Genomic DNA, 103,246 nt, shown 5'->3' with positions numbered 1-103,246 from the left:
TTTTCTGAACAAAACTCTGCCCTGCTGATGCCTGAAAGACATGGGCAGTATCAAAGAAGGAGATTTTATATCAAAGTAAGTAACATTTCAGGAATGTGGTATGCTTAGTCATTTCCATCTCAATACAAAGCAACTCTAGTTATTAACTCGTTCGAAGCTTCTGCATATCATGCTAAGGAGTGGAGTTCCACCTCATCAGATACATGGCCATGTAGAGCACAGCCCCTGGACACAGTAAATGTGATGCTAATCTTAATTACATGGCAACAGGAGGTTAAGTCTGACCTCTGCCATGGGTCCTAAGACTTTTGTACTGACAAGAAAGATATATCTGGATCTTTCAACTTTCAGTCTTTTTCTGAAGTGATGAAATTCAACTCCTTGAAAGTAAGTTTTTACCCATGCTAAAAAAACCCCAACACTTTAAACATGTAAGCCCTGAAGGCTTTTATATCGGAGGACACACAGACAGAAGCCACAATGTACTATTTTTAAAGTCGTAGTTTTTTAACCTGACTCACACTATCTGACTGCTCAGGTTAGCAATGCTGAAAACAGCAGTTGACTCAGACACTACGCCACAGGCTGGCTGCATGCCCCAGGAATGCTGCAGCTTCAGACAAGAACTAACACCCAAGGTGGGAACAGAGAAAAAGTTAAACATGAGTTATCCTGGAGCCATTTCTTGGTGCAACTGTCAGAGGAGAGATTCCAGGCTTCCCCCAGGGCTGACATCACCATAAAGGCACGACCACCTTTACGTTACAAGGGCCACCGCAGACAGGCTGTGTGGGGCCACAACAACCGGCCACTCGTTCCTTTGGAAAAGTCTCAGCAGCACGGAGGCAGCTGCCCCAAGAGGTTCAGAGGGTGCAGACCAAGGTAGCGCCAGAAAACCTCTCAGACGCACATCCAGATAACATGTTCCCAGAGCTACAGGGAATGAGCCACATCCATACTGGAAGACTGAGATAAGAATTTTGCCAAGCAGCAACGCACAGTACTGGGACTCAGCGCTCCGGGACAGATCTTCCAGCCAGATGTTTCAAGCAGGAATGTTTTACAAGGCCGCTACCGCCACCATTTATTCCCCCCATACCCGACACCCTCAGAATTCTCTGCACATGCCTTCCCTTCAAGGCAAACTGGAGCACCGAGCCCAAGAGACATGCTTTTTGGGACAGGGCGCCCAGAATCTTTCAGGGTCCATTTCTTCACTCACCACATCCTATCCCTGCAGGAGTTTAACTTCTAAACGCTCAGATAGTTAGCAATTTGCCCCCAATCCTGCCTGCAAGCCCCTGAAGGGACAACCAGTCTGAGTAGTGATTGAAAGACACACCACGCTCCTGGGGAGCCACTGGGCTCCTGACCCTGGTCAGGACACTTCCATTGCTCTAGCAAATACCCTGCTTAGGGCCTTTCCTTCACCTGCCCTCGGGCGACCGAGTGGATGGCTGGACAAAACTCCTGCACCTCCCCTTCGGCTGACAGAGCCCTGGAAGGGCAGCACGGGGGCTTGTTCAGCAGCTTCTCATTTCTCTGCTCCACTCTCCCTTCCCATGCAGCAAGGTGACCACTCGCTCCTCATCCCTCCCTTCTGTAACTCCGACAGACAGGAACAGCAGAAATCACAACCACCATTGTCCAAATACACATTTCCAGGGGCTGCTTTTCCTGCAACTTCTCTTCTACTTTTCTTCTGTCATTAGGGCTGATGCAAGTCCCAGCTGTCGAAAGGAAGAGCTCCCACCACTACTAGGGCTCTATCAGAGTCATGGTAGCCGGGTGCCTGCTCAGACAGGCTGCGTTCAACCATGCTAACTGGAACAGAGGGGTCTACACAGTGAATTGGGAACGGCAAGGGGAGGCTGGTCCAGCATGCCAGCCTACACCTCGTGCCCTAGGACAGCGCTATCAGAAAGGACCTCTATAACTACTCAGGCCTGCGTACCTCAGTGCAACGAAGCACAAATATCTAGTGCTACCTAAAACATCACAGCCTACTAGTAAATAATTTGCCCTAAAGAAACTCTGTATAGAATCACTAAGTGATTGAGGTGGGAGAGGACCTCCAGAGGTCACCTTGTCCAGCCCCCTGCTCAAGCAGGGCCCCTACAGCAGGTTGCCCAGGACTGTGTTTGGACGACTCCTGAATATCTCCAAGGAGGGAGAGTCCACAACCTCCCTGAGCAACCTGTGCCAGTGATCGGTCACCCTCAGAGTGAAAAAGTGTTTCCTGATGTTCAGAGGGAACCGCCCGTGTGTCCGTTTGTGCCCATCACCTCTGGTCCCGTCACCAGGCACCGCTGGAAAGAGCCTGGCTGGGTCCTCTGTGCATCCTCCTTTCAGGCATTCGTATACGTTCGTAAGATCCGCACCCCCCCCCGCCCCGAGCCTTCTCTTCTCCAGCCTGGACAGCCCGAGGAACTGTGGTAAAACACGAGGCTGGTGACTCATCTAAGGCAGCGGGTGGGCTCCAGCAGGCGCCTACCTCCTCCCGGGGTTCAGCTCCCGTGCGTTCGTGCGCTCCCTGCCCAGCCCTGCCCTGCCCACGGGGGAAACGGTCCAGTCGCTGCTTCCCTGCCTGCCCGGGACCGGGTCACGCAGACCCCTCAGGACCGGAGAGCTGCCGGCCCCGTCACAGGCCCTCGAGAGCTCTGCGGCCGGCGGCGCTCCAGCCGGGGACTGGCGAGTACCGGCCACCCCCGCAGACGTGCCGTGCACCGGCAGGGCCGCCGTCTGGCCGCAGCATCGCTCGCCTCCCCGCTCAGGGGCGAGGAAACGGACGCCGCAGCGCTTCCTTACCCGATCCCGGCAGTCCCAGGCTCTCGCCGGGGCCGGGCAGGCAGCGCTCCGCGCTGCGGGCCGGGACCGGCAGCGACCGGACCGCGCAGCCTCGCGCCGCTGCCAGCAGCACCCCGGCCCGGCCCGGCCGGCTCCGCCGCCAGCGCGTCCCGTCCAGCAGCGCCGAGCCCGGATGCCCCCCGGCCCGAACTGCCCGTCCGGAGCCGCGGCTGACGGGGCGCGGGAGAGGAGAGCCGCCCCGCCCCGCTCCCCCGCGGCGGGAACCCGGCGCGCGCGCCCGCACCCCGCCTCACCCGCTGTCACGGCCCGGCCCCGGCCCCGCTCCCGCAGGACGCTCCCGGCGCGCCTCGAGCTACCGCCCATTGGCTCGCGCGGCCGTCACTCAGGCGGCAGCCCCGCCCCCCCCCCGCCGCCGCCGGGCACACGGAGCTGCTGACAGACCGGGTTTTACTGCGCGGCCGCTGCGGCCCCACCGCCCGCCGCCCCAAGGTCCGGGCACGGCCCTGGGCAGGCCCGGCCCGGCTCCCGCTCGGCCCGGGCGCTGCCTGCAGCCGCAGGCCCCGAGGTGCGGCAGTCCATCCCCACTCCTAGTCGGTTTTCAGGCCCTCGGCAATGAGGTTGAGCTCGTAGCACCAGGTCTCGTAGCGGTAGGCCACGCGGATCTGGGCCACGTTTGTCTTCCGGATATCGTTGCCTTGGGGCCCCTCTTCCTGGTAGTTTTCACCCAGAAACTTGGCTTTCTCCTGCCAGAGACAAGGGCGGCGGTACAGACCTCAGAAGCCCGTGCTGGCAGCGCCCGAGGGGAACGCCGGCTGCTGCCGGGCTCCCTCAAGGCCTTTCGCAGAAGCCCTGCCCTGAGCGCGCAGACAGAGCCTGCTGTCCTGCAGGCAGGGTCCGCCGCGGGCAGGGCCAGGCCCGCCCTCCCCAGAAGGGCACCCACCTCATGGGACAGGCCGCACTGCAGGACGCTGTTTCTGGCAATTTCACACATGTCACAGGTGCTGAGGTTGAAGACCTGGGCAGCAATGGCATACTCCTCCATCAGGGGCTCCTGCAGCCACAGCGTGTGTTAGAGGCCAGCAGCTTCTGCCGGCATCAGCCCGTGCTGCTGCAGGGGCTGTCCCAGAGATGGCCCAGCATGCTGGACCCTCTGCAAATGCTGCTGGCTTCCCTGAAAAACGAGGCCCATGCAGTCCCAGCCCCAGTGCTCAGACAGTAGGAGGTGATCAGCTCACGCTCTACCTTGGTGTAATGAAACTGCATGGGGTCATCTGTAGAAAGGGACACCATGAGGCCCTTCTGGTGGAAGTCAGGCAATGGATTCTTCGCATACTCCAGGAAGAGGCTGTTGTTGCTGAGTGGGGACATAGCAATGGGAATTTGGGCAAGGAAGTACAGATACTGCAACACCGGGCTCTGCAAAGATAAGCAGAGTTGCCAGGTTAGGGATAAAGTTGCTGCGCCCTCCACCTCTCCAGGGTCACTCCTCAGATCAGCCCAGCACCCCAGCCAGGAAATCTGGTGCACAGAGCTCAGGTGTGCAAGAAAAGAGAGGCAAGCTAGCAATCCTCCCGGGCTCACATGGAGCACAAGAGGCCAAGTGAGTTCAAACCTGTCTGATTTCAGAACTCAGCTGGCTCCAATGATAACAGACATATCCAGTCATAGGTCTGTGAGGCTGAACCCCTGAAATCTGAACACATTCCTCAGCTACATCCCCAAACATGCCTGGAGAAACCCAGAGACTCATGCAACATCTGCCTGAAGCCAGGCTGTCTGTGTCAGTCTAAAGCAGAGGCACAATTAACTGTCAGCTACAGTGGAGGCCAGCTGTGAACATGTTCTCCTCCTCTGCCATGCCTGGGCTGCTCTGTGGCAGACTCCTCCACTTACCTTCTTGAGGTTGAGACCATGGGAGATATTATCTGCTGTCATGAAGGCTGCAAGCAGATGCGTGATGGCCCCAGCTTCCCCACAGTGTGGACGGAAGAGGAATGTGTTCATACCACGCTGCCTAGGCACATGGAAGAAGGACTCAGAGCAGGCAAGCAGCAGGGTTAGGTGGCACGCGAAGCAAGATTCCCTGACTTCAGGTCCAGCTCTGCCCCTACCAGTGGGTCCCCAAGAATCCAGCTTGACCTAGGAGCGCATTACTTGTTCTCTTTTCTCCTCTGTGCACACAACAGATGCATCTCTGCAATCCCAAGGTTTTCACCCCAGTCCATCACACTCCCTACTGAGGAGTGTTTGGATTGCTCTGGGACACGAAGCTCCAAACTACACTGGTGGCAGAGCAAGGAGGGCCCCACTTCTTCCACACCAACCAGCAAAGAGCTGAGACAACTCATGAGGCAGCCCCCCTTCTGCCAGCCCGTCGCAGGTCCCTTAGCAGATCCTAGGCCTTACCTGCGTAGGTTGTTAAGCACCAAGATGTTGGCATACATATAGTATACATAGTAGGTGTAAGATGGGTTCTTCTCAGAAGTCCATTGCTCTGGCTTCGGACTTTTAGTGCAGAACATGTGTCCACTATGCTTGGATTCATCATCAACGCTGTCGAAGCCAGTGATCTGCTTGGCAAGGTAGCAAAAAAGCTGCATCTCAAAGCTCCCCACCTCATCGTGCCCAGGTAGGCTGGCTCACCCTGCCCCACTGCAGCTTGCCATAGCCCAGCTGTAGCTTGTACCCCTGCCCCACCCAAGAGCAGTCAGGGGCAAGGCTGCAGGCCTTGCAAACCCCCAAGCTCTATCAAGGGCTAGAACTAAAGCTCACACCAAACCACTTCTCCAGGAGGTGAGTGGGCAGCATTTCTCAGAGCCCCCCAGCAGCCAGCTCAGGGAGTCTGACCCACCCAGCGCTTCTGGACACAAAACCCCCTTTCCCAGAATGTGGCAGCAGGGCCAGAAGCCCACTGATGACATTTTCCACGTCAGGGCCAATACCCCATTTCTTCTGCACAAACAGGAATGTGAGTGCTCACCACACCCTGACAACATCATCAGGTGACACTCACGTGGCGTAGAAAGACACTCAGCTCTTTGTGGGCTTGAGGATTGACAGTTGCCTCAAACACAGGAACAAAGATATTTTCCAGCATCTTCCCAAAGTGTGGGATGAAATTCTTAGACCTGAACACATCACTGTGGACAGAGACAGGGATTAGCGGCTAGCAGAGGAACAACATGGGCCACTGTCCCCATAATCCCTTCAGGACAAAAAATGAGGTATAGTGCACTGTAAGGCACAGTGCTCTCTCAGACCCACAGCACGTACTAAATCCTGGGTACTTGGATCATCCACTTCATGTTGGGGGAATAGACCCGATGTTTGTTGAACCAGCTGGCTAGCTTGGGCCACTCCTCAGCTGATCGCCCATAGATTGAGAGGCGAGGCTCTGCGTGCTGGTACTTGGCATCCTCCAGATCAGAGCCAACCTCCTGCAAACCAGAACAGACAGTTACGTGGGGACCCTCCAGCCCCTGGGCACTGCAGCACCACAGCTTAACTGCTTTCTCCTCCCCTGTATTCTCACCTTGATGATGGTAGCAAAGTACTCGCCATCGATAGCGTTCTCCGTCTTCAGATAGAGGTCACGCAGCTCGCTGGCACCCACGGGGTTGTACTTGTCATTGAACTTGTCAAAGCGCTGAAATGTCTGCCGCCCCTGGAGTAGGGAGGATCAGGGGCAAACACTACACACGCACACACTGGGTCCAAGCATGCCAGCTGAGCAGGGACCAATCCAAACAACCCAAAATGGGAAAGGCAGGAGCTGCTACATCCTGCCACAAACACTAACATGCACAACGCGTCATGGGTACACAGGGAGGGGAAACGCCACGCCTACAGGGGTGGATGAGAGTGACACAAGAGTGGTCTTACAGTAAATGCCCTACCACTTACAGCATGGACATCCAGGGAATCCACTGTCAGGTCATAGGGGTGCAGACTGAGCTGCTGGAAAAGCTGTTTCAGGGTGAGCTGTTTGCCCTTGGCATCATAAACTACACGGTCAGCATCCATACAGTATGATTTCTTGATGAAACGCAGAAGATGCTTCTGGTTCATGCAGGCTGCAGCATGGATGTGTGTGTCCACCTGAGAAACCAGAGGGACAGCTATCTAGCTTCAAGTTGGGATGTTCGGGTACCATCACAGGAAGGCTAACAAACCCCTTAGAGGTGAGCCCAAGTTGCGTGAGGAGCACGGCTCAGCCCAGCAGATGAACACAATAGGCCTAGGCCAAGAGCAGCCCAGTCAGCACCGTCCCATTAGCAGGAACAATGTAGGTGCCACAGACCTTGACTCTAATATCCAGCTCTCAGGGAGGGGAAGGCACCAAGACGGCTCGTCTTCAGAGTCACTAGGGCTGTAAGCCTTGCCATTTACCTTCCGGCAGTTGTAGAAGTCCCGGTGGGGGTTGTTCTTCAGCTCTTTCATCTCATCCATCTCATTTAGCATTTCATGCACTTGGAACTTGGAGGAGAGGAACTTGAGGCGCCGATGAGCGTAGGTCTTACTAGTGAAAGTGAAGGGCAGAACAGTGACTGGGCTCCTTACGCCTCAACACAGGGGCATGGCCCGTCAAACACAGGGATGCAGCTTTCACCTGAGGTGGAGGAGCTCATGCTGGCCTGGCCTGCTTCCCTAAGGTATTCCTCCTGGCTCTCTTACAGAGCTTCGAAGGAAGGTCTGGCCAGGTGTGAGCATACCTGCAGGGCATGTCTCCAGTCCCTGAATGCTGACTTTGCTCAAGACCCCAGTCAAGACAGCTGACAAGGGCCAAGGACACTTTGGTAGCCAGCAGGCTGCAGGTATGTCATCAGCGGATTCCTCCCTCCTCCCAGGGAGAGGAGGGGGCAACCCTGGCTCTGCCCTGACCTCCCTCTGCCTGCTGAGGCAGGACCTGTTCAGCTGCACCCAGCAGTACTGGGTTGTGCACTTACACAGGCCCCTGTGCAATGAGGGCCAAGAGGAAGTTCATGTCATCAACGAAGTGCTCGAGGCTGGGGTAGGGCAGGTCCTTTGGCTCATTTCTGCCAACCGCTGCCTTGTCTCCATAGACGTAAACTACCCCATCCTTCATCTGGACGTGGTATCCCAGGTTCTCGGCGAGACTCTCAGTTTCAAAGGGATCCTGTCCGTCCTTCACTGGCGGGGTGAACACTGGACCAAAAGGAGAATACCATGAGGCACAGGCTGCCAGCCAAAACCCCACAAGCCTGCCATGCTCCTCCACCCCAGGCAGAGGGCAGGGACAGCCCCACCACTATGACACTGAAGAGGAGGTCTGGGCAAGCAACTCCCCTGTGGAGAACTTCTGCAACCCTTTTCTGACCCCTGCCCACCCGATGCTGAAGCCAGCAAGGAAAACCCGTCAGGTGCCTAGATGTACCTGGGCCAGTGTCACTTGCCCTCCAGACCTCGCCTTCGATAGCACGCAGGTACTGAGATGGGGTCCGGGGGAACCTCTGCACAGACTGCTGCATGTATTTCTCCCGGATGCACAGGGCACGGTACAGGCCTTTGCAGACAACTTCAAAATCTTCAACTGTCACCTGCAAGACGGCTGTTGCTGAACGCAACCACACAACTGGAACCTAGCTGCCTGAGAGATACCCTGGTGCACCAAGACGTGCAGAGGACAATTTTGTTCACAGCAAGATACATACCTTGTCATCCCCTCCCTCCCACTGCTCTGCCTGAGCAGGGCAAAGAACGGATGATAGGCAAAGTCCTGGACGTGGCAAAGGGAAGTTCCTCATGCCACAACCAATGAATTCCAGCTGTCATCCCCTCTTACATTCCACGTTGCAAACTGTAGTTGGCACCGAAATGGAAGCCAGGCCAGGGCAAAACACTAAAAGCTATTTTTGGAGCCCAGGCTGAAACTGAAGCAGGACCAACAACATACACTGACCCAATGTGTCAAGAATTTTTGATTTACTGCACAGACAAGTGTTTTGGGCAGTCAAGAGAGTTCAGACTAGAGCAGCATGGGAGAATACCGTGCAGCACTTGCAGCTAGCTACAGTCATGGCAGAAGGAATGTGCCTGTGCATGGAGGGACTTTCAGCTTCCCCTAATTGCTCCTCTGCTATGCAACTCCAAGCTGAGCAACCTGCCAGCAGTAAGTATCTCAGAAGCAGCACAAATGTAATAGGAGGCTGTGGCGGAGGAGGAGGAGGAATTAGCACAGGATGTGATAGCAGTCCTGGTCAACTGGCTCTAGGTGACCCTGCTCGAGCAGCGGGGTTGGACCAGATGACCGCCAGAGGCCCCTGCCAACCTCAGCCATTCCGGGATTCTGTGACGTGCATAAATCTCAGGCAGATATAGCTGTGTGCAAGCTGGAGCAGGCTGCAACAGAATGAGCATAGCCCACTGCCATGCCCTCTCCTCTGTCCTGTCCAGAGAACCCCATGGGAAGCATGCAGCACCCCACAGACTTCTGCTAAGGAATTCAGCTCCGGATCCTCCAGGGATGCAGCAGGGCACCATCAGATGCTCATGAGACACAGACTGAGCCGGAAGACACAGACTATCCCCGCTGCACCTGGTACAGACTCCTGTCATGCTGGGCACTACTGAGGGACAGGCAGGGACTAGATGAGGTGGCAGTCAGCATGGGGAAGGGTATAGCTATGCAAGTACGTACCCCAGAGGCATAATCCCCTGTGATCTGTACCCGCTGGAAGTCAGGCACAGTCTGGTACAGGGGGGAGGTAGAGATGACCTCGTCTATAGTGGACAGTCTGGTTATAGACTTGTGAGCCACAGGGACTGCCAATGCAATTGTCTTCAGGCGGAGCAGGCGCTTCTTCCTGCCAGGGAGGAAAGCCTCAGGGAAACAGCCCCGACTCCATGGCCACATGCAGTTGCAGGGTCAGGGGCACTTATCGCAGCCATGTTCCAACTGTGCACAACACGAATCATCTCACTGGTGCTTTCTGAGCACCTTAAACAGACACTGCCAAGAGTAGAGGCCACAGCACACAAAGTAGCCACAGACTTTCAAGTACGGTCTTTGGAAGTCACACCTTTCCAGAGAAAGGTCTCCAAGTCTCCCTCTCCAACAGCTCTGTGGCCATTGCCGTGCTGACACCCAGCAAACAGGGCAAGGGTGTCTTTCTGTCCAACAGTGGGAACAGTTGGAGAGGAAACCCTGAAGTACCTGACAGATGCCCTGGGATTACCAAGGATTTATCCCATGGGTGTGGTGAGCTGTTTTCACAGGCCTTGATTTGTGTTCCCCCTGCTTTCTTCCAGCTCTGGCTGGGGATGTGCAGACAACGCTCCTCTCCTTTCCCCAGCTGCCCTGGTTGTTGCTCACCGCTTTTCTGCTGTGGCAGAGCTCTCCTGAAGCATCATGTGCACTCTCATTTCCTGGCGTGAGATGGGGCAGATATCTTCCACGTCAAAAGGAGAGATCTCTTGCCTGATCTGCTCATCTTTCACCTCAGAGGCAAAGACCTTCTCTGCGAAGGAGCGCATTGCCTCATCCATCTCTGCAAGGAGAAGGAGCAGAGTGCAGGGTCACACAGGCATCTGGTTCCCAGCCGCCCTAACAGGCAGGCGCCCCTTGCAGTCAGCTTAATGCTCAGCTGTCATTTCCTTACGACACCTACACCTCCATGCTGCCTGGAAGACCCTGAGCAACCTCCGAAATTTGCAACAAGCTTACAGAGCCTAGGCCACACACAGTGGGCTGGAGACATACCCAGACACCCCCAGTACACAAGAAAAGGCAAATACAACCCACAGTCCAAGAGTAGCGCAAAAGGGCGCAGAAAGAAGCAAGTCCTTGGGAAGGGCACTTATGAGAGCATGCACTGGGGGGAAGAGGGGAAGACTGGCAGAGCCCTTACAGCTCTAGGAAGCCCAAGACCCACTTGCTCCACAAGGCTTCCAGTCAGGATGAAGACAGAGGTATAGATGGAGATTGCCAGAGCTGGCAGCCCAAGCACTCAGTTCCCACCATCACAGTGCAGCTGAAGAGCTCCTAGCTAGGGAACCATCGTGTGGACTAGACCCCTCTCAGCCCATCATGTGCAGCACGCTGCAAAGGTGCCAGCTAATATGGCCCTACAAAAGTCACCATTGACACAAGGTTGGCTGAAGCTTTATGAAGTAGGAGAAAGAAGGTTAGAAGCCCTTCCACTGCCCACAAAATACCATAAAACAAGAACCCAAGGGCTCTTTTGGCAACATCTCCCAGAAGCACACATTTGCATAGCAGCATGTGGACACTAATCGAGTAGGTTTTGCTGTCAGTTGGCAGCTCAGCATGAAGCATAGTGAGGATCGATGCTGAAAGATGGGCCACACCACTGACATGTCAGACAGGACACGGTCAGCAGATGAGGACCAAAGCAGAAAGGACTGACATGCATGGCAGAAGTGTGCCAGACCTACAAGAGATTTTCAGTAATGAACCTAGCCATTTTTTTCCCCCACAGGGTGCTGGGGGGGGGTCAAAAGAGCTTATCCCTGTAGCCCTGAATTTGCAGTTCCAAGGTCCTAGCTGTGGGTTAGTGGGGGGGCATAACAGGGACTTCCTTTCCCTGCTGTTATATGGTAAGGCAAAAGGGCTTGTGCTGAGCTACAAACACATGGGAAAATTCTAGCACTAGGCCCATTTCTCAGCAGTGCAATATCACAAAAACAGGATTTCGGTAACAAAAGTTGCTTGCTGTTGTAAAGCTGCTGTATCATCAATGGGCCCCAACGTGCTTCTTAGAAGAAAAAATGCAGCTTTTTGCACTGTCCCATTATTGCTCACTGTTAGGGACTCTGGGATGACAGGTGTCTCAGCAAGAAATGTTTTCTGCTGACACTTAAGGCCTCAGCAAATATGAAGTAGGAAGAAGAGGGCACGGGCACCATACTGTGGACTTCAACTTGAATAAAGGAGATGAAGCATTGGATCTCTCCCCTCATGGATCAAATCCACTAGGAGCAGGATGCATTCAAAAGAAGTTACTTTAGGCTGGATCCCTGTTAAAAAAAAAAAAAAAAGAAAAAAACAGACCCAAAAAAACCAACAAAGGTGTGAATAGATGCAATGGAAATTGCAAAATGTTTCACTTCCTGCCACAGAGGATAGAACTCCACTAAAAAAAGTTTATCTCCTAAGCAGGAGCTCAGGCGTGCTAGAACAATATTTAACAAATAGCAGCTTCATATATCAAAGGACCAAAAAGCTGGAACCATTCCATGAAACAGTGAGGGGCACAGCTGGCACTGCTGAAAAATAGCATCTTCTCAAACTGCTGAATGATCACCATGATCATGTAACTGCTGTTTGTTTCCAATGATCATATCTAGGCAGTAACACAGCAGAGCATATAAAAAGCCTAGTAATACTCACCTTTGTCTTCTGCTGTTTGAGATAAAACAGAAACAAAATAAAAACAGATGTGATCAGCCCTTCAAAATCTAAGCCTTTTTGCCTAATCATCACGTCAGTGATTAAAAAGGTATTAGTAAAGTACAAGTTTAGCCAAAGCCTTCCACTTACAAAAGAAAGAACAGTACTTGTCGCTTTGTGCAATATAAAGATATAAGTTCAGTGTTGACTGTTCCACAATACAGCCTCGGTGGTGCGCACATAAATGAACCACATTGCAGATGCCATCCAACCTGAGGCTCTTTGGCAGAGCTTCTGCCTTACAGCAGTCTACGGGTTTCCCTGCAGCTGTCCAAGGTGAACAGTGTTTTCTAGAACCTAGATCACCTCAGTCAACACTACAAGCAACTAACAGACACCTAGTCATCTAATAAGACTGAGCTGTCTTGGAAGGTCTCTCCCTACACCTGTGTCCAGGCACAGGGATGCAGAAGAGCATAGGAACAAATTAAGAGGGCAGAACAGCATTCTCCTGCCTGCACAAGAAAGTGAATATTTAGTGACTCAGAGCACCGGGGCTGCTTTGCTATTTTTTGTCCGTGACTCGCCATCCTTTGTGAAGATCAGGATGGATGGTCATTTCAGAGACGGTAAGTTTCATCCTCCTGCCGCCTGTGGTCACACCTCCACTTATTCACTAACAGGATCAGACAGCTGAGACACTGCAGTTCCACTGATCTTCACTCCTGGTCACACAGTGTGGCATCAACATTTTGGGGGTGCAACTCATGCCCTTTCCATCTGACCCAGAAAATTCAGACTGGAGCTCTGGCATCACAAGTCACTAGCTGCTGACCTCCCGAAGTCCAGCCTGCCAAACATACTCTCCCGGCATTTGAACTCCATGTATTCATTTGCAAACTAAGCATCCCAGAAATGCCTAGGTTTGACCTTTCATCTCTTTAGCGGATGAAAATTACACTCATGAAGGTCAACAAACTCCTACTGATGTTGCAGGGCCAGGCTTTAATACTAGCTTCACGTACTAGGACAGTGTCTATCACACCACACAGCACTGCAATTCTAAACGTGCTCGTACCAGCTCGTTTGGTGCCCATGTTCTTCAGGGCTCTGTAATGGCAGTCACATGTCCCTCTGTACTGTTCTGCAAAGCCCAGCTGGCCCTACTCCTGCTGCCCAGCTTGTGTTCCCCATCCCCTCAGGACTGCAGCACCCCACATCTTCTGAGCTTAGCCAGGTTGACCAGAGACTCCTGAAATCCCTCTGACCCCTTCCACAGTGATTTAATGGTATCATTACAGGATACATTTACAGGATACTTTACGCTGCAGGAGGGACAGTATTTTTCTTCAGTACGAGCAGAGCAAGATTTAAACAATAACGCTATTTCTTTGCCTCACTATCCAAAAATGTCTCCAAGCAGGAAGAAAAATGCTCAAAGCCCCCAGCAAGGTCCCCTGGACTGCAAAGATACCACACCATCAAAATCTCAGAGGCTGCAGGCTAACAAGCCTGCCCTGTGGCTCCTTGTCTCACTACTTGCTTTCAGACCTACCTGAAATTCTCACCCGTGACATCTTTGCAGCAAGTTTGCAGAGCCTCAAGTAACACCCTACTGTAACAGGGCACAAGTAGCTGACTGACTGCACAACAGCCTAATACTAATTTTAATGCTTTCCCTTCTCTGTAATCAGACTCTCCCACTCTAAAAGGAGAACGGAGGTCAAGTATAAAACTATTTAAAGTGCAACCACAAACACTTGCACTGAAACAGGTGAAACCAGGGCTCAAATTTAACTTTTTTTTTTTTTTTTTTAGTTAGGCTTTCATTCTACATTTAGTAGAGTTTCACCTGTTGTCTGGCCAGATTGCTACTTCCCAAGACAGTTGCACCTTTCTAAAGTGGACTGTGGAAGTCAGTCTTTCAAGAGAGAATAAAACTGATGTCTCCTGTGCTGAACCAATGGTTTAAAAGAAATCCCTAAGGCACAGGGCTGATGTTTTCATCTGAACAGGAGCTATGGATAGGTACAAATGATGTGCTCTCACCAACCAGTGCGCTATTCAGAGAAGATTTTTCCTGAGAGAGGAGTCTACCTGAAAGACTGAATTTTAGCAACAGGACTTGCACAGGTGTTCTCGCATCTTCCCAGCTGAATCAAACAAACAAACAGAAAGTACAAGGAGCTATATTTTGTTCCTGAGCTTGTATCATAACAGTAAGGTGATATTCAGTTCTGTATCTGGTGAGCCATAACCAAGGCATATCTTACAGAGACCAGCACTTAGTACAATCCAAGGTGTGGCAAGAAACTCCTCCCTTAAGCTACACACGGTGGCTTGGATCTGGCAGAGCAGGGTATCAGTTTGGGAAGTACCTCTCGGCTTGTTTTAAGTAGATTCTTTCTAGCATACAGGCATTGAGGGCTGTACTCGGTCCTTTAGGATCTCCTCAAACTTACTTCAGATCTCTCACATGAAGTTCGAAAACAGCTCCTGTCTGAAGAAAATGGCCAGAATTTGTAGTGCCCTGCATGTTGCCAGGGTAACTCTGAGCTTCTGACTCAGCTTCCTGGTGGGAAGCGGTAAGCCTAAACAGGTCAGAAGGATACAATAGTTTTGATTTGAAACAGAGCCTTTTCCTGTTAGTTTATACCTCACTTCTTGATGGAGTTGAAAAACTGCACTGAAATCAGGACAAGTCAAGCAAAGCATTCAGCCTATAGTCAGCACAGTCTTGCTGCTGATTTAAAAGGTGACTTTGGTCACAAACATTGAAAGGAACAGAAAAACTAGCACCCCTGGAAAAGACAACATTGTTTGGAATTATGCATGCATGTAAGGGCTTCCTGTGCTACTTTTTGTAGGAACAGCTATGGAAAGGCCTTGTCCCAGAAGAAGGCTGGAATAAGTGAAAGAGTTATTTGCGTAAGATACAGAGCTAGAAATAACAAGTTGTAGATTTTGTCCACAGGTGTACAGGAAGCTTGTGGCACAACTAGTCAGTGAAGTTAGATGAGCTGAGACCTGGCGCAGCATCTCCAGCTGAGATAATTTCCAGAGCATCCAGCAACTCTCTCTGAAAGATCACTATTTGATGTGCACAACTTCAAAACATGCTGGGTTACAATTAAGAAATTTTCCAGAATTCAGGAAGGTTTAGCCCCACGTCCCAGGTATTCCTCAAGAATATAAATTGATTTCTCCCCTGCAACATGCAGAGGTGCAGCCAACAGGGCAAAGCTGGGATGCTGTTACAGTCTTGATCTCTAATACCTGGTCTCCTCTCATGCTGACAGCAGTCTTCAGTTTCTGAATCATTCTTGTTCTTACTCATTCCCCAGTTTGTGAGTCTCCACACCAGATTATTGTTTAACTATTTCATTTAAGGTCAATAAAAACTGGCTCCTGCTTGTTTGCTCTCCCACAGGGACTATATCTGCCCCTAACCTTTCTGGATATATCAAGATCTTGGGATTCACATCTGAAACCAAAAATAACCTTTAGGGTGCAGAGGTCATCTTCCTCAAGAGGTCTCTTGATCCCCTAGCTTTTTAAATCACAGGGACAACTTAGTTGGGTTCATGGTAGAAATACGAGTAAAGCTTGGGTATGCTGTGCTAAAGTTAGATCTACAGCCTCTTTAAACTGAAGTACTGAATACAAGCCATCTTCCCCCTCTTTTTCAGCTGGAAAGTGAGTGATTCACACCCAGAAGCTTCAGAGTGGCTCTAAAACCCCACACTTTTGTCTCTGAGCTGCCTTCATTCCACCTAGGTCTAGTCAAAGGAAAAGGGCCAAACATGCCAGAAATTTGGCATCTTCGGGTATTTAGCAGGATCTTCCTCTAGTTGGCCTAGCAGAGCAGCCATATCACAGGGGTAGCTGTCCAAATAGAAGCCTCGGGGCAAGTTTTGCTAGGAAATGGTTTCAATTCCTGAAAAAGGAAGTATTAACAGAGAAGGGGTAATGTGGAAACTCACAAGGGCACTCCTTGATGTGCTGTGCCTTTGACCAACAGCACCTTGCACTAAGAAGAGCCTCAGCAAGTTCTTCTCTCCCCACATTGCTCTTAGTCATTCCCTACAGATTCCTCTACAGCTGTTTAAATCAGCCTCTGTTCCAGTATGCAACAAAAGTCAGTAAGTCCTTACGGTGGAACAGATTGTTACAGATAACAATCATATTGGAGGAAAGCCTTCCTAATAAGCCAAGAAAACCCTTGCTTTTAAGCACCCATCTGTACTTATATTCTGAATCTCTCCTTTTGGAACAGGCAGCGACTACTGCAGCTACACAGCGTAAGGAGTTTTATACCCCTGTTACTAGGAGTCCATTCTTAAGTTCCATGCACAGAAAAAAGACTGGACTCTGGGTTCCAGAGGCCTGACACAATGTCTTAGGAGAAACACACTTAAAGCACACTCACTGTGTGGTCCAACACAATTTGCCTTATTGCAGGAGGAAAGCCAACAGAGAAGTATTTTAGAAGACTGAATTAAGCAACTTAAAAGCCTAACAGAGAGCACGATTCGGACACAGCAATAACTTTATAGCTGATTTCACTCTTAAAACACCAAGTAAGGAAATTTCCCCTCCCCCTTTTTTTGCCTTAGCAAGCATCCTTTCCAAGGGCAAAGTCAGCACAGATATTATGAGGGACCCCACTGCAAATATAGAGACTCAACACTAACGCAAGATGCATGACATGGCACAGATTGGTGAAGTCATTAAAATTGGACTCTGGAACAAGCCTATGGTACATCTCAAAGCCATTCTCACTGCTTTTTCATGCTATAGTGAACATATATGATACAGCTGTTCATGCCACATTACAGAATTGACAATTTGAGTAAATCTAGATCCCATAGAGAAAGCAGATAGCATTGTGATAAGCTTTCTGTAAGCCAGTTGTGGATCCCATGCCCAGATCACTACCACAAAAGAAACAACCAAAGAATTCAAAGTTTATTCTTTAAAAAAGTTATTTAAGAAGCAAAATAATTTACTTCAAACCAAAAGAGATGCATTATTGAAAGCAAATAATTATACAAAGTAACAACAAATTAGCCCTTGGATAAAAAGTCCAGATCCCAACAGTTCCCTACCATCCTGGAGGTTATACACAAACCATCGCTCAAGGCTTGGGGAGTAAAGGAGGACCACATATAGGATCAGAATGTAATTCAAACTGCCACTATTCTCCTTCCCCCCATAGGCCTGAAGTTGCTTGAAATCCAATTCTACGTCACTGAACTGTACTAAAAATTATGATGGCTTAAGCGTCATGGTTACTATCCAAAGTCCTACTGATGACAACAAGAACTAAATTTGAGCACTGTTGTTTGAACAAGACCATGGAGTGGGGACACTAACAGTAACAAGCCACAGAGCCATACTATCTCATTAGACAGCTGTTCTCAGTCCATAACAGAAATATTTCTTTCAGTTATTGGCACTTGTAATTTTTGAAGAAGAGCTTTACCCTTTTTTTATATTTTACCTCAAAGTTGTTTATGCCAGTTCTTCCCAGTCAGGATAGTAAAGTTAGCTTGGTACCAACACGGTGTTGTGCTGTTAGTTCTAAATAACAACATTTGGACTAAATCTACAAAACCACCTTTTCCAGGGACCTGTCTTGTGCAAAACTTCTGTGCTTATCTTCTAAATAATTTTCCCAAAAGTTCTTGGGGTTTTGTCCTTCCACAGTTCTCTCTCAGTTGCCACCAAAATTAGGGTTCTTTTGTATAGACAGCTGGAAATAAAGTACAACCATTTACTTCATACTCATGACTAGTACAACACCCTGATTTAGTTTCAAGTCTAGCGAGGGGTACTATAATAATGCAGATGGGAGTACCACCTGCGTAGGTCAGCCCCGCAGCATCCTAAGAGCTGATGCATCCCCCTCTAAGGTTCCAAAGGTGAAATACATACTGACCTATCCTTACCAGGTCTTCTTCTCCTTTAAGATTTTATATAACCCAAGAGAAAGGGAACACCAAAGAGAAAGTAGATGCATTTGCCAGTTCCCATACAATTCTGAGAATTCACAACTTTTGGAGTTACAGCTAGTACATTTTTAATGACAACTAGAACATGCCATGCAATATAGAGTTATTACGATGAACCTCCATCCAAAAGAAATAGTTTTCCATACTTGACCACACAACCTTCAAACATCAAATGCCAGCTGCAAAAGGTTTCCCATGGCCACAGGCTGCAGACAGTCATGCTCTGAACTCTGCAATCCTGCTTGCCGGGAAAGAAAACCCTAGTTTCCCAAATAATCAGAAAACACACATGGACCTGGATGACAAGATCTCACCATTCAAACATACTGCAAACTGCACACTGCTGTCTTTCCAAAATGCTGAGTCTATGTGACCAGATGTGTATCCCAAAGGCTATAATTTTCCACGTGTAATTTTATTAAGAGGACGAGTGTGTCACACATCTCTTTAGAACCGGACAGTCATCTCCTGCCACAGTGCTCAAAGAATGCTTTCACAAATAACTTCTCTTCTTGCACCAAATAAAAGAAAAACACTGCTTGCTGACTACAGACGTGACAGCTTGCAGTGATGGCAATTCTGCCACATTTAACTTGCAGGCATGAGATCATCTTCAAACGAACTCAACTTGAGTCATAGCCAATGCTATCCATAATGCTGCCCACCACTGTGTATGTTGCTGGAAAATAATGTTTTATGTAAAAACATTGTGGTTTTAATTCTTATCACTGTCACACCAGTCAAGGGTAAAATAAATTGCAGAAAGTACTTACAAGGATTATCACAGATAAAGAAAACGTGATGCAGATTGATCCTCTTCATTCCAAGAGGAGAATCAAGAATGCAAGTAGTGAAGAAAGCAATATTAAAACGAACAATTTCTTCTCTCAGTATTTACTGATTTCTAATTTACATTTGAAATTGAGAACTCCAAATTAAGATGTATGAATCTGACACCAACAAACTGAAATTAAGCCTCTTGCAATTTCTCTGCTCACACTGGTTCGGCAGACTGACTGAACGCTCCCTCTGTTGGCTGAAGACTCATTACTCTTCCATTAGATAGTAACTGGGAATTCAGCTTTGCTGTGGGATACACTGTCTGACCACACAGAACAGAATCCAGTATCAGCAGCACAAGAACTAGGGAAGGACACAGTATTCCGAGGAACACTGGTAGGTTTTGCAACAGTGACCACACTTGGACATCCCAGTTATATGAGGTGACAAGGTTTTGTTCTAGGAAGAACTCACACAGCTTATACAGTAATTCTCTTGTACTTTGAGGCTGTTAGAACAAGCCCAGAATTCCCATCAGTACATCATACACCTTCTGCGTAGTCATCACTGAACTCACTTCCTTCCTCATTTTGCAAGGATGCTGCAATCAGAAGCCAGCTCTGTTTTCTGTTATAGCTCATTGCCTTCTCCCCTCAGTCTGGACATACTAAGTCCGTGACAACCACCGCACCAAATACAGCCAACCTGAAGTCCCACGCTCCTTCCCTGACAAGGAGACTCTCCAACTACATTTTACAGAGCGACGTTTTGAAGAGACTATGTTTACAGTCTGGTGGTAAGAAAATAATTCGGAATAAAATAATTTGCAAGTTATAGACAGAGCTGAATAACAGCTGTCCAAACTAACTAACCTCCAGTTACTACATTAACTATTGAGAAGCTGCCTATAAATGTTGGCAGTTAATGTTAAAAATGAACAGCTGACTTATTTGGTCCAACTTGGAAGAGATCTGAATGCTGCAGAAAAACAATATAAACAGTTCCACCTACAAAGAAAGTAAAAAACAGATGCAGTATGTCCCCCTCCCTAGTTCAAGAGTCTTACAAGTGCCTGCTGGATCTTCCAGCCTACAAATTCCTGTTTTAGTATTCTGTCAGGCAAAGAGATCACCCATACCAGACTTGCCTGCTTAAGACAACGAGCTCCCAAGAAATTCCAGTCCTTGGGGTTTTCCTCAACCCAAGGGAACAGGGGACAACTTCAAATCTTCTTAGCAAACAGGCACTTAAGTTAGGAAAGGTATCTCCTTTTTATTACAGAAAATGAAGAATCAGGTAAGTGGTACTCCTGGCACAAAGGAGACGTTGCAAATATGCTGTATGGGTGCACAGAGAGCAGATACCAATCTGATACGTGACAGGAGCATTCATGGTGGCAAAACCATTTCTGACATTACCTGCCAAGCAATGATTAGTGCCACTTCTCTGACAGCACTGCAAATCAGAATCCAACAGAAAGGGGACAAAAATCACTTCTAGCTTTTACTCTAGAGGTAAAGTGTCATCTTTTTCACAGCATTTAGTCTCTATAGTTCACTTTTCTTGTGACTGGTTTTCTTCTTGAACAAACCCAGATAACACAGTGAGAAAAGAATCCCAGTACATCAAGAGATGTGACTGCTCCATTAGCTGAGCAAGGAGGTAGACGCCATAGATGTTCTCTTCAGATGGAGCACAGAAAAGGACCTTGTGCTAATTAACTGGTACCAAGATTCTCATCACTGGCACCAAAATACTGCAGGGCATCAGCATGAGACACAATACAGTAGCATCGAGACTCGTCCAGCAGCTACATCTGAACCACGTATTCTTGGCATCTGGAACAGAAAGGCATCTCTAATTAGCTGCTGTCCAACTTTGTGATGGATGTGTAGAGCAACAGCGTAGTACAAGCCCTGAACTGGTCTACCTGTTTTTACAGTGATGAGCAACATGTTTTAGGTAACTGCTGAAAAGAATTTCACTCAGTTGGGGAACTCACAAATTTCATTACTCGCATTATTTTATTTGGTTAATCTTCGAACGTTGCATATGCCAGAGGAACACAGCTCAAGATAAGCTGTGCAGAAGTCAATCAATCATCAGCAAATGGCAACTGCAGAATTGTGCACACTTCTCTTTCTAGTTCAGCTGTTTCTTGTGTACAAGACAGAAATTATGCATTCTCCAAATAGCCAAAATGGTTTCCCAAAGGAAGGAGACACTGACAAGAACGATACAGAAAATCACACAATTATCAGTTCAGTGGAAGTACACAGGCTACAGCGAAAAGGTTGCTGTGAGTAGAATTTCCTTTTCTTAAGTTTTGCTATCTACTTAAAGGGGGAAAAAAAAATTGGAGAAGTAATTAATTGTAGGATCTAAATCTCTGAGTATCAATGGGTTGTATAATAGGGAAAAAACCCAACTATAACTAGTATTTCTAAGCCATGCTTATCGACAACTGAAAGCCATACAGACAAGAAGCCAATGAAAAACTTAAATTACAGCTCACCTTATCACATCACAATGCAAGACAATCCCATACAGCCTTGATTCCCATCTTCATTGCTGTTGAGCTTTTTCATCCGGTACTGCCGGATCTCTCTCACCAGTGTGTAAAAAGCATCTTCCACACCCTGAATGCAAATGATCCAGGTAAAGTATTTTCTTTCCTGAAGCTTTTGAGATCACTGTTCTTTCCATCACAGAATCCCGTAACATATTCAAAAGACATACTTCTACAGGAAGAGTAGTAGCCAACTTATCCCATAGGTCATAAGAGGAAGAAACTAGCACTTATGTCCAGAACTCTCCACTTACACTCTTAACTCTTCCTCCGAGGCAAACATCCAGGGTAACAGCCATTAAAAGAAACAAGGCAAATTGTAACTGTAGAGAGGTCCCATGCAGGAAACGAGCTACTTCTTGACTAGTCACCTCCATTTTAGAATTCTTAGAATTTTCTGGCTACTGCTTAATAATTGCACCACACTGATGTAGGTACAACACAGGCTGACTGGGCAGAGCCACATATTCAATGCAACTCTGAAGAAGTCTATTAGTCCAGTCTGGGGAATTCTTTCTGTAAACATAATCTTATAATTGGCCTTCATTAAGAAGGCAAGGAAACAGAACAGGTCTGGGATGACTAACTGCACAGTCTGACCACTTCTCGGCAAGAGCAGATGAAGCTCTCTTCTTCTTACGAACATGACCCACTTGAAAGAAAGTCAATACAAGTCTGAAGCGATTCGTGTACTGGCCTAGCCCAGTGATAAAAACAGAACTCTTTCAAGCTAAGAGTGAGTGGGGAAATCAACAGCTAAAAATTGCAAAATGGATTAAAAAATGCTTACTCCTGTAGATAAGAAAAAAAGTACATGGGAAAATGTTAGACCATTCTGCATTTAGCATACAGGAAGAAGTCAGACCAAAAACGGAAGCATCTTACCTGTCTTGTTTTAGCAGATGTCTCTATGAAGGGGATTCCATAGCTTTTTGCTAATTCTTGAGCCTGTTTTGTGTCTACTGTTCTGGTGGGCAAATCACACTTATTTCCAACTAGCACCATTGGCACATCATCTGAATCTTTCACTCTCTTGATCTGTTCTCTTTAAAAAAGACAAATTAAAAAAAGTTAGGAACTATTTTCTAAATATAAAAGCTGTTTTAGTTCAGTATTCAAACAACCTTGTGCTACAAAAATATATATTAAAGCTGGACAGGCCCTCAGGGGTTCTAACCTACAGCAGCATGTCTAATAACTTCGTACACTCCCATCTCCTAGTCCATGTATAACTCCACTCTTCTTATCCATTTTCTTAGAGATTGTGTTCTGTATGCTCTAAATGTCATTTGATTAACACAACCACCCAGCTAACTGCCCCACTCTCAACCGACTAATAACGCATTGACACAGAACGCAGATAAGCTTGAAAAACTTTCTGAAAGAAGTGGGGGATTTAATATTTGTCTATTATTTAGTTTTCACTGGGTCCAATAGCAAATGGGTCTGATGCCTTTTCCAGTCTTCCCTCCCTGTGGTAAAGACCCAGATCATACCTGTAGAGGTTAATATCGGCAAACGATTTACTGTTGTTAATGGCAAAAACACAGAGGAATCCTTCCCCGGTTCTCATGTACTGATCGCGCATGGCACTGTACTCTTCCTGTCCCGCAGTGTCCAGAATGTCTAACAAGCACGTCTCTCCATCGATAACAACCTGCTTTCTATACGAATCCTGCAAAATACACAAGCGAATTTTAGATTAGAGAAAAACATCGTACTACTTCTTTCCACCTTAAGCATTATTAAGGAAAAATAAAAATAATAATAAAGAAGAAGAGTATGATTCAGAGGACCTTTTCTAGCCCCCCCAATGAAAAAACACCAGTATCTAAAACTATCAGCATTTAAAACGTTACTTTAAGCCCCCCCAACCCTTCTTACAAAAAAGAAAAATCCCGTTCTTTGTAAGAAATTCCTCAACCGGTAGGCAGAAAAACAATATTGTAAGTACCATCACTACAACGTCACGACTAGAATCTACAATCCACGTAGGTCGGTAGCGACTTTTCTGCTGCCGTTGTTGGCTGCCTACACGCTGCTTCAGACAGCACCGAGCAGAACAGGCAAGGAACGGCTGGAAGGCTTCTCCCAGAATTTCTTATCCCGCGCGCTCCGACCTCACAGCTGGCCTCTTAAGCAAAAAGGTCAGCAGCCGCCTCCCGCCTCGGTCCACGCAAAGCTCCGCGCCCGCGATCGTCCCCACCGGCGGCACCGCACCTCCCGCCGCCGGCTCGGCCGTGACGGCGCCGGCTCACCTCGATGGTGGGGTCGTACTCGTCCACGAAGTGGTTCTGGATGAGCTGGATGGTCAGCGCGCTCTTGCCGACGCCGCCGGCTCCCACCACCACCAGCTTGTACTCGGTCATCGCCCTCCCGGCGGCCTCGGGCGGAGCGCGGCGCAGCCCGCCGCCGCCAGCCCCTCCCGCCGCTCCCGCGAACGCGGAACACCCTTCCCACAGCCTTCCGGCTTCCGGCCCCGGCACGGCGTCATCACCCGCCGCCGGAAGAGGCTCGCTGCGCCTCCGCCGCTTCCGGACACGTGACGCCGCCGAGAGCGGCGCCCCCAGGGGAAGGAAGACGCGGGCCAGGAGGGGGGCTTTTTTCAAAATCAGTAAAACTTTATTCTATTTCCATTCTTTGCCATTAACAGAAAAAATTGGAGAAAGCAATGTTTGTTTTACAAAGATAATGCATCTCCCAGAGAAGAAAACCCTAAATTGAGAATAGAGGTAACATGAAAAAAAACAAACAAACAAAAAAAAAAAAACACAGTACTGCCCTCTATTCAAAGAAAGTAACTCCTGATCTTTTTGGTTAAAGTAATACTTAGACCAATCATTCAGTTTTCTTGCTTGATAAAGTGTGACTGGGGAAATGGAGGGAGGGGGGCAGGGGGAGGGGGGGGAAAAAGCACACAGACATCAACTATTTCACCTTGATGAAAGTCTCAATACAGCTATGGAAAGCCTAAGTATTTATTCTTTTACAGTACACTGGGTGCCGGCTGCAAAAAAAGAAAAAAAAAAGTATTCACTTCAGGCACAACTTCTTTCTTTTTAAATTTAAATCAGTAAAAGAAACTGGGTTTAGAAGCTGCAGTGTTCTAAGCAGCAGCAGATTTGTGCATTGTTTTAAATATATTTAAATTACCACACTGATGGCACACCTCAGCCTTATGAAATTCTGCACTGCATGTGTTTCAAAACGCTACAAAAATAAGTCTACCCCGGAAAGAGACTTTCATTGAGCTCTAACAACTTTGCTGGCTAAAGGATTCAAGTTAAACGAAATATGAAAACATTGTAACATTTGGCCATCAACTTAAGTTCTCTGAATGTTCATACAGGTTTTATATAAAGTTGAACTTATTCCACCCTCATATGGTCCTCAGAATTTGAGCGGAGTGAGCTAAAGTGAGCCTTCCGCTTCCACTTGGAAGGAAAGACACAATGCAACTGAGCACTAAGGCGTAGTAATACCTTGGCCAAAATAACAAAGATAAAGCATAGATAACTGTAGTGCAGAATTCCATAAGGTCTACCAGAGTAGAGCTGTCTATAATGTTTACTCACATAGGCAATGTAGATTTGCAGTTACCAGTTGCGTTAAATGCACCATTCAAAACAAGCTTCTAAAATGTGATACTATAAGGCGCCACCTTAAGTTCTCCAGAATGCAACTGTGCATAATTTTAAAATGGTTTCATAAATTTATTTTAAACATAACATGAGAAGGTGTTAAAACCGGTGTAATAGCTTCTTAGAATTTGGAGGAAGGGATGAATAGGGAGATATTCAGTACCCTTCACCAGCCCCCACCACTCAGTCGTACATCAGGTATGGGTTTTGTGGATCAGTCTATAACACCAGCTTGACGGATCTTTCTCTCTGCACCAAATCCCTGCAAGGAAAACAAAACAAACTTTTAGCTCCAGCATCACGCTTTAAAGCAAACCTGTTCTGTTCCAACCAAGTACAGCATTAGCATGTTTCTAATTAGCCGCATTTGTCTTCAGAAACAGGAGACAGTAACAAAACAGGTTCTGTGGGTTGCTCTTTATAGTCCTAGATACTTCACAGATTCCAGACGCTTTACTCCTCCTGCTTATCAAGTGGTGGCAGAACCTTATGTGAAAGCCAAGTCTAGGTAAAGGGATTTCACACTTATTATCTCTGAAAAGGGGAGCAGGAGGTTTATAAAAGAAAAAACAAACCAAGACAGCCATTATGGGCTAGAACACAAGCAGCAATTGGTTGCTTCTATACCGTGTGCTCTTCTGAAACCACAGCATACATTACTGACACAGGGTATAGCGCCCCTGACTTCGCACAAGAATAATCTAATCTCACACAGCAGGTGACTAGCTCACTATGGAATGAAAGCGGACACCACCTTTCAAACAGTTTAGGCTTCCAACAGAGGAAGCAGTGTTATGTTATCTAAGTTAAAACACAAACTGCAGTTACTCTGCAAGCTTGCCTTTTATCTTACGTACCTTTGAGTTATCCGGTCCCCTAGGCTGACGAAGAACTGTTAGACGAGGAGCATTGGCATCATCCAGATTAATGCTCTTTAAACGATTAACAAGTCTATCGGGACGTGGAGCAGCAACAGCCTTAGCGCCTTCACTGTAACAGTCAACCACACAGAGCACTGATGACGTCCCAGAGATGGTGTAAGCTACCTAATTTATACTCACTTTCCCCATTAAGCTATTAGCATAATCTGTCTTGTGTGAAAGCGGACCTTCTGGATGACACCATGTATGTCTGCCTCAAAACCACCACTTTAAACACAGGCCTCTGAAATAGCAGTAGCTCAGAAGAGTATTCTCAAAAGGTTATTCTTCAGTCAGTAGAGGTGTTGCATTTACTCTCATGCACACCTAAATAGTACTTCCTACATTTCTGTTCCCTAACTGCAACAATAAAAGGCTTACGAGTCGCCAGTACGTAACGGCATAGCATTAACATCTCTGAAGATGATGAGAAGAGAATTTTGGAGAAAGAATGAAATGTTAGCTTCCTGTTGCTGTAGAAGTGCTATCTCAAGCTTAAACAAAATCCAAATTGTGCAGTTTTCTTCAAAATGTGTAAGTACTTCAAAAGCAAAAAAAAAAAAAAGAAAACCCAACAAAAACCAAAAAACCACACAACAAAAAACCCACAAACATCACCCTTAAGAAATGACATGCCAAAAAGAAGAGTGCCTAACAACGTTGTTTTTCTATTTAAAAATGAAAGTTGCTCTTCAGGAAACAGGTGGAAGCACTATGTACTATGCTGGCCAGAGAGGCCAGCAACTACATAGGAATACCATTAGTTTTCTTATCATTCATTCATTTCTACTTAGAAGGCTGTATCCAAGTTCCTGCTACAGGGGGAGCTTCTTAAGAATAGATTAAAAAAAGAACAAGCTATCTGTAGCTAAGAAAAGCTGAGAGTTCTGCTGCTGCACCGTACTGGACACCCTACAAGTGCTGGCAGTTCTCAGGTGAGAGGCTCTCACTGAAGCTGCTGAAATTCAGAGCTCCTGTTCTAGAAACAGCTAGCTCAGTTTAGAAGCAGCATGCACTCCACTACTGTGATGCAGACAGTGTGCCAGATTAAATCACTAATTCTAAATCCTCACCAGACACGCCACACGTTGCAGGCACTGCATTTTCCTGTGCGCTGGTTCAGGATTACTGAGAACTCCACTTCATCCCCAGCCTGTAGCTCCACACCATCCTGAACTTCTTTGACATGGAAGAAGAGCTTTTTGCTGTCACCCACTTCGTAGTTAATGAAACCGAACTGAAAACCAACACATCACAAGGTTATTTCTTCCCTCTTGATCCAAACAGATGCAATGACTTACTCATTATTGCAGTTTAACTTACTTCTAGAAAAAAATATCTGAAGTGCTAATAGAAGTGGAAATGCAATTTCTACACTGAACAGAACATTCTGTCTGGAAACAATACTTCTGGAAGTCTAGGCACTCTTCTTGGGTTTGTAAAGTGACATTTAAACCCCGAAGTCTATAGAACAAGTTCTGAAAACTGCCAAAGTCCTGGCAGTTGTATTAAACTGAGAAGAGCGCTGTTGCATTTTCTTTTCTAAGACTCCACCTTAAAAGCTACACAGTAGAAACCGCTCCACTTTTTGGTCTGTCACTGGTCTAAGTAGTCAGTTATTTCCATTTACCGTTCTACTCATGTATAAACCAGCAAAACTCATCTAGCTTCTCCGTAAGTGACTAGAGCTTACTGCTGCAGAATAACTATAAAAATAGAAAGCATTCACAGCACTTAATTTTCTAATCATGCTGAGATGCAACTAACTAGGGTTAAATGCGTTTTAACACGCTCTAGTCAGATCTGTCATTACCTCAACCCTTCGGGCCCCATGCTAGACGCCAAAAAGGACTGCTGTGGTTTGACCCCAGCCACACAGCCGCTCCCCTCTCCCTCCTCCCAGTGGGGTGGGGAGGACGATCGGGGGGGGGTGGGGGGTGGGGGGGGTGGTGTAAAACTCATGGGTTGAGATAAGAACATAAGTTTAATGACTAAAGTACAATAAAATATAATATGAACTACTACTACTACTAATAGTAATGAAAAGGAATATAACAACAAAAAAAAAAAAAAAAAAAAAAAAGAGAAATAAACCCCAAGGAAAGACAAGTGATGCACAATGCAACTGCTCGCCGCCCACTGACCGATGCCCAAGCAGCAATCTACCCCTCCCGGCCAACTCCCCCCAGTTTATATACTGGGCACGACGTTCCATGGTATGGAATACCCCTTTGGCTAGCTGGGGTCAGCTGTCCTGGCCGTGCTCCCTCCCAGCTTCCTGCACACCTGCTTGCTGGCAGAGCATGGGAAACTGAAAAGTCCTTGGCTTAAGATAAGCGCTACTTGGCAACAGCTAAAACATCAGCGTGTTATCAACATTATTCTCACACTAAATCCAAAACACAGCACTGTACCAGCTACTAAGAAGAGAGTTAACTCTGTCCCAGCCAAAACCAGGACAATCAGCCTTCGTATTTCAGGTGGACTGTAATCACTGACTGCTTAATGCTGTGAAGAAGCTGCTTCTAGAAGCAGAGTATGCACAGTTTTGTTTTTTTAAACACTTTTTTTAATGCTGTGTTCAGCAGAAACCAGTTAGATCAATTTCTAGGACATCTCAACAACAGGTCTTCAGAATCAACCACAGCAGGAACTGCTGCCCAGTAGTACCGACGTATCAGCACCAAACCAAGTACTGAGTTCACCTTTACTAAAGTCATATTACACAGGCTTGCATAAACCAGTACTCGGGTTACACAAACCTACTCCCCTAGAACCAGAGTACAAAGCAATCCATTTGTGCACAACAAGCTTCCTGGATTCAAGTGCTGAAGTGCATTCTCATCTGCTCTATGACAAGTCAAGCAGTTATTTCCTATTAACATACATCTTGTCTTCATAGCAGCGGTCACTCACCTGATCTTTCACGCATTCCACTGTGGCTCTGCGGAACGGTGTGATGTTAACAGCCATTGTTTGCCCATTTTGACCAAGAACACAGAGCTGAAACTTTACTGTCTCTCCCTTTTGCAGACAGTCACCTTTGTTTGCCATTCCAACAATTCCAAACGGATAGACCTCTCCTTTCATCTCACCTACAGGAGGAAAAAGTACAAGACAGAATTGAGAGGCGTCCTTTCCTACCTGAGGGCATTCAGAATTTATTTCCAATATTAGAAATGCTGCTTTTACTGTGAGCTTAGTAGTATGAATATAGCCTGTAGTGTGAATATAATCCTCAACACCTCTATTTACAGTTTATTAAATTTCTGTGCTTCTTGTGCATTTGTGAAAGGAACACTTATAATTTAAAAGCAACAAATCTTACCATCCTCCATGACTTCAATCATGCCCTGGTATTCAGTTTGTGTGGGATCTACACTCCTCAAAGGACGAATTACTTTACCAGAGTAAACAGTTGGATCAGCTTCTTCAGTGATACCATTCACTGAAAAAAAACAGACAGTGGAAGAACAGAATGTTCTAGTCATACTTTATTTTAAAAAGAATTAATAAGCGATTCAGATTGACCAGGAGCCAATAGTTTGCACTGCAAGACACCTAAGGCAGTGCACTATCACCCAGTAAAACTGGAACAGCTTTAACACAGCAATAACTAATGACAGCTTTTCTAATAGAGACCACGCTGACACTTCAAACACTGAAGCAGAATAATACTAGTTTCTCATGAAACTAGAGGCCATGGAACTTGAAAAGCAAATCGAAGTATTTTATTTCTCTTCCATTGCATTCCCATTCCCTGCACACTTTAATCATTCAATAATCTTTAAGTATGCGTTTTTTGCCCCCAAGTTCTTAATTCCCCCATCTGCATTCCTCCTGCAATTTTCCTTCTGTGAGGTCCAGCACAACTAGCGCAATTACTAATTTGGCTAGTTCTGCCACTAGGTCTCTCCTTACAACCCTCCAATTGAAGGGGATAGAGTACGGTAAAGGTCCAAAGAGTTGCTACTGTCTACAGGACTGTTGGTCTGCACTTGTCTGTTCTCTGGAAACACAGGCAACAGCTTTCAGGAAACCAATGACCACCACATTAAACATCATCCTCTTGGTCTAAGCTCCAACTGTAAATAGATTATTAACAAACTTTATCCATCAGCACCTGCCGAGAGCCTTGTAAGGAGAAAATACCAGGTACAGTCTTACCTGCATGAGTTTTGTTCACCTTTTCTGCACTAACTTTGTTTCCTTTGCCTTTTGACAAGCTGTATTCAACAGTGTCTCCAAGTTCCAGGCTATCAATATCACCACAGTATTCGCTACAGGAACAGAATTATGTACAATTTTCCTTTAGTTACATGACAACAGTGATGCTCATCCAACATTTACATAAGTTGATCAGAAACTATTTAACTAGCTCAGCACTTCACATTTTCAAGCAATCCTCATTCAAGGAAGCGAAGCATTTCATATATACAATACAACTGTATTTCTTCGCCTGGGATTCAGAGGCACAGAACATCAAGACGGCTGACTAAGAGAAAAGCCTGAACCAGTCCAACAGAGATAATAAATGGAACTTGAGACACCTAAGCATATATGTATGTGTGTGAAGTCCAAAGGGGTTTAGCAGTCAACCCTACAAAACTCTGCCCCCCCAACAAAACAAACAACCCCCCCCACACACACACAAACAAACAATAATAAAATCGTCATTCACCTGTAGTGGAAAAAGATCTCCTTATCATGATTTGCTGTTTCAATAAATCCAAAGTTATCTTTCAGGGCTGCCACGTATCCCAAAAGCCTCTTGGAGCTGTAATTGCGTCCTAGCATTCTGACAGAAACAGCTGTTTGCAGACCAGTTCTCTTCACTTCACAAACACAGAACTCAACCTGTTGAAGAGGTGCGTATCAATACTAGATAGAAAAAAACCAAACAAACCACAACCACCAAAACCATGACCACCAACAAACACCCCTCCGCCCCGAAACAATTCATTTCAAAGCTGTGTAGTTCTAATCAATAACTAGGCCCTCCAGGGAAGTAATTCTCTAGCCACTACTCTCCCAGAAACATCCATCAGTCACTGACATTTACTGCATTCCAAAGAGTAGCAAGCAGTCACACCAGCGATATCTGCAAGGCAAGCCAGCTTCTAGCACTCAGCTTCTTTTACCTGTTAAGGATGAGAGCCTTTCTGTTTATGTGATTCACATCCTTTCACTACACTTATCACCAGTGGCCTACAGTGAGCATGTACCTAGCCTTGCTCACTTGTTTCAGATTTTTAAAAACAGTAATCACTGCCTTCCTAGCATGGCTCCTGAACACTGACAGTTTTTAGGCTGCTCTTCCAGATCTCTGAGCTCTTTCTCCCTTTCCATTGTCTCTCAGGCTAATTGGCTTGTAAGGGTACGATCTCCCTCTTCAACATCCATCTCAAAGTCTCTATGCTAATTTCCTCTTGATTATTCACAAGCGGAGTCCACTGTCTTAATGATAAGAATTCCTGGTTTAAAAAGCATCATTTACATAGTAAGACACTATTTTCATATACGTATCACCAAGTTTTAGGATATTTTTCTTAGTTATACAGAAGATTAAGCCACTCAAACCTAGGACAAAAGAAAAGAAATGGGTAACATTACGCAGATGCCTTTTCCTTCATTTGTTCTGAGAGAGAACAAGTCCAGTAACAAGGCAAAGAGAAGCTCACATCTCACAATGCACAGAAAAATATTTCCCAATGGTATACTTAGTTATATTGCCTTATCTCCTATCTGGGGATTAGCAGATCCTTCCACATCCTTGGCCTGGTAAGGAATGGTCAGTTTTACTCCACAGTCATCATAGACAATTATTCCATCCTCAGCTTCCTAAAAACAAGGCATCAGAATTCAGCAATCGGTGTCTTATTTGTAAGCAAACAAGTTTACTACATACAATTCAAGCACTGCTCATTTGAGCCACAGTGCTTTTACAGTAACTGCTCAGTAACTGGTGAAAACACAACAAAGCAATGTACTCTGACTAAGAAGCTTTAAATGATACTAGACAATATTTTTAAAGGAAAGAAAGTATTACCACCATTTCCACTAAGTATTTATTGGAAGTTTAAGTATTAAACAATGCCAGAAAACAGCATGACAAAACCATAGAGGTTCTCCTCTAGCCCTAGAAACTTAATTTTAACCAATTCTATCTAGCATCTCACATAGTAGGAGACAGAAAGAAACTTCCCATCAAGTTCCTGGAAATTATCCTCAACAACATGATCATTAACGATGCTTTTACCTTGTTTCACACAAGTTAGTTTTCACTGACTGCTGTCATTAGCTATTCAATGTAGTTCACACTTATACAGGATAAAGAGTGCTTCAAAAAGTTGAATTACAGATTTTAAGGAAGCACACTCAGTCTCCAAAGCCAGGAACACAGAACAGGTACTTCACAAGTAGAAAAGCAGCATTACCTTCTCTTTGCCTTTATTTGGGCTAGTGGCTTTGGCTGGAGTGGCTTCTTTGTCTATAGTGCCCACAAAACGGTGATCTGATTGGGTGTGGAAAGAAACCGTGCCCTTTGGAAGTTTTTTAATCCTTATAGCATGATTTCTTTGGGCAGACAACATATCCTGAAAACCAAGATCGATCAGATTTTAGACAGACTGCACAATTTCTTTAAAAACCTAAGATTTTGTAAGAGTATTAATCTCACTTACAGGAACGACAGTAAACTCTACTTCATCAGAAATATGGAGTTGATTTCCATCCATAATTTCACTGAAGTGAAAGAACATGCGAGCATCCCGGTCCACACATTTAATGAAGCCAAAGCCATCTCTCATTGCTGCAATCACACCCTGAGAATAGTCAAATGGACAATTACAGTTTTGCTACTAGTATGCGACATCTGTCTGCAGGTACTCCACATCTGTCTGTGGAGTATGTAATAATCCGAACACAAGGCCTGAATCCTATGAAAACACTTCTTGGTTTATGCAATATGCTTCCTTGCAAACTGTAGTCCTAATGGCTGTGGGTCAACCTGAAATGCAAACAAGTCGTACTTACCTAGTTTCTCAACTTAATTTCTTATGAAAAGTTAAGGAGAAAAGATTAATTTAAGCCATTAACAGGAAGGACCACAGTTAAAGAACCTGACAGTACTACTACACAGAGAGCACAATCTTGAACGGGGTAACTCTACAAATACATGCATCATCTATACAAGTATACAACACACACAAAGAAAACATACAAGAACCTACATAAATGGGAAATAAAACCAGTGGTTGGAGGGAAGTTTAAGAGAAAAAACATCAGATTTCCAGACACAAATGAAGACATTAAAAAAGCTTTCCTACAAAGAATTTTGTTAAAACAAGACTATCATACCCATGGGTGTATATTACGGTAAGCATGTTACATAATATTTTAGTGGCCTTCCTGTTAACCACTAGAAACGGAACGCTGAATGATAAACAGAATATACTGTGCCCCATCCACTGTCAAAAAACCCATTTCTCACTGACCTCTGTTTAAAAAAGGCTCCATGAAGTTGCTGAAAGAGTTCATTACTCAAGTCAGGAATAGCTAGTACCAGATCATGCCAGAGGCATTGAGCAAGATGGAATTCTCGAACCATTTTAACCCAGTTACTACAGAGCCTTTAGCAAGTCTCAGAGAAGGCTTATAGGATGTGAATGACAATGCAAAAACACTTCCCACCTTTAGGAACATTCTTCTTTTATATAGCTTTCACAAGCTCAGGAAAAATCAGCTAACCTTTCTAGAAGCAGCCAATACTTGTCACCTCAATGACAGCTCAATTCAGGAAGGCAAATATATCTAGCCAGAGTAGGAATACAAGAAGTCTATAGGATAGAATACCAAAAGCTGAGAGGCTGAAGTCAAAATTCAGTGGTTTTCTTAAAGCAAAGGGTCCCTAATTCACAGCATAGTGATGTGATAGCACTGTAACTGGACTCCAATTGAAAAGGCAGGCAAACGTACAGTCCAGTTGGAACAGAACCAACACTCCAAAATTACAGGAATGAAAGATATTCTTTAATACTGATTAGCATTTCCATCTTAGTCCCTGTAATCCACAAAGAGTTTTTTCGTATGTGATAGAACACAGCTCTCTACCATCCTTCTGCTGGACCCTCAGAGAGAGAGGGATTGGCCAACAAACATGAAATCCAAAAGCTGCACCTCCTGATTTTTAAGACTTTTCACTACCTGAACCAGAGTAGTCCTAGGTTCTTCCAGTTTTCGAAGGAACATGAGTAGTTACCTATTTAGACTCAAGCATGTGGATTTTTAAACTAGTAGTTCAAGATTGCATTACTTCTCTGTCTGCTATAACCAGCTAGCAATCCACTCCAAGAGGGCCAACTAAGGTCTAATTTTCTAATATAATTCATTTACTCAGTAGTTAACTTTTTATTTTTTTAAAGGAAAGATACACAGCATTAATTCTGAATTTTATACCATTTAAGCACTTTGTTTGAAGTGTACATCTGAGGATTGGATTTCAGAAAAGGCAAATGGAAGACACTAGTGATTTTTACATTAAGTTATCGTTTAAGATAAACCCCCCATGTTTTGCTTTTGTTTTCCCCTCAAGAATTAAAAACTTTTAAAGATAGATACTTGCCATTTCCCTAGTTTCATTAGTAAACTGGAAAGTATTGGGGAGAACCTCAATATTGGTGGCTCGTTCCAGTTTGTCACGTCTGTCTGTTGAAATATTGAATCGAACGTGGTCACTTTCCAGCAAGGTCACCTTGGATTTTGTATCTTTGTCTCCAAATGGAAGTTCTTTAGGAATCACAAAGTCAACTTTGATGCGGCCCGGTAATGGATCACTCTAGCAGACAGAAAACCCAACAGAAAAAGTTAGTTCACCTACAAGACTCAGCATAACTGCAGACAGAATAGTTGGCAGAAATACTAATGCTAACAGAAGTATGGATGACACCGAATGCCTGCTGGACTCAGATCCCTAGCCTTCATTTCTACCACTCCCAATTTGTAATTTATGGTGGTTTTTGCTGTTGTTGGTAGGTTTGGGGTTTTTTTTAAGCACCAAGCACGTACTGCCAAAGAAATTAAGACTATTTCAAGAATTAAGTTTATAACCATACTTAAAACATTTCTAAAAGGCAGTGTCTTTCTTATTAAGTGTTCAAAACACACAAAAAAACCCCCACCCCAAACCATCCCAAAACAGTAACGCAGACTCACCTAAAACCTTAACGGAAGTGCTCATGTACACTCTTTCCTCAAAGCCAAACATTAAAGGTCAAGTTATCTCTCTGTCAAAAACCTCATTAACTGTTAATGCTCACAGGAATCCACAGATCAGGCTTATTCCAGCAAATATTTTCTCCCCTTTTCCCTATGCTTTTGCCTTAAAGATACTTCCTAAACCCACAAAATTCAATGGGAAGTATTTGAAACATTAAAGAAAACATATACCCCCAATGTACCACTACCCTAATTCTTGCTCTTTATAAACTTTAGAAAAATTGCATACTGTGACTGCTATCAATGGGTGTTACAGGTTAAGTCCAAGCTTACTCCTTTACTCTGACGCAGTGCTTATGCAGCAGATTGTTACAGGGAAAGCGGAACATTTTTACTGTTTGACTGGCATTCAATACAATCAATACAACTTTTCACATAAACTTAAGTAAATACTGAAATTCACCTGGTTTTTGCTGGGTACTTTTGGAATTACTTTGGTTACAGTTCCTTCAAAATGTTCAATGCTGATATCTTCAAAAATGACAGTTCCTTGAGGCAGCAGTCTAACATCTGTTGCAACTTCTTTACCCTAAAAGCACAAAATCAGTCAAATACCCATAGTGAAGAGGTAAAGTAACAGACATTTTCCAACGAACCTCCTCCCCCCTTCTTTTTACAAGTTAATTTGAGAAAACAGACAGCTGTCCAGTTACACCCTACGATCTTGTCTTCAGTTTTTACTGGATTTCGTCTTACATTTCTGTCTTTGATTGTAAACTCCACATCATCACCAGGCTGTAAGGCTTCTAGGTCACCTTTAAATTCACTATAGTGAAAGAATATCTCCTTCACGACATCACCCCTCTCAATAAATCCAAAGGCTTCCTAAGAACAGAACAAAGCGTTTAATAAATTGCCTATTCTCTTAACATACAAAGACAAAATTTTACAGGTTCTATCAAACACAATAAAAGACTATGACATACCAGTACAGCAGACTTATGAGTGCACACAGCTAACAGACTACCACAAGAAATATATAAACAGAAATAAAGGGCACTTCCTTTGTTAAGAAGAGTATTAGTATCAAAGATTAGCTGTTTAAACCGTTGCACCCAGTTTACACCCATAGCTCCAGACTGTTAATAGCTCTTACTGCCCTAAATACATTACTTATAACACTACTTTTCAGAACAGCATTTCATTTTCAAATGAAACTTTAAAGCTAAAGCATCACTTACTTTCATGGCACAGACTACTCCTTGACAGCGGGCTTGTTTCTTTTTTAATAGCATAATGTTACGAGCACTTACAGCACCAGTACTAGAGGGGAAAAAAGTAAACAGAGCAAACCTGAAACAACTCAAAACTGGAGCAAAAATTAAGATTATATTTCATAATGTCATTTCAGTTCTTGGAACAGGCATGAATTCTGCCTGACTACTAAAAGTATGAAGTCAGAAAAGCAACACCAACTTACTGTTTATTTGTATCAATTACAAAGTTTATTTTATCTCCTGTTTCCAGCTGTACATTTCCTTCAACATCCTCCGGGGTGTAAGTCAGGTAAAATACTTCCTGTAAATTAACATTGACTAATATTACTCTATTTGCAGAATAGTTGTTTCAAAGAAAAATTAACACAGCTTTGTTTAGTAACAATATCTGCTATTGAAGAAATTAATTTAGTGAGAAAATAGAAAATGATCAAGCATGGCATGCAAAAACATTCTTTTTTCCATTGTGCTGTTTTGATGAGTCTGTAACAAGCAACTTAAGTTGAAAGGTTTGTATGTGGCCATCTTTAAATGTCAATTTCTAAACTTTAAAAGTTCAAGATAAGGATACACGAACATTACGTAACCCAGCTTCCTTAAGTTTTAAAAGAGAAAAACAACTATTTGGCTCTATATAAAGTTCTCCATAGACATAAGGAAGCAAGCTATCAAATTAACATTTCTGTTTGTAGTAATTACCAAAGCATGCTTTTTTTTTGGCCAAGAACTACAGTTCTTAGCAGTGTCAATTGTCTACATTACATTGCGTCAATTTTTTGCTCATAGACCACAGCGATGCATCAGTGAAGAGTTCAAGTAAAACATGTAAGTTTTACCCCATTACGTTCGTAGCATACACTCCCTGTTGGACTCTGACCCGGGGCAGCTGGAGATTTACTCTCTAAATTGTGAGGAACAGCACACACAACCTACCAGTCAAAAAAAAAAAAAAAAAAAAAAAAAAAAAAAAAATCCATTGGTAGTCATTTCAGGAGCAGCACTGTTGAATACAAAACGAATCTCAGTATCCTCTACTATACATTCAGGGATGTACTTCTAGTGTAACTCAACATGGAATGCCATGCTGCAAAGTTTCAACCTTACAGAACACCTGTTGACCCTAAAAACTGTTTGGAGCTAAGAGCTTAAACTGAACCTCTGAATTTTTACCAGAGCAAAAGAAATATATTTCAGTGTAACTGTATACTGTACGTAGTTAATATGCATGCTAAGTGAATCTAGCCTTCTGTACTGGAGTAAAGGATGGAAATTATGCATGTATAGAAAACAGGTACTAACTTGTCCATTTATTCGTTCTTCAGGTAATATTTCTGGTTTTATCTTCACCAGTTTAATAGCAATGGGTTTTCCAGTTCGGCGATCAGAAGACACTTCAAACTCAACATCGTCTACAAGACAATCAAACATCATAATGGCATCACAGAGTTTTGTTTGGGGTTTTTTGGGGGGGGGGGGGGGGTTGTGGTTTTTTTTGTTTTTGGGTTTTTTTTAATCACTAAATGGTTACATTTGCTAATTCACTGCTTGTAGCCAAACACAACAAAGTAAAACTCAGGTGCTTTTGTTAACAAGGAAGGACACTCTATTAGCAAATATTCCTCTCGTTATTCTGCTTATTCACTCCTGTTGCTAATGACCTATTCTATTTGTAATGGCTTGCCCCTCAATAATTCCCACCCCTTGCCCCGTTCACCATACAGCAGACTTCACACTGAAGTTCAGACAACATAACATATGCCATTAAACAGTTTAGAAATTTCACTGTCACATTAATTAGTAGCATGAAGTAGCAGCCTCCCCATTCTGAAAAACAACTGGCCATCTTCAAACTAATTCTAAAAAAAGAAATACTGAGTACGTGAGGTATATTCTTCCACAGTCTAAGCACTTGCTTCCACCTCAGTTATACAAGTTTGACCTAACACCGCACCTTTTCCAGAATGGCCACAACTGTATTAATACAAGCTGCACAAAGCTTAAGTGCTGTAAAGGTCTCTCATCAGGAGTGGTAGATTATTAATTCAATTGTCTCTTTAGCTCACCAGAAGCAGCAGCATGCATCTGTTCATGCCACAAGATAAAAGGATTTTCTATGGCAAGTGAAAGAGAGTGGTCTTCACTCAGTCAAGAAGCTCTGAAAGTTGCCTAATTACCTCCTACTTTGAGCTCCTGTAAGTTGCCATTATACTGTGAACAGTGGAAGAACAGTCTAGCTTGCCGTTCTGAACACTGAATGAATCCATAAGAGGTCAGCAGTTTTTCTATAACCCCGGTCTCACGCAGTGCTGCCGAAGTACCATTGGGGTACCCGTTGTGTCCATTGTTGTGGAGCAGGTTTGGATCAAAGCTCATCTGTTTAAAAGAAAACAGCGGGGATCACAAAAACCACTTACTTAAAATAAGTTTCCTTTCTTCATGCCCATATAACAGAATAACAAACACAAAGAGCTTGTGGAAGTTATCGTAACAAGCAAATTCTAACAATTTTTTAAATAGAGTAAGAACACCAAAATAGTCAAGCTTTTGTACAACAATAATCCTTAAAATTTAGACAGGCAACATATTTACAAAATAGGCCAGAAACACAACACCGAAATAAAGCTTGCTTAGACCAAAACAAACTTCTGACTTTCATAAGTATTATACTTCAAAGTACTCCCACATTCACTATTTCACACCAGAGACTGAAAATATCTAAAGTATCTCCTCTTCCAAATTAAACAGGTAATTAGGAAAATGCAACAGTTATGAACCAATAGAATTAGGTTCACATCCCTGCAAAGTTTGTCCCTAGTTTGTCTGTTCAGTCTTTCATACTAAAAAAATGGTTTTAAGTATTTAAACATTTTTGCACAGTTATGGAATTAATACCCAGAATTAAAACTTAAACTAACATTTCTGTGGCATAGGAGCACAAGTGCTAGAGAGACTGAGAAAACTTGAAAACAGCATTAAACTAAAAAAGTTAAAGCTGTAATGAAATGTTAAAATTAACTTACATACATGAAAACCTTTTTTTTGGGGGGGGGGATGTCTTTTCAAGGCACAGGCTCAACCTTGAAATATTCACAAGTCCCTTTACTAACTCATTGGCTTTTTGATGTGCAAGTCTCATTTTTAAAGCAAGCCACTTCCATTTACAGGTTAGCAATTACATCAGTTGAAATGTATTACACCTCACTAAACTCTGTAACTCAAGAAAGACTACTGAAGCAACCCTCCCCAAACAGTCAACGTGCATCTTAAAATACAGTACTGGAGGGGTTTATTTGCTGTAGTTTCCAGAGTATTTATTTTGGAAACAGAATGAGACTGTATCTGTTCTCTGCTTTCTTGTTCCATCAAGCAGAAGAGATTCAAACTTAGTCAGCAATATGTTTAGTGGAGCTAAAAGACACCTGAGCAACTTGTAAAATGGTCCTGCTTCTTACTCTAATACAGACATCAAGTTACTCAACGTATTAAAAGGTACAGTTACAGCATGTCTTATTATGCTGTTTGGAAATCAGTTTAAAAGTGATCAAAGAGCACTGAAGAACACCTGCTGTGAAGTTCTTGGGCAGAAATCTTTATTTTTTAAGTGAGACTGACTTTAAGAAAAATAAATTGGGAACGACTGCAAGAAATAAGGATTGACAGAGCTCTGACCTCCAAGAGAAAAAGGAAAACATCAGTCCTCACACCACTGTACACAGCAACTTCTCAAGAGTAGTTAGCCTTCAACCATTAATCCCAAATGGTTCTAAAAAAGATGCTGGTACTGGTTAATGGTGAAACTGTTAAGCATAACCCATGCTGGTTTATTTTTCCTGGAACATTTCCACCTTCATGCTATGGCTTACACGTTATTTAATTAGACTTTCATGCAAAAAGGATGTCGTACCAGAACCTAAGGGGTATTTTCACTCATTTCATTTTGCAGAAGGAAGTGATGTTTTGATGTGAGAATTTCTAAAAAAGTTTCAAGAAAAAAACAAAACTGGTACTTCATAATTTATTGGGAAAAGACCAAATGCTTCATATTTGCTGAAAAATTGTTGATACTAAGAATGTTAAGAAGTGTAAGTATACTCACAAGGTAACCAACCCTATGACTTCCTGTACTACTGAAACATGTTGACATTGCTGCTCTGACCTACAGGTCTCTGATGCAGGGGAGCCCCCTTCTCTTTAAGACCCACATGTGGTAGATGTAGATGAAGAAAAATACAAAGAAGGGAAGCTGGGGGAGGTACAGGAGGGGGAAAAGGATCTCATGACACTGTATAATGGTTCTCCATCTCATACAGCTGTGACAGCATAGAACAGTGTTGGGGGACTACAGAACTCGTCAGTAGTTACAGTGTTAACCACCCCCAAGCTCTTTAAAAATTCAGTGAACTAGTAAATCTGTTATGATATAATTTCTGCAATATGCACTGCATATTTTCTTGTTTTACATCTCATTTTTCATTCCATTTTTAAAATGAGTAACATTAGTATGACCAACTGTTGCACAAAAGCTGCAAGTCTCAATGGGAAAATGCACCAGAGGCAAAGGTGTGCATATATACACCCCTGATGCAGAAACAGCTGCAAAGGCTATATGTTCCGTTAAGCTGTATTAAGAGGACTACTAAAAGCCTAATTCAGAGTCTCTTTCAGTACTGTGCTTCTTCCCACACACTACAAACTCTTGCAAGGAAGGGACTACCTTACTACCCAGCTTCCCCTCTCCGACCATCTCCCTGCACTGCACCCTTGAGGCAACTTCCAGAGGACCTGCCACCTAGAAACAACTTAATTCGTAATTTCTTTAATCCTTTAATCCTCTTCTATTTTGCCTAATGTAATGTACAATAATTTTGCTACCAGCTTGACAAACATGTCTGTTCAGGCACATTTGACACTGTCAAAAACTTTGGGAGAATGAAAATAATCTCTTTCAACACAGAACCAGAGCACCAGTGCAAGAAAGCATTACAACATGGTAGTTTACAAATGTCAAGCAAAGTATGTAACTACTATGTGAACAGCTGGTTCGCAGCCAGGTTAGATATAAATTTTATTGCCACCATATTCAGACTGATAGCCTCCATACTGTCCCAAAATTAAGTAACAAACTGCATTACATAAGGTCTTCTAGAACAAGACAAATAAACAGAAAGATGCAGTATTGTCTGTTAGAGTGGCACGATAAGCCATAGTATAACAGACAAGCAGTTACTCAATCTCTTCATTTTAATCAATACTGCCCTCTTATTCTACAATTATGAAAACTCCAGTATCAGGATACCCTACAAACCTGCGATAACTGGCATAAATCAATACTCTTACATGTTCAAGTAAGTCATAAAATACTAACATGTCAGAAACAGTGACTCAAAGAACATGACCCCCAGCAGAGACCCCTGGAGAACTCTAGTCCATCCTCCTCCTCCTCCAAGGCCTCTTGCCAACAACAGACAAAGGCAGCCATGCCTTTATCTAGCTGAGTCTTGAAAACCTCCAGTGGCAGAGGTTCCACCACCTTTCTGGGTTAACTGTTGCAGTGCTGTGCTACTCTCCTAGCAAAGATGTCTTTCTCTCATGTCTAGCCTAAATTGCTCAAGGAACAAAAGCCCACAGGAGTTGCATCTTTTTTATGCAGTGGATCGTGTTTAAAGGAAACATTTTCTCAGAGTATCTAACAAAAATGCGCTATACAAAGCCGCTAAGAGTTACAGACTAGTTCCTGTCAGCATCACTCCAATATATGAACCCTCATCTTTTGAGGAAGGCAACCCCTAGGACATTCCATACACAAGAAGATGCCCTTGTGGGAAGGCAACAGCTGAAGTGTTTGATTTTAAGCCATCCTAAGAGTTTGAAATACTTTTCAAAAATAAATTGGTCCTGCAAGTAAGGTGGCTGGGGGAAGGGAAAATGATATGCCATTGTATCTTTTCCCAGGAGAATAATAGGCAAAACCATTAACCCATTCTGAAAGCTCAAATGAGTGTGACAAATGCTTTTTGTGAGTCATTTACAAAATGGTCACTTCGCATCTCTGATACAAGTTAAGTACACAAACACACATACACCCCTGCCACCCATTAAGGTAATACTACTAAAGGTACATCAGATACAGAAAATAACAAAAATCTACCTAAAAATCAAGTTCAGAATAGCCTATCTCAGGGTTAGAAAACCACACTGCTGTAATCTCTTGCTCAAAGACTACCATTGCATGATACCATTTGAACAGTTTGAGTTTAAAGGAGTACTAGTAGTATAGCACAAAGAACTCATCATCAATTATCTAAAGCCTGACAACTTAAGTTCAAAGATACACTCCTCAGGGTGGAATTAAATTTGCTGTAGAGAGAAAGATACGTTATAATATCAGCAGTCTTTCCAGATCCTTGTCATATTCCTATACCTGTTCAAACATAATGTTATAACAGAGTGTAACAAAAATCAAACACAATGTCCGTTTATACATATCACCAGGAGTACTGTCATAAAACTGTTCTTTAAAAAACTTCTAGTAATAGGCTACAACCTATTAATGTACAAACAAGAGTTGCTTGGCCCTACAATATAATGGTTATATACTGGACCACAACTACCTGGCTGTGCTGTCCACTGCCAACAGTTTGCTCCCAACAGTTGACTTTTAACACAGCTGACCTGTCAGTTTATAAGAAGTACGAACCCCACCAATACAAGTACTCAGAGGAAGGAAAAAAAAAAGACCTATGCAGTAAGATTTAAAGTTGACTAAACAGAGGTTATTTGGGGGGAAAAAATAAAAAAAAAAAAAAAGGATTGGAACCACAACACTACCGTTACTACAAGAAAGAACCATTAATAACCAGCCGTCTAGGGTTATAAGTATTGTTAAATAGAACTTTACTGCAGGTACTATTAATTTGTCATACTACTACTAAACCAACACAACAGCAAAGAACTGCAAAAAAAGCCTAACAAAAACCACACCCTTCTGTTGACAACGTGTTTCCTATTAAGTTTAGAAATATACATGTAACTCTTTATATAACACATGCACCAACCTCGCAGTGATATTCAAATATTGCACTTTCAGTAGTATTAGCCGATTCTTCTGTTTCAGCACAAGTTTCTAAGGATGAAGACTGCTATTATTAAAAAAAAAAACAAAGAAAGAAAGAGAGAGAAAGAGAAAGAGAGAGAAAGAGAGAGAAAGAAAACAGCAAGAGAACGTGATCTATCAAGCTAATAGAGAATACAAGTGCTGCTGCCCTGGGCAGTTTCAATACAGCACTGGAGAAAACAAAGACTACTAGCAGCGTTGGGACGTGCTCTTTTGAAGCTGTTGAGTAGGCACAAACTTCTTGTTTCAGATCAAGCCTTGTATCTTCAGTGTAAGTTTCCTCTTCTTTGGTCTTGAGTTGTTGCGATGTGGTATATTCTTTTCCTGATCTGAACTTGAAGCAGCAGTTTCAGGTGGTAAATTCTGTTCTGTTCCACTTCATACTGGGGAAAGGAAAAAGAGACACACACTAAGTATCACTTTAAAAGAAATTATGTATCAGTCCTACCTGTTCCTACAAAAAGGTGCATTTCCGCTACCTTAACCATGTAGGTTTAATCCATGCTAGGAAAGACTGTTTTACAGATGTATTTGGCATTCCCATTTTTAGTTTTGTTTTCCAAGAAAGTCTACCTCCAAGCCAGTGATATGGTATTTCCAATTTTAAACTCTTCAGACGCAGTTGGCATTTCAGGAGAGGTCCCAGTTTGTACAATTAAAACAGCAACTTCATTTTGATGAATAGCAGCATCATTTAACGCAAGTCTTAGTCCTCCTATCAGTAACTTTATATGGGTGCTGTCTCATAATTTAATTAATAAGTGCTTACACAGACCTTCAGAGTAGCAATAGGGTATATGTGCATGGGGGAATTAGAGTTTCCTGGTAATTTTTGCTCCAAAAGGTAAGTCAAGGACTAGCAATACCTGAAGCACCTTTAGTTTTGTATAAAAATAAACAAGCTTTGCAATTATATGTATAGATGTTGTATGCCTGTTCTACACAGACCACGTGCACCCTGGCATAGCATGTAAAGTAACTGCAGAGCCATTCTCTGGACTTCTTAAAACAGTATTTGCAAAATGTTGACTACATATAGATAATATTTGTGTAGATAACATAACAGAGAAGCCTCTCTGCAACAGTAACTAGATAATAATTCTCTCCTAAAGAGAGAATTTCCAGTACCACTTTGTGTTTTCATGAGAAAGCAGTTTAGACAAACTGCCATCTACCACATAAAACTGAAACCTTATAGAAACAGAAGCTTTTTTTGAAAAGAAATAAAATCACGTTTTGATTTGAGGTTGTTGCTTACTCAGTAGATATAGGAAAAAAAGGGGAACAGAGTTCTGTGGACAAAAGCTGCTAAGAAGCAACACAGCTATGAATCTATGGATAAACTAGCATGTTACGCAGTAATCTAAAGGTATGAAGCATCAGAGCACACCTCTTCCTCAAGTCGTTCTACAAGTCCCACACCAAATGAGCAAAAATATGGACAAAGCCTATTTGCCCCACTGCAGCGGGAAAGTGAATTTCACAATTTACGTTGAGCTTTGAATTCCCTTTAGTGAACTTGAAAGAGTCAACTTAAGTGACTGAAACATGAATGCAAAGACATTTAACTCTCATCACAGTGAAAATGCTGACTGCAGTCAGCTATTACAAATAAGAACTCTAAACCCCAAAAGCACACAATGGCTGTATGCAAACTCATCACCCAGCTTTCACGGAAGTCTGTATTTCAATGACTTCTCCTCCAGATGAAGCATCTTCCTTTAGTCACCACTCTGAAAAACTTTCGGCTGAAATAAGTTTTCTCGTCAGATCATTACACATACATGAATGAGACTAAATAAGAAACTGGATGAGGGCAGTACAAACCAGTATCTGGTATGAAAGGTTTGCAGTGAAAGATTCAATTATACAATACATAAATCAGAAGACACGAAGCTATTGCAAAAATGATGAATCACTAGACTTTTCACATACCTCTGTACTAGATTCAGGCAACGGTTACCACAATCTCTTTCAGGACAGTATTATTTTTTGGACAGCATTTCAGAGCTCAAATGAGCATCCCCCCAACCAAGTTCAGGAGAAATGAAGCAGGCATACACTGTATCACAGAAACTGTAGAGACACTTAGAATCTTCTTATTCATGTACTTCTCTCTCATCTAATTAGACTAATATTATTAGAGCTCTACTAGAGCTGTAACGTATCATATTACACTTCTCATTTTTCTGGGCATAGAATATATTACATTTTCATAGAATAGTCAAAATACCTCTTCTGCCCAAAGATGACTAAAGCTAATTTCGTCAGGTAATGGAAGCTTTTCCATTCCAAAGCATAAGCTTTTCCCTTAAAAGCCAGTTCGATTTGATAAAAAGCTTGGTTTACTACACCTAAGTTATTAAAAAAACGGGGTTGTCAAGCAAGCATAACTCAAGCAAAAAAAAAAAAAAAAAAAAACCCACCACAAACAAACTCACTGTGTGTGTCTGCTTCAAATTCTTTACTTTTTAATTCAGCTACTATAAATACTCCTCCAAATGGTAAACACCCTAAGCAGCTGCCCAGCCCCCAAGTCACACTGGGTTCTGTATTTGTATATTTACAGCTGAAAGGATTAATGCAAAGACAGGGAAGACCTGTCCAAGTCTTGATCTTGAAGTCTTTCAGGTGCTGATTTTGCTAAATGACAGTAAGTCACATAAAGCTGTTTACAGCTAGAAACCACCGATACAGCCTAACAGTAGAACCTGCCGGACTACAAACGCTGTTTTGTTTCCCATTTTCTTCACAAAAAGAGGTAACTGCAAGAACATGCATTTTACTGGATTAGAACATGTGCTTCTAGAAATAGCCATCTTTTACATGACTAAGACCAAATTTAATAAAGATAAAACTTTATATTTTCAGTATGCATGCATAACACAGCTATTAGATACTTTGAGATAAAGCTACTCCGTATCTTCCCAGATGAATATTGGAAAGCAGTACTGACCACTAGCTCTTGAGCACCCCAACCAATACATGACAGCTATGAGATCAGCTACCACCATTCACTAGGTTAGTGAAGTCACTTTTAAGTCAAAAAAATACATCTACGGGAAAAAAAAAGTTAAAGAACTTCCAAGGACATCTGTAAAGGCATATATACATACAGAACCATTTAAAAAAATAATGATAGAAACAGAAACCCGTTTCCTTTTAACGGGTCGGGAGTTTGGGGAAGAGCCCCGTGCTCGTTATCAACCCAGAGAACAGAAAATTGGACCCAGACCGAGAGAGGCTCGTCGCAGGCCTTCAGGAGGGCCCTGCGGCACGGCAAGCTTCGAGCGCCCGGCGCGGCCCTCCCGGCGGCCCTGTTCACTGCGCTGCAGCAAGATGGTGGCCGCGGAGCGGAGTCGCGGGCCCCGCCGAGGGGCGGTGCCAGAAGCCCCAGCCAGCAGCGCGCCGAGCGGGGGCCGCCGTCTGCGGGAGGCGGCCACACGCCGGCCGCGGCCTACGCTATGACAGCGCAAAGGCCGGAAAGGGGCCGCGCCGGGCGCCGCCGCTTCCCGGCCCAGGGGAAGGGCAGGCGCGGCGGAGGGAGTGGCCGCCCCGCCGCCCTCCCCGCACACAAAAGGGGGCGATGGCGGGCGCTCCCCCACACACAAAGGGACGGGGGCCTCGTCTCTGCGCCGGGTGGGGCTGCGCGCGCGGCACGCCGGGAGCCGCGGTCCGCCACCGCCCCTCCACGGCGGCCGCGCAAGCCCGTCCCCAGGAGCCCCAGCGCCGGGGCCCCGCCCGGGGCCTGCCGGGACCCGTAGTCCCCTCGGCGCCGCCCCCGGCCGGCCCGGCGCCTGCCGGCCTGCAGGCCCCGACAAGCCCCGCAGCCCGCCGGGCCGCGCGGCACGCCGGGAGAGCGAGTTCCAGCGTCGCTGCGGCCCCGCCCACGCCGCCGGGCGGAACTGCAGCCCCCAGGAGCCCCGGCGGCAGGGCGTCTGCCCGCGGGACGCCGGGAACCGTAGTGCGCACGCCGCCACGGCCCAGCGACCCGCGGCCACCGGCACTCCATCCCCAGGAGGGGCGGCCTACTAGGCAGGCGTCCGCCCTTGCCCTCCCCCCCACCCCCCGGCCACCGCACTCCGCGCAGCCGAGGGGAAGTTCCAGGCGCCTTCACCCCGCCAGGACGGCTGCGACGAGAGATAAACGGGAGGCGGATCCCCAGGTGCCCTCCACCTCTTTCGCCGACTCCCGGGGGCCCCGGTATCCCCTCACTTCCGCGGGCGCCGTCTGGGCGGCGACGGGAGCCGCCAGAGCCTGCCGCGAATCGTACTCACCCCAACAGCTCAGCGCCCCCGCTCCAGCGCCGCCATGAGCAGCACGGCACAGCACGTAGGAATAAATCCCGGCCTCTCGCGAGAGCACCGGGGTGGAGCCGCGCCTGCGCCGAGAGGAGCCCAGCGGTCCGCGAGGTGCGCATGCGCGCCCGGCAACGGGCTCTGCGCGGCCGGCGGCGCGCGCCCCTCCCCGCCTGAGCGGAGCCGCGGCTGCCGCGCGGCCCGGCCCCGCCCCCCGCCCGCGGCTCGGCCCCGCGAGGGCGTGGGGAGCCCGGGGCGGCACGGCGGCGGCCGCCTGCGCAGGGCCGCCCTTCCCGCCGGGCACGGCCCTCGGGGCACGCTGCGGAGCGCGGGCCGCCGCCCTGCGCGCGGGTGAGGGCGCGGAGCCGCCGCCGCCGCCGCCGCCGCCAGCGCCTCGCTGGCTCGGCTGCCGAGGCGCGGGGCCAGGCGCGGGCACGCTCCCTGCCCTCGGGCACGCCGCTCCCGCCCGCTGAAAGCTCGAGGGAGGGAGACGAGCGTGGCGCTGACCGAAGGCCACGCTCAGCTGCAGCAGCGGAGCGGGAGGCTTCGCGCCTGGCTGTGGGGGGCCAGCAGAGGAGAGTTTTCAACAGGAGCGGAGCGAGCTCTTCAGAAAATGCCCGGCAGCCCGTAAGAATCGTACACGAGACGCTTACAGTCACAGAGGCCATGCTGACAGCTCCAGAATAGGACAGGAGCAAACAGCACATGTTTAAACTTCCCCTGCTAATTACGGCCCAGTACTAATTAATAATAAACTCGTTAGTCAAAGCAACTGCTATTTAGTCTCCATTTTTTCAGGCTGCACGGCAACTAGCCCATCAGAGGAATGTTAACCGACACTAGGATAACGAAGGTAAAAACGCATCGTCGCAGGCACTTCAGATGATATTAATTTAAAAGAGAGAAAATGCAACATTTTTGGTCATTGCAGTATTTCATTCAGGCAAGGTGAAAGTTAGAGGGGGTGCGAAAGGCTTGGGTACACGCAGAGCAGACGGAATTATCCCCAGGATTCCCAAAACAGAATACACTTGAGAAAATACTGCCCATTGGGTTTTTTTATTCCCTCTTAAACAATTTCTAATAGAAAAGGATTGTATACAAGAATACTCCGGTACAGAGATCCCTTCTATCTACCAAACAATCTTCCTGGATATTCCAAACGGTTGCAAAAAAATGTCTCCTCATAAGCACAGGAACATAAATCACCTTCTGCATCTATCAAAATCCTCACTTGGGAAAAAATGGCATAAAAATTTAAACTAATATTGGAAATGAGATGTTTACTGTTCTTGGAGGATTATTCTTTGATCACAGGTAAGAAGGACAGAAATCTTTATATAAAAATGTCAAAAATATCACAATATTGATAAATTCCTACAACACTGCAACTCTTAATTTCACTCAATATAGGATTCTGCAATAACTACGTAACATCTGTCACTAGACTTACCTGTGATGTAACATTAAAAACCTGTCTACATGGTTGGTTTTGGTTTAGTTTTGAGGCAGACCTCAGCTCACTCTTCCTGAAGTCCAAAGCGGTGGGAGGCCAAAGAGCTTTGATCTGAAAGTGCTGTGTTCTGTGCAGGGTTTGAGTGCACCACCTTCAGATCAGAGCTAGCCAGTATCCACATACCTTGGAGCATTGGTAAAGCCGGAACAGGTCTACCCATAAAAAAAACAAAAATTAGTCAGATACGCAACGTCCTTCAAAAATGCACAGGTGTCAGAAAGGGTCATCCACTCTGACTTTCACCCCTAAATCAAGATAAAGTACGCTCCGTATATCAGTGACTACTTAAAGGGCTCTACTGGCTATCTGCTGTTCCCTTGGTCTGCTTCTAAGGAGTTGTCCAGGTAACAATGTTAACCCAGCCAAATACTGAGTGTTAGCTCTTCAAAGCAAAACAAAAGCTCTGTGTGCCCGCTTTGTGCGGGCAGAGCAAAATGTGTACCGACCATTTACAATGTAGTTTTTGAATAATCTCTTATTCCTTCTATCAAATAAGATAATCACAACCTGTATTATGTTCTCTAGCTACTGACAAGGTGGATTTAAGTGCCATCTGCACAGCTGGAATTATTAACTAAAGCTCATAAAAAATAACAAATGGGAGAGGAAATAAACTATCACAAGGGAGTACACGTCAAATACTTCATTGTTAAGCATCTGTATGCTGCAATTACTAAGACGGAGCAGCAATGCAAGCCTTTGCCATCACCAGTATGTAATTTCAGAAAAATGCAGAGAAAATAGCCCACACATTTTGAAAGATAAAACAAACATACAAGGAAACACCTGAAAGAACAAATCAAAACCCATCCGTGTAGGGTAGTTTCATAATAGTCTCTGAAGTCAAGATTTGGAGATAAGGTTATTTTGTGACCTAAGCTTCACAGTCAGGCAGATCTTCTCTCCCCACCTCAAAAGATTCTTTGCTGATTGACAATAGTTCACGCAGCTCTTTGTTTTCAAGCTGCAAAATCAATATTTTTGCTGAAATAGAAATGAGCTAATTCACAATTAAAGGACGATAATCTTTAAATAGCCCCACTGCTCCACAGCTAAGTAAAACACTGGTTTTGTAACATAAGCATTAATACAGTGCTAGCAACAGGGGAACCACATCATTTAAAGCTTATCTTTTGCTTCTGGCTTCATATATATAGAAAATGCAAACATCAAGAACTTGAAAATAAACAGATCATGTTCTGCATTTCCTGACCCCACCCCCAAGTTTTTGATTGTTATAAATCCTGGACACATATAAACATAGAAAGTCCAGAGTAAGTCTAGAGACTCCCAAAGCTTGATCTATCCTTAGCAATTGTATCTGTTCTTACCTCCAACTGAGCTAGTTTCTCCTGAACTTTAAAGAACTGATCATCATCAACTTGAATAGCTTTTCTCATCACCTCTCCCATCTCACATATTCTGTCTATTTGACTTTCAATTTCCTGAAAGACATAAAAGTAATATATTCAATATGTTCAGGCAGAAGCAGCAGTAATAATTTATCTCTTCTAAATCAATTACTTTCATTGTCTTGATTTTGGATTATTTTCCTGTTTTGAATTTTAATCCTTTCCTCCCAAGCACTTCCAATCCTTTCTAACTTGTATAATATTTAAAGATTAAAACATGTACCTTATTGTCCATTATCATGAGTCATCAATGAAAACAGTGAATAGAATTGCATTGGTCAGCAAGATAAGGCACCCTTACTTACTGAGATGGAAATAATTTCAAGTGTGGCAAGGACTGAGACAACAGATTCAGGTTCACGTGAATATGACTAGTATGCAACAAATTTTATATTGCTTTATTAGAAAAGCCTGACTCTGAATTTATAAGAATGCCGAATATAAAAGCAAATGAGATTTCAAGACTAAGTAACAGTGTGAAGTAAACAGCCTCATCTCAGAAGGAAGCCAAGCAAAGAAACTAAAATAATTAAGACTAGGGCCTCCTGAGGCAGTTTTTACAGAATCTGTCTAGATACAGCTCTAATCCTTTGGAAGATGCATTTTGTTGAAGCTCAGAAATGCACATATAACGAACACTGAAAAATTCCAACATGTTATCTAACAACAATTCCTGTTTGAAGAGTATTCCGTTTCAAAATACAGTATTTAGAGAGGAACTCGAATGCGCAAACACAAAAATGTCAGTAATTGGCAAGAAGTAGCAAGTAAGAATTTGGAAGCTTTTGAAGCATTTTAACATAACATAAAAATATAAGGTTATCACAAAGCACTTTGGGGAATATGAGATAAATTTATAGGGTGGTGTTTCTTTTCTCTAAATGTCAGTAGTTATTCCACTGCCTCTGGAAGATAAATGTATCACCAGAGCACAGAATTCAGTTTTGAATTCCATTATTCACAAAATATGTAAACAAATTAGAGCATCTAGACGAGAGCTGGAGGAACAAGAAAGACTTAGATAACTTAATCTGGGAAGAAAGAATGAAGTTGTTTTCTCAACAGAAAGATGGTTATAATAAGAATATAGCTCTTTAAAAGATATTAAAAGGTTGTTACTATTCTCCAAGTGGCGGGTAGGAAAAAACTCATGGACTTAATCTGAAGTACAGAAGATTTTGCCTAGATATTGAGACAGTCTAGGTACATTCCATCAAAGGTTCCTCCAGAGCCTTTTCTGCTTTGCATTTCCATGCCATTAAAATGGAGCAAAAGCAGTGCCAGAGAACAATGTTAGAGGTTTTGTTCAAATGTTAAGTCTTGATAAACAGAGCAATTAATGCACCTAAGCAAGTACTGGAAGCAAGACATTGCTACACTACTTAACTTCAGAGGACCTAAGCAACACCAAACAGAGAACTAACGAGTTGCCACATATCAGTGCAAAGATATATGTGCAAAGAGTTAGGCTGGCTCCAATTCCAATCAAAAAGCCACAAGATATGAGACGTCACTAGGTTGAACCAGCTTGCTGTTCTCTGATCACATCAAAATGCATTTTAACAAATGCCTAACAATTCATAAGCCTTAAACAGAGATTTAATGTTACTACATTGTTATTAGACACCTAAACGTAAAACAGGCAGCAGTTATCAGTAGCCACACGTTAGAGTTCTGAAGTCACTGCCCCCAACATGGACGAAGGGGACACTTTTAGGCCACTGCACAGAGTATCCGGATTTAAAAACATTTGGGAGTGATGATTTCTTAAGAATTAAACATGCTGCAGCTCACAGAGATTTAGGAGGTTCTTCTCCCTTTGTTACAATTATGGAAGAGGAACAGTAACCACTCTGATGTCTTTGATTTTACTGTACAGAATCATGTGCATTAAGCTTAACCCAGGGAATCCAGCACCTAATGCATAAAGAACAAGCCTCCACCTGGGCTGTGAAAGGGTTATGCTGTTCAATGTCCTCTGTGAGAACTGCTACAATCTGTGTGCTGTAAAAGGAATAGAGAAAAAAATACCAGCAAAGAGAGACAAGAGTTTCAGAAAATGTATTTTGGAGCAGAGACGTTCCATGAATGGAAACAAAGGTTGTATGAAAGCAAGCAAGAGACAGGGAATAAGGATCTCGAGCCCTCTTCTGTCCCCATCCCACCTTACCAAAGAATTAGCCTGATGAACTTCCAACATTGGTTCTGCATCTTCACTTTTTCTCCCTTGCAAAAGCTGTAACATCTGCTTTCTGTATTTGCTCATGATAAGCTCTAACGCATCTTGGTGCTCCTCCAGCGAGATCCACAGCTCTGCAAAACACAGTGTGTCATTGCCACAAACTACAAGCAATGTTTCACAGCAACGACAGCAGATGCCCAGAGGTACTCAGTACCAGCCGCTCGCTCGATTCGTGCTACCCCACCACTCCCCTCCACAGCGCGGCCCTGGCACTCCGGCCCGGGGGAGCTGGCTGCCCGGACCCCCCGGGCAGCCGCGGAGCCATCCTGACGCCGGTAGCCACTTCCACACCGAGGCATCCAGCGACTCTGACAGAAGGCAGAACAGATGCCCTCCCCGGCCCCCTCGGCAAGCCCCCTCCCGCCTGGGCCACTAAGCGCGCAGCCTCGCGCAGCACACCGCCCCCACACGCCCCCCGGGGGCCCCCCCGCACATCACCCGCCAGCACCCACCCCACCCCCCCGACTCCCCCCAGCGTACCACCCAAGGCGGCCCCCGGGGTCCCCCAACACCCTCCGCCGACATCCCCCCCCGGCTCCTCACAACACACCCCCCCCCCCCCCAGCAGCGCCCCGGCAGCACGCCGCCCGCCAGCCCCCCCGGCCCCCCGCGGCGGGCAGGCTCACCCCTGTTCTCCTGCTGCAGGTCGCGGATCTGCGTGTTCTCCTGGGACAGCAGCACGTGCGGCCGCAGCCGCGCCGGGTCGGCCCGCTCCTCCGCGGCGCCCTGGCCCTGCTGAGACACGGCTGTCGGTCCGGCCGCTCCACCGCCCGCCCGCCGCCGCTCGCCCGCCGCCCGCCCTCACCTTCTCGGCCCAGGCCGCGCCCGCCTCTCTCATGGCGGCCACGCGCTGGTGCAGGACGGCGGACTGGTCGATGAGCGACTCGGCTGCGGTGTCGTGCTCCTTCAGCCGCTCCAGCAGCGTCTTCGCGTCCGTAAGGATCTTCTCGATGGTGCAGGTCATGGCGGGCGCCGGGGCGAGCAGCGCGCCTCACCTCCGCGGCGGCCCCATGCCTGGCGGCACAGCTCCGCACCGGCGGCGCGCGCCCGCCGCCGCCGCCGCCGCCGCCGGGCGCGGGCAGACGCGAGCCCGCGGGCCGGGGACGCCGCTCGCGCACGGCCCCGCCGCTTCCGGCCGCGGCGCTCGCGCCGCACGGGCGCAGGCGCGGGCCGCCGCTCGAGCGGCGCGCAGCGGCCCGGGGCCGCCTGGCGGAGCGGGGGCGCCACCGGCGGCGGCGTCAGCGGCCGGGGCCGGGACAGCGGCCCGCCGGGGCCCGGGGCCCGGGGCCCGGGGCCCAGAGCCGTCCCGCGTCCGCAGGGCCCTCGGCGACCCCGCCGTTTTAGAAGGAAAATGCAGAGCCCTTGCGCTTGTCGTTGTTGTTGGGCGGCGTTTGGGGGAGGCACCAAGCCGCCTAGGGAAGCAGCGTTACAAAGCAATCTGCATCGGGCTGGTGTCGTCTCCCTTCTAACGTGCCCCTATTTACAGAAGCCTAATGCTGCACGTTTTCTCCGTGCACGCACAAAGGCTGGCGCTCTCAAACGTGATGACTCAAAAGTGTTTCACGACGGGGCTGTCAGAGGAAACCCAGGTGGAAAGCCTCGGGTGCAAACGAGCGCTGCTCTGTGCAGTGCAGTCTGTTTGCAGAAGGACATATATCCTTGACCCGGGGGGCTTCTGGTTATCTTTTTAAATAGTCCCTTAAACAGTGTGTGATAAATTCTGGGCTGAGATCTGTTGAGCTGTCATCTTATCTAATATTCTTGTTTGTCCCTTTTAACAGTAAACATCCTCTACTCAAGTTAAAATAACAAGCTTTGTAATGCTGACTTGCTTCTTTGATATTTATTTGCTAACTAAAGCTACTGTTAGTGATCTGTGATGTCCTTGATGCTTTGCTTAACTTTGTGCCACAAAGCTTTTTTATTTAGTATGACCAACTTTATTAATAACGTTTTCAACAATAATGTTTGAACAGGACCCCCTTTGACTTGAGTCATCTTTCAAGTTTAAATCCCCATTCAGACAGACACGTAAGGAAAATCTAGGATGCTTTATCAGATGAAAGTTTCTCTATGATCCCAGAGATAATCAAGCCTAGTGCAGAAGTGCTGAATAAGATAATTTTATATAAGCAACAATTCCAAAACATTCATACAATGCAGAAGAGAATAGAGTAAGCAGCTGCATTTAGAGTATTTCATCAGAATCAGATTAATTAGTAAAGTATGAGATATATTTTGCAGATTTGGGAAACGTAATGCTGCTTTTTAGTAACTTCTGTGGAACTAAAGATCTAGGCTATGCTTTATAGCATTTTTTACCTTCTGGGCCTTCCTTATTTTTCTGCTTATTAGAGAATACTAAAAAGTTAAGACAACTCGTTATCAGAATTCCTTTTTCATAATGGGTGATTCATGAACATTTGGAAAACTGACAACTATTACTGTGTTTGCCATTCTGGTTATGGAACAAGTTGGCAAAAGATTGCCCTGTCCTAAGATAGACATGACATCCCTAAGCTGTAGCCAATGCTCGTTTCCCCTGTTCCACTGTCTGTCCCCACTCTTATATCCTCAAATGACCCTACCTGTGCAGTTCAGCACCTGCTGTTGCTTCTCTCTGCTTATACTCCCAGCTCTGTGGCTGCCTTTAAAGCCTCTGCCAGTATATCAATTTTTGCAGAGCCTTTGAGCAGCCACACAGGAGTAGGCCTGATACAGCTATATGGAATGATATACGTGTACCAGTTCAGTACCTTCCCGTTTTTCACCTTATTCAACATAAGGAAGTTCTGTGAAATCAAACGTGCGATCTCTAAGGTTCCACCTAGTTCAGCTTTACAGTGGGGAGGCACTCAATGAGCCATTTAGAAATGCAGCACTGGAAATTCCAACTCACATCTACTACGAAGTCAGCTAAAGGAACAACCTGTTTGTGCAGCGTGAAGCATCATTACACCTCAGCAGAAGCTGCACCTGGATTGTATGTCTGAATCTCTGGCCTGTTCTGTTCCTTGCGTTTATACTTATGATTTAATACTCACTTTTCCTTGGCTTCAGAGATGACATCCTGGCCGTTCATGCCAAGTAGAGGCAAGCAAGGGAGATGAGGGCCAGCACTGCTATATCAGACTTTCATTTCAGGATCGGTGCAGTCCCTCTGTGGGATTCTGGCTGCTTGAAATAAAATTGCAGAATGAAAAGATGGGAGTCTACAATACTACCGCCACACAGTGCTTAGTCTTGTGTTCTCACTCAAGGATGTGGCTCACCCCCTCTCCAGCAGATCTTTTGACACAGAATCATTTGTTCAACTTCCAAAGGACAGTAGAATAAGCTAGTGTGGCGCCAGGACACAGATCGGATCCCAGTAGGACAAAGCTCCTTGATTTAAATGCTGGGAATGCTTGTCACCAAAACTTGTAGTATGTAGCAAGAGAGCTTAAACAAATCAACGGATGAGCATTTTCTGAGTAGTGGTGTCTTATAATTCCTTTGGCTTATCACATCAATTCTGTATAAACTAAAGAGAATGTATAAATTTGGCCTCTCAAACTTTTTAGTGTTTAACTTCAATTCGATTAAACACTTATGTATGTGTACAAAGTGAAAAATGAGGTTACAAGAGGTTAATGCTTTAATGCTTTTAATAACTCTTAACCACATGGCTGCATTTTGTCAAACAGAACATGGATTTGTTCTAGCAGGAAAAGTATACGCTAGACAGAAGCATACTGAGGCTCTCCAAAACAGCAAAGCTGCTACAGAACCAAAACCATTTCTAGGCCATCTTTGAAAAATCATAAATAGTATTTCTGTGATGGAATAAATACATAGCATTTCTGAGTATAGCTGAGGAGGTTCTTGCTCACAGTAGGAAAATCCAAAAGAAATCTAGACAGACCAAAAGCACAGAAAAAGTAATTAAAGAGATTGGTAACAGACACAGCACAGAATCCCGAGCACGACATAGTATCTGTAAACCTGGGATGAGTTCAGGCTCATACTGTCATCGGTACTGAGGATGTTAAAACAATGTGCATGAGGTAATGCCCGTAACTTATCCAGAATCTGGCAGTGGAGTAAATGATGGATAATAATGCACAGAGGAATTGACCGGTAGAAAATGGCAACATCTGCGACAGACTGCGTGGCATCTAAATGCTGGAAGTAGATAAAAGAATAAAGGGCAAATTTCTAGGGTAATTCTTGGGTTTCAGGTAAAATCATGTTAATAATAAGTGTGGTCAGCACAGTTTGAAAAATTTTGGCTAAGTCTCTGAAAGCGCAAGTCTCACATAGTAATGCAGCAGACACTAGCTCTTCAAAAGCTGAATGTGACATTTCTCATTTCCACTACAAGTTCTTCCTTGAAAAACTTGGTGTCTAACAGCCAAATATTTCAGCAGCTACAGCTTGTTTAAAAAGCAAACCGGACCTCTCTCGCACCACACACCCCAACACGTTTTGACTGCTTGCTTTTAAAATTAAGTGATGGTGTTAACACAATCATCAGCTACTGTCACGATTTCCCTGGCATTGCCCTCAACAAAATCCGTAGCACAGAGACTCGCAGACCAGGAGGCCAAGTGAATCCTCCTCTTGCACTTCCTAGCCTATACTTCAAGGTGGATTACTGTTGCACGAAACAGAGTCATTCTGTGACAAAAGTTATTACAAGAAACTCAGTCTTATTGTTCATCTTAATTATCCTGCTTTGATAAATCTTCAAGAGTCACCCATTGCACCACAGCACTCACATTTATGAGTCTAATATTCTTTTTACTATTAAAACAAATGTCCTTAAGATGGAATCCAGGCTGGAAAAAAGGGAAAACATTATAATTGATAAATGGATATATCCAGCTATTTCAGTCTCTCAGCAGCAAGACTGCACTGCTGATAAAATGCTGACCAAGGGATTCCACAATAATTATTTTGTAATGCTTAATACAGAGTGTCAAGATATTCTGCTTTATGGAAATCAGGTCCAAGACTTGGCTTCTCTTTGCTGTACCTACAAAGAAGTACAGTCGTTTAAGAATCTCAATGCTTAAAGTTACGTTTACAAGTATTCTCTATGAACTGTCAATTCTGAGACCATTGCAGGAGATTGTAGTCAAGCTTTAGTTGGTATCTTTACTTTCTTCGACATTGTGCCTTGCTGAATACTGAGGCACTGGAGCATGTTATTGACAAATCTTGGTCTCCCTGCCAAGAGGAAACACATAGATTTGGCACAGGGTATTGAAAGGCAGAGATGTAAGGATACCCATACATTTTGTTAGTGTTGAATGGATGGGCTTATTAGTACCTATTCTGCCTTAAGGTAGTGGGCCTGCCCTGCATACCAAGCTTAAGAGAACGCACAGAAGAAACAGAAACATTTTGTAGGCCGTCTTGAGATTTTCGAGTAAGTTTAAAGCAGTTTGCCTCTTGCATTAAAATTCAACGTAAGTCAAGCACTTAGCTCTTCAAGATTTGTGAAAAGCCTGGCATAGTGAAACTAACCAACAACTTCATGAATAAGAAAAAAAATCAGTCTTAAAAAGATCAAAATTGTTTTTCCTCTCTGGTCTGATATGGTCTCCCATTATTTAATTCCTGGAAGGCATTTAAGAACTTAATGAGAACCTTCATCTTCTCCTGAGTTATTTCTCTTCTCATTTGACTACGATGATTTGTCAGATACATTTGATGCAAAACAGAAGAGTAGATATACCATCTAACACTAAACCAACCAAATGAACACATGCTCTACAATGCTAAATGGGAGCTGTTCACTGTATAGATCCCCGTCACCCCTGTTGGGGGAATAGCTGAATAATTTCCTATTTGAACACTATATAAATTCAGGTTGAAAGGTGCTGCCTGATGAAATTTCCCTGGCTAGTCTCACTCTCATTCCTCTGCTGAAGCATACAGTTTTGCTCTGTAAAGACTATTTCTGTTTAATTTTTGCAAATAACTGTACTGCTTTAAAAAGCTACATGTAGGGAAGATAAAAGTTTTGCAATCCAGTGCTCAAAGGAAATGACACACAAATCTTGTTGCTTGAAGCTACAAAAATGACTACGTTTAAAACCTACAGAAGGGGGGAAGTACTGGGTGAACTTGTAGTACAAATAGCATCTTTTTTTATGTTTTGTTTCATCAGTAGAAGTATTAGATTGGATCTTAAGCACTTCAGTCTGGCTGGGGCCCCATCCAATAGAGGCCACACGTGTATGCAGAAAAAGATAGTCCCTGACCTACTACACTCACATTCTTCAGTTTCAAGTGAACCAACCACGGTTCTCTCTCTGCTCCAGGCAAAACAGGCAAATGACGACAACAAAACAAGCACGTTTCTCAAAATTCTAGGTTAATTACATTTTAGGCAAACAACAACACAAAACAAGCCAAGTCATCTTTGACAGACAATCCCATGCCTCTTCTGTTCTTTGCAACCCTCCTCACAACTGATGCCTATGGTACCGTTCCCACACGAGCTTCTTTTGCCTGTCCTCAAGTTTTGCATCCAAATTGTTGGTGAACGTGCTGAATACAACAAGGGACAATTTCCTACTACTGTAGCTTCTGGACCTGATACTATCTTGGAACATGCGATCCAACAATCAAAACCACCACATACAACAGATACACATCCTATTCAAATTAAATCTTTCTCTCTGTTGAGGGTCAGGAGTGCAAGGTAACACCAACATGCAGAAATGTTAGTCGTGAGGCTTTGTGCCATTTCTCACCCAGGGCTTAGGTTCATCCATGCCATGCAGAAAATCCTAACAGTGCCAGAACCACTGCACCTTTTGAAGATCAATAAATAATCCAGAAGAGAGGGTGAACAGAAAGCTTGCAGTTTTTTCATGAGTTCCTTAACAAATTGTAAATGCAAGTAGCTCTCGGAACACAAAATTTTTGGCATGTATTTGTCTGCCGGTGTATTTTATGCCTCTAAAACATTTATCTAAAACAAAAATAGGTAAAGATTAAGTTAAATCATTTTAATACATAAGCTGTATTGTTAATACTCAACTTTCTTTAATATTGTTCAGAACAGTTTACTAACAGGAGATTTAATCCTATAATGAAATAATCTATATTTCAATATAACCTTTAACTCACATATAACAATGATTACTGTAATTAGCAATTAGTTTTCCAAAGGCTCCCAGTTGTTTAGTATTTGACTCTTGCTATCATCATTTAATGATTTACAGTAATGAGCTGGAACATCAGTATTTTGTACTGAAATGGCCAAAATAGTTGTCCAGGCATCATTGCCCTCGTGACAGATCTCAGATGTTTTTGTGAAAAGTTAGCCAAAAGCAATAGACAATGCCATCACTTCTGTTTCATTTTTACTGAAAAACAACAACAAAGTGACCGTAATGACTTGTAGTCAGAGTCTCAGTAGCTTTTGAAGGACTGTTACTTTGCTGAGATTCTGCCCTTTGTTTAAGTTTTGTTTGACAAATGCTTTATAAATGAGCAGAAGAGGTGGTTTATGTTTCATTAATGAGGCTGATAGTGGTTAATTACTGAAGTTACGTAAACAATCCAATACCAGATCAAGCCAAACGGGTCAGTTATGTAGAGAAGATCCAGCTGGAGTAGATATGATTTCCTTTAACTATTTGGATACCAAACAAGTTACAGAGATACAGAATCTCTAGTTCAGATGAACAAAGAATTCTGCGTAGCTTGAAAATGAATTCTCTCAACAGGTATCGATCTAGGGGAGCTCTTTCTTCATCTGCAGTTTCAGCACTCATCAAATTCTTAGATCTAACTGCATAAAGGCAGACATTCTGTGTAGATTAGATTGCACAAAAGCTGACAGTTTACACTAATGATGGAAATGAGGCTGCAAAAGCAGTGCAACACAAGGTGTTCAGGTCAGACTGATGTCATCAGATCTGATTATTTTCTATGGAAAACATGTGTGTCCCTTATCCTCCACTTCAGTGGCACTTCTAGATTTTGGCTCATGACATGAACTTGTTCAGCTAGTATTTTCAGGCTGTATCTATGAGTAATATTTTGTTTACTCACCTCTAGTAAAGCATGCTTGAAGTATATGATTACTTCCTTTGCCCATTAAAATGGTACTAAGTATGTTACTGATCAGAGACTTTATCAGTGTTTTACAAAATTGACATATGTAAGGAAAAATAACAGAAAATAGAGCCGGAAGAGATCTCAAAAGTCCTTTCTCCTCCTTTACAGATCAAAATAACTCAGAACAATTCATAAGTTCTATCAGGTTGCCCAAACTGATCTTCAAAACATCCAGTGATGAAGATTGTACAGGCAACTTATTTCAGTGCTATTTTTACCACTGTAATTGCTTTCTGTAGTATCTAATTTAAATCTTCCTTACTCCTAAATAAGTTTTTTATTTCTTGATTCTTTACAAGCATGGGAAACAGTTTATTTTCCTCTTCTTTGCAGCAGTTCTTTATGTGACTCAAGCGGGCTTTCAGGTCTCCCATTTTTATTGTCACACTAAGCTTTGAATAGGAGAAGTGATCTGTTAAAATAATGTAAATATATGTATTTAACATGGACCAGTCACCTGGTCTGAATCACTGCATGACTATGCAAAATAGTTTTATTGCCACAGCTATGAAGATAGCATGTGCGTTGGAGTTAATGACCATGGGCTAATACTTAATGTGGGACTGCAGTTAATTTCTACTACAACTAAGTTTTAGGTTCTTATATACTTATTTTAGAAATTGAATTTACTCTGAATCCACTAGGTTTTATAACACGGAACAGAATGGGGATTAGATACCTTCTAAAAACCTAGGTTTAATACTTAAGTTTCCCAAAGTCAATAGGCTTTAAATACCCATGTCCCATCCGTACATTTGAACAGCTTACCAGTAAGGTATCTTCTATCACAAAAAGTACTAAAAAAAAGTCAGTAGTATTTAAAAGCTAAAGGCAATATTTCACAACCTCTGCTTGTTTTTCCAACTTTCATGAGAAAGGCTGAAAAGCTGGATGAAGAAGCCAGTGGTATATGTGAAAGAGATACTGCAATGAAAAAAATCTTAGTTCTAACAATTGTAAATTCTTCATTTTTACCACTGAAGGTTTTTTGACATCTTAGTAAGTTGCTATATAAGGCTGCCTTTACCAGAAAGACAAACGCTGAGCATAATTAAATTTACAAGATCATTATCTTTGTCTCTACTGCATAATCTATGCATTCCAGCCCTTTGTCACCACACATTATCAATGCAGAGCATTTGAAAGCTCAAAAAAACCTGCAAGATGCTCAAATAACATCTGTGAGTCAATCTTTTTTGTTCTTGAAAGCCAGACTCAACCATTCCACCTCCAAAGACTAACAGATTCCTAAATGGTGCCAGACTACATGGAAATAAGTAGCATGCTCTTCTCTGGAGCCTATGGAATACAAATATGACTCTCCTTTGAAGGGTAATGTCAGTTTGCTGTGTACTGTGCCACAGATCCGTGAAAACCTGTTGTCCCTAAAGACTATTTTAAGTGACTTTGCAGTAAGATAACCAACAGGAAATCCCTTTGCCATCTAATTCCATGAAGTATACAACAGAACCATTTTTTCCTGAGGTAAATCGAGAATTGCTCTTACACAGAAGAAAAGTGACCTCCTTCTGGAGTTAGTATGTTTGCAACCTGCTGTGCATCATGTTAGGGAGCAAGTGTAATGACACGGTACTGAACAAGAAAATGCCCTATCCAAAAGATCACATCTTGTATCTAGGAAATTACGAAAACCTCAGATTGTAACGATTAATTTATCAGAAATTATTAATAATAGAAGTACTTGGTTTTTTAAGAATGAATTTTTGCAAAATTAGCGGCAACAAAAGTTGCTAACAGTCATTGTCTGTTATGGGGGCACGCATGAGCCCTGTGCGTGCTGCATCAACACAGGTATCTCAGAATTAGAATAGGGAGAACAAGGTAAGTGTTTTGTGTTTGGAGATACTGGCCTGATCAAGTGTTTCCAAATTAAATTCTTATGTCATGTAGGTATCTCCAAATAATACTATTGCAATATTTTCTCTGCCCAGGAAATGAACATTATCCATTAACACTCAGACGTGTCAATGTTAAGCAATCAAAATGGAAGAATTTTAAATTCTACCAAGAAAGCAGAATATTTAGTAATCGGACAGGGAGAACTCTGGGAAGCAGTGACGTGAGGGTCCCCATGGCCTCTGTCCCTGATGACCCAGTTATTATTTGATTTATGTGGACTTGCAGCTGCCCTTGCTTCGACCCCAGAAAAGGCTGTGTGGGAAGTTTGTGTCTCAGAGCCGTAGCATTGCTCTGCGGAGTGTCTGGAGCCTAGCGTATGCACAGAAACTGATAAATAGGGAAAAGGCCCAGTTTGCTCCAGCTGGACTCAGAGCTACGATCAGTGCTACAGCCCAGCGGACTCAACTCTGGAAGCAAGAAACTCTCTGGAACTACCGTAGGTATTTCATTTACTTCTCTGAATGCTCTGGGATTATAAATTGTTGCTCTAGCCATAAATCAGTTTGCCATGTGAAAATATTTCAGGCATTGGGCTTTTTTCTTCTTTTTCCTTTTTTTTTTTCCCCCTTTCTTTTTAAGCAGCTGACTAAATGAAAACAGAAAACATGCATTTTTAAATTTGGTATCCTGCTGCCAAGAATTTGTTCCAACAGTACTTCATTTGACATATAGAGTGAAGTAAAATGACTTTTAAATTCAATTATTTGTTTCCCTTCCCCGAAGTACCTGGAGAACTGTAAGTTTCAGACAACCTCTAACCTATTATTTTATAATGTATAAAAATTATATCTTTGAAATAATTATTCATGGGGTAACAACTCCAAAGGAATATTTCAAGATAATTGTAACACAGTCCACTAGTGAAATAAGCCGATTCCTATTATGGTTATTATATGACAAGGAAGGAACACATTTAGTGAGAAGAAAAGTGGGATTTCTTCAAACAGCAGCTTTGGGGAGCTTCTTGGCACATTAAAACTGGGAGGAACAGGTAAAACCTTAATAATGCATATAAGCTGCATATAGGTTCAACCAAGCGACCCTACAACTTCCCCTGCAAAATCATTCTTTAATTACAGTTATCAGTGATTACTGAATTGCTTGAGTGAAACTGAGTATATCACCTGGCACCGCACATAGTTGGCACCAATTGTGCTCAGTTAAAATTTTTTTCATTTTTGGTTTAAATTTCACAAATTAAAAAACTAAGCTATGCTTTCCAGAAGCAAAAAAAGTACAGCGATTAACACTGAGATTGAAATGTGCTATCTAGTTCCACTACATGATCATTAACATGCCGCAAGGTGTGTTAAATAAATGTTGAAGACCTTCAGCTTGAGTTCCTAAAATTCCCTGTAAACAAGAAATTTCCCTATGACTCAACTGTCAAAATATTTATGATAGCAGTTAAAGTACTGTCAATACATACCTCTTAAAGAGCACCCTGGAGGCTCTTCTACAAGTATGTTTTGCATCTTAATAAATTTGATAATATAAGGTGATGATATGTTACTTTATGATATGGTATTTTATAGCAATAAAAATGATAAAACCAACATCCTTCACCACAAATAACAATAAATAGATGTACAGTATGTATTCTAGTCTGAACATGTACATTCTGTTAAGTGACTGGTTTGTGATTGTACTTTGCTTTTAGCAATTAACGGCTTTTTTTTTTTCTTTAATGGCTTCCATCTTTGATAAATTGAAAAGTCTTTCTGTTAGGACTAATAACTCAATGTTGCTGAATTTCTGTATTAGATGGATAACCAACCCCTTGAATCAACATACATTCCAGTTTATATTGAACGTCATTAGTTCAGAAGATTGATTACTGTCAAAACAAAGCCTGTAAAAGCACAACATTTTCAAACGTGCTTAAGCAACCTAGAGTCTAGGTCACATCTTCTTCTGAAAAAAAAAAAATCTCCTGCCTGCAGAGGCTTTTAAAATTAAAAACAAACAAACAAACACCACCCCCAGCCCCAATGATCAGGATTTCACACATGAAAATACCCAGCAGAAATAGCACCTCAGAAGTAACTGAGAAGAAGGTAAAGCAGGGAACAGCATGTGCCTTTATGCAGATGACATTTTCTTTCAGGTCACTATGTCTGACTAAGGACTAAAGACTTTCATCCTAACTGTGTTACTGCTTGTGATTCTACGAGACAAGTTATTAAAAATTTCACCTTCTTTTGTTTCCAGTTATTTCGACTTTTTAGTCTAAAGACCTTTATGCATCATCTCTGGGAATATTTTTTTTTTTTTGCTTCCTTTTTAAAGCACACATACACAAAACGTATGGCTATATTTTGAGTACACAGAAAAGAGAAAAATGGGCACAAAATATTTTGGTTTGGGAATGGCATGACTATAACTGCCCCAAACACCCAAAGCTCTTACTCCAATCTTATTTCAACTTTGTCCAAGTTATTATGTTTTGAAAATTACAATTGGGCATGTATGCTGCATTCTGCCAAGGATTCCACAGCTGCACAGCATGTAGCTAAGCTTTGTGTGCATGCAGAATTTACTTGCTTGCACAGCAAAGGGTTAATAAATGTATGTGTGGGCTGAAGAAGTGTCCTTTAGGTCATGGTTCACTCCCATGAGGTGTGAGAGATTAGGGATGGCTACTGAACTTTTGAGAGACCAGCATATAATGCATCACAAAATTTCAGCAACTCCTAAAGTTTGGAGGGGGCTTCCCTACTGCTGACTGTGAGGCAAAGGTTGTAACACATTACTATGACAGTCAACCTTATAAATAATCAAAACTTTCCTGTCCTAGAAAATTAAGTTCTTTCCTTACATATCTTATTCTGTTCTTTATATTTTTTGTTTTAAAAAGCCCGGTGCTATTTTATATCAGAAGAACAAGCTTGTTAACGCTAAATTCTCAAGTGTCAGAAAATGAAACAGTTAACATTCATGCACAAGCATGACCATTAAGTCTCATTTCAAGACAGTATAGCATTCCTCAAATAACCACTGGATTTACTATTAATACTGTTACGACATTCTCTTAATTTAAGAGTTTCAATTTACAAAGTCTCATTCTAAGCTGGGAATTCTGTGGTTGCAATTGATAACTTTTATTAGCCATAAAAATCAGTAAGAAAGGCTAAATCCTCAAATCCATTCTCATACAATACCTAAACTGAGGAAACTTTGCCTAATGAAAGTCTGCTTCCAAGATTTAAAATGTTTCATCAACCAACCGCCTTGCATTTGGTAATATGTACTTCATACTCCCAATATAATATTTTTATCAGACTGGATCACTGTAATTTTATTTTAGCTTCTATTCTTTTATTATTTTTATTTATTTAAAGAAACCACTGGAATCCAGAGACATTTCTTCAGCAAATACACATTTTTGGGGAAAAATGTAGACTTTGCCCAGGCCAAATTGATCTAACTGATAAGGACCTCATGACTCAGTGAGTCATTTCTCTCTCAAACAAATATTTACTAGCAGAGATAACAAAAAAAATCAGCATTCCAGCCTCACTGCATCTTTTCACCTTCTGCTGACAACACGAAGAGAAAGTGTTCAGTTCCAAAGATATGTCCAGTTTTGGGGAAGGGATGTGTGTCTTTCAAGACATGACTTCAGTTCAGATTCCCTGAAATGATATATTCATTTTCTCAGCTGTAGCTAGGTATAGGTATTGCACAAAACCCAACATGTGAGTCTTTCAAGGAAGATCTTTAAATCCAATTTGCTGTAAATGCTGCAAGAGGCATATACAGAGAATCCTGTTGCACATGTAGGAGTTTGATTTGCTACACTTTCCAAATACTTACTTGCCTTTTTCATCTTTTCTGTCCTTCCCATCTGCTCAGGGAAAGCCTATGAATAGTTCACTGGCAAATTGTCTTGTAAAGTCCTTACTCAATGGGCATCAGATACAACATACTTTTAACCCGTGACACTCTCATACATTCCACGCATGCAGAGGGACAAGAGGGCAAGGAAAGTATTTCCTACTTACTTCTCTAACGGCTACTCCATTACCACTCAATTGCTAAGCAATACCAGAGATTGTCTATACACATATGTAAACTCAAACCCAGCTCATGCTAGTGTCCATATAGACATTCCTTTTTTTTCTAAAACTTTTAAGAATTTTTAGAACACACTTTTTCAGAACCTCTCTATAAAGTCATATTACTGAAAGATAAGGGAAGTTTTGAACTCAAAGCACAATAGCTATTCTGCAGCAGCTGTGTCACCGTGAGCTTTCAGTACACTTTGTTATGGTGAACGTCATAGCATCCAACCAGGAGCCCAGGCTCCTTCAATAATCAAGGGGCAGAGAAAAGCTCTGTAGAGGGCAATACATCCTATATAAGATTGATTTTTGTGGCCTTCACAGGATGCTTTGTACTCTTAAAGGAATACAGGCTCTTATACTTGGAACCTAATGTAAATTAGGCAGCGCTTAAGTGAGGCAAAGCTGACTTCTACTGCATAAAAGAGTATTTACATGGGGAAGAAGAGATATTCTATGCTGGCCTTTCCAGGCTATTTTCCTATATTTACTTGCTTCAAATTTGCATAAAAAGTGAATGAAGCAAATTCATTAAAAGCCCATCTTTGTGCAGAAACACAACATCCACCACATCCACCTTAGTGCAAATGCCGTAACTCATTGTAAAAGCAAGTTTTTTCTATCCAGTGAAGCTCCTTTTAATCTCTTCCTGACCTAGAGAATTTACCAATGATTAGTCTGATTCCCCCACATGGTTTTGTGTAAAATTTGGAGCAAAACAGTTCTAAATATAACCTGGAAATTTAGGAATGGACTCTATCCTGAATCTGTACTACTAGGACAATCAAACGTTTTGCAACTTCATTGAAAGTATTATGTGACTTCGCACATACCTCTGATTTTGTTACGATCTGCAAACTGTTCCATATTCTGGAGTTTTCTGTTTTTAGCTCTGTAGCTAAACCTACCCAGCAATTCCTTCTCACATGATGTTTCTCTTACTTTTCCGTTTCTCTAGGTTGCCTTCTTAAAAGTCTATCACAAAGCAAAGTGAATGAAACAGTGCAGTTGGGAGCAGAATATGGCAAATACGTTTGTCACTGTACCTGATGGGTATTGTCTTCCTGAGCCCATACAGTATTACGGTGAGTAAAGTGAAATTTTTATATTATGAAAAAGCAGTATAGTAAAATGAACATCTGTGGGAATTCCCATTATTTTCTTCATTTTAGTTTATCTTTACAAGCCCTTAGAAGCTACACATTTGACTACCAAGCCCATACTGAAAGTGTATTGAAATATATTAGCATGTGCTCATACAAATTTTTGTACACAATGCGATTATGCTGACTGATCATTTCATATAAACATTACTGGTGCTGTCTCCCTTTGACTTGTATGAAGAAGACAGAGGTTTTATTACAGTATTCCAGATACGTTATAAATAGATAACGGTTATTCTATATTTTATATAACTATAATTGCAATAACTGATTTGATTCTGGATGAGTAAAATCAGGACCCAAAGCCCATTAAAAAGACCTCCAAACTGCTTACAAAAAAAACTTTCCAATTTGTTTTTACAGATATTTGAACAATCCCAAAGGAAGAATGAAACATGATGCATGTTGCACAAGCTTTCTTCAGTACAGCTGTGTACATTTAAGGGGGGCTGGATAAAATTAAAACTCTACAGACAGAAAGGCAGGAAGAAGCTCTCTTCATAATTCTGTACCTACATTTTGCTAAAATAAAATTTCATAACTATAAAGGAGTATATGCAGAAAAATACTAAATAAAACAAGCCTCTACTTTTTACTCTACTGAATTTCAACTTTAAGACTCCTGTCACAGTAATTTTTACCACTGTATAATTTCTGGATCATCTTTCTGACACACTTGTTGTACAACATTTTCAAAATTACGCCTGAAATACGTATCAATAACAAACACTTCACTCATTAACAAATTCACTTACTTATGGGAAATATTCTTCTGTAATGTGGACAACTAATAAAAACCACCTTTAAGTGTAAAATCTAAAGGTAGCTATATCATCGGTTGGCAAGTGATACTCAATTACGTACTAACAAGAATCTGGTGGCACCCACATGACATTGCCCAAACTGTTACCAAGCCATTTTTACTACATCCAAGATTTTACTTAAAAACATTACAGGTAGCACATTTAAAAAGAATGTGTCAGACTGCCCTTCTGAAATGCGTTCCTCTAATATTTATTATTAAATATTTAATCTATAAAACATTTTAAAACTTTCAAGTAGCTGATGTCAAGATACTCTTCAGGTTTTTATTTCATTTTCAATTTCTTCTGTATCTAGATGTTTTACCGGAGCACATCAACTATCAGCTGCAAGACACTGATTTTCAGAGTGTGCCTTACTGCCAGTACTCAACAGTTCAAATTCCTCCTCCAGTATTACAGTCACAACCTTCTCAGTCCCAATACAGCACATATGGCCTGGACTCTCAGTACGGCGATGGGCAGTGTATCATCAGCAGCTGTGAATTAAGCAAACCCCCTTTCATGGCTCCCCACATTGATGATGGTGGATACCAAGTATTAAAACGGCCAAGATTAAACCACTCTTCTTTGAGACTGAAGGGACAGGAGGAGCTGTGTGTTGTGTGTGGTGACAAGGCCTCAGGCTATCACTACAATGCACTTACCTGCGAAGGCTGTAAAGGTAAGAGGAGAACAGGCTGATCTGTATCTTACCCAGGACCCTGGCCCCACAGTGCTCAACATACTGTTCCACATCTGTGATTTAAGCAACCAGATTTCATTTTTTTTCAAGCTGACGTTTCTACAGAGGATTTTAATTTATCTAAGGAACCCTTTATCTAACATGCTTACTCCAGATTCACATTTTTATAACATTTTTTGAGGAAATGCTTTCACAGTGTGTATTTAATACGAGCATTTCATGCATCTTATTTTTGCATTGATTATTCACTAGAATAGTGTCTGTTTAAGCAGGTGCCGATTTTCTCATGACCATTTACTACACGTTTATTTCAGTGTTACTAATTTTACTTATTATTAAAATTAAATAAAAACAAGTAATAATTACTCGCTACTTATATTTTAAGTTGCTATAGGGGAGCTGTCTTGATCAGGTAAGGAAAACAGTGATTAATATTAGTCAGAAAGAACAAGACATAACTATGTTGTTAAAAAGCAAATTTAAAATCAAGGTAATGTTTTCATTGTAAAAAAAAAAAACAAACAAAAAAACCCAAGAGATACTTTAATTCTTTAAATCATTATGAGATAAAGCTCCTTAGATTCCTTCAGTCATAACCTGATCCTTGTCTGTAGGCTTCTTTCGACGTAGCATAACCAAAAATGCTGTGTATCGATGCAAGAATGGTGGTCATTGTGAAATGGACATGTACATGCGAAGGAAGTGTCAGGAATGTCGCTTGAAGAAGTGTAAAGCTGTGGGAATGCTAGCAGAATGTAAGTGCTCCTTCCGTGCTGGCTACTTTACTAATCAACTCAGATAAAACCTTTTCCAAAGTCAATCCCTTCTCCTCATTAGAGCTAAATGGTATTGGTCTAAACTTCATTTAGCTGTAGGAAAAACTAACTTTGGAGTCTGTAGCACCTGTAGCATCTTCATCTGCAGAAACCACCAATGCTTGGGAAGTATCTCCTGAAGTTAAGAGGACTGCTGTTCAAAGACATTACAAGAAAAAAAAGAAAGTGCTAACGAGAGACAGCTAAATATCCTGAACCTTGACAGGACAGCAGTAAGCATATCAGATGTGCTTTTGGGTTTGGGGAAAAAAAAATAAATAAAATTACAGAATAGTTTTTCATGAAAAATTCTCATGCCTGTATGTCACAGAGCCACAAGCAAGATAACATAAGACAACTGCAAACACTCAGGCCTTTGGTGGATACTGAACATGAACTCGCCTAATGAATAAACACATTGCCATATTCTCTAGGAAGCACAGTTCCTTACAGGTGACGGCTCCTGTGATGCAAGACTCGTGTTATCTATAATAATAAAAGTGATGATTTCAGATTGTAATTATTTGAAAATATACGTATTGATACACACTTCCATGCCTCGCAGGTTTGCTGACTGAAGTACAGTGCAAGTCAAAGCGACTCAGGAAGAATTTCAAACAGAAGAGCAGTTTTCTTTGCAACATAAAACTGGAAGATGAGGGACTGAATAGTAAGCATGTATCATCTACAACAAGATCTGGAAAAGTGGGATATTTTTCTATTTAAAATATCTCTTTCTATCATTTATTTTTGCCCCAAGTCACTGTCACTTGATTGGTTTATTTTTTTTTAACAGATCCCAGAGAAGATGGAGCTTACTCCAGGGGAACATCAGCTTCTTGACCACATTGTAGCAGCACACCAAAAATACACAATTCCCCTTGAGGAAGCAAAGAAGTTTGTATGTATACAGAACAATCAGCCTGCATTGCTAAGTTATTATTATCCTAAGCACTGTATCTTGGTTATATCAGATGTCTAAACGCTCTTTCATGCAGCTACAAGAAACTGCAAGTCCTGAGGAAAGTTTTCTCCGTCTCTCCGAGACAGCAGTTGTCCATGTACAAGTGTTAGTGGATTTCACAAAAAGACTTCCAGGTAAGTTTCTTCCTTTGGGAAATATTACAGAATAGCGTGACTCTTTTTTTTAAGAGGCAGAAACCATACTGATGGCATGAACCCAAGAAAAATACAGGCTTTAAGAAAACTCTCATTCAACTGACTTTTTTTTTTTTCCAACTCTAACGATCAGGGTTACCATTTACTTGTCATGAGGACAAGTTAGAAGCATTCACTTCAAAAGCTTGCTATGATTAGATTTTTTTTTCCACTTCTGACACGGAGTAGAGACATTTTCTGAAAGTACATGGACTTCAAAATACCATCTTGAGTGAATTACTATTTCAACACATTCTCCGAAATCCAGTTCTGTTTGCAATTTATCATAATCATCAAAGAAAAAACCGGATGTTCCCTCAAAGGAAAAGGCACCACAGAAGGGACTAACCAGGTGCTCCTATTCATATTGTCCTTCAATAAAGAACAAGGGAACATACATTGAAATGCAGTGAATTTAATGCAAAGTTGACAAAATAACATTTGACAGGGAGGGTGATAATTTTTTCATTAGTCTTTAAGCTGTAAAACTTATTGACAGAAGTCAATCAATATGTCTAAAGCAGATATTTGATGTAATTTAGCACTACTGTGGAACAGATCTGAAAGAATGGATGAGCTGTTTGTTTTCTTATGTTACCTATCCTGCTTTGATCAGGATTAAGAAAAGAATCAATGAAGTTCCTTTGCTCTTGAATTATAAGTGCAGGTAATGAGTTTGTCAAAAAATGAATACAATTTTAAAAAAGATCAGATATCAATGAATAAGAAGAATATCCACAGTCACTAAGCAATGTAGCGAATTTATAAGGTATTAGGCCATGTGATATAAATCAGGTATTAGGAAGAAATTTTCGATAAAGTCTTGCTTAGTCCCAAAATTTTTACTTGTATCTCTCTGTGAATCTTCTAACACTGGACACTGACAACTGCACTTTTTTTTTTTTTTGTCTAACCTGCAAACTAGCAAGAAAGATCCCAATAGTCTTTGGTACATGCATCTTTTAACTACGGCTCCTCCTTTCCAGTAAAGGCATGTATTAAAAAAATCATTTTATCAACTCATGTTAGGAGCTTAAAGGCAGCCAGAGCCTTCCTTGATTCTTAACATGTACCTTTCTCTGCAGGATTTGAAAGTTTAGCTAGTGAAGATCAGATCGCGCTGCTAAAAGGGTCAACAGTTGAGGCAATGTTTTTGCGTTCAGCCCAAATATATAACCAAAGAATTAGTGAATGCCAACCATCAACAAGTGAAAGTAAGTTTAACTAACAAGCTTTCTATTAACACCAGTAGGAGGTTCTGCCATTTTGAAACAACTTCCATTCATTTTAATTCACTTGATCTCAAATAATTTCCTATTCAAGCATAGTGGTACTTAGAATAGTACTGTAATGCCTACATACCTTCTATAGGCTTTTTTTTCAGAAAGCATACAAAAAAATTATTTAAACAAACAAAAAATTGGATCTCTGTTTTCCTCCCATTAGTTCCAAACAAAGAGCAACATTTTTGAGTGTTTGCACAAATTGTGGGGTGGATGGATAATATTAGCAATATTAATGACATATTGCGTCAAGTTTAACACAAGAGACTTTGACCAACAATAATGCAACCAATGATCTTGGTGCTGGATGCCAAAAAGAACAATTTTTTTCTACCTGCATGGATCTGGGAAAAATTCACACATTTTCAGGTATATATCTGCAAAGCAGATGCAGACAAATATTTGAAGTCCCATTAAGCTTGGCTGGGAACTGTCATCTGTCTTGTTCCAGGTCATGTAAGACTTTCTGATCATGGGACATGTTGTCACATTCAAAACCTTGATAAAAACAACATTTATTCCATGGAAATGTCTCACAATGAGGAGAGTCCAACTTCCACTACTACCACAGGTAATGGAGGTCTCAGAATCAAAATCCTTGGGAATCTTTTGCTTTGCTGGCGCTGTTCTTAATCATACTGAGCAACACTGTTGGTGTGGCCACTGCTCGTTCTCTTCTCTTCTCCTCTTCCTCTCCGCTCCCTCGAGCTGCTTTGTTACATGCACAGGCATGACATCCTCATGGAAGGAAGAGGTGGTGTTCACGTTTGCTTATATCCTAGGATAAAGCCTTGAGCTATATATCTCAAAAGCTCCACAGTACAACTGCAATACAACTTTTGTTAGTACTTTAGAAATTAACATTGTTTTCACGAAGTTTGCTAACTATTTCATGCAATGGAACACCCTGGAGCCTTAAAAGATTAGGACAAAGATGATTCGTAATAGCAGTGCCTGTTTCTGCATTGAAATAACATTCTGATTATTTCATTTTTAAGGTATAACCGAGGACTTTATTACCGCACTGTTTTACTTCTACAGAAGCATGGGGGAACTGAACGTGACTGAGACCGAGTATGCCCTGCTTGTAGCAACAACTGTGTTTTTTTCAGGTAAACTGGGAGGCGACTAGTTGCTAGGCGTGTTACAACGGGCCTTCCCTTGCCCCGGCCGCTGCCCGCCTCCCCCTACCGAGCCCTCAGGTGCGGCAGCGCCCCGCGCCCCCGCCCGCCCCGCGTGCTCCCGCCGCGCTCCCGCCCGCCCCGCAGCCCCGCGTGCTCCCGCAGCGCCCCCGCCCGCTAACCGCGCTCTCCCGCTGCGCTCCCACAGACCGCCCGCTCCTGAGGAACAAGCGGCACGTAGAAGAGCTGCAGGAGCCGCTCCTGGGCATCCTCTACAAGTACTCGAAGATCCATCACCCCGAGGACCCCCAGCACTTCGCCCGCCTTATCGGGCGCCTCACGGAACTGCGCACCCTCAACCACACCCACGCGGAGGTGCTGGTGACATGGAGAACAAAGGACCCCCGGCTGACCTCCCTGCTCTGCGAGATCTGGGATCTGCACTAGGCCGCGCCGCCCCTCGCGGCGATGCGGCGCCGTGACAGAACCGCGCTCTCCTGAGCGTGGCTGCTCCGCCCGCCTCGCGCAGCCCGCCGCGCGCCGCGCCCGCCGCCGCCGCCTCCCCTCCTGCCTCGCTCGCGCGCTTTCGCTTCCCGCCTTCTTGTCCTCCCTCAGCAGCCGGCGAGTTCGGGGCGTCAGTGTGCCCGTCGTGAGGTGTCGGCTCTGAGACCTGCCCTTTTCTCCGAGACCATGGAAAAAGAAAAACCGTTTAAATTGTTCGTGCCGCCGCGCCTGAGCGGTGGTCAGGTGTCTGCAGTCAAACCCCAGGCGAGCGCTCGGGCGACGGGGCTGTGTCAGGTAAACGGTGCTGCCGCCTGCCTTGCGTTGTGCTCTTCTGGCGGCGACGGCTGACGAGCGGGCGGCGGGGCGAGAGCGGTGGCAGAGCGCAGGGGCCCTTCCACGGGGACACGGGGGTGGGCGGTCCTCCCGCGTAGTCCTCAAGCGAAGTCCTCGACCCGCGTCCTGGAAAGCACATGCATACGTATGTGTGAGAGTGTGCGCGCCGAACTCATTTTTCTGCAAACTGTTAAGATTGGTGCTGGGGGGGAACATCTTAAGTTTCATTTCAAAGACTTTTACTTTTTTCTATCAAAATGGAAGAAAATCATCTTCTCGAGCATCTGCTATGTTTTTTACCTGTACACCACCGATGATAAGTACGTGTTTGATGTGGGTAATGCAGAACAGTGAGTGGGAAGTACACCACTTGGATACCCTTACTAGCTTTGATTTATTGGTCCCACCAGATCAAGTGTGCAGTGAAAATGTTCTGTCACTACACTCTGAGTTACGTGAATTCAACAAGATATTTTTTCATGTTGAGGCTCCTTATGAAATATGTTTAGCTTCAAATGTGATATTTGACAGGAGATGAGTTACGCTATTTACAAGACAAATTTCTGTGACTTTTAAAACACCTTGTAGAATGAAATTTTCATGCTAAAACAAAATCAGATGTGTTTTAGAAGTACTCTTGGGAATAAAGCAAAAAATAAATATCAAGTACTGGACTTGAAAAAAATTATTTTGCTTAGTGAGTCCTTTACCATGCAACTGTGTACAAGCATGCAACATCAAAAGCTTCCACTTTGGCCACAGTGTAGTCTATAAAGCAAACTACGAAAGACCAACAGTTTGAAAAGCCACTGTGAAGAAAGAAGCAAGCAAGAGAGTTCCAAAGCCATTGCCAATACCTTGGGCTTTGAAAGTTGTAGGTAGTTGATTTATTAATGGAAAATTCTATTTTCACATTAGCTACACTTTTTTCCTGGGTTTTATAGTCCTTTACAAATCTACCCATAAGAAACTAATTTTTAAATTTGTGCAGGGTTTTAACAAATGCCCAGATGATGATTTTAATTTGCCGTTTGTAATGATGAGTACACCGAACCGTGGTGAAATCACTGATTCAGGTAAGACTAAAATAAGCATTTACATTGCACATTCTTTAAAATTTTTTAATATTGTCAATATTTTTCATGAGTAGTTTAACAATTTCATAGTTGTAACACTGTTAAATACAGTTCTGCTGTTATTTTTTTCGAAATACATTGATCAAAATCTCTTCATATTTCAGATGCGATTTCACAGCAAGTAAAACTTTGCTCTGAGGTAGATGAAGAGGTCAGCTAAGTATAAACTCTGCATCTAATTTCTTAGGGCCTCTTAATTTGTTCCCAAAACAGTGCCTAAAGCACTATTCAGTAGATACTTCAGGGCTAAAGGAAGTAGTCAAAGGGAAATAATAAGTTTGTGTCTCCTGTTTAAAGCTGCATCACTTAGAGGAGGTATTTGTGATTCAGTGAACAAGCCTGGAGATAAACCTTTAAATATTAAGGTGATTTCCAAGTTGGTTGGTTTTGTGTTTGTTTTTTTTTTAAGTGCCTGGAGAGTCTGGGAGTTTTCATCAGAATAAGATTTAGGCACTTAAATATCTTTGTGAAACTGGTTCTGAATAGTCTGTTGAAAGGCAGAAGGATTGAAGTCAGAGTATTCTTTGGAAAATTGAAGCAGATTATCCCAATTGCCTTGTCTGGCTTTATTTTATCTATAAACCAATGAATTTAGTGGAGTGGTTTCCTCAAGCATTTGATTATTCTCATAGTGTCTTTACCAACGTTTTTCTGTTTTAGTATAACTCAGTAAAGCTAATTTTTTTTTGCGGTAGCTGCCTGTGCTTCCCACATACGAAATGCTGTTTCCTGCAACAAAATGGAAAATATTTCTGACAGTCCTCCTAATGATTTTCATATCCCTGAGGACTAAACTTCTTTTAGCCCTAGCAGCTATTAAAGTACAGTCAGGACTGTAATAATATCATGATGCAGCTGAAACAAGGCTAGCATTAGGTGACATCATACCTAAAACGAACTGCAGAACTGCCCTGTGGCCTACTGTACTACTCTTACCTGCCTAAACCACTGATCAAGCACTGCTTGTACAGCGCTTTAAAGATGTTCTAAGAGCACGAGCTTGGTTGGTTTTTCTTCCTGCTTTGTGTATGAGTTAACTGCAAAAACGTATCGCAGGTAGTCTTGGAGATCTCTGAAGCTGCTTTTGCTTAACTCAGCAGTATCTGTCAGAATAAGAGGAGGGAAATGGTGTGAAGAACCTGATGGAAGGAATCTTGGCTCTACTGATAATTCTAGCAAAACTTTTATTGACTTTTGGTGGAGCACAGTTATCCATATCTTTAAGACTATCTATTTAGCGATGTCACTATATCTGAAGGCAGTGGGGTATTTTTCACTTGTGTTTGTGTCTCTTGTTCTGTAATGTCTGTTGGTACGTACACAGTGGATGCACAAAGATTGAAACTTCGGTTCCTGATCGTATATAAGCTTGTGTCACCATCTGTAGAAAAAAAATTTACTCTTGTTATATATCTAAGAGATAAATATGTATCTAAAATGTTATTAATTAAATAGCATTTGAGATTAAATTGTGCAACCTGTTTTAATAGAATATAGAAACAATAAATGAATTGTATTCAAAACTCTACAAAGAGGCTGAGAAGATCAAGCGGTGGAAACTAACTGTAGAATCAGAACTAAAGCAGAAAGAAAGAAAACTGCAAGAAAATAGAAAGATTATTGAAGCACAGCGTAAAGCCATTCAAGAATTGCAGGCCAGTATTGTACAATATACATTGAATATGTAAAGTAAAGTTCTTCCTAATTTAGTATGAAAACATTATTCATACAATTAAATATTAAATAATGTTGCAGAGGTTGAAGAGATTTTGAACTGTTAATGTGATGACTTCAAAGAAGCAATTTGGCTAGATACCAATGACCTATGGCTCTACTGTTATTAAAGGAAAAAGTAACATTTTGGTTTTTAAAAATGGTTTTCCTCTTTTTAACAATGCGCATTTCATCCTTGTATTATTTACATGCACATCATACTGTGGGTATGCAGAAACCTGTTCAAGACTGAATAAGTTTTCACCCTGGTATGTGTAAAGTATGCTCATGCATATTTCTGTATTCAACGCATACAGGAAGTAGTGCACTCTGCTTTATCCCAGTTTCTTATCTCGTTGGTAGTGATGGACAGCTTTGTGACTGAAATACATATTTTAAACAATTTATTGGTCCTTCTTTTTTTTGTTGTTGTTTGTTTGTTTGCGTTCTGAGAAGGGGTGCGCACCTGTAGTATGTGAATGTATGTATGAATAACATACCTGTAAGTGCTTCAGTTGCTGGTAAATTATTGTTTATTATTATGTCTTTCATGCAAGCTGTAACAAAAGATGGCTTAGCATGTAATAATCAGATAAAACGGATTTCTGTCTTCTGGTGCAGAAAATTACTTTTTCATGTGAGATTTGAGAAGCAAGTGTATTTCTAGTATATTTTTCAATAACAATGTGTTTTTGTATTTGTTCCCTATGAAATTAGTTTGAAAATGAAAAACTAAGTTTAAAACTTGAAGATGAGATATGTGAAAATAAAGATCTTTTAAAAGAGTAAGTAATACAGTCAAATACATTTTTGTGAAAATAATTAGTTTTCATGCTGAGAACTGTATTAGTATGGGAAGTTAAATATAGCTGTCAAATTGTAAAGGTCATCACGGCATTTACATTGTTACTACTTAGGTATGCAAAGTACCATGAATTCCTGTGACAACATATTATGGTATTTTTTTCCCTCTTTTAGAAACAGCGCTTCAAGGCATCTGTGTAATCTGCTCAAGGAAACCTGTACTCACTTCACAGAGAAGTCCACCAAATGTAAAAGCTATTTAAATTTTGATTTGTGAAAATAAATGTGCTTCTAGCTTTCTCTAAATTCACGAAGGAAAAAAAGCTGTCATTCTATTCCAAATAGTTCTCTGGTTGAGATAAACTGTATGTGGCTCTGCATCAGGGCGAAATTAGAAGTGAAGCCATAGGTCTAATACACGTATGTTTTGTAATGCTAAATCCAGAGGTTTTCTGAAGTCAGTATGATTGTTTGCTAAAAGGTTACAAGCCTGGGAGCTATTTAGGTGTCTAAACACTGATACAGGTTTAAGGCAGTGTAAGCAACTCCGGTTAGCCACTAGCAGCCGCTCCAGAGGAGTGCAGGTCTGCTGAAGTCTTGTCAGTCCATTGATGTTTTTCAGTCCCATCTAGATACCTTGAATATATTAAGACATATGAGGTGGCACTTCATGCCTGTGTTTAAGCAGTAGAATCTACTCTAGTTACCTTTCCCAGCTCTCTCGAACAAATTTCCAGAGTTGGTGTTATCCTGTTTGGAGCAGTTACAGATTTGTAGGGAAAAAAGATCCAAACCCCAAGACAAAATGAGTAACTAGCATTCTTCTCACTAAATTGACCAAGCCAAGACAGCTGGATAACTTAACGAAGTTTAAATTCTTGAGGTTTTAAAATATGTTCTTGACTTGGGAATTTATTCTATATGAAATTGAGAATTGTTATTATAATCTTTAAAATTTTGCTAACTTGATCCTGGATACTTAAGAAGTGTCTGTTTCTTTTTAGCCTTCCTTCTAGAAACACCTGTGTATAGATGTACTGTACTTTTTTGATAGCTGCGTTTCTTACTGTTCTCTTCTATAATTGTTTTCTTAGGGAAAAAGAATATCAATTACAAAAATGAAAAAAAAAAGAAAAAGATGGAGATGGAGTATTGTTACAATTCTGTAATGACAGTTCTGTGGTCATGGGTATCTCTGCTGATGGCAAGAAATTCAGTGCTAAACCTTATATTGCAGTTTTTTGAACACTAACATTTTTGATACATTAATATTCAACAACATTAACACTGTCAAAATTAAGATAGTTATATAAATTGATCCAGAATTACACTGTTCACAGAAAAAGTGAGATTGGGAAGCAAATTTGAAAAGCTGAGCTTGCTTGATGTTTCAATGGAATATACCTTTTCTCCAGATGATATAATTTTTGGCACCCTGTTTCATAATAATTTTTTTAAATAAGAAAAGAGCTTATAATTCCTTTTTTAATTCATTGTGCTGTTTAAGCATAATGACTTGGACAGCTGGCATTCTTTTTCAAAAGGAAAACTTTATGGTACGTTCTTACTTTGATAGATGAACATGAAAGAGAAGAAACAAGACAACTATACGTGGAACTTAATAACAACGTTGAAGTAAGTGACGTAGCTTGTTAAAAGGCTCAAATGTGATCCGAGTTATAAGGATACTTTGAGCTATCTGAGTTACGTGCATATGTTGAGATACTATTTGTACAAAGAACGTTCTGTGATAAAGTGATTAGAACTGTCACATGTGATGCTAATGTAAAGTGCAATATAAAATAAAGATGAACAGAGAAAATTAATTTCAGTTTTGAGTGTGATACAGAACAAGAAAATTCATTATGGAAACTGGTGATTTTGTGTGGAATAAGAAGTATAAGGTGTGAATGTTCCTTGACTTAAAGAGAGTTTTTGCCTTTTTAATTTGTAAAAGAAGTGCAGTCTTGCCAAATAAATTAATTCATCATATTTTTGTTATTAATTACTCCAGTGTGGAAGATAAGACCCTAGACTATTTGTAATAGAGAAATGCGAGGCATCATTGTTTGGGAGTGACGAACTTGATATTAAGCAGAGTCAGAGAGTACATGGTATAACAGTTAAATATAATTATAGGTTGTTGCAGCAACTAAGAAAAGCACAACTCCTCCTCCATTGTGTTAGGGATCTACAAACATGGACCAGTAAAAATATTTCATCCATGAAATTGTTTAGGTCTTGAGTACAGAAATTCTTAAACTTCCAACTTTGAATAATTCTAACATTCTGTTAACTCAAAATATGTTTGTGCTCTGAATTTTTTTTTTAACGAAATTTCCTCTACAAATATGAACGAGCTTGTAATACTGTTTGTTTACAAACCATAAACATAATCCTTCGTTACTGAAAGTACTTAGTTTTATATGAATGTATGTATTGAATTTTATTTCTAGAGAATGATAATGGCATTTGAAGAGCTTCGTGTGCAAGCAGAGAACACCAGATTGGAAATGTGTTTCAAATGTGAGAATTCTGTTTGTTGTGTTTATGCTGCAGGCTTAACAATTTTCTACTTCATAGACTTTATTGCATGCAGTTTCAAGCCAGAAAGATACGAAGTGCTAGAATGGTGAACAGTTAACACTGTGACAGTCTGGACCCTCTTTTAGTTATGCTGCCTGCTATTAAAGTCCTGGGCCCTTTTATTGTTTTTCCACTGGGTCAGATTTGGAACTTTATTTTTCAAATAGTCACTCAAAGTCTAAGTTTTATCTGTGAAGTACAGTCTAGAGATCACTACTTACTTTATGCAGTTGGTTTATTTAAATGATAATGCACTAGTGTATAGCTACAGAAATTTTAATTAAATATTTGCTTTATTTACGCTACTATGAGCCTGTTTCATTTTTACATGTGCATTTCTGTTAGTTTCTTATAACAAACTATTAAGTAATACATGGAATAATGGACTAATTCTGTGGAAAGCTGGCTCAAAAATTACTTCTCTGATTAGAAAATAATTTCAAACATAACCTCAACAATTACTCTTTAGGAAACAAATTTCACAGCTGTACAATTATAAGCAATCTTAAACTGGAAATTGTATTTAACTTGGAGTATATTTTAGCTAGTATATTAACTATGGATATTACTATATCTCGAAAGTAAAAGAAGAAGCAGAAAAAGTGGACAAGTTTGAAAAAGAATGCAAACTGGAAGTCAGTATGAAGGAAAAGCAGGTTTGCTCAGTTTTACAATCTAATATGTACAGCTTTATTTTTGAAACAAATCTTGCAGTTTTGTTAATTTTTTAACTGTTTTGCTTTCGTGACTTACTGATAAATGAAAATAGTTATTTTAAAAGTGCTTGGTTGTTTGTAAAATATTTGTATTTTGGAAGGATGGAAATTAATATTGCCCATGACCTTTTGATGGTGTGTTCCTTCTGTGTTATTTATTTGGAATAAAATGTGAATTAGGCTGCTGTATCGTAGCAAGGGACATCTTAGTGACAGGATTTAAAAGCACCATGTAAACATTGAATAGTCTTTCTGTTGTCTATACATACACTTGCCTTTATAAAGTGGCTTGTGCAGAAGCATAAAATTAGCAAAGCAGTCATCACTCCTCATAGTTAAGAAAGGTATAGTTCCTATCTGGTAAGAAGGAAGGTGGGAAGAAGGTTTATAATGCATATCAGACCACAGGCTGATAAGAGAGTTTAGGAAGCTGAGATTAGAGTAGGTTTTTGTAGTGGTGATGAGGTAGCCATGATGGAAGACTGATTAAATTGAAGAAGTTAATTGTGATAAGAGTTTTTAGTTTGTAAGCAGGACTCTGAGAAGCTGAGCATCCGTCTGTATCTGGGAAGGTCAAGAGTTGTTGGTTTTTCTAAGGATGGACGTGACATTGCAAAGGGGCAAGGAGTATTTCTGGGCATCAGTAAAAAGGACAAAAATAACAGCCGGAGCTGCATTTAAGTCAGATTCTGCTAACTTTAGTGATGTTCCAGTATCTTTAGTCTGTTCGAATTCATGTTTTGATTTTGAACTGAAGAGCTTTTTCATCCAGAGTAATATGACTTGACGAATATTTGGCTAAGACTGACCATCTTATTTAAGTTGAATGATAGCAGTATGTATGCTAATCATACACAGTGCACAAATGAAAATGAGAATTTGTCCTTTTTTCTAGACTTTGTTATGATATTATTTTAATTTTGTTAGATTTCAGTTCTTACCATACAGAGTGATGAAAAAGATGATATAATAAGAGACATCAAGACTCAGCTGCAGGAATCAAAAAATAAGATTGCTGACTTAGTAGAAGCAAAAAGTAAGCGTTCTCTCTGCTATGTTAAAATGTAATTGGTTATAGAAGTATAGGAAACAGGATCATGATAATTTTACCCTGTTACTAGTCAGCAGCAGAATTTTGGGGCCTTGCAGGCCATGTTTTTGTTTGCAACAGAAGCTGCTGATGTAGGATCAGGACTGGTAGTGTAATATGTGTATGTATAAAATCTAGGCCCTTACTTCATAACAAAGGTTTTCTCTTTAGGCTTAGGCTACACCTTGTTTTCGTATTGACATGGCAGCTTCATTGCGAGGGATTTTTCTTTTACTCTTCAGTAAACTCTAGTGTGAACATGCTATATGACTGTAAAGGTGCCGTATACCCTGTCATTCCTTTTCTGTAACAGAAGTAACTTTCACCAGGACACTGTATAACCCTGCCCCTGTTCTGGAGGTTTTTCTGTTTCAGTTGGACTTGTATAGTAAACATGGCATGATAATAGATAGAAGTGTTTTTCCTGGTTACTGGATTGATCTGTTTCAAATCAAGTTAGTGAAGGGTCTTCAAAGTATAATATTTGTTCAGTAGTCCACAAACAGTAGCCTTGTTCTGTGTTCAACAAGAGATATTTTCACATCTTTGCCAAATAACCCCCCAAAATGTTACAGCTTTTAAATGGAATCTTATTTGCAAATAGGCAAATGATTGACTGGGATTGGAAGTATAACTCTTTGAAGAGTTCTTTTTTAAGGGTGAGTCAAGCAGTGAGAGCTTTTGAAGATTGCAAGGGGAAAATACATTGCTTGAGTTTTGCAAACTTACAGTGAGGTGCCGCTGAGGAAACTTACTTTTGAGAACTTGATTTTCAGTATTTTTAAGCCATTTATATTACAAAATATTTATAGTATATGATGCAAGTACCTTTGTTCTTTAAAACTGAGGCAATTTTCAGCCTCCGCTTCCCTGGGGTGTGGGGAGGAAGGTTTTAGTATCGGTTTTATGCCAGATACATATAAGTGGCTGCATTTTGTTAAGTTCTATGAATATATGTAATTTTAAATTTTGGTTACTGTTACTTAATAAGCTGAATAATCATCTTGGAGGCTTTTTCGTTAACAATGACAAGAATACATTATGTAACTTAAGTTGTAGGAATGTATCTGTAAAATAGAAATGCAAGCATTTTTTAGTAAATATCCTGTTTTTCTTAAATATAAGCATATATCTTTTTGCTTAGGACATGAAGGAGAAATGTTAAAGGAATCCCAGATCAATCAAGAACATTTGAGGGCAGAACTGGAAGAGGCCAAAGTTTCATTGCAAAAAACAGAGGTACAGCTTGCTTATAATTTTCCAGTATGAATAGATTACACGAGTAATTGCATAAATAATTACTGATACTTTAGATACGAAACAATTGTAGCTGTTTGTTGCAAAACATGTTTAGAAATTATATAATTTTTTTGAAGGTTACTCAAAAGAGCTTAGAAACTGAATTGCAGACTGCAGTGAAAGCATTAATTCAGGTCACTGGAGAAAAAGAAGCACAGGTGGAAGAATGTAAAAAAACTAAGGCTTTGCATGCGTCCCTGATAGAGGAGTTTGAGACTTCTATTTCCAATTTGAAAAGCTTGCTGCAAAAAGAGCAAAATAGGTAAATTAAACAGTTTAAATTCAAAGAATGATCTTATAGGTAAAATACTAGATTACCAAGCTGCTGGGAATAAAACCTAAACTTCATATGTGATCTGGGGTAATTACATTTTTTTGTAATCACTAATAACTTTTTTTTTAATAGTCCTTTACCTGTCTGGTTATTTGAATTATTAACACTTGAAGACGGTTATGCTGTTTGGTTTTGTGTGGATGCAGCTCTTAACTAAGAGAGCAGTAATCTCATTTAGTACTTGACAGTTCTTTATTAATGGAACATTTAGTGAGGACGATACTCTTCTGTATGTGATAATAGTACTGTTTAATACCAATGCCTATTAATGTATTTCAGGTTTTCTGTAGTTTTAAAAATTATGTATTTGTCAAAGAACCTGATTGATAGCAACTAAAATCAACCTTTCTGAAAATGAGAACAGAGCAGGAAAGATGTATTTTAATACATTATCGCAACTGAGTTTTTCAAGAAACAGTGATTTTGGGTACATGGCATTAAGGTGTCTTCTAAGTTGCAGTTTATGACAAATCCAAGAACAAAGGGATATGAAGCTGAAATTCGTTTTTTGACACAGTGCTCTAAAAGCAGAGAATTTAATGTAATTTTTTTCAGTTGTGCTGGTTGATACTGGTCTATAAGAAAGTAAATTTTTGCCCCCCTCCCCCCTGACTTTCATAATTCTATTTCTAAGAAATAAAGATTTATGTATGTATATATTTGTTTACTTTTATGTCTGCTGTTCTGAAGTTGTAAAAGTGAAATCTGATACATGTTGCAGGCAGATACATCATCTGCCTGTTGAAAGGCAAACTTTCTTAAAATGCTTCTGGTAAGACTTTGTCTTCTTGTCCTTTAAGTTTCAAGTGCAGTGCTTTGTACTATACGATTTTTTTTTTTTAATTACCATTTTCTTAGATTGGAGAAATATGAAGATGAGTCAAAGCTACTTACCTTGGAGCTCAGAAATAAGTCTGCTGAACTGGGTAAGCTTTGTAGAAAGAAAGAAAATGAGCTAGGTAGTAATAAAAATCTTTTCTGCTGTTTTCTGAAAATGGATTGTCCCTATTGCTTAGGAAAATGGTTTTACAGTACTGTCTACCTGTCAGGAATGCTCAAATTTATTTTTACTCATCTGACTCCCTTTTCTTTGGTAGTCATTGTAGCTGGCAACAGTCAAACAGCAGTGCTGTGCAGACCTCCAATAGTAAGACCGTACATGCATGGATTCTCCTGGAAGTCCTTTTGGTTTGTCCGCACTCTTCCAGTTAAGACTGATAGCACTGCAGACCTGTTTGAGAGATAGTTAGACTGCTGAACAGTAGATACCAGGAATGAGTTCTGTAGCTTGTAGCAGAAACAGAACACTTGCATTAAGCTTTCCTGCAGACCATTCTCCCCATGTTGGATGTATAATCACACTGACAGTGGTTAGCTTTAAATATTGCTTTGATATCCTGTGATTTCTAGATAAGCGCTTAGCCCCCAGAGTAAGAGAACTATCTCTTACTAGAGATCTATCTCTAGCGCTGTTCTCCCAGTGTGCAGCATATGTCTCCAGTCCTGATATGATAGATGAGAAATATAATTTGATGTCTTATGTATTGAGGGCATCTAAAGGTAAGTGTTCAAAAGTTAACTGCTTATATTTGTCTAGAACAAGGTGAGATGTGACCTGTGAGAATTCCAGAGCAAAAATGAGTTTGGTATTCAGTACTTGCAAAAGATACCAGTAATATGAACGTGCATATAGAAGACATTTTGAAGTTACTAATAAGTGGTTTCCTTTTTCAATATATCCATGTGAATATCTTCAGCAGTCCAGATTTTTTTCTGGAAAAATGCAGATGTATCAATAATTGGAGATTACTCCATTCTTACAGTCCACAGTTTATTTGAAGCCATGAGTATGGAAAACATGATAGGCTCTGAATTTTATTTAAGATGAATTATTAGTTTCTCTTCATATATATATTTGCTAATGTCTTTCTAAATCATTTTTTCAACTCTACATTCAGATTAAGTCATAATTTAGCTTTACAATTTCTGAACTTAATCCAACAAGTTTTGAAAATTGGGTACTGCAAAGGGATAAATACTTTATACTGCCTGCTAAATATTTAAAATTATTTCTGTTCAATTAATTTTACATTACATGTGCTGTAGAAGAGATGACTAAACTAAAATGTGACAAAGAAATGCAACTTGAAGAGCTGTCAGAAACACTGGTAAATGTTCATTTTATTAGTCTCGGCATTTAGTTTTCATATGAAGTCTCTCTTGCTTTCTAAGTATCTTAAATGCCATATATAAACACTGTCTAATCTGCCTTAGTGTTGCTACTAAACTTTCTTACCTGTCTTTTAGACAATTTTAGTGTTTTCTTTGAAGGACTTGATTCTTTCCACTGTTTTTCTTGTTTTGTTTTGCTTTGCTTTGGTTTTCCTGTCAAGATTTATGGTCATTTCCTTCTTCATTCACACCTATTCAAATGCCACTCCCTCTGGACATAAAGATTTCCCATTTTTAGTTATGCCTAGTACTCACTCTTTCCTCATTCTGAACCTTTCTGAAAAATACTTTTTTTTTTTTTTTGTGATGGACATTAGCTTAAACCTTTTGAGCACCACACGTGACATTTAAGGCTGAAGGATCAACTAATTTTCAACAGTAAAGATAATTCCTCAAGTGGCTAGCTTTCTTCATAATAATCTTCTAAAAATTAAGCCTTGTAAAGGCTGACCTCATTTTGCTGTTTAAAGGATAACCAAGCTTCTGACACCATCCAGAAAAGGCAGTGGAATTTGTGAAAAGGTTATGGGTGACAAAAATTAGGAAACTAATAAGCAATTTCATAGGTGTCATAGGTTTATTACTTCACAAATCTGTTGTGCTTATTTTGCTGTTTGTGGGGTGTTAGTTATGGTGAGGTGTCCTCCATACTGCAGTGTTTAGTGTCTAGAAAGCATTACGTACTGTGTTGATACATGTCCCTTTTCAGAGAAAACATTTAAGAGCCTGCAGAAAGGTCTTTTGGGTTGTAACATCCTGTTCCATGTATTCCCATTATACTGGGTGTTCTTTTCTTACTTACAGGGAAGTTTCCTGAGGTAATTAGCTCTGGTCTCTGTGAACCCTACTGAACTGTGACACAGGCCCATTTTTTGTTACAGAAGTCTAAGCTATATGAAGTATGCTTTTAATACAGGATTATTTTAGTTATGATCTTGTACTTACAAGTCTAACAAGAAACTGCATCAGCTAAAGTAAAATAGTGTGAAACCAGGTTTGCATTTTACCACATATGTTTGTTCCTTATATACTGTGCATTGAATTTTTTGAACTGAGTTTCACTGATGTTCTTAAACAGGGAAAAGTTGAAGGACTTCTAGTGAAGAAGAAAGATCTTGAGGCTACTGTAGAAAATTTGCAGGAGAGAGAAAAAGAAACAAAAAATGTTCTCCAAATCAGAGAGGTCTGAATAAAGGGTGATAGTAACATGTTTTTATAAATAGTTAAGTTACACATTATCACTTGTATATAAGAACATAAGAAATACCACATAGTCAGACCACCGCTCCACCCAATGCACTGCTCTGCTCGTGACAATGACAGCAGAAGATACTATGTAGTAGAGGAGCCTGAGTATTATCTATGGTCAATCCCCTTACATTCCTACAGTAGCTGTATTAAGGGTGTTTGAGGACACATCTCTGTCAGTTGCCTTTGCTATCAGTTTATGGACTTGTTCATGTTCACTTGTCTCATCTATTTTGAACCTCCTTATGCTATTTGCCTCCATAGCCTTCTGTGATAAGAAATTCCACAAGTTCATTATGTGCTGTGCTTAAAAACTAATCCCTTCCTCTCTCTCTGTCCCTCCCTCCCCACCCCCACCCCCCCCAACTGCCTGCCAGTGCCTGTGGTATCCGCGTATCACCAGTTATTTGGAGGAAACAGTATTCAAAGCATTTATATATTATAAACTCCATTACCTTACAAGGCTTGCCTTATCTTGTAATGGCAGCACATTTCTGAGGGAAGAGTTTTGCTTTGTGGTTTGGGATGCATCCAAAATATGTGTTTTTCTATCACGTAGTACTGGAATTCTGTGGTTTCTTTTTTTTTTATTATTTTTATGGTTTTTATTTAGGTGAATGCAAAAGCTTATGATGTCTGAAGCAAATGTCTTTATTTAAAATAATGTCCAAGGGAAGATAATTTTGTCAGTAATTTTGCAGACTAGTGAGTTAGACTTACAAGAGGGGACACATTTAGTACTCCTATCAGAGTTCAATATCTCAGAGTTCCACATCACACCAGAGAGATGTAAAGATACAGTCTGGCTAATTTACAGCATGTATGTCATTTTGTTTCATCTTAAAGCTTTGTGTTGTCCATTCATTTCTGATAGCTTTCATGACTTGTAGTTTACATATGTATACTCAAAACACTTTCTTTTTCTTCTGCAGAAAGAAGTCCATGATTTGAAAGTACAACTGACTAGTACAGCTGAAAAGGAAGAAAATTATTTAAAACAGCTTATGACACTGAATACAGATCTTGAACAAGAGGCGTATGATCATTTTGAAAATATAGTATTAATTTTTTTTGTCTTACATAGAAGTTACTTTAATATACAATGGAATGATCTATGATAGTTTTCTAATGAAAATTTTGAACCTATGCACACAGTATGACATCTGTTATATACTTATATTTATAAATTACATTTTCTGTATTTGTATGTATGGAATTCTCTGTGACTTAGTTGGGTTAACATTAAGAGAAAGTTTCTGAATTCATTGTTAACCCTGCTTTGAGCTGGATATTGAACTACATCGTCTTCAACAACCATTATACTTATATAAAAGTTGACTCTCATTTTCTTTCCTTCTTCTGTCGCCTTTTTTCATCACTGTAACTTTGCTGCAAAGCTTAAATTTGTAGATACAGGCCTGGACTTTTTTCAGCGTGAAGTAACATTTTGTAACGGATAAATTTAACTTAAAAGGAAATTTCAAAATACATGTTCTTATTTCTCTTGACCATTTGTTTTAAATTAGGCTAAAGAATGAACAACTAACAGTGTATATCAATAAGCTTTTATTAGAAAAGGAACAAATAGCACAAGAGAAAAGTGGTATGGCTACAGAACTCAAGAAACTGCAAGAAAGTCATGAGGCAAGTTGTACACTTCCAGCTGTTTTTAAAGGACAGCATTCAATTTAAAATGCAAATCATATGGTAAACTGCAACATGACGTGGTTCTCTAGAGTATCTGAACTATTTTTTGTGTTTAAAATACAAAGGAAGTTCAGTTACCCTTGTGAATAAGGCAGACCAAAATACTGCTTAAGATGTCTTTGAATTTTTTAAGATGTCACTTTGAATTGTATTGATTTTACTTACATGGGTCTTTATTTAGGATAGTAGGAAAAAAGAAGAAAATACAAAGCAGTTAGTTGAAAACCTGGAAGAGGCAAATGGCCAGCTAAGGCAAGTAAAAACAAATACTAATGTACAATATTATTAAAGGAAGTAGATTTGATTCCTTCACAGTTAGTCTAAATGTTGTGTTCATATGTTGCTTTCTGTGATTTTTAGATTGATGCTTTTTTCAGGTTATATAGCTAAAAAGAAACTATTTAGTATTGATGTTGGCTATGTAGAAGTTTCTACAAATTAGTGATACCTATTGATACGGAACAATTTTTGCCATAGCCTCGTATTACATACAGAGAGCTATCCTGTTCTGCATTAACATCTTGGGTGTGAAGGAAACGAAAATAGAAGTTAAAGGTTATGGATTAAATGTGAAAAGGTGAAACTGGTTAAATGTTACTCCCTGAAGTAGTCTCTGTACCACCAACCCAACAGACAGGCAGCCTTCCATGTTTCATAGATGCATTATGATATTACAGATTAGAATATATTTTACTCAGGTAAGGGGAACACCTTTCCCTACTTAGAAAAAGTATGTACAGGTCAGACATTAACTTACCAGTCACTTTGCATCTTTTTAAGAACATTTTCATTGAACAGCTTATGAAGTTCTCATCAATATTAGCAGCTCTTTTTACAAAATAAAGTATGGGTTTATTTAGCAGTAGTGAAAAGAAGTTAAAGTTATTAAGTAAATATTTAATAACGCTTGTTAATTTGGCATTCAGAAATGAACTGGAGGCTTTGAAGGAGAAGATGGCAAAGAAAGGTGAAGAGATTAAAAGTAAACTGGATGAAAGAGAAGAAAATGTATGCCATATCATGTGCTTTATCATGAAAATATGTAACATAACCTGTAGGACAAAATCTACGTGTAAAACTTTTTTTTTTTTTCCTGCAAAGCTCTACCTAGGGATGTAATCCCTTACAGAGGCTTTCTTCTTTCAGTGCTGCTACCAATTGAGTCAACATATGTACACATGCTGAGGCCTTTTATTTTAAAAGACAAGGACCTTCACTGGGATGTTTACTCTTTACATGGAGGCTTAAAAGTCCAGATTTGTTAGATTTCAGACAAACAGAGAACCCCCTTTTTTTTATTTCTGTATACCCACTTAGTGATGGGTGAGGTATGGATTAGCTTTCAATATGTAATATGAGTTTTAGTTTAAATATGTTCAAATATTTTTACTTTCTTACTGTAGTTTCAAAGCTTGTTTTTTTTTAACATCATAATGGATTTCAAAATTTTATTGTAAAAGTCAAAGATTTACAATTATAATTCCAGGCTAAAAGTATTGAAAATGAAATTTTGAGAAAGGAAAAGCAGCTGAAGATTCTAGAAAATAAGGTATGAAAATTCATTTTTTAATGGACTGTAGAGAACTTCATACAAGATTATTTTTTAAATTGTGAAGTTACTTTTTTTTTTTCCTCCTTCTTTCTAAACTCTACAACCACTGAGAAACTGGTTCACTGCTATTAATGTTGGTGATATTGGGCTAGCAAAATTCTTGTAGTGCTTGATGGTTAAAACTCCAATCATTGTAAGACGTTAGCGTGTCTTTCAGTCCCATTGGAATTAATCAGACTTGTGCAAATGCACGTTTAAGAAAGTTGACAGTAATCTCTAACACAATGAGTCATTTTTTAGGAGTTTATTAATTAATGTTCGAAATATCTCTTTTAGTTGAATAATTTAAAGAAACAGGTGGAAAATAAAACCAAATGCATTGAAGAGTTGCAACAGGAGGTATGTACAGTTTTTAAGTCACAAATACATAGAACAGTATTTTGTGGTAACTTACTTTTCAACAGTTTTTGTCTGGTGTGATATCTTCAGATATACCTATGTAATTTATAACATTTCCTTTCTTATGCTAACTCTGAGCAAATTGAGGAGTCACCTTTGGAATTACTTGATTTGTAAAATTGTCCTTACTTTTGAAAAATGCCGTTACAGAAATAATATCTTTAATAAACTTTTCCTATTTTCATTTAGTACATGGTATCATTGATATACTTGAAATAATGACCTATCTCAGTTACCAATAGTAGAAAAGAATTGTGCAGTAGGACAAATTGTTAATAACTGTACTGTAAAAATATATAAATTGTATTTTTTGTCATGACATCTGCACATTTTCTGTCAGCAGCATCTTAGTTTTTCTTCCCATTCTGCACCCTCTTTCATTATTCTCTGTTGTTGGCCATGAGGAGTCTTTCATAAGGTCATGAAGTAACCATATCATTGAAGTAAGTAGTTGAGCACTCTTTTATTTGGAGAATTGATCTGGAACCTGAACTGCACAACAAAAAGAGAGTTATTTGCTTGCTGAAAGCCGGAATTTTGAAGATTCCAACCTACTTGATGCAGTTAAATCATTACATAATTCTATTAACTTATTAGTTTGTTTTTCTTTATTTTAACAGAATAAGGTGCTGAAAAAGAAAATTACTGCAGAAAGCAAGAAAACAAGTATTTATGAAGGGAAGGTAGGTTTAAATAACTTCATGTACAAGATGAGGGTGAAGCACAGAGACTGAATGTTTTAAGTCCCAGTGTAACTAATGATAATTCATGTTAAGCACGTTCTTAACTGTTTTATGGATCTGGAATAGAGATTTTACAGGAATGAGCCCATAATTTTTAGAAGATGCTTCCATTTTTAATCATTGGACACTGACTGGGCTATCAGATGTTTGTAAGAGATGGACATCACATTTCAAGGAATTATGTTCCTAATCAGTCCCTTTCTTTTTTGGTTGATAGTGCACTGAACATTATTCAGTAATGCCACCCCATTGAAATAGAAAAGCAATTAAAAGAAATGTGTATATTATTCACTTTACTCAGTTCTTTTACTGTGTTCTGCAATGGTAAGTCCCTGATTAGAATATTGTGTCCAGATTTGCGTACCACACTTCAAGAATGATGTAGACTGTTTTGAGGATATTCTTATGAGAAACTTAAAAGGAAAAATTATAATCAAAATGCACACTTGGGAGGAAAACACACCATAAAACAGTTAAAATCTTAAACAGATTTACAAGGGAGGGAATAAAATCTCCATCTGTATCTTTTTTTCGAAGAATTCACAGCATTTAGGGTGACTGCTTAGGAATAGACTCTTCCTATTTGTTTCATACCAAATTCTCATTATTATTAGCAGCTAAAAGGAATTAATCTTTTTTAGAACTAAATAAAATTCTGAAAATAAACTATTTCTAGATAAACTCTTTCTTCACTTCTTAATTGAAAAAAAAAGATGTATGTAAACATAACACAGTCATACAGTCATACTGCTAAGTCTTAGGGGACTATCTTAGGAGACTATCGGTTATGCTTCATTTTCCTACCTTGCATTCCATGCCAGCAATACTGAAGAGCCTTTTGTACAAAAGGCAGAATAGTGTCAGATTGCTAATGGATGGTTCCCTTACATTGGAATGATTCTTTGTGATTGACTAGCCTCTAGCTTTAGGACTGTTCTATTGACTGGGGTGCACAAAACTGGTATGGGCTGTCTTTCTCATTGTGGTGTTGCCATTGTTTCTACGAGTATTTTCTAACTCACTTCAGGCCAAAGTTCAACTCTTTATGAAAAAAGCTGAATATTAAATAGGAAACAGTTCAATCATATACCTGAAAAGTAACAGAGTGGTTCTGCTCAAAAATAAGAGGAAAAAAAAATCATTGGCATATTTATTCCTGAACAAGTAACAGCAATAATTCTGCATTCTCAAAAGGTGAATAAATTACAGTTAGAGATGGAAAATATGAACAAGCAACATAAGGAAACAGTTGACAGCTATCAAAAAGACATTGAAACAAAAAAAGTAAATGAAAATAAACTTCTTGAAGAGGTGAGAGTTGTTAATTTTTACTGCAAATTTTAGTTATTTTTTTGATGTATGATGGTTTTATGAAGCTATATCGGCCAGAGTCCTTGCTCTTACATAGCAGTCTTATCAACATAAATGGAACTTCTTGTGTATGCATGTGAGCAAAGCTTTAGTACGTTAGATCCTTAAGTTGAAGTATTTGTATGTGTCTTTAAAAATAAGAACCCAGTTAAAAATTCTTTTTGTCAAGATATTGTTCACAGAAATTCTATTCTTGGTATAAATACAGCATAAGCAAATTAGATTATAACTTTTCCCATATTAGTATTTTCCTGCCCACACTTTTTTGAGGGTAATATCAAAAACTGTTAGGGCAGAGTGCTTGAAATGGCCTTGTGGTTCAAAATGACACTTGTCTGCCGTGGAAGAATGGATGTACTTTTAATCTAGGTTTATTTGCCCATTTTAACAATATGTATAAAAGATGTAGGATTTGAAAAGCATCTTAAAAGCAAATGAAGACTACACGAAATGAGACTATATATACATTGCACCCCCAGGGGTAAGAAAAAATGAAACTAAGATTTTTTTTAAATGTATTGTTAGTTGTTCATTAATTAAATGAAACTTGTTACTAACAGGTAGAAAAGATGAGATTGCTTGCTGATGAAGCAACAATAACACAGAGGGAAACTGATATCCGATGTCAACACAAAATAACTGAAATGGTGGCACTTATGGAAAAACACAAGGTAAGAGATTTTACTGATTTCTGTGATTTGCAATGTGTGATACTATGCTAAGTAAAACCTTTCAGAACATTATGAATTAGAAGGCGAAACTTCATAATAAAGACTTGAGTCTGGGAAAATGAAGTTGAACATGTTTGACTTTTCATTGTCTAAAAATAAATTAATCTTCAGATTTTGAAAACATGCCTACTGGCAGATAAATTCCATTTATCTAAATTTCTAGGATTTTTTTTTTTTTTCCTATTACAGACTTCCTTTGATACCATCCTAAAGCAGTGTTCTTCAGCATCAGTTTGGGCCTCTTTTTATGCGGAGATTACTTAGTGACTTTCAGCAGTTTAACTTAATGTATTTTAATTTACTTTCCTTATTACTCTGTTTTGCAGTATATTTAGCAGATACCACTAATACCATAAAAATAATATGGCTAGCTTTTATGTGCTGGAACACGTACCGCTGCCTAGAGATAAAGCATTCTCTGTCAGCCCACAAAATAATACTGCTTGTGCATTTTCTGTTTTACAGTTTCTGCTAAAGCATCAGTGTTTGTTCATAGTGCGTTCTGAATCTTCAGAAGAGCCTCATTTGCAAAAATGAGTAATGTTTTAAGACTAGGTAGATCTATAATTGTAACATTTAGTCAAATGTTTTGCGTTTTTTTTTTAACACAGCATGAATATGATAAAATGGTTGAAGAAAAAGATACAGAGTTAAAACTTTATAAAATAAAAGAGCAAGAGCAGTTATCATCAAAAAAATCATTGGTAAGGTGTACTCTTCAGCACTAAATAATTAAATGGAGGGGCTGCTGTCCTTAAAGTGTAATAAAATTATAAATATATTAGACTTCTTCCTGTTTAACACTTGGGGGGTTAAGTGTCTGCTTTAGTGGGACTGAACAGTAAAGATCAACCCACTAATTTCTGTTTACTGTTATTTTCTTACAGATTTTATGTGCATTAAAAAACCCCAGATGTTTCTAAAAATAAATTGGCATAGCTGTGCTTTTCTGTCTGCTTTTCCTGATTGTGCATCATGTTCTAACCTCACTGTCTGAATAAGAAACTTTTGCATTAAATAGTTGGATTCCACCCCCCACCCCCCTGTTCTCACAAGTGTTTTAAGTTCTTACCTTGAACAGTTCTGGTCAAGTACCTGTTTCTTAGTAGTACTTCAGCTCTTTTTAAAACAAACTAAACCAAAACTGTAAGTCTAAAGTTGCATTGCTTCCCCACCTCCCCCCGCCCCTTTCTGGGAAGCTTAGCTTTGAGAAATGTTCTGAGAGCCAACATCCCCTCAAGACTTTCACAAAAATGTAGTTCTACAGCATCTACTTAAAATGCAGTATTTTTCTGACATTTCCCTTCACAGAATATGTCTTCACAGAGCTTTTTTTCAGTTAGATTTTTTAATAGAAGGAGGTGTGACTCAAGTCTACATGTTTTTTTTAATTTGGTAACTGCTTCTTTGATCAACTGTTATTCTAGTGATTGAATCATTCTGAAAAAGAATTGTAGATACCTCTTGGCATGCTAACTTTATGGATAAGTTAGCTCTATTGAACAAATGGAATTTTCTTTTGTTTATAATGAATAACCCTATTAATTACTGTCTCATTTTGGACTGTTTTCTTTTTTCCAGGTTAAGCATAGTTAACCCCATCCTTTATCTAATTGTTTTTAGGAAAGTGAGCTGTCATGTTTGAAAAGTGAACTGTCATCCCTTAAGGAACAACTTAAAGCAGAAATTGAAGAGAAGGTATTTTTTTTTATTAAATGTAGCAGTATGAGTGACATGCTTGGCCTGGTCTTATACACTAGAATAATGACAGCTCTGAAGTGCACTTTTGATTCTAGGTCTTGCTCTCACTTGCTGTCTGATTGCAAGAGCTTGATGCTCTCTGAAGTCATTATGTCTCATTTCTGGTCATAGTGGATGTTTTGCATTACTCCTTAATTGGTAAGTATGAGGGAAGCAGGGAGAAATTGAAACCCTATGAAGATCTGTCCAAGCTTGCAGGGATGATGTCAGGAAAGCCAAAGCCAATCTGGAGGTAAAAGTGACAAGAGAAGTGAAGGGCAACAAGAAAGGCTTCTACAGGACCTGCTGCCGAATGTGGCAGGAGTTCTGATGACAAAGGACAAGGAAAAGGCTGTGGTACTCAATGGGACCTGGAAAGTTTGAAGAAAGGAAGACTTACCCTTGTTGGAGGAGGATCAGGTTAGGGACTCTTTAAACAACCTGGACATACGTTAAGTCCGTGGGATCTGATGGCGTACACGCATAAGGGCTGAGGGAGGTGACCAGTATCATTGCAAGGCCACTCTCAATTATCTTCGAAAGGTCCTGGTGACTGGCAGAGGTTCCTGAGGACCTGAAGAAAGCAAATGTCACTCCTACCTTCAAGAAGGGTGAGAAGGAGGATCTGGTGAAATGTAGGCTAGTCAGCCTCACCTCAATCCCTGGAAAGGTGATGGAACAAATAATCCTGGAAACCATTTCCAAACATATGAAGGACAAGAAGGTGATTTGGAGTAGTCAGCATAGATTATATGAAGGGGCAATTGTGCTTAACCAACCTGATTGCCTTCTATGATGAGATGACTGACTTGGCAGATGAGGGGACAACACTGGATGTTGTTTATCCCAGCCTTAGTAAGGCTTCAACACTGTCTCTCATAATATCCTTATAGCCAAACTGATGAAGTATGGGCTAGGTGAGTGGACAGTAAAGTAGATTGAAAACCGGCTGAACTGCTGGGCTTACGGGTTTGCAATCAGTGTGGCCCAAAGCCCAACCAGAGGCCAGTCACTAGTGATGTGAACGCCTGGGGTTGATTCTGGGTCCAATACATCTTCATTAATGACATAGACGATGGGACAGAGTGCAGCCTCAGCAAGCTTGCAGATGATATAGAATTGGGAGAAATTATTGATACAGCAGGTGGTTATGCTGTCTTTCAGAGGGATCTGGACAGGCTGGAGACGTGGGTGAACAGGAATCCCATCAGGTTTAACAGAGAGAAATGCGAAGTCCTGCACCGGGGAAGCAATAACTTTTACAACTAGTACAGGTTAGGGGCTGACAGGCTTGAAAGCAGCTTTGCAGGAAAAGCCTTGGGGTTCTGGTGAACAGCAAGTCGAACACGAGCCAGAAATTTGCTCAGCATCTTAGGCTGCATTAGGAAGAGTGTTGCCAGCAGGCTGAGGGAGCTGATCCTTTTCATATGCTCAGCACTGGTGAGAGCACATTTAGAGGAGTATTTCCAGTTCTTGGCTGCCCAGTACAAGACAGACAGAGGCATACTGAAGCAAATGCAGCAAAATGCCATGAAGATCATTACGGGATTGGAGCATCTGACAGAAAAGAGGGACTGAGAGAGCTGGGATAATTTAGCCTCAAGAAGAGAAAGCTCAGGGGCATATTATCTGTCTATAAATACCTTATGGGAGGGAGTAAAGAAGACGGAGTGAGACTTTCTCAGTGATAGCCAGTGAAAGGACAAGAGGCAATGGAACAAAAAGAAGTACAACAAATACCTTTTAAACACAAGAAGAAACTCTATTACTGTAAGGGCGATAAAACACAGGAACAGGTTGCCCAAAGAGGTTGTGGAGTCTCCGTGCTTGGAGACATTCAAAACCCTGTTGGGCACAGTCCTGATCAACATACTCTAGTTCACTCTGCTGTGAACAGGGGTGTTAGACTAGATGATCTCCAGAGGTCCATTCCAACCTTAACCATTCTGTGATTTTGTGATTGCTATATAGTAATTCTTCAGCTGGCAAAAGAAATGCAAAACAGAATTAAAAAGACAGCAAAGGAACATTTACTTCAATAAACAAGAATGCTTCCAGTTTCTTGCATGAAATAATAACTAGAAAATAGAGCTCTTTCTTTTTTTAAATACAGCTGTGATCAAAATTGTATCTTATTTTCTCATTAAAAAGAGATGGTATGTAGGTTCCTTAGCAGAGATGGGAGAAGTTGTATAAGAAATGAAACTGTGAATAGAAAAGTAATGTCTTTTGAATGCTGCAGTTTGACTAAATTTGGGTCATATATTTGTGTGAACTTTGTAACAGAGTATGATTGTGGACTGTGTTCTGTAATTACACCAAGTAGACTTTCAACAACTGAATTCAAATAAAATATTTACTTCCTATCACATAACTCTTTTTAGGAGAATCTTGCAAAAGAACCCCCCCAAACTATGGTTCCTGAAAATGAAAAGAAGCACAAGGTAGCTTTAACCTTATCATTAATTATTTTTAGAATTTGGTAATATTTATATGTATGCAATCTAATTGAAGTTCCATGATAAATTATGTACACTTGATAAAAGACATTGAAATGCTTTTAATTTAAACCTTTTTTAATTTTAGAAAATACAAACTCATTTTTCTGAGACTCCCAAAGCTCATTTAGATCTGGACTGTGAATCTATTCATGTGAAAAATAAAAAGTCTCCAAATGATATTCCTGTAAAAGTCAACATGATGGAAAAGAAAAAAATGCCTCCTTCAGTATCTGCAGTAAGTCCCTTGGGTAGTCCATCATTAAAGGTTTGTAACTCATAATAGCAAATTGTTCTTGTTTTCTTTTTCTGACTGTATTTCTTACTTCTCTGTAGATGCTTATTTATTTTTTGTTGTGATAAGCAGTGATTTAAAAGGTAGATAGCCACAAAAAAAAAAAGTATTCCACAGCAATATTAGAAAGCAGTTTGTATAAGGGCTCCCATTGTGTGTCATTTTTCTTGCTCAGTTACTTAATTTGTCTGTTATCATTGATCAGTAACAATTCCTGTCGTAGAGGGACTGCGAATTTAATGTCTCTAGAACTCTTTTACTTAGTCTTAAAAGAAAAGTGTTGTCTGTTTGTAAAGGCACATTTTTCTCTATGGAACAGAAAATAGCTTGTGTAGCTGTAAAAATTATCAAAGGATTCCTGACTGCTTCATCATAACTGTAAAACCTTATGCTTCTACCCTGTCAGAAGCTGACTTGTGATGTTTGTATCTTAACAATAGAAACAACTACCATTTTTTATGTTACCCTTTCTAAAAAAGCATTGCATTGTTCCATTGCAATGTTTCTGCAAGGTTAACTTCTAGTGAAAGAACTATTTAAGTAAAAAAATTCTTGTTCTTCATATCACTATCAATGTCTTTCTGAAAGCTTTTTCCTGCAGTTTTGTTTGTTTGCGTTTTATTAAATGTTGATTATAGTCTGCATGTAGTGACTACAGTTCAGAATAACCTGAATTTCTACAGATAACATGAAGAAGTTAGATATAGTGTGCCATAAAACTCAGTTCTTCCACAGCTTCCTGTTCATTCTCCTTGTTTGGTAACAAAAAAAGGATTTTTTTTTTTCTTTCTTTCTTTGGGTCTTTGCCTCACATTTTGGATGGAAAGGTAATTGTTCCACAGCATCTCTCTAGTGTCTTCCTGGATACGCAGTCTGTAAACTGGGTTATGAGTTTGGTTTTAGATTCTATAATTACCACTGAAAATATAATTTTAAATGCCATCTTTTTCTTTCCCAGACATATATTATAAAGACTCCTCCAATACATAAACTGCAAAGTGAAAGCACAAATCTGCATTCAGAACAGTGCATGAGGAAAAAGCAAAAAGTGCTTCTACGGCTGGATGCTCAGTCAGATAGCTCTGAACACAGTGACCTCCTGGTAAAAACCAGAGAACAAATAGTGTACTTGACAGTTCTTTATGCGCACTGCTATATCTAAGAATGTATATAAAGCATGTGGGGTTCTGTATGCAAGACAATATTTATGTGTATATTTTTATTTCATTGGTTCTTTCTGGAATTGTATTTATATGTACATAATTAGTAACTATATGACAAACAGAGTACTGCTATACAAAAATATATATTAACTTCTATAATTATTTTTTACATTGTTTTTATTGAACTGTTGAGGCTTCATAGTAACATCTTAACTTTTTTTTTTGTTTTCATACTCTAATATTCCTAGAGGGAAAGAAAATATATTTTTTAATATAGTGTGATTAAGTAACTTTTATTTTTAATTTAAGAGCATAGTCTCGGAGGAAGAAATGTTTAAAAAATTGTACAAAGATTATCCTCAAGCTTCACAATTATATGCCATGACACCAAAAAAGGTACCTTAGCTTTTCTTCAGATCAAAACAGTTAATCAAATTGGTTATAGAAACTAATGGATGCCTTTATTTTTCGTCTTAGAAGCCAGCTACATCAAACCTGAAAACTCCAGGCTCTGTACTGAAACTTACAACCATGAGGAAAATGCGCGAGGCTGGATGGACTGCAGTTTCTAAAATGGACAGGAAAAGAAAAATTAAGGAAGCTGAAAAGCTCTTTACTTAAAATGAAAAAATGACTAGTGCCCTAGCTTTATTTGATTAGTACAACCACAGTATTATTATTCTTCCAGAGTTAGTACCTTGTTGCGTTTTTCTGTCATACTCAGTATGTTTAATACTACATTCATTTCCTTTATACACATAAACTTTATAGATACATAACTACATCCACCTGCAGAGCATTTTCTACATTTCAGCCCCTATGCTATAAAAAGTCAGGAGACAAATTAGCCCATTTTTAAATTTTGAAATAAGTATAACTACATAGAAAGCTGTTTCAAAAAGAAAAAAAAAAGTCTGGCATTAGAAACACTGGTTTAAAAGAAATTCAGTTTTATTCTTTTAAATTTACTCTCTTTTTCTTAATACATAATTCACAAAAGGATAGTATTTAGTGAAAGAAATACTGAAGCTGTTAAAATGCATGCACTTTTACCTGAAGTTGTCTTGCTTTTTCATTCATTTTAAATGTTGTTAGAACTGTCTTTTTAGACTGTTTTGTTTTCAGTAGCTACTATTTCAGTATGTTAAAACAGTTTTGAAACTTTTAAAATTGAATTTTCAATACAATTACTTTGGTTTAGAAAGATTTCAGCTTCATAAGGAATAAAATATGCACACATGTTTTAAGATTGTAAAAACAATGTTAAGATGTCATTAAATTGTTTATCTGAAACATAAAGTGTGGGACCAAGTGTTGTTGCTTTATGTATTAGAACACAGATATAAATCACCAGGCGGCCTTCCTAAGGACTAACACCTTCTGCCTGTAAGCGTAAGAATAGTTTAGAACAACATGTATTTCTGTGTTAATCCTTGATTAATCTTGGTTTCACAACAACAAAAACCTGCCTCAGAGCCTAGACATAACAAGAAAACTACAGGTACATCTTAAAATATTATGAAAAATCAAAATCGTGGATTCATCTGAAGTGGGTAGCAAAACACGCGTATTCCATTCTTTTTGTGTAGCAATTTTATGTATAGGCTAGTAGTTTGGGTTCCTTATGCCTTACTTGTTGAGCAGTCATACCAATGATGATTTTTTATTGTATGAAACTGACAAATATTCTCCAAAGATCTGAAAGAATATACTGGTTTTTTCTCCATATTTGGAAATGGAATCTGTTATGCAAGCAAATTTTCTGAGAGGTTAGAATGACTTTTCTTGCTGGAAAGATATTTCATATGTTTGCAGAATATTGAGTTTTTATAATATATCTGCTTAAATAGTGTAAATTAGACCAAACACAGAACAGAGAACCTGCTTATAACACACAAATTCCAGATGTCTGTTCTTTCCAAGAAAGATTATTTTACCCTAAGTAGTGTAAAATAATCCATTTGAACCTCTCCCAGACACATTAATTATTTATTTTTTGACTGGATACAGAGAATGTCATGCAAAGTCAGTTATTCTTCATTTTAGATCAGGATGTTACTTACTAATCTCTCTTCAGCTAATTTGCAGGAAAAAGAAAATACAGTCACCCGAAACACAACCTATATGTACAGTTTGTCATTTATTTTAATAGGGGGTTGTGTTTTATACAAGATCTAAATACTTGCCAATGTTTGTTACTTCATTTCAAGATGGCATATTTCTAATTTTGACTGTTGCTGTTGTTGACATCTTCAACAGATATGCGGACTCAACTCCTCAGCTAGTTACTGAGCAATCAAAAATAAAAATTCCAGTTGTTTCTGAGTATAATGAGACTTCTACTATCTAGTCTTCTCAGCTGTGGCTCACATATAGATCCATGAGCTATAATTTTGCAATCTTGAAGTTAAGATTCAAAATCCACATCAAGCCTAGCCTACCCGTATTCATAGCTTTGCTAATTCCAGAATATGTGATATTTGAATGCCTTACTATAAAAAATAGGATTTACATGATTGTTCATTGAGACTTTACATGAAAAATAAATTTTTCTCTTGGTATCTACGAAACATGATTTCCAGTATAGTGGTACAGTATCTGACATTGTAGGAGAAAAAATGACAAGAAACTTAAGCAGTAAGAATTAGAATTAGCAGTAAGAAT

The 103,246-nt window shown here is 41.0% G+C and overlaps 6 protein-coding genes across 10 annotated transcripts; 2 read left to right on the top strand and 4 right to left on the bottom strand.

Moving 5' to 3' along the window:
• Positions 1 to 3,392: 3,392 nt before the first annotated feature.
• On the bottom strand, positions 3,393 to 13,755 carry AMPD1 (adenosine monophosphate deaminase 1). Its single transcript, XM_050911396.1, has 16 exons — positions 13,734 to 13,755; positions 12,179 to 12,190; positions 10,142 to 10,316; positions 9,467 to 9,632; positions 8,204 to 8,366; positions 7,755 to 7,974; positions 7,198 to 7,327; positions 6,712 to 6,906; positions 6,341 to 6,472; positions 6,082 to 6,245; positions 5,822 to 5,948; positions 5,215 to 5,378; positions 4,702 to 4,822; positions 4,051 to 4,224; positions 3,749 to 3,859; positions 3,393 to 3,551 (listed from the first exon to the last, which is right to left on the bottom strand). Exons 1-16 carry the CDS (start codon positions 13,753 to 13,755, stop codon positions 3,396 to 3,398), a joined length of 2,232 nt encoding a protein of 743 aa, XP_050767353.1. The 3' UTR covers positions 3,393 to 3,395.
• Positions 13,756 to 17,127: 3,372 nt separating this feature from the next.
• On the bottom strand, positions 17,128 to 23,949 carry NRAS (NRAS proto-oncogene, GTPase). Of its 2 annotated transcripts, none has more exons than XM_050911251.1 (5): positions 23,800 to 23,949; positions 23,038 to 23,216; positions 22,427 to 22,586; positions 21,488 to 21,611; positions 17,128 to 20,810 (listed from the first exon to the last, which is right to left on the bottom strand). In XM_050911251.1, exons 1-4 carry the CDS (start codon positions 23,908 to 23,910, stop codon positions 21,492 to 21,494), a joined length of 570 nt encoding a protein of 189 aa, XP_050767208.1. In that variant the 5' UTR covers positions 23,911 to 23,949; the 3' UTR covers positions 17,128 to 20,810; positions 21,488 to 21,491. The 2 variants fall into 2 exon arrangements, with proteins under 2 accessions (XP_050767208.1, XP_050767209.1); XM_050911252.1 differs by lacking the exon at positions 17,128 to 20,810 and adding an exon at positions 21,008 to 21,196.
• A 188-nt stretch (positions 23,950 to 24,137) lies between these two features.
• Positions 24,138 to 48,045, bottom strand: CSDE1 (cold shock domain containing E1). 2 transcript variants are annotated; one of them, XM_050911596.1, is made up of 21 exons: positions 47,987 to 48,045; positions 43,651 to 44,092; positions 38,770 to 38,968; positions 37,895 to 38,004; positions 37,432 to 37,524; positions 36,799 to 36,896; positions 36,560 to 36,641; positions 36,075 to 36,203; positions 35,782 to 35,907; positions 34,726 to 34,938; positions 32,786 to 32,926; positions 32,540 to 32,698; positions 31,836 to 31,943; positions 30,784 to 30,959; positions 30,270 to 30,382; positions 29,431 to 29,550; positions 29,019 to 29,197; positions 27,176 to 27,339; positions 26,040 to 26,172; positions 25,376 to 25,444; positions 24,138 to 24,548 (listed from the first exon to the last, which is right to left on the bottom strand). In XM_050911596.1, exons 3-20 carry the CDS (start codon positions 38,966 to 38,968, stop codon positions 25,397 to 25,399), a joined length of 2,391 nt encoding a protein of 796 aa, XP_050767553.1. In that variant the 5' UTR covers positions 43,651 to 44,092; positions 47,987 to 48,045; the 3' UTR covers positions 24,138 to 24,548; positions 25,376 to 25,396. The 2 variants fall into 2 exon arrangements, with proteins under 2 accessions (XP_050767553.1, XP_050767552.1); XM_050911595.1 differs by lacking the exon at positions 47,987 to 48,045 and adding an exon at positions 46,945 to 46,959 and having other exon boundaries at positions 24,138 to 25,444.
• A 1,005-nt stretch (positions 48,046 to 49,050) lies between these two features.
• SIKE1 (suppressor of IKBKE 1) lies at positions 49,051 to 54,201 on the bottom strand. 3 transcript variants are annotated; one of them, XM_050911451.1, is made up of 5 exons: positions 53,977 to 54,201; positions 53,804 to 53,912; positions 53,106 to 53,248; positions 50,855 to 50,968; positions 49,051 to 50,487 (listed from the first exon to the last, which is right to left on the bottom strand). In XM_050911451.1, exons 1-5 carry the CDS (start codon positions 54,139 to 54,141, stop codon positions 50,398 to 50,400), a joined length of 621 nt encoding a protein of 206 aa, XP_050767408.1. In that variant the 5' UTR covers positions 54,142 to 54,201; the 3' UTR covers positions 49,051 to 50,397. The 3 variants fall into 3 exon arrangements, with proteins under 3 accessions (XP_050767408.1, XP_050767406.1, XP_050767407.1); XM_050911449.1 differs by having other exon boundaries at positions 53,983 to 54,201; XM_050911450.1 differs by having other exon boundaries at positions 53,804 to 53,909; positions 53,983 to 54,201.
• Positions 54,202 to 68,276: 14,075 nt separating this feature from the next.
• Positions 68,277 to 74,780, top strand: LOC127026305 (bile acid receptor-like). Its single transcript, XM_050911479.1, has 10 exons — positions 68,277 to 68,367; positions 69,565 to 69,930; positions 70,566 to 70,706; positions 71,332 to 71,471; positions 71,563 to 71,667; positions 71,765 to 71,864; positions 73,010 to 73,138; positions 73,659 to 73,778; positions 74,206 to 74,319; positions 74,537 to 74,780. Exons 1-10 carry the CDS (start codon positions 68,277 to 68,279, stop codon positions 74,773 to 74,775), a joined length of 1,545 nt encoding a protein of 514 aa, XP_050767436.1. The 3' UTR covers positions 74,776 to 74,780.
• Positions 74,781 to 74,880: 100 nt separating this feature from the next.
• Positions 74,881 to 101,266, top strand: SYCP1 (synaptonemal complex protein 1). Its single transcript, XM_050911477.1, has 31 exons — positions 74,881 to 75,126; positions 76,157 to 76,241; positions 76,406 to 76,452; positions 77,792 to 77,956; positions 78,732 to 78,799; positions 78,993 to 79,066; positions 80,395 to 80,453; positions 81,275 to 81,344; positions 81,987 to 82,060; positions 83,048 to 83,156; positions 84,355 to 84,449; positions 84,587 to 84,771; positions 85,702 to 85,769; positions 86,950 to 87,011; positions 88,154 to 88,258; positions 89,256 to 89,359; positions 89,850 to 89,967; positions 90,212 to 90,282; positions 90,957 to 91,038; positions 91,517 to 91,579; positions 91,919 to 91,981; positions 92,662 to 92,724; positions 93,979 to 94,095; positions 94,716 to 94,826; positions 95,498 to 95,590; positions 96,510 to 96,584; positions 99,011 to 99,070; positions 99,213 to 99,392; positions 100,378 to 100,521; positions 100,892 to 100,978; positions 101,060 to 101,266. The coding sequence occupies exons 1-31, from the start codon at positions 75,019 to 75,021 to the stop codon at positions 101,201 to 101,203; spliced, it is 2,949 nt and encodes a 982-aa protein (XP_050767434.1). The 5' UTR covers positions 74,881 to 75,018; the 3' UTR covers positions 101,204 to 101,266.
• The last annotated feature ends 1,980 nt before the right edge of the window (positions 101,267 to 103,246 follow it).

Source organism: Gymnogyps californianus, chromosome 27 (genome assembly GCF_018139145.2).
Source record: "Gymnogyps californianus isolate 813 chromosome 27, ASM1813914v2, whole genome shotgun sequence".
Taxonomy (NCBI): Eukaryota; Metazoa; Chordata; class Aves; order Accipitriformes; family Cathartidae; genus Gymnogyps; species Gymnogyps californianus.
This window is presented reverse-complemented; position numbering and strand designations above follow the sequence as displayed.

Coding starts and splice junctions, on each gene's coding strand:
- NRAS (XM_050911251.1), bottom strand. CDS start 23,910: ATGACCGAGTACAAGCTGGTGGTGGTGGGAGCCGGCGGCGTCGGCAAG. Junction 23,217..23,799: donor AGTACGACCCCACCATCGAG/GTGAGCCGGCGC, acceptor TGTATTTTGCAG/GATTCGTATAGAAAGCAGGT. Junction 22,587..23,037: donor GCCGATATTAACCTCTACAG/GTATGATCTGGG, acceptor TCTTTTTTAAAG/AGAACAGATCAAGAGAGTGA.
- CSDE1 (XM_050911596.1), bottom strand. CDS start 38,968: ATGAGCTTTGATCCAAACCTGCTCCACAACAATGGACACAACGGGTAC. Junction 32,927..34,725: donor CTAATGAAACTAGGGAAATG/GCAAGTATCTAT, acceptor GACTATTCTCAG/GGTGTGATTGCAGCAATGAG. Junction 30,383..30,783: donor GAGATCTTTTTCCACTACAG/GTGAATGACGAT, acceptor CTGTTCCTGTAG/CGAATACTGTGGTGATATTG.
- SIKE1 (XM_050911451.1), bottom strand. CDS start 54,141: ATGACCTGCACCATCGAGAAGATCCTTACGGACGCGAAGACGCTGCTG. Junction 50,969..53,105: donor TTCATCAGGCTAATTCTTTG/GTAAGGTGGGAT, acceptor TATGTCTTTCAG/GAAATTGAAAGTCAAATAGA. Junction 50,488..50,854: donor AGAAACTAGCTCAGTTGGAG/GTAAGAACAGAT, acceptor TTGATTTTGCAG/CTTGAAAACAAAGAGCTGCG.
- AMPD1 (XM_050911396.1), bottom strand. CDS start 13,755: ATGTCACGGGTGAGAATTTCAG. Junction 9,633..10,141: donor TCTGCCACAGCAGAAAAGCG/GTGAGCAACAAC, acceptor CCTCCCTGGCAG/GAAGAAGCGCCTGCTCCGCC. Junction 8,367..9,466: donor CAGGGGATTATGCCTCTGGG/GTACGTACTTGC, acceptor GCCGTCTTGCAG/GTGACAGTTGAAGATTTTGA.
- LOC127026305 (XM_050911479.1), top strand. CDS start 68,277: ATGAAACAGTGCAGTTGGGAGCAGAATATGGCAAATACGTTTGTCACT. Junction 68,368..69,564: donor TGAGCCCATACAGTATTACG/GTGAGTAAAGTG, acceptor TTCTGTATCTAG/ATGTTTTACCGGAGCACATC. Junction 74,320..74,536: donor AACAACTGTGTTTTTTTCAG/GTAAACTGGGAG, acceptor GCGCTCCCACAG/ACCGCCCGCTCCTGAGGAAC.
- SYCP1 (XM_050911477.1), top strand. CDS start 75,019: ATGGAAAAAGAAAAACCGTTTAAATTGTTCGTGCCGCCGCGCCTGAGC. Junction 91,580..91,918: donor TGAAGATTCTAGAAAATAAG/GTATGAAAATTC, acceptor TATCTCTTTTAG/TTGAATAATTTAAAGAAACA. Junction 99,393..100,377: donor TGGGTAGTCCATCATTAAAG/GTTTGTAACTCA, acceptor TTTCTTTCCCAG/ACATATATTATAAAGACTCC.